This window comes from Lytechinus pictus, chromosome 14, assembly GCF_037042905.1.
Source record: "Lytechinus pictus isolate F3 Inbred chromosome 14, Lp3.0, whole genome shotgun sequence".
NCBI classification, from domain to species: Eukaryota; Metazoa; Echinodermata; class Echinoidea; order Temnopleuroida; family Toxopneustidae; genus Lytechinus; species Lytechinus pictus.
The window spans coordinates 1,983,169-2,120,460 of NC_087258.1; the positions used below are offsets into that span (position 1 = coordinate 1,983,169).

At 36.2% G+C, this 137,292-nt stretch overlaps 2 protein-coding genes across 2 annotated transcripts; one reads left to right on the plus strand and one right to left on the minus strand.

Moving 5' to 3' along the window:
• Positions 1 to 3,187: 3,187 nt before the first annotated feature.
• On the plus strand, positions 3,188 to 22,238 carry LOC129276063 (draxin-like). The gene is made up of 6 exons (XM_054912505.2): positions 3,188 to 3,314; positions 15,169 to 15,837; positions 16,698 to 16,810; positions 17,552 to 17,732; positions 18,143 to 18,238; positions 18,570 to 22,238. The coding sequence occupies exons 1-6, from the start codon at positions 3,188 to 3,190 to the stop codon at positions 18,722 to 18,724; spliced, it is 1,341 nt and encodes a 446-aa protein (XP_054768480.2). The 3' UTR covers positions 18,725 to 22,238.
• Positions 22,239 to 33,216: 10,978 nt separating this feature from the next.
• Positions 33,217 to 69,287, minus strand: LOC129276062 (calmodulin-binding transcription activator 1-like). Its single transcript, XM_064109127.1, has 19 exons — positions 69,156 to 69,287; positions 68,383 to 68,454; positions 58,599 to 58,758; positions 57,746 to 57,789; positions 55,926 to 56,064; positions 53,446 to 55,691; positions 53,068 to 53,194; positions 52,299 to 52,430; positions 51,576 to 51,661; positions 50,016 to 50,212; positions 48,897 to 48,972; positions 47,584 to 48,498; positions 46,827 to 47,032; positions 45,639 to 45,817; positions 45,357 to 45,421; positions 44,467 to 44,541; positions 43,528 to 43,721; positions 43,036 to 43,116; positions 33,217 to 36,297 (listed from the first exon to the last, which is right to left on the minus strand). The coding sequence occupies exons 1-19, from the start codon at positions 69,180 to 69,182 to the stop codon at positions 36,243 to 36,245; spliced, it is 5,076 nt and encodes a 1,691-aa protein (XP_063965197.1). The 5' UTR covers positions 69,183 to 69,287; the 3' UTR covers positions 33,217 to 36,242.
• Positions 69,288 to 137,292: the final 68,005 nt, after the last annotated feature.

The following is a 137,292-nucleotide window of genomic DNA, read 5'->3' on the forward strand; positions in this document are numbered from 1 at the left end:
ACACTTGTAGACTAAGCACTAATTGTAGTTATTGTAATCATGACTATTAACATACCCATCTCACTAATCAAATATTGCAAGCGCGAAGCGCGAGCTGAAAATTTAGGAAATTCAGACCTGAAGAGGAGCATTTTAAAGCTTGTTTGTAGGAATTCACGAATATCATACGTATTTTACTGATCAAATGATGCGAGCGCTAAGCGTGAGCTGAAATTTTTGTTTATATTGACTCCAAACAAGGGATATTTTAAGGACTATTTTATAAGGAATCCAGTAAGCGTATACATATCTCACCATAGTCATCTAATGCGAGTGCCAAGCGCTTGCTGATTTTGTTAGAATTGCATCTATTAACACAAGTCATGAAGCACTTATTTTAGTCATTGAAATCATGATTATCATACGCATCTCACTAATCAAATATTGCGAGCGCGAAGCGCGAGCTGAATTTTTTTTAAATTTAGGTCAGAAAAGGGGTCATTCATAAGGACTAATTTTAGTTAGGAATTCATGAAGAGCGGACATATCTCACCAATCCACTAATGCGAACGTAAGCACGGACAGGTAATGTTTTATGTTAAGACCTTAAAATCGGGTAGTCATGAAAAAGAAGCATATGTCACTACGTAAAACAATAATAACTCGAAAGTGGGAGGAAATATATTTGGTGTATATTGATTTGATTTGACGTCAGGTCTCTCAAATATTTGATCTATTATACCTAGTTAAAAAGACAATGCGAGCACCAGGAACAATGAAGACATAGGCCCTGAGCAAATTATGTTTCATAATGTTATGAAAAAAAAATGTTTCTTATGTAATATACAGTAACATAATTATAATATAACATTACAATAGACAATAATTTATTCTTTCCCGTTACGTTTCTTTTCCTTTCTCCCTCTTTTTCACCTTTTCCCCGGTTTTTTTTTTTGGCCAGCCGATTAGGGGGGGGGGGCACGTGCCCCCCATGCCCCCCCCCGTAGTTACGCCACTGATCATGTTTATACATGATATTAATTGGGATAATGCTGGTTGCCTAGCTTATTAGCTAAAAAAATCTTTTATTCACGTGCACAATATTATAAAAATATTTGATTTAAATGTTTTTTTTTTTTTTTTTTTTTTTTATGGGGGGATTGAGTGAATACGTTGTTCTCAAAATTGGTGTGCATGTCCTTGTTTGTAATATTGTATAGAAGATTTTGCTTCGCTTCATCTGTCATAATTATGTTTATGTACAAACAACTATACAACGTCATTGTTGTAACCCGACCTACCCTGATATACCTTACCGAATTTTCGACCACTGAAAATAGAGCAAGAATAAACAAGTGGAGAAGAGGGATTTGATGTTGGGTATAAAGGTGATTTTAATGTATAATGCACGGACTTAATTCTCCTTTACGACATTGTTGTGTAGGATGGTTGCATTCCATTTTTAACAAATTGACGTCTTTTTCCTCGTTTAGGTGCATAAATTATGCCACTCTCTATCTTGATATACAAACAATCAATCTTCTTGGCATTTCTTCCTACCTCACAGCCGTTGTTTGATTTATTGCAGGATACAGCCAGGTTAATACTATACAGGGAAACTTGCAGGGAGGACAAGATAGGGGGAATGAGGGAAGGGGAGTGAGGGGGGGGGGTGAGGGGGGGATATGGGAGTCAGTGGCACTTATCAATAATAATAAAAGTAAGTAAAATAAAATAAAAAATTAGGGAACGTGAGATGGGGTGGGTGGTAGAGACAGAGAGACAGAGGGGGAGAGAGAAATGGACAGAAAAAGGAAGAAAAAGACAGAGAAAGAGAAAGGAGAAGAGAAAGATAGAAAGGGAGAGGAAGAGGAAGAGGAGGCATGGAGGGGGAGGGGTATCTTTTGACGGGGTTGATATTGTTGATATCTATAGTAGATGTGAAACTCGTCTTCAGTAGTATATGTATAGCTTACGCCATTGTTAAAACGGTAGAGACGTATTGAGGAATTTCCATATAAATTGGATAAAATTTGACATGTCTCTCTCCGGATTCATAGGCGGATCGTAAAAACACTCATTAAAATGGAAATACTCATTGTTCTGTCCATGTTGAAATCATCTGACCTGCAGAATCCCGCAATTTAATATCCATATAACTTACAGATGATATTTTTTTTCAAATTCGCTTTTTGTTGAAAGCATTTTAACATCCAAAATTGACTGTTTAACATGACAATACTAAGCAAAATTGACGAATACAATGCAGTCAATTCATAGTTATTTCCTTTCAATAAAAATATCAACTTCATTTTCTCGACGCTATAAAATAACTGAATTTTCCTGCCAACGTCTCTTCTCAACGTACATTGTCCAGAGGAGTCCATCATGAAACTATTCGGATGTTAAGATCAACGAGGGTATAAGCGAGAATGAGAGTAACTGGTGGTAGTAAGGAGGGGGGGGGGGGGGGTATCGAAATTTATGAAAGTTATGAGAATTCGTACTAAGTGGTTCCTGTCCATTAAAAACTACTTTACTTTTCTTGTACTCGATCCTTTTTCTAAAAGATCTTGACCATTTCACCATACGTAAAAATGTTTAACCCCTGTTGGGAATGGGCAAGTCGCAGTATTGAGTTTATATCATGCTCATTCATATGAAATGCTTCCATCCATCTACCGGGTGCATTAATGGACTGTTGTTTTAAGAAATTGCTCTGGCCGCCAGGCGCACGGGGAGTAATTTTAAGCATTACGATGAAGCGATCGCCATATTATAAGGATCACCATCCGCAGCTTGGTAGTATTATCTCAGATCAGAGTGAGAGAGAGAGAGAGAGATGGAGAGAAGGGGAGGCGAAGATGGAGGGGGAGAGGTGTAGAACGGTGGCGACACAAGGGTTTAAAGAAGATGGGAGGGGGTGGGAGGGTGGCAAAGTTTTGAACGCCTCCATCTCAATCTTTGCAGCGATTTATTTGTTTAGTCGTGTCTATAGTTATGACTTGTTTTTGTTCTATTAAAAGGGAAAGGTTGGGGCTTTAACCCAAAAGCTGCTTCTGGCGTCAATGTCATTCTATTATATTTCAACCATGTTTACATTAATGTTTTAAACCTTCAACATCATATAAATAATAATTTGATTGCATGATCATTTATGTGTTTATTCTACTATCATCTCTATTTACAGGACCACTACTAAATAAAGATGAAGATAGGGAGTGCTCTCCAGACGTCTTTCGTCGTTGCCATGGTGATACTAGTGGTCATTGCCGGGGCGGACGCGAAAAAGAGAAACAGGAAACGCCCTCCTGATACGCCAGGGAAACTAAAAGGTAGGACGTCATTTCGATGATGATGTTGCTGCTGCTGTTGGTGATGATGATAGTGGTGGTGATGATTATGATGGTGGTGGTTGTGATGATGATGATGATGTTAATGACCACGGCGATGATAATAATGATGACGATGATGACGATGATGACGATGATAATGACGACGACGAAGATGATGCTGATGATGACGATGATATTGCACACACATTTCACCCATTTATGCATTCAGAGCAGCACGTTATTAAGATCATCTCAAACGATTTTATAAGGTCATATCGGAGGTGTAAGAGTATATATGATTCCAAATTTACTGACCGCACAAGTTGAATAACTATAGAATGTCAATAAAGTTCAAGATAAGCCGCCAAATGACAAGCAGAAGACAAAGGATTGAATGACCAATAAATGTAAAATATACAACGTGAAAGCGAAGAGTATGCCTTGGTGAGATGTAACGTTTCTTTTTCCTCAATTACGAAATGGCATCAGATTGTTACTATGGCAACCCCAGACCCATCTGTGTTTATCAGTATTGTACATCAGTCATAAAAATACTTTGAAAAATATTTGCTTGACATTTCCCTCCATGACTTTCTCTTTCCTACCCTTTGCTTTTCATTCGTCTTTTCCTAGACGACTCACAGTCGTGTTGTTTGTGAATTCGTCTTTCTTTCCTAGCATTATTATTAGATTTTAATTGTCGATTGTTGACTGCATTGATTTTCTTTCACTGTCAATACTCATTAAGAGTATTTCTGTCAGTTTTGCGTGACTGTGATAATTGAATTTCAACTGCACTCTTCTCTGCTTCATGCGTCTTACTGTGTTAACGAAACAGCCTCGGTGCTAATGATTTATATCATTTATATGTTAATGATTTAAAGGAGGGGGGTGTCTTCAGTCACCTGTTCCTGGTTCCGCGGCGGCCCCTGTGTTTTCAGCAAGAGTATACTACATTGTTCTTAAAGAAATACTCAAGGGAACTCAGCAGTGACAAGTATGATCAACCATATCAACTTGATATTCGAAGAGGCTCTCGTCAAGAATTTTGATCTCCCCTTGCCACTTCTCCCGTGTATTTTTTCTTAATCCCCAAACCACTCCTGCTCACCATGCCATCCAAGTCTGTTGCCATGGAAACGAGTAGAACAAGAAGATAGATAGTTTACCATTATTTCTCTGGAGATATACATGCTCCGAACATTATGGCTTGGGCTCGATATCTACAAAGGTTGTTTCTTGTTGTTGTTGAATAATTACGTTGGAATGAAAGCGAACAGTTTGTTTTAAAGCTTTTCGTAAGTTACGTATAAAGGCGACCGCACACCTTACGATTGGTCTGCGACCCAATTTCAGAATAAAATGTAACAGAATTTGATGCTAATATTGAGACTCAGAATATCTTACTGTGTAATGTTCTAAATTATCGTACGAATACCTATGTTCAAATCTGTGACTATGCTTTCATCCTTCCTAGAATAAAAGCAAATTTAATATCTAGTCGTAATGACGTCATAGCAGTGGTACGATTTGCTACGATTTGAAACTAATTTGGCCTTTACTCCAAAATAAAAGCTTGCAATCTTTCAAAATGGTTATATTAGTAGTCTTTCAATTGATTTTAACCTCAAATAAAATGATATGTTCCATTCACATTATCAGAAAACGAGCAAAATGCAATTTGTTCCAAAATCGGATCGCGAACAGTCGTAAGATGTGCGGTGGCCTTAAGACCTTTCAAATGACTAGAATATGAAAGGCCTCCATTCTAAAAATGTGTTATTAATGTATACCTAATACCTATTACCCCTTAAGCGTGTTCATTTATATTCAAAAAACAGATTAAGACAAATACTATATAGTGCGTTTTAAAGTAAATCAAAATTTCAACCCTAGCGAGTGTAATCAATTATCATGCCTACAACATTCATTTGATTTTTCAAGCATCGCAGGGAAAAGGGAGAAAAGCGAGGAAGAAAACGAAAGACAGAAAGCGGAATATAATAAAGTGAGGTCTCTGTCGTATAGGGCTCTATTAATACCTATATAATAAACTCGTTTAATGTAGGTTTTTTTCCTCGTTAATATATTTCACGTACGTTTGCCCGCTTATAACTGTTATAACTGTCTTGATCTACATCTTTGATAATTACGATAACAATTCGGCTGGATTTTACAGACTTCACCTTGAAATAATTGCTCTCAACTCTAAGGTTTGGCTTCAAACCACAATTGCGTTGAATATCTTTTGATTGACGCATGCTTCGTTAAGCATGTTAATAATTTTAATGCTCTATAAGCCCGCGTGATCTAAGCTAAATTCATTTTAGAAGACGTCAACATTGTTTAACAGTTACACGTGATTTCTACTTGTTTTTTTTTTCTTCTTCTTCCTCTTCTTCTTCTTCCTTTTCTTCTTCTTCTTCTTCTCCTTTTTCTTCTTCTTCTTCTTTTTCTTTTTCTTCTTCTTCTTCTTCTTCTTTTTCTATATACTTCGTGCGGTTCCGAAAAAGGGACACAGGAAAGGGGGAAGGTTTACCCTCCAGAACTTCAAACAAAAAGGTTGAATGAAAACACCAAATGCAAAAGGCATTTTGCCTTTCCCAACCTCTATAAAATGGAAGCAGAAAAACGAGAGTTCTTACTTCACCAGGAAAGCAATTTTTACAAAAACAGGAGGCGAAATTACAATTCTGGTGGGAAAGGAAGAATTAACGTTTGTCACTAGTGCCCCCCCCCCAAAAAAAAAAATAATAATCCACCTCGTATTGTACATCCTAAATACTTTCTTGTCATTTCCTCGCATATCCCGCAGGGTATACTGGGATGATTTTACCCGAGATCATCATGCAGATGCCTTATATAAGAATCGTTTTCAGAAGCCATATTGCCGGAAAGCTATCCAAGTGATTGCATAAATAAATATAAATAAAATCCACAAGGAAATCTAACATGAGTGAATGAATAATTACTCTGGATATTCACGCAGTCTGACAGGCACAATGTTCGGGATATTTCAAGGGGACCGTACAAGAAACATATCAAATTAGGCTTTTTTTTTTTTTTTTTTTTTTCATGGTTTGCGAAATGAAATATATTGACATTTTTTCTCTTTTACTTCGGTAACTCATGCCCGCCTTCCTGCTCACTTCTCCCTCTCTCGTTTTCTTCCCTTCTTCTCTTCTCTTTTTCTAGCCCTTCTTATTTTTGTATTGTATTTTGTGTATTGTATATATTTTTATGTCCACACTCCACAGGCGTATCCCGCCACAAGCATATGCTTCTAGTGACCTACGCCTTCCTCTGTACACATAAGATGTATATATTTATATTCTTTATAGTAATTGATTTCATATGAATTCGTGTTAACAAAAATGAAGAAATTTTGTAAAATGGAGGAAAATAAATGTTTATTTGAAATGAAATGAAATGAAACTCATTAACCATGTTAACCAAACAATATTAACTATTAATACATATTAAACTACATTCTATTTTAAATTTAAGTTTAGATCCAGTGTTCGGCATGTCACTGGATTTCAAACTAGATATTTGAGCTGAAAGTCTTTTTTTTCTGATAAGAAAATTGTTCGGCCACTGTTTGAATTAATTTTTATGTTTATTTCGCCTTTTTTTGTTGGCTTCCAAATTAAACTATAAAGACGACGTATTTTCTTTCCGCGTATTTATATTTTTACAAGCATGGAATGGAGTGTAAAAGTTTGTATCTTCTTAAAATTCTTCCATTAATTTCATGATATTTGTGATGTTTGTGTTCAAATCATCCAAATTGATTTAACAGAGGTGAAAATGAATTTTCTGGCTCACTGAAGTTCTTAAAAGTCTTAATATTAAAAGATTTGAGTATCAGAATTTGGAACAGATCATCATTGCCTATAGCCAAATACAATTTAATTCATATCCCTTTAATTCAAAGCTATAATTTCAATTTTCAATTTATAATCTACATTATACCGATGTGGTGAATTTTTTCATGAAGTGCCCTGATATTATTCTGACATGGGGGCGATCACCTCTCTTCCCAGGTCTACATACTCTCCAGGTACGGTTGAATAAGTCTCATTCCAATTAAGTCTCTTCCTGAAGTCCCCAGAGAATTATTCATAATTTCTTTTTCTCGAATCCTCTTATTTCTTACTAGGCATACCGGTGCAGTCACTTTTCATTTTGTAATGCATCTTTTTCGAATCTAACTAAAAAAAAAGGTCTGCCAAGAGTGTAGTGAGAAAATAACTCCAATAATATATGAACATTAAACTAAATCATATTCACACCATACCATGTACCACGCTGACAATTAATTTTCTATATTGGGCGATTAGATAGCTATGGTTTGGAGACCAAATACACGAGTCTAATACAAAATTTAATAATAAAAAAAAATCGAATTCTATTTGAAATACCGTAATGGCCTCCTTTTTCTCCTCCTCGTCTTCCTCCTCTTTTTTATAATCATCTTTTTTTTTTCTTTCGTTTCTCTACCTTTTCAGTCTATTGGCCTAATATAAGTTTCTTACCTATTCATTTTATTCGGGATGGGGGTTTAAGCTTGATTCACCAATTTATATGCATTTTTTTTTCGTGATATCGATAAAATTAAACAAAACGACAACACGTTTTGGTTGGTATTGGTGCACTGAATAAGATGTCCCTCATAACCATCTCGATCAGGGACGCTGCATGTAGTCACCTCGTCAACAAATACACCATGGGTTATACCTCAGACATTTTCATTACCAAATAATGTTTTATTCATACAGTAACTCTATATATGAGGTATGATAATATTTGGTGAGAATGTATTATGACAACCGCCAACATAAACGAGAGTGGAATGACAATATTGTGGGCTCCACGAAGAACCGAGAGATACTTGAATCTATCGCAGCTCTTTGTAAGTAAGATGGTGTCCAGAGGCTGGATTGATGTGATGCGTGAATTGACGGATTGAAATGATGTCAGATATAAATAAAACTGATAGATATTTCAGATATAGAATATGAATCGCTTTAAGCTGGACCAAGTTTTTAAAGGTCCTGTTATACGCAACGGGGGAAGGGAGGGGGTTGATAACGGAACATGTCTAATGGAAAATCTGTGAAACTAGTCTATTACTAATCATTTTCACGAAAAACTTCCCAAAGTGCGTCCTAGATCGAAGTAAACCAAACCAATTACGATTAGTCAAGATTACTCCTTTAAATTCCTATACAAAGCATATGACTTCTTCGTTCAAAGTGAGGATTAACACACGTCATGACTGTATAAGCTTTTTAGTATGAATATTCATGTATAGACCAATGATAAATCGGCTTGCAACCTTCATTCTAACCGGTGGTGAAAACCCCGACATTTGGATTAATGAATGGTTAACGGGGTTCACACTTCTCATAAATCACTTGTCGCTCAATCCTCTTATATAATTACCCAATCAATCACTGGATAATGTTTGAGTTGAAAGAGCTCGCTTTATCATTGAATTTTCATTTTGAAAGGGGGAAAAAACGAAAATCATGCAAGGGGATTTTTTTTTAATTTCTTTTTGCCATTGTTAAACGCCCTCCTTATACACTTTGATTACAACGGTTGTAATCAAAACGTTGATATTTTTGATGATTCTTATAATGAAATGTTTTATTTTTTAATGTTATGAATTATGTGTTTTATTTATGTAGATAATAATGCAGATCCCTGAGGAAGACCAGTGATTTTTAATGAACCTTTTAATTGTATATATTGTGTAATTTGACATATTTTTGTATAAAGCTGAACAGGCTAATCTGAATAAAGATTTGCAAAAAATAAACAAATAAATAAAATGATTTTTTTATACTTATCCCATTGAATTAGACTCTCCCAATAAAAATTTCCCTTTCTTGAATCCAGCGATGTTGAAAGTTTTAATAATTAAATTTAAAGTTGTTTTTTTAACTCAAAATTAATAATCATCTGCTGAAACTACATTTTGTTATGTCGAACAATTATGATTGAACCCTATGGATGGGAAAATCATTAAAAAAGCTTCTGAACCCTTTACCTCTTTCACAAAAAAATATAAACATTTTTAAACAGGCTTAAAGGCTCACATATCAAAAGGTCACACTACTGTCCGAATTTCAATAAGCCTGCCTTCTTAACAGACAACTTTTATGATAGATCGGTAATATCTTGGGTAAATTTGACCTTAATACCGTCGAAGTAATCACCTGATAAAAGAACGTCCTCATTGTGCAATAGAAGAGAAGCACGATGCAGTTTCCTGGAAAGGTCTCTTAAATTTCCTTACAGTCAACAATTTGACTGAATAGTGACGTTATCTACACATGACCGAGTAATGGGATGATATTAAATCAGGAATACAGATAGTTGTGATAATTGTAAGGAAGAGAAAGCTACAAAACGAATAAGAAGTATATTTTATTATAATCTATTTATTGGTATATAACTATTGACAAACAGGAGGTTTCAGTTTATCATGATAAAAACAGGTATATAAATCACCAAAAATAATTATAATCATTTAAAGGTAGGATATATATATATATATATATATATATATATATATAAATATATAAAAAAATGATACTAGATGAATCAGAAATACAGAATGAGTGAATTTTCTTGAAATGGTATATTATAAAGCCACGTGGAAATTAAGGGTCTGCCATAAAAGATGTCACAAAAATTGGAATATGCCCCCCCCCTTTAATGAGGAACTCTCATAAATTTTATTCGATGCAAGTAATAGGGCCCATGGTATGTTATCATTATAAATGTTATGAGGTTAAGGTGCCCATCTTCTTTCGTCTCGCTGTTTTTTTTTAAATCTTATTAGTTGAATGAGCCTATATACACTTCAATTTGGTTTCTATAGCGCTTTTCATGAGAGATTTGTCACTGACAATAATAATTTCTCTATTAAAAAGAAATGCGAGTTATAGTAGCTTTCAACGTTGAACGAAAAAAGGCTCGTCTGTATGGAATTCAGCTTGTGACGATGATCTAAGGTAGATGTCGAACAAGTCTGATCGAACAACGAAGTTTGCATCTTAAAACAGTTCTGAGAATTCCTCCATGATGATACTTTAAATACCTTTTATCAATATCGTTAATATTTTTTTGACCATGAAAATGTTTCATTCTTAGGATAGTAGTGGTAAGGGGGGGGGGGGCAATGAAAATCATAGGCCCGTATTCTGAAGTCAGGTTTAACTTAGACCATGGTCTAACTCTGTGCTAAAATTATTAAGTTATATGTTTCTTATATTTACTGTGCTCTTTCCTGATTCATCGATGGTGAAGACAATCATCTATACTTCCTAAACAATTATGAATGATTTGAGAGCCAAATGAGTTGAAATAGGATATCTCTACCATTAGTGATTTATGTAACAATTGGCTATCCATACTTGAACCACAACTTTAAACCTGAGTATAAGTTAAACCCGACTTCAGAATACGGGCCATAGGGTTAATTCAAATTGCATATAATTTTTTTAGTAGAGGTGCAGAATTTACTATCACTAGGAACATAAAGTTTCATCGTTTTTATTCAAAGACGAATAAGAAGATTTTATTCCGTAGAGATAGACATCTTTCATACTTATTCAGTCATTATCTTTGGTGAAAGAGTCCCATCTGTTCAGCGTTACGGTGCAGTTACACCCGTGAAACCGACTCCAGACCGATCAAAGATGGTGTGACTAGCAAAATAGTTTGTAATGATGGTAACACTCCTTTCAATATCTTAACGAGCCTTTTCTTAATTGAAAATTCATCTACACCTGCGACTCATGCGTTGCAGTATTTTGACCCTAGTGGCGGGAAAGCTTCTTACGGTCTATTAAGCATTTCACGACACTTTAATTATGCCCGTGCTGCAACGCGATGATTTATGACGAATCTCACACTTCATTTATAAACAACAACCTAAACATGCTGGACTTATGTGACTTAAAGGGAAATATTCATTACTACACTCTATAAATATTGGGTAGAAATGTTCCATGGAGGCAATTATGTGTCCAATTATGTGTCCAACCAACACTGGGCATTTCTTTTGGGCATTTTTATTTATCCAGTGTGATGAAAATTTTGCCATTCTACACTTTGCCAATTCTAAAGTAATTGCTGCTTATTTTTTTAAGTTTACTGAACAATATGCTTCCCGAATTGGGTAAAATACTGCCCCAAGTTGGTTGGACACATAATTACCCTCATGCTGGCAAAAAAATTACCCAAATACAGTGTATGCATACAGCTTAGTCAGGTTGCATAGATGATATTGTATAGATAGTATCAATACATGCATTATGAAATAATCTACGATTTTCCCACAATTAAAAAAAAAATTATCGAGCCCCAAAGAATTATTTAAAATTGTATTTTATTCATAAATTCAATAGTATTCTATTTCCAGCATTATGATTTTCTTCGATTATACTTCTGTTTCTGGTTGCCATGCATATTTCACTTTTTCACATGATTAATCTCTATGACAGAACGTTTAAAATGCTGATTTTTTTCTCACTTGCTCCGTTACCTCGCAAAGTTTCATTTTAGATATACTGAACATGTCTGAAAGAAGACATTTCCTTCAGACCCACGAGTTTAGTAAGTGGGTCTCGCACGACCTGTCTAAAATGCTATGTTATTTTAGCGACACCGCCGAAGCTCGAGGCACTGGTCACGTCGATTAGACACTTTTAATTTACACCTCTCATGCCTGCGGCGGCGCTATTAGGATATTTTGAAATGGGGGGGGGGGGGGGGGGGGGGGTGTGGGAGGGGTGGGGCGACACAATGTAGGTTTGATGTAACAATAACAACAACAAGTTACACTGGTTGTTGTTGTTTTTATGTTTTATGGCGCTGATCTATCGATTTCCGGTAATATACAGGGGCCAGACTTCTATAACTGTTACACTATACACAGTAAAAACACTGTTTAAAAATTCATTATACAACGTTGTTTACTGTATCATAAACCTTACAGTAGTTGTTTAAACGGTTTAAACAAGTGTTTGACATCGTAAGCAGCAAAATTTAATTTTCAATATTAAATTCTCAAAAAAAAATAAGCATGGCTGTTTAAACTATCAAACTACTGTAAGGTTCATAATTATAGTAAACATCGTTGTAAAAAATAAACAGCATTTTTGCTGTGTATTTTTCCTTTTTCGTCCCCTTTCTCCATCTCATTTCCTTTGCATTTCTTTCTTTTACTACATGATAATCATAAGGGAGGGCACCCCCACTGTTCCCCGTGGCGTCGCCGTTGACGCCACATGTCTATGTACCATCCAATCACTATGGGGGTAGTTAATTTACACATCATGCTAAAAGCAGTCCTATTCACCTGTCTGCTATCTACCCTCATTCATTTACCCTTTCTGGGGTCCGTTGCATAAAGAGTTGCGTTTAAACGCAAGTCCCAAATGCGCGCTGTTGATTGGTTGAAAATCAAGTTGCGCATGATTTTTAGAGTTGCGATTGATTGCAACTCTTTCTGCAACGGACCCCAGTACAGACTCACCTGTGTGGACGCAATTACCCATTTCCTCCCCGGCAACAAAAGTAATTTGATGGAAAATTTCATTTCACTTTGGATTCTTCTCGGCCACCGTACGCTGGTGATTGATCGCAAATTGAGTTATCATGCAAATTATGACGTCCCTATAATCATATTAGATGGCCACTATTGTAATATTTCAACTGGAGAAGGGGGAAGTAATGTATCATTGTTATGTTTATATCGAAGCGATCTCCTCTGTTATAGGTTGTAATAACTACATTTGTATTCCATCGACCTATGCATAATACTGGACAATTTGAGGCCCAAACTATCTTAATGTAATCCGATAGGGTGGTATTTTGTGGGAGGTGGAGGGGGTGAGGGGGGTGAGGCGGAGACAGAGTATGACACACATATATTTGTCTTAAATGTTTAACATTTTTTTGTTTTTCTAAATCTTTTTATCTCTTTTACCGCTTACAGTTATTCCTTGTAAATGTATAGGAGGGGAGAGGGGGGGCGGGGCTATCACCCTTCTCTATTATGACACCCCCGATGATGTTCCATTAGCGTATATGGCATTCTACTCAAATATTGGAAATGAATACTATAGTATTGATAAACTAAAGTATATTAAGTGGGGCTTATCCTTACAAAAATGATATTTTACCTTTTCTATTCGCTAAGGTTATAGAAGGTTTAATTATCAGGAAAAATGGCTTTGCTAATTATAATGATAGCTATTTCGTTACTTCAGTTTATATTGATTTCAATAACATAGATAGATTTTCCCCAATAATGTAATCCATTTTAATAAACATGAATGAATAGCCGCGGTTAGATCGCCTCTTTCATTTAGTTTTATGGATGGGGAGAGGAAGTTATTGATTTTACTGACATGACTGGGGGTAATTTGTTGGTGTTGTATTTTTTCTTATTCTTCTCCTCCGTCTTCTTCCCATTTTGCATCGATTACTTCTTTGTTTCTCCTTTTCTCTTCTTTCTTCGCCCTTGTTTTCTTCTCTCTTCTACTCCTCGTCCTTGTTATTCTTCTTGATTAGGTTTTTATCCACTCACGACATGCGTGTCCATTTCATTCTTAATATAAGAATAACAGGACAAATTTGAAATAATACAGGTTCGGTATTGGTCAAAGAACCGCACCATTAACCATCCATAAACAAAGTCTCGTTGAAGACTAGATCAATTCCACTTGTCAGCCCATATTATTTGCAATGTCATAAACACTGATAGAAACGTGATTAGTTGATTCTTTTCCCTTGGTTTTTTTTTCAAGAATACCTTATTACTCTGCTCATCTTCTTTTTGATGGTAAATATGGATTTATTTGAGGAAAAAGACAAGTGAAAATCTTAATAATGTATTTTGTGAGTGATGTAAGGTATTACGAGAGGAAGGTTGTTAAACAGACTAGTTCAAGTCCAAGTTTTATTTCCATTATTAACATTATAAAAAAAATACAAATCAAACATACATCATAAATATAAACGAATGCAAATGAAATATGATAACAATGATTACAAATCAACTACGAATTCCATTACGTTTGTAAAATACTTATATGGAAATGACTACGTACATGTGCGAGTATTTGCCATACTTAAATGGAAATGACTACGTACATGTGCGAGTATTTGGGTGTGGGTGTAGGTTTGCCATGTTGTCAGGCCGGGTGTCTTGAAAAAAATGCATCTGGGATTTTACAGTTTTATCTTTATTTGAGTTCTGACGTCACCATTCGAAAAAGGAGCCAAAGGGCTTAAACTATGCACATTAGGTCGTGACTTCCACAATTTTGATATGTCATGCGAACACCATACCCCAGTCAGATTTTCCTAAGTTAATTATGTTTTCTTTTTACCTGTTGTCTCGCCTGCAGGAGCAGAGCGAGACTATATAATAGGCGTGGCGTCGCTTTTCCGACGGCGACGGCGTTGTCAACATTGAAATATTAACCAAGATTATTGTTCTTGGAATGTCATCATGACTTCAAAAGTAAATAGACTTAGTGCATGAAACTTGGACATGAGGGCAATCAAGCATTACTTAACATCCTGCCTGAGTTTCAGGTCACATGATCAACGTCAAAGGTCATTTGGGTCAATGAACTTTTGTTATGCTGGGGGTATGTGTTGAATTGGCATCATATAACTTATAAAGTTTTAAGATCTAGTTCATGAAACATAGAACTGGCACATATTACAAACATATAATGATGAAATGCTGAAACACGATTACAAAACAGTTAAACATTGATCGATAGAAATTTGACTCGAAGGTTATATTTTTTCTTTATAGATACACCAAGAAAGGGATCAAACAGTCCACCTGGAGCAGGCAACACTCAGCCAGGACAGGACTCCGCCTTAACCACAGCAGTCCCCGCTGAAAATGTCCCCCAGGCCGACCCGGCAGTCGCCCCGGAGGTCGAAAATCCGTCATCGAAATCAAAACAAAGAGATAAACACCGAAATCGAGGCGGAAAACGACATCGGGATCACGAAGACACGGTGGAATCGAGCGACGTTGCCGTGAAGGAGAAAGGTAATCGAAAGAAAGATAGGAGCGAGAAGAAGAAGCACCACAAGAAACACAATCAGGAGGCTGCGATCACGACGACCAGGACGACGACGACGGCGCTCTCGATGAATGAGAACTCGAATGAGCTACCTGAGGATCCATTGGTAGAAAACGAGCCAACGATTGTGGAGGAAACCCCGGAACCCGTTGCGGAAGGTGACCCCTTGGTTGAACCGGAGGTCGAGTTAGATGACGACGTCGATGCGACGATGATCACGACCTCAACGACGACGGTATCTTCAAAGAAGCATCACCGTGATCGCGAGGCTAAGAAACTCATGAGAGATCAAGCTCAGACTGAACGCGAAGCCAGGAAATTTCGCAAGGAGGAGAAGAAAAGAGAAAAGAAGGAGAAACGGAAACTCGCAAAAAACAACCCTGATTCAGGTAACGATTATAATGATCTATGGTTACCTTGGTAACGCGATGCGTCTTTAATCAATGATATGATTACGCAGTCTGCAGTTACCTTTTCCCAGGTGGTTCATATCCCCGTGATACTGGGAATACTGAAGAGGAGAATGGAAGAAGTGCTGAGAGTGACAGATCGTATCTAAGTTTACCACCATAATTTGTTACATTATTTTATTTCATTCTCTTTTTCTTCTTCCTCTCTTATTTTTCTTCCTTCTTCCTTTTTTCCTTCCTTCCATCCCTCCTTCCTTTCTTTCTTTCTTCCTTCCTTCCTTCATCCATTCCTTCCTAACTTTCTTTTCTTCCTTCCTTTCTTTCTTTCTTTCTTTTTTTTTCTTTCTTTCTTTTTTCCTTTTTTCCTTCCTTTCTTTTTCTTTCTTTTCTTCTTTTCTATTTTTTTTCGTCATTAATCCTAATAATAATGATAAGAATAAATATTAATAACAATAATAATAATAATAATAATAATATAACAATAGCAATAATAATAATAAAAACGGTATATATTTACCCAGGGAAGCCACTTCAGTTCTGAAAACTGTTCTCCCAGCGGGCCCTGTTATCATTTCTGTCTTTGTCTTTTTTCTTTTTTTTTCTTTCTTCCTTTCTCTCCCTTCCTCTTTGTTTATACTTTTCTTTTCGGATTTTCTTCGTTTTTAAAGTCTAAAATTATGTCTTTTATAAGCGATTACGACTAGTATGCTAGATTTAACAAATTTTTCTGGATATCAAATTCTAATAATAAGTATATTTTATTTTGAAGTAGGGCCTGAAATTTTAATGCTGGTAATGAAAATGTATTGATATATATTTTTTTCTTCTTCATCGTTTAGCTGATGAATTGGAGCTTACGGTGAACCCCACCCCCTCCCCCGTAGCCGATGGGATCAACCTCACTCCATCAGGGCCATCGCCGGTACAGACAACACAACAACAACCAACACAGGTATATATACAATAGAAAATCACTTACGTTACTGTGGTATGGCCTCTGGCACAGCACCTTTTACAGGGGCGGATCCAACATTGTCTAATTGGGGAAGGGGGGGGGGGTACAAAACAAAAACCCATCCACACTTTTCTTCGACCGAATGCTAGAAGATATTGAAGCTCTAGACTTTTTATTGGGGGTTTGGTTTATAGTCGTAAAGACAGAAGTCTTATTGCTTTCTAGTTTTATTTTGTAAGAAAGGCATCTTATTAAGCAAGAAGAAGTAATGATTTTTATTTTTCTTTTTTTTTTACATTCAGAACTGAAAACGCGACATTCTAACCACATTTTGCTGCCTTGAACGAGATGCTTATTTAACTTATCTAATGCGAGTACGAAATTCGACCTTAAATTTCTAATACACCGACATGAGAAAAAAATAGGACTGATTGTAGGAATTCGTGATAAGGATAAAAACATATTACAATAAAAATAAGATAAATGCCTTTTCACATGTTTAATACAAGTCATGAAGTTATTCAGGTTGGATATAATGTAGGCCTACTTATGTCACTTATCAAATTATAATGCGAGCGCGAAGCGCTTGTGGTTTCTTTTCTATTCAGACCTGGAACCTGAGTATTTTAAGCTCTTCTTGTTGCCTGTAAAAAATGTCTACAGTAGTGATATTTTTGTATGGGAAAGGATAGATATATTGTCACCGATTGAGTTTTACCTTTATCTCAATCTACCCAGACTGAACCAGATACAAACAAAAAGGATAAGAAGAACAAGAAGCAGAGATTGGCTGACAACACCGAGTTATCAAGGACAGAGAAGAGGATACAGAGACTTGAACGTAAGATGCGAAAACTGGGGCACAACCGGAAAAACGCAACGAGAATCCCGTGTGAAGATCACGAGAATTGTCAAGAAGGTTTGTCAGAACTTTAAGGTTATGGAGAAATAAATATAAAACATATTAACATATGGAATGAAATTTGAATAGTGTTTCCAGTCACTAAGGCACGATAATTTCTTTTATGATTATAAAAAAAATCAGGGCTTATTTGTACAACACACCACATACTCTGGTGATAAGCGGGACCTTGCAGATCAGACTTTATAAGTTAAATCATCGTTAGCAATGCCTTTCATTTAACTAGTCCTATCAATCTGTCATTATCTGACAGCAACAGTCAGACTACGTATTTCTAAACCAAGAAAAAAAAGATAAAAAAGAGTTGATGTAAAGTCTTCTACACTTTGTACATGCATGTGTTATGTATCCATTGATGTGACTGTAAACAACCGTTAAATAATAATCACCCTTGTTACCATTTTCAGGTCAATGCTGTCTCTTAAGACGAGGGAATAAAGTATGTCATATTGTCAACAAACCTGAGGGACACCATTGCGTACATCCTTGTATGTGCAGTCAAGGTGAGATTGTGTCGCCATTCTTATTCTTGTCTAATATTGTTAGAAAGCATGCTACATGATTCAAAGGAGAAAATTAGATTTTTTTTAAAGAAAAGGGTAATTTAATATTAAGAAAAGAAGAACAAGATGAGAATTTAGGTTTCTATAGCATGTGTACCAATCCTTCATGGTTACTGAAAAGAAGGTACAGAAGATAGTAATTCATTTTTATTCACAATATTTTCATTTATCGAGTCTAATATACAAAAGAGCAGAAATGAAAAGGATACAAAATAATAAAAATTATACGATAATGATATATTTGACCTGCATTTAAATTCATTTTCCCCAGGTCTAACTTGCCTTGGAAAGAATCAGAAGCAGAAGTCTTTAAGCAAAGGTCATTGTCGCCGGGTTGATATAGCTGAAACAGTCGTAGAGGGCGGTGTTACCGACAATCGCGCCCCTGCTATAGTAAATGAAGGACGGCCACCCAATGTTGGTTAAAAATGTAATGTGTACACTGGTTGAAAAGAATATTTCCAACCAGAGGCGGATCCAGGATTTTCCAAGGGGGGGGGGCACATTTTCCTGAGGAAAATTTGACAAACAAACAAACAATAAAAAAGGTTCTCACCTACAAATTAAGGTCATTTCGTCCACGTAGAACTGGCCAAATGTGCACCCCGGATCCACATCTGTTTCCAACCACGGATTTACATTTCGTAAATATTGCGTTTAGCCCCCCCCCCCGCGATATTGGATCTAATAAAAAATTTCATTACTTGATATGGTTTTCATTTATCCCATCACCGGCATACAAGGAGAACCTCTTGAGGAAGGTCGTCGGGAGGGTTACTACTTTTCCTCCAGCACCCCTCCCTTTCCTCCTCCTCTTATCCCCTCCCGCCCGCCCCCTCTCTTGTCCCCCACATCCTAGTTACATGTACCATACACTCGCAGACATCTTTTTTTGTATCCAGAGGCATAACTTTGTGACTTGAATAACTTATTTAAACAATAATTTAACAAACATATCAGGGTAAAATGCCAGAATGGTGACAAAATAAGATTTGGGCAGGAAATGCCTTCAATAAAAAGACAGAATAATTATGATGCTAATGGTCCATTTTTCAAATAAATTTAAAAGGAGAAAAAGGTTTGAAATTATATGAAATAAACTATTATGAAAACGCTTTTCATTCTAAATAGTTAAACTTTGGTGACAGTGTGATGCCAAATTGATATTATGTATATAGGAATATGAACCACCCAAACGGCAAGGTTGCATCACTTGGCTAATTTACCTCACTTTATCTAGGTTACAGTACGAATAAGAAAACGGGGGAAAATATAATAATCAGTGTAAAAACTCTCAAGGGAACATGACATTTGCATTAAGTTACACTTTGAATGTTAATTATTTCAATCACCATGACTAAATTCAATTATGCAAAACAAACAAAAGCTTTGTACATTTGTAAAAAGAAAATATATATATCGCTTATGACAATCGGGCTTCTTTTCAAATACTATCTCAATCTGCGCAAAACTGTGATTGTTTAGGGCTGTCATTTTTTGTAATATTTATATGCACTTTGGTTTGTTGTATTGCAAAAATATTACATGATTAGTAAACGCACAGTGAAGTGTAACAAGAATTGACGTCGCTAGCCTTTCTGGTAGACAGAATTATATTTCTTTAAAATTTTTCATGTTGATAGTTAAAAAGTATAAATTGTTTGGCATGATTTGGGCAGGGTACAGGTTTTAATATTAGGACAATTGCCCTGCTAATAAACAATCAGTAAATATTTTGTACGATGTTATTATGTTGCAGTGCAATATGAAAAAAAAATGTTTAATCATTCCATATCTACATTTTATTACTGAATTCTATTATCATTATTCTGTTGTGAAATGTTTTAAAACAAAGCAATTCAAAAGTGTAAAAAAGCAATATTCTAGATAAATTACGGAATTAAACAATATAGACGAAGATTAACAAAAACGACAAAAAAATGAAAAATTGATAAGTATATTACAAATGTTAGGTTTAGAAAACAGTAAACATGGTAAATCAATATTACTTTTGTTTTGTTCTTGATAAGATAAATTACTTTTTTTTCAGAGAAAATAGATGTAGAATTAGCAAATATTTAAAGATAGGCCTAATTTCGTATTAAAACACATTGATATTCTGAAGGCTTTAGACCTTAATATGTTGAAAATTAATGTAAATATATTGTTAAAGGCTAAAAAAATTGCAAAAAGTGTTTTGTATTGGTAGCAAAGTGATTTTTCATGGTAGATCGAAAATGATTCTAGCACAGTTTTGTTCTGATCAAAATCGAAAAAAAAATACTATTTGTGTGTGTGCGTGTGTGTTTATATTCGTTTAGTGAATGAATTGTATTGCTAATATTCTGTCTGAAAACCTTCAAAAGAATTGAGTCATGATCGCCATTGATAGTAGGTTGGTAGAGTATTGTGAATGGGAATAGATTGCAATTTGTTTAAAGTACAGCCCTATCTTATTGTGTTCTTATTTGATAATGAGAATAATTCACGCAAGGTCTGTATTGTCTGACTTCAAACAAAGGTACACTTTAAAAAAAGGTTTACCCATTATTGGGTAAAATGGGAACATGTATGTTGGTTTGGTAAAAAGATACCCAATATTTTGTAAATTTTACGCAATGTTGCGTTGAAATAGCCCAATATGGGGTAAAAATACCTAGCAAACATGCATGTTCCCTTTTTACCCAATATTGGGTAAAATTTTACTCAGTGTTTTTAAAGTGTAACAAGCTATTCTAGGGTGTTGCTTGGGAGTCAACTCTGTTCCTAGTCAAATTGACTTTTTGTCCAAGTTAATTTGACTCAGAATTAAGTAACTTTCAGCTGATACCACACTTTAATCACTTAATCTCATAATAGAAGAATAGAGACCCAAGCTGGCATTGTTCTGAGTCGGATTTGACACCGCAGAAATAAGAGTTTGTTTTATTACAAAAATATACAAGTTTTCTGATGGAAAGTATCGAAAAGCGTAGTCACTGGCGGTGGACAGGGAATTAAATTTGACCTATTTCAAATTTAATTTTGCAGTTGTTATTGACGTATTTTGGGCATGAAATTAAACAGGTTGCTTTTCACATCGTAAGAATTGTGCTCTTTGCATTTAATATTGCGACTTTCCATCTCCGCTTCTATAATGAAACTATTGCTAATGACATGAATGAAAAGCGACCAAAATCATACTAAGCATGCACAGCTTAGATGTAAAAAGATGTTGTAAGTCATCTCAGTTATTGTACTATTGATTTCTCATTAATGGTAGGTAATTGCAAGTAGCCAATAGATAGTTTAAAGTTATCATCGAAATTAATCTTTTTTATTTTGATTTCTGAATTTCTGAGTTGCTTGTTTCGTTTTAGTATATTAAACGTATCTATATTATTATTTAATGTTACCAAGAACGAATTACTCAAACATGCTTTATCGTAGCCCACAACCCGGTAACGAAAATATATTTTGGGCCAACAAACAAATAACAATTGTATGCTGAGAATGCAAAAAAAAAGAAATAGTTAAAAAAAAATCATTTTCTGTAGAACTTTCGTCGTTCATATATGTGTAAAATGAGTTAGAATACATAGATGCATAATTATTTTGGGAAAAAGAAACATGTTTGATAGCATATCGTATCGTGATTTTGGGCGCGATTCAATTCAAGTCGTTTCACATGCTTATTTATGGCTAGATGTCATTCAACTGTTGAACATCGCGTTAAGTCTGTTTTCATCATCAAAGTTACTGTATGAATTAAAGTGGGTTTGTAAATACAACCGTTCAGTATATCTGTATGTTTTCTCAAATATTTTAGTGGGCCTTGTCAATTTATTCCATTGATTAGGATTGAGCTATTTTTGTTTTGTTTGTCCGTATCAAATAAAGTTTGTTGTTTTGTATGGTTGTGTTTGAATTTGTATTCAACAAGACACATTGTACACACATATTTCTGGTTTATCTTTTGACATTTCTTTTGGTTTGTTTTGTTTCCATTTAATTGCGATGACTTGTTACAATTTGTACGCAAAATATGAATTTTGTATTGTAACGAGTAATGAGATGTTGTTCTAAACCTCACATCCCTTTTTGGATGGTGTGTGTGTGTGTGGAGGGGGGGGGGGGATTTCAGAGTTTTTTTGGATACCATCTCTCGATGGAACTGACGTACAGATAGAGGCTTGGGGCCATAGACCCCCCCCAAAAAAAAAAATCATAACCAAGAAAAAAAAGGAAATGAAGCAAAGGAAAAATAAGAAAGGGATGAAATATGATATTATTTGATTATTTTTAAAACATCATATCAAAATCAATTATATTTTTTAAATTAAAACGGTAATTTTTTTTGCTCTCTCACTTGCAGCTTTTTATAAATCTTGCCCTTTACGCCATGTCCGGCCCCTATTTTTTTTTAGACTCCCCAAACCACTGACCCTCCCACCCCCCTCAAAGTAAAAAAAAAGACCCATCACGGAAATTGTTGCGTCAGTATTTCCATAAACACAGATTGACACCCATGATGGAGATGTGGTGATGATAGTGGTAATGGTGGTGGTAATGATGATGATCATGATTATGATGACGCGATAAAGACACAGTGATGGTGGTGGTAGCTCGAGTTGGTCGAGGTGTAGGCTTGGATGATGACAAAAGATGGCGACGATAATGATGAGGAAAATGATGATAATGGAGATCATGATGATGATGACGGTGATCATAGTGACAATAAGAAACCTGGTGATATTAGTGGGAGAGGTGTAAATTATGTCAGACATGATAATAATAGTTTCTATCTCCTCCATTACAACCCCCTCCTCCTCAACCATGTCTAATATCACCACCACCACCACCACCCCCTTCTCCATCGCCACTACCTCTATCTCCTCTTCCAGCGCAACCATCTCCAACATCACCACTATCTCCTCCCCTTCTCCACCACCATCACCTCTTTCTCCTCCAGCTCAACCCCTCCTCCTCAACCATCTCCATCACCACCACTTCCTCTCCTCCCCACCTACAGCTCCCCCCACACCAACATCTCCCCTCCTCTACCACATCCACTGTCTCCCCTTCACCTCCTCCTCAACCATCTCCATCACCACCACTTCCTCTCCTCCCCACCTACAGCTCCCCCCACACCAACATCTCCCCTCCTCTACCACATCCACTGTCTCCCCTTCACCTCCTCCTCCACCATCTTCACCCCACCTCCTGCTCCTTCCCCCTCCAACAACAACATCTCCCTTCTCTACCACATCCACCATCTCCACCACCACCTAACTGATCCTTAACCTCCAACACCACCACATCCTCCTCCTCTATCTTTACCACCATCTCCTGCTCCTTCCCTTCTCCTTCTCCTTCTCCACCTTCATTTCATGTACTTCTTCCATCAGATGGCTAAGCATCACCCTCCTCTATGATTCACAATGTGGAGCCAAACCTTCCCACATGGAAACCTAGGGGGCCATCCAACGAATTATATACTTTACATCTTGATGAAAAGCAATTATTCATGCATTATCTATTCGTGATTGAAATGCTGTCAAAATATTAGAAATACTGTGACAAGTTCTTCAAGAAAACTGTCAATGCAATGAAGTGTGGTATACTAACCTATAAACCGATTACAATTTATGCAATTGCTTATGATAATATATGAACAATCAATAAAATAGATTTCAAGCAAATGGGAAAAAAAAAACACTCATTAGGCCCATATTCTTAAGTCAGGTTTAACTTTGACCATGGTCTAACTGTGCTAAAATTATGGGGAGCCAAAAACTCAAAAATTCTGCTTATGTTGTATATTTCTCATATTTATTATTTCATTTAATTTTGGTTTCATAATGAAGAAAATGTTTAAGTTATCATTCTGAGACAGTTATAAATTATTTGATTGTCATGAGAGTTAATAAAATGAACATCTACTAATAGAGATTTGTGCCCCAATTGGCTCTCCATAGTTAATCTACAACTTTAAACCAGGGTTTAATTTAAACCCGAGTTCAGAATACCGGCCAAAGTCTCACTTGACTTTCTTATACAAATTTGTTTCAATTATCATCCTATTGGTCAGATCAAATTCCTTGTGAAACTCCCCCTGGTTGCAATTCACAATTCCATGCTCCTTTAGACCATGGACATATATAGGTCCATGTTTAGACACAAAAATAAGCAATCAAATCACCACATTATCAGTAATTTCAATCCTACAAAGAGGAATTATCTGAATTTATTGTCAAAACCAAAATGACTCATTGCAAATAAATAGAACATTCCTTCTATAATATATATATCAAAATTGTGGCATATCCACAGTGGCAGTTTGTATCAAATAAATAATTCAGAGAAAAACAAAAAAAGAATCATTGATAATGATTTAACAAAATGACTTAAAATGACTCATTTGGTAAGAATTAGACGATTGATAATGTTGGATTAAAATCCCTCCACACAACAGGTTGATTTTCTATATTCCATTAATATTGAGCGTAAAGCCTTGATTGCCTAATTGGTTTCAGATTTGTTTGGGTGTTACTTTCTATGCAAAGAGCTATGTCAGCCATAATTGAGGCAACGTGTAAAGTGATGTATGTGGCAGAGAGGGAAGGGGGCTTCAAGTTCATTTATAAAAGTGCTTCAAGTACATTTATAAAAGTGCTTCAAGTTCATTTATAAAAGTTGTTATCATGCCCATAGATGGGGGCATACACAACTTTATTCAATATTTTTTGCACAAGCTGTAATTGTTAACAAAGGCCAAAAAACTCTCACATTTCATCCCATTATTCTTGATTCTCCTTAATTTCAGTAACAATTCTCCCCCCCCCCTTCTAATTTTGGAATCCCTCCCCTCAAACACACATAAAAGGGTACATATCCACCCTTTTTCCCATTAGAGGTTGACATAACATAAAGTGTCCCAAACTTCTATTAGTTGTTATACTCAAAAAGTCTACTCAGATGCATAAGGACTTTACTTCCAAATAGAACAATGATTAAAGATCCGTCTTGTTCCAATGAGTCATTTTCCCTGACTTCTTGAAATCTTACCCATGACAGCAAGCGAACAACAGCTATCCAATAATTTCTACTGCCACTCATTTTTTTCTCTTTGTACAATCTTAAAGAGATGGTCTAACTTAGTGTGTGCAACTATGTATATGTGAGAAAAATGCAAATATTCACATTGAATACCACCATAATATATGAACATGTAGACTTTGTAAACATTACATAACAGTATATCGACAGTGACACTTCTATTCAGCTTCAATGTAACCCAACATGAATCTAAGAACAAACTGATTTTGCAACGTATGATCATACAACATATTTATCATTATATGAGTTACTGATTTAAGATGTACATGTAAATCTTAAAGGTCAGCACTCAACCAGTGGTTTCTAAGCCAACTATTGGGTTTCAAACCTTTCTGTGGTGGACTGTTGGTTCAGTATTGAAAAATATCTTTAGAATTAAAGATTCTCAAACTGACACATATAGTTTATAATCGAATAATTCATAATATACTCTTACATCCTTTAGCAGTGACCATTTACATTAAATGTTAACGGGACATCCATAAGCCTGTAAAAAGTCCACTTTCAATGTTCGTATTTCTCTCTTCATGTTTGGGTATGAATACATCTTTTTAATGTTTGAGTCATCAGTTTCAAATATTTATGGGTATGGATTTCGTAAACATTGTATTCAAGCAATACAATATGTCAGCTACAATGAAAAAATAATAACAATAATAATAATAATAAAGTGTTTTGAATATGGCAAGGCAAAGAAGATGGAAAAAATACCATCAACTTGAATCAAATTGTCATAGCTTGACAGATTACTGAATATTTATTCAAAGAATATTACTGTTGATTAAACGTCTTATCTATATTATAAAAATACTAGTTTATAAAAGAAATACTAGTTTATAAAAGCACTTGTAAGAAAAAACATCTGTCATTTCAGTATAATTCTACCTGTATCTACATGTATTAATTGACTACACCTGGTAGGTACTTTCAGTAAGTATATAAACTATAAAATTATGATAAAGAACAATTCAATGGAAACATGGAAAAGAAGAAAAAGGGGTCGATGAATACAAGATAGATTTCTTTTCTTGTCTGTTTATTTTAAGCCACCTTTCGGACATGAAAAAAAAATTACATTGTCGCAATTTCTAGGAAGAAGAGCTATTTTTCACAGAAATTTAGATCAGACTTGAAAGGATTATCTTTTGATACTGATGATATCGTTATCATACATCATTAATTAACTATTCATATATATTTTTATTTTTTCTTCTATATTGAAAAGCACTTTCCTTTCCACGTATTATACTATTATCAAAATCATTAATTCTCAAAAACATTATCTTTATCATAATATCATTACATTTGTCATTATTATTATCAATACCATGTAATATCATTACTATTGCAACTTTTATCTACATTAACACTGTAAATCAAGTATCTGTGAACCCATTTCTGATGCTACTGCTATCATTGCTTACAAAATAAATTTTAACATAACATACATCATTTCAAACTTAATACAAAAGTAAGGTCCTACTAATTCAACATGGCAGAAATAGGGGTTCTGAGCAAAACAGAACTAGAACGAGCTATCTCTACGAGCCAGTAGTGCATCGCTGATGCAGGCACGATCAATAAATGGGTTCACTTTATTTTCAACCAAGAAATATCGTCAGTGAGAATGGAGCCTACAATCCAGTGTGCATGGGCATAAATGTAGCACATTCAGATGTCATTGTTTGTATGACTATAGACAAGAATAAGGACTTTATATTTGGTATTAAATTGCAACATCATATTCTTGCCAATAAAAAAGAGAGAAAGAAAAAGTAAAAAATAAAAATAAAAAGAGAATAACAAAAATAATCTTTAGTGCAATTAAACAAACTAACAAAGAACTTCATATCTCAAAAAAAAAAACGAGGCCAGCTTGGAAAAAGCTCTATTTTAGAATTATGACATGAATAGAAACATTATTCCGCCTGAGTTCTCCTCATGAATAAGATGATTATTTTCAGACAATTATGAAGTTGCCACTATTGCCATATTTCTTTAAAAAAACTTTTTCTAAGCTGCTCTCAAAAATTTTAAATTTTGAAATACAAGGTTGTAGCGCCCCAGCGGCAAAATTTCAAAATTCAGAAAGAACTAGCTGCCTATCGAGTGGCTAAAAACATTAGCCCATATATTTTTTTTATAGAAAACTTTAAAACTATTTGGTACGAGCCTATTTCTATAACAAATATAATACTGATGAGAGTATGTATCTAAATAGTGTATAATCTCCAGGGGCAATATACAACACATCATGTACAGTAGCACAATCTTAACATATATACATTCAGCTGAACAATTAAATTATGTTTTACATGAATTATCAAAATTATGACCTTTATAAGGCTAGCAAAGACTAAGTATAATATAAACCTTACATCATATATAATAACAATTAATTTGATTCTTCAATTTTTGTTGAATTTCCTTATCAAGAATTCATATAAATACTCTTACTGAAAAATTCCTTCTAACAAGAATTCTGCTTGTTTTCATTGAAATTACCTCTTTCTATTCTGAGCTAAAGTTGTATCTAAGAACAAAAAATTGAAATACAGCAACATTACATAATCGAAATAGAACTTTTTACAGGTGGTTTGTAATGAATGTGTTCCTTCGAAGTGAGAGCATCATCATTGTTTAAAATTCAGAAATTCATACCCATTTATCAGACCTGGATGTATTGTACAATTAATCAACACAAACTCTACAATTTAATTTTCTTTGCATATTAAGATGTTTGTTATATGTCCTATATGAGGTCATGATTCTAACAAGAGTACATGAAGACAGCCCCCCTCGTAAAAAAAGAAAGAAAAAAAGAAGAAATGATACGCAATGGTGCAACAGCAGGAAAAAGGTCAAAAGCGAGTTGCAGATCAGCTACATGGACAAATATTTAAAAAAATTCATTGTACGCCAATAACATTGCAGGATTCAGAAGCTTTTAACAGTAGCATGTACATGTAATCATGCATTAATAACAATAGCCTTTAGACAAGGCTCGTATATGATACGTATTTACGTGATACATGATGTTTTTAATAAAATCCATTTATCTATCTATCTATCTGTATTTCAGGAACTGAGCGACTAGTAAGAAAAGACTAATCGCTCAAACCTGGGTGAACGAGACATCAATTAACCCCGATGATCAGGACCATAGAAGCGAGCATACAGGTCCCATGTCCTCATCACCCATCAGGCATTGACATGCTTACAAAATTGCAAGCAGTGTAAGTCTGGTTCCAAAACAATCTCGCATTCACCCGGGTTTCGCCAGCTCTCTTCTTTGACCGCTGGTCTCGTTTCAGCCACTACTTGATGAAGAATACAGTCAACTCACAAGGCCTTGTCAAAAGACTATGATTACAAGCAGCTAACAAAGTGAAGCTATTGGCTCTAGAACCCATTTCAATAGCATTTAACACAATGTACAATCAGAAGATTAGTGGAACTGGCTTTGTGCTACTTGACCCTGATCCTCAACAATGAATACAAACAAGTCATCCTAAAATATTGTATTCCAATGCTCGACCACTTAAAACAAAACCTTTATAAATCATGTACAAGATAAAACAAAACAAAGCGCAACAAAAATGAGACAAGATGCATTACTGTCAAATGTGACGGTCTTTGGATGAGAAATTGGACGTATACATGAATCTGATAAAACATATCTCTAGTACATTACGTATTGGATATATCACATGGAAATTACAAAAAACAATTGATCACCCTTCTCAACACTCGATCAACGAGATTAATTGTGGTATAATCAAATAGAAACAAATATATATTCAATTCATAACACACAACAGAAGTAATTAATTAGATGAGATCTATTGTGCTAATATAGTAAATTGTAAATCATATAGTAAAATGGCTTGCAGTGCAAGTGTGGTTCTCATTTCTACCATTTTTTATGAATACAACTCCTCCCCAGACCTTTAAAACCATCTGGAGTATACATTCATATTCAGAAGCCTTCCAAAAAAAAAAATATTTTGTATATTCAGTAAACCATCACAGTAATAATAAATCAAAATAAATATTTTTTATGCAAGCATTGATTTACAACTGCACAGCATAGTACTCATTCATTATTAAACAAATCAGATACAAAAAGAAGTAGCAAAACTGTAGTCAAAGCGCTTAAAAAAAGAAAGTCTACTTAAAAAAAAAAAAAAAATTGCACACATATTATAGGCAATATAGAGAAAAAAAACACTTATAAATAGTATTCCAAAAGCTTTTTACACTGATTATACACAAATGCATGTACAGTGCAGATATATATAACTGCAGATATCTTACATGAATACCTTTGGTAAAATCAAATCCACTCAAAACTTGAATATATTTTTAGCATAAGCTTGGCACTTTGAAGTATTCTGCAGGGATATGTATATATATATATATATATATATATTGTGTGAAAGAAATGGATGAAGAGAACAATGGTAGGCGTAGCTTAAATCAAGGTTCCCCAGAGCTATCTACCCTTTTGGAAAAATTGGTGATGCCGAAAAAATGTCTCTGCCGGGAATCGAACCCGGGCCCCCAGCTTTGAACGCCGGTGCCTTAACCACTAGACCACAGAGACGGGTTAGTGGCTAGGGCGACCCCGATCCGATTGACCGTCAGATAGACAGATTTTCGACACCATACCAATTATAATTTCTTCTATAATTCTATAATTCTATAATTAATCTCTTCATCCATTTCTTTCACACAATATTTAAATAAAAGAGTTGCCAAAGCTGTAGTACATGTATAACTTCACACATATATATATATATATATATATATATTGAGTATCACCTTGGGGAAAAAACACAAAAGAGAACACATTTGCATAGGCATAGCAAGGAAAAAAGAGAACATAATGAAAGAGCTTGTGCGGAAAAGAGTAGCAGAAGTAGATGTACTTTTCTAGCCATATTGATCATTGAAGCTTTATTATAATATATGATTGAATGCAGTAATCGTATAGGCTGTTCTCCCTTCGTAAACTAACAGACATTGCTTTATAGATGATGCCCACAATCAACCAAGATGACAGTTAATCTTGATATGATTCTGACACACTTCTACTGAGGTGGGTGTTTCATAAACTTGTTTGTAAGTTACGAGTGACTTTAATAACGACTGGTGAACCTCTCTTACACGTAAATAATCACCAATGAACATTTAATGGTCTATATTATTTACCACAAGAAAGGATCACCAGTCGTTCTTAAAAGTCACTCTTAACTTTATTATACAAACAGCTTTATGAAACGGCCCCCTGGTGAATGCGAGTCTTACTCATATGATGATGGCTTGCATTTTCTACTGCAGGGGAAAAAAGTGATTATTTTTTGACTCGTGAGAATCTGCCCATTGCGGATTATTATTCTGAGAAATCATTCCCTATATATCCCACAAATAGGAGCTTGATTTTTCTGGTATAATGGTGATTATTAAATTTAAACAATTTAGATTTTCTTGATTATCATAGAAATTTGAATCAGGAGCGTTTCATCAACATTTTTCGGACAAGTGGTCAGATCTGACAACTTTTCTGGATCATGGTAACTGTCGAAAAATGGGACTTGTCAGATAAAATGTCCGACAGGTTCTTTAATTGAATGCTCCCCTAATGACCTAAACATAGGATCTCAACTTCAAAACCTCTTTGGTATATAATGACCAGGCAGATACCTCTTATTGACGGTTATACTCTATTCCTCTTCTGCAATCACTGTATGATTCAAACGAATGTCAAGAGCTAAAAGACTTAAAAGTTAGTTCTGGGTATAAAGTATAGTCATTGTGGCCAAATCAACTGCAAAAAAAACCTTATATATCTATTTCATCGAAATAAAATTGCTTGCCACTGTGGCATTCTATGAAAATTCCATTTCGGGGCTCTTGAACATACCTTTATTTTTTGTAAAAATATTGTCAAAAATATAAATACAAATTGCTATTGATGTATAAAGTAAATATAGTCAGAACAATTGTGTTTCAGAAATTCCTAACACAATCTTGTCAAATGCTTCAAAGCTATTTCAGGGCTACTTCTATTTGTACATACCGATATTTATAAACTTTCAACAACTGTTTTTGCATTGCTTATATAGAAAACGACTCAATACATTAAACTGCGTAAATATGTAGATTCTAGGAGTATAATGCTAGCAAATACTTGATTATATGATTGTCCAAATGCATAAAGCAACAAGCACGCTTAAATATATATAAACAGTTATATATCCAGATACAACATTGAAAACCATGTTAAATTGTGCTATCGCAGGTAAATAATTTCATATATAACATAGTTTACACCATGTACTATTCACTTCATAACTTTGGCACTTCATACACTGCCAACTGTCTATATTTCTATACATAATACTCTCCATTCTTCCATTATCCTATATCAGTAGAAACAAGTTGTGCAGCGGTTCAAACCATTTTACTTTCACAGGTCAAGAGCAAATGTGCGCATTATCTTTTGGAAACTTAGGGGGTGTTACTCGAAATTAACGTGGAATTGAATTCGATGCCCGTTACAAACAAGGGCCTTGTCTCACCCAAATTGCAACAGATCTACATAATTGTGGTGGTAAGAGATAGCAATTTCAGATCAATCGCAGAAGATTCAAATCTATCGCAACTCTTTGCAAGACGAGACCCAGGACCCTGCGTTACAAGAGTTGCAATTGTTCTGATCAATCTTAGCCAAGGAAAGTAAAGCAGCACCATAATTCTTTGATTACAATCAAATGCACTTATACCATTCTGAACATGAAAGTCGTACTGATATATCAAATAATGTTATATAATATAGGATTTGTATAACGCACAAATCCACCTTGTTAGGTGCTCTAGGCGCTCTTATATTACCCCGGTTAAGCTGGTCTACCAATTCTGGTGCGCACAGCTTTTTGAGGAATTACCTCCTGCCGGTACCCATTTACCTCACCTGGGTTGAGTGCAGGACAATGTGGGTAAATTTCTTGCTGAAGGAAAACACGCCATGGCTTGGAATCAACCCATGTTCTTCAGATTGAAAGACCCGAGTCTTAACCACTAGACCATGACGCCCCTACACAATGCACTGTTGATATAGTGGTTGCTCGAGCTAAAGCCAATGTACAGTAACATTAATTACGTTGTATCCTCAGGCACAAAGCTCCTTATAAATTCAGCTCTTACTTTTATATTAAAGGACATGATTGTACGGGGATACGCATTCAAGTCGTAGTCTGTGGGCGCGTCATGGTCCAGTGGTTCTAACTCTCGCCCTTCAAACTGAGGGTCTTAGGTTCGAATCCATCATGGTGTGTTTTCCTTCCGCAAGATATTTATCAACACTGTGTTGCACCCAACCCGGGGAGGTGAATGGGTACCCAGCATGATTATTTCCTTGAATGTACCATTGCACTGAGCGCCATTGAAAAACTTGTAGCTAGAGCTCAAGCAAGGGTAATAATAGCAGTGCTTTGTGTCCTCAGGCAAACAGCGCTTTATTAATCAAGCTAGTATTATTATTATTATTATTATTATTAGAAAATAATGTTATTGGCTTTCCATAGTTGTGATCAATCTAGGCAATCACAATCATTTGTAACACAGGTCCCGGTTACATGGAAAGAGGACATACTCCATGAAGTTGAATAGCATGAATAATCAAGGGGCACAGACATTTGGAGAGCAGTCGCAGCAATTTTTTAAAAACAAATCTTTATCACACGTCACATGCTACCTGAGAATATGTGATTATTGTGCATCACTTGATATAAAATATATCAGCATTATTTAATTTTGGCATTAATTCTTCAAAAATATCTCATGAGTTTTCTTTCCAAACTGTCCTGATCAATTCATTCATATTTGAATACTTTTTTTAAAGAAAATATATGTGAAGTTGTTCATACATGTATATGACTGCAGCATATTCTACAATTCTCAATTCCTTCCAGATTAATCAATGATATTTCAAGGAGAAAGGGGCCTGCCCTAATAGGTGGTTTATAAAAGTGAAAAGTGTAGAATGAATACATTTCGGGAGTGATATTTGATAGTTTTTTCATACAATTTCTGAGAGGAAGCAAAAAAAAAAAATCATATCACAAATGGGAGATATAAAAGGACATATAAAATCCCTGTACATCATCAGCTTTTACTTGGCAACAGAATAGTTCATATACCAAATAGTTAACACTTAATTTCACCCAGAGTATGCTTTGCAATTACCAGTTCTTCACATTTTAAGCCATCTCTTGCACACTGATAAAAATACATGTACATGTATGCGTATGCATTTTCATTTGAAAACATGAAGACCTGAGATGTCTGCATCTACCCAAGGTCATCTAGTGATATCTAAGTAAGTAGTGAATATTTGGTGAATATACTCTATATTCATAGATATATTTATACAAAATACTTTAGACCATACTGCACCAATGCTAAAATGCATTATTTGGTTTTCCTACTAAAATCTTCACATAGATGAACATACAGTATATAGAAGATAATCAAACTACAAGGCATAACTGTATCTGTCTATGTACATTGTATAAACTGTATATCGTTAATATGTGATATACTGTATCACTGATAATAATTTGCAAAATGTACATCACTATAAAGCCTACGTATGTTCTTCCAAAGTGTTGTTACATTCACATTGGGGAAACCGATTCCAGACCGACCAAAGCTATAGTTTAAAAGGACTATCATCAATCGGTTTGGAGTCACCTTGTGGGTATAGCTTTAGTAATCTGGTCCCGTCTTACGAATAGTTGCGATTGATCCAATCAATCTCAACTGTATGGAAATCTAACAATGTCATGAATTTTTGTATAGGAAATTTACACATTGTCCCTTGTAAACAAAGAGAAACACAATGCAATTTTTAGAAAATGATGAATGTATGAACATACATCATATCTAGAAAACATTTTGAACAAACATGTACACTGTAGTGCAGATGTTGACTTTGCTGGCTTTCCATATTTGTTGTTGATCGGATCAATCTTCAGTCTTTGTAAGACGGGATCTGGTGTGTCCTCTGCCTGAAAGCAGCAAAGTTTGATCTGATCACAGTATCTCAGAGAAAGGAGCAAAAGAGAGGGCTTTCGGTGCTGGAGTTTGATTATTTCCACAATCAATCCCACACCCACTTCTCCACAATCAGCATTGCCCTTAATGGCATATTTATGACATACCACCCCAAAACCACCAATAAGTCACCAGGTAAGGTTCTCTGTCAATAGCCAAAATAGTCATTTAGTCTCTAAAAAAAAAAAATTAAAAAAATAGCTTATCTGAAAAAGCCATTCTTCTTCTTCATACTGTGAAAACTTGAAGTTGTGAAGTTGAATAAAAGAAAAGATACAAGAGTTTCTTGGACACTATTTTTCAGACTGCTTGGGAGTTTCAGTGAGATTACACAGTATAAACATCTCATGCTTGAGTGAACCCCAAACTTCAAACCTTGCTTTTTCCTGATTTTTTAAGCTCTTGCTGAATTTCCTCTGCATTCAATCAAGTACTTGTAATGGTTATTGTTGGTCAATTCTAACATGTTACATATCATTTTAAAGCTTAGGAAATTAATTTTCAAGCTCAATAAAAATCTCAGTATTCATTTTGGTCGACTTATTGTTGGTTTTGGGGTGACAGGTCACATTTAGTGTTCAGTTAGGGTTAGCTGAATCAATGTAAGAATACTACCAACCATAGGAAATCAATAATACTCCATCTCTGGCTATGTTCAGCTGTAATAGTCCAGAATTAGCTCAAGAAATAAACAGATCTTAATAGTGGTTACTTTATAATAGCAACTTCAGAAATGGAGCGGAGTCAACCTCTAATCTTGCCTTAAATAGTAAAGGATCATTTCGACAACTCCTGACACAGTATGAATATAAAGCTGTAAGTACGCCTTTGGTGCCCTTCACCTAATGTCATCCTCCAGCTTGAAACAACGACCAGAACCAGTACCTTCTGAGACTACATAATAAAGCTATAACCACAGTCTCTGTATTCACCATGCAGAGTTCTTAGTCACGGGAGGCTATGTCATTGGTACAAACACACAAGCATCCTTGTTGTCAAAACCAGACCTACTGAATCTGACAGAATCCCAACAAACTTTGTGATCATGAGCTGATATTCCCTTTCATACAAAACTATTCTTTCATGGTAGGTACCAGCAGCTTGTATGTACAAAGCTTTTTTTTACAAATATATCAAAACCAAACCTACTGAAACTGTAAGAATATCATTAGCCACCATGGTCACTAGTTAATATACTCCTTCTCAGGAAATTATTCTGTGATCAATCAGTTTGATAAAGTGATAAAAAGCCACATTCCTTCTGAACCCATTGCTTACTGGAACCTAGAGATCCCTGTACGCAGGCTATGTATATAACAGAATGAATTCAGTAGTCAACAGCTTAACAAGTTCAATCTTCAATAAACCTCAGCTGCTACCCTAATTCTCAGAGAATCACCTCCTTGATATACATTCATCTTGTAAGAGACGTCAATACCAACATTATATTTTGAAATCTGCAGCATACGTTCTTGTACTTTAACGCAGTTGGACCTCTTCTGGCCATTAATCTCCCTCCAAGCCAATAAACACACACCACATCACGAAGGGTATGGTAAATTCAGAGAGAGAACCGATCTGCATTCCAGACCATTTCTCAGAGGGAGAGAGATCGAATGCTGCGCTTCATCTATCATCCACTCATTGATGTGTCGTAGCGTAAGGGCGTGGTTTATGATGTATACTAATCAAGAAGAGATTTGAACCTCCGTCTGCCTCGCCTCAGTCAAGTGGTCACTTGCTTCATCCGATTACCTTGTCTCTTCTTTTGATTCATCACCCTGATGATGAAAGTAAATAATAATAACAATTATCAATTATGACATCTATACCGTGCTTAAAGCCTTCTAAAGCCTTGCTTAAGGGGCAGTAAAGTAAAAGTATAATCTCACATTCAAGTAATGCATGAGTGTAGCAAACATTGAATATCTCTCTGCCATTTTTTACATGTTTACTATAGATCGCCCATCCAGCACTTACATGTACTTTACAGATTTAGCAATTTGATATTAGAAAGCAACTGACAAAGATAATCATCCTAAAAAATTCAGTTCATCCATGCTTGAAAGGTGTTTGTGTATTAAACAAGACATAAATACACAAATACATGTACTTTAATATGGTCGGGCACCCAATTAAATTAAATTTTAATGCAAAATAAATTTATCAATTTATTTGGTTTTTGGGGGGTTGCATGTTACCAGGGTATCCTCTTATTTATTTCTTAGTTAACATGCAAAACTTCAATCAAGAAAAATATCAACTAATTAAGAGCTAAGCCAAATTCACTATCGATCAAGCACACAAAATTAACAGTAAAGATAAAGTCTATTAAGTGTGCATCATATTAATACAGATGTATATGTACAGGTGTATATAAATATGCACAGAAATATATCTTAAAGATACAGGCCGGTATTATGAAGTCAGGTTTGACTTAGACCATGGTCTAACTCTGTGCTAAAATTATGGAAAGCCAAACATGTCAAAAATGTTCCTTACATTGCATGTTTCTTATGCTTACTGTGCTCTTCCCAACTCGTGAATGGTGAAGAAAGTTATCTTTCCGAAACAGTTAAGAATGATTTCAGCGAAAAGTTAGCTGATACATTTATATTATATTGTTGAAATTAATGCAACTATTGGCTGTCCATAGTTAAACCACAACTTTAAACCAGAGTTTGAATTAAACCAGACTTCAGAATACGGGCCACAGAGGCAGCTTAGAACGTAAGAAAGGGACACATTTTTTTTATTTAGATGGGAGGGGGAAAAGCTAGTACATCAGAGAAGAACATGGGGAGGAGATATAGAGGGGCATGAAGAGTGAAAATATTGTTTTTATTGGTCAGTAATCATTCTTCATTCATAAAAAAGAAGTTTTCCCTTTAAGGATATGAATATTGCTGAGACTATTCGGAGACAATAGAGAGTAAAAAACACAAAACACTTCATTGCACACAAGTACATAGTGGGACTATGACTATATAAGTTTTAATATACAACTATAATATTTACAACAAAAAAACTAAAATGAAAAAAAAAAAACATTTAATTCAGAGTGTGCAACAACATGACATACATGTAAAACCATTCAATGATCAATCATTGATTGACATGTACTTTATCATTGCATGGGGAAACATGCAAATTAAAACTGTTCATGTACACATGATACAAATGATATTGAATTATTTCTAGATATTCTTTCTATATTCTGTAAATGAAATGCATCTGCTTTGGGGGAAAAATTCTCCTAACTTTATGACACAATACCAAACAAAATGACTTTAATAAGAATAATACACATTACATATGAATACAAGCAGATATTATATTCTAAATCAAACAATTTTAATCAATATCAATACATGTAAATGTAAACATTGATTACAAGTTTACATGCAAATACATGTAAGTACACAGGATTGACAAAGGACAAATAAAGGCTAAAGAGAAAGTGGAGTTATGTATAAATGAAGTACAATCGTAGTATTTTAAGTATTTTTGCAGTTGAGAAGGGGCTAAGCTATTATCAGAGGAGCATTTTTAGAAACAAAACTTGGGTGAATTACATATGAATGTAGATCATCTACGCCAAGTCTTATCCTGAAGCACCTACATGTACATCTTAGGTCATATGTAATACAGACAAATGAGTCATAGATTTGAATTTTTATACTAACAAAAATATCTTAAATTAGGTTATAAACATTATTTTCTCCTGATTTAAAAAATCAGACTGGTCACTTGAATAAAGAATTCAGTGAATTGCAGAATTTGTAAACTCATAAAGGAAGGACACTTTTTATATCACAACTCCATTTTTTCTTTAGCTAAAAAAAATACACTTAAATGTAAATGTACGGCATTGAAACACACAACTCACCATGGATGTGGGTTAAATTCAAACATCCCAGAAAACTCTTTTAGGATCGGAATGTGATGAATGGTAAGGATGGTTAGGAAGATGAGTTAAGGTAATATTAGGCATATTCACAACTATGGCCCGAATTCACAAAAGGTGTTTTATAAAAAACCATCGGTTTAACTCATGGTTTATGCAGATTTCCTGTATAAATTATGCTTATTTAATGCGTATATTAAAAAAATGTCCAATGCTGATGCGCGCTTTTGTCACAGTGGGCCACATTGACACCTGTTGCCATGGTTTATTCATGAGTCCACTGTTTGAAGAGTGGACTCATTTATTCAAAACAGCGGACTCATGAATAAGATAGCGTGGATAACCACGGCAACAGGCGTCAATTTGGTGCACTGTGACAAAAGCAGCATCAGCATTGGACATTTTTTAATATACGCGGTAAATAAGCTTATTTCATAAAAGAAATCTGCATAAACCATGGGCTCAACTGAGGGTTTTAAAAATCACCTTTGTGATTTCGGGCCTATGTGATTAGGAGGAAAATACCCATATACTACATGAACAAAAACTTGTTTTAGTCACTTTTGAATGGTTAGTATTTAACAGGGTTTATCTCTTCAACATCAGCAAAGTGGCAGGGCCCGGTGTCATAAACTTGAATACAATAGCAAGACACAATATTTTGTTATAAGCTTCTGAAATGGCTGGAAATGGATATAGATGTTAAGGAAGATTTTAAGGATTTATTATTTGGGGATTAGTGATGAAAAGACACTTGGAGGATTGTGCATGAGATGAAAGACATGGATCCATCCTTCAGTACAGGTGCAACAAATTCCATTTTTTTTTGCATCGTTTTCACAAGTATTTACCATGATTTCCTACCATCCCCCCCCCCCGATAAAAAATAAGCAGAAGAGTTATATATGATCCCAGGGAGGGGGGAGGGGGCTACGAAAACCAAATGAGAAGGCAGCAAAATGATGTACCCTTTTCAGGTCACAAGATCAATTGAGAATGGAGGTTAATTACATTATGAAACATCACAGTCCTGAACAAAATATGAATCAGGTATCAAATGGTAAACCAGAGTGTGTGAAATAAGGGCATGGTGAACTGTTTTTTATTTTGTTGGTTGTTATTAGATGTATAAGCAGAGCTGCCAACCACACTTGACAAAAAATCCTATTATTTCACCCAAAAAATCCTATTTTTAGACAAAAAATCCTATTCGTACCCGTTATGTACTTTCCTACTATACATCTCATTATTTTGTTGTGCTCACTGTAATTTTTACATCCGACAAGCAAGGTTCTACATTAACTTTTTTTAGTGCTGGCCCGTTCGGGCCACCAAAACCTTCAAATTATTTGTTTTGATGGCCCGATATTAAAGTTTGGTGGCCCCAAAAATATAAAGAAAAACATTAAAAATGAATACAACAAACTTCTGAAATATCAATTCTGCAGCCACTACCACTAAGTCACTTTCATTTTGTACATCTTGTATGTAAATCTTGTTTGCTGTTATTTTACTTTGCTAATTGATTTGTGGTAAAATATAAATTGTTCTATCATTGTAAATATGAAATGATTGAAAGAGAGTAAAATGTATTGTTCCCAGGATGTGTGGACTTTAAAAAAAATCTCTGTATAGACACACACTCATAATAGTAAAAATAGTGCAAAGCTAACTCATATAAATGTACAAAACAATGATTTTTCCTTTCTTCCTCTTTGAATCCTAAAACCTAGATTATACAGGCTCCAAATCCCATTTATTTTTGTTTTCTCTTTTGCAGCATATTATAGCGGAGAAAATCACAGAAAAATATGCTGCAAAATTAGAACAATGCATAAAAGTGGGAAACGAGCAAAAAAAAATTAAAAGAATATTACAAAAAGAAAACAAAAATAATAAAAAAATAAGTGAAATAAAACAAAAGAAAGAAAATGAAGAAAAACAGAACACGAAAAAGAAGTAAAAAAGAAAAAAAAATAAAGAAAAAAAGAAACAAAAGAAAATGAAAAAAAAACTTAATGAAACAAAATTAATAAAAAATGGGGAAGGGGTAAAAATGAGAAGCCATTACAAATATTTTTAACAGCTGTACGTAGCAACAGTTTAAGCCAATTGAGCAAATAATTTTCACTCACCTTTTGGGGATGGCGCATTTCAATTTTTATAACCTTAATTTCGCTTGTATTATTTTTTCAGTAGAAACATATTCTTTAATCAGGCATATTCAATGGGAAGGGTTATATGGTTTAACCACTGTCAAAAAAAAAAATAATAATAAGAAAACGGCAAAAGTTATATCTGGAAAAAAAGTGTGAGAAGTCCTTTACTTTGTTTGCCAAAATATTTGAAAAATTCACATTTCATATCAATGAAATGCCTTCCCAAAGTATTTTCTTTCTGAAGAGTGGTTTAAGAAGTCATTTATAAACAAAAAAGAAAAAAACGGCCTGCTTATTTTTTGCTAGAAAAGACACAGCTTCGAAAGAAACCAAGTATCAACATACATACAAATGCACATATGGGACTGTGATGTACTCACCTATGTGTTTTTATGTGTATCAATACATTTGGAAATCGGTCTTTTTGAGTCAAAAGAGAGGTCATAATTCCTGTTTTTGATGCTTGCAAATAGTCAGTTTACACCAGATTTGAGTAATATGGACTGTAGAAGGGCAATTCATTGTTGTAAAATGTGACTTTGACATAGATTTTCAAAGTTCTGTGGAAGATTTCTTAGCAGCAACATTTCGTATCATAGCTCCCCGAGTCTGAATAGGCTGATAGCGCACAGATAGCTACATGTAGCTGCAGTGGTTTCATGCAAAGCTCACGCACGCCAGCCGGCCGCCCGGCTGGATAATAGCTACTGTATGCTATAGCGGTAAGCCTATGTACTGTCATGTGTGTGTGTATTTGTGTGTAGATCAACAAAAAGGGCGCATGACAAATTGGTTGCAATTTGAACTGTAAAAAGTTGATAAATGCGTGCAAAATCGGGAGAAAAATTGCGCTACTGTGAAAATTATTGGTTGCCCGATTCGGGCCACCAAAACTTAACATTTTTCAATAATGATTGCCCGAGGTGGATTTCTGTAATGTCGATCTTGCCATAGCTATATTTTCAAAAAATCGTATTTTATTTGTAAAAATCCTAGTGTCGTATTTTAAGTGAAAAATCGTACGGAATACGACAAAATCGTACTATTTGGCAGCTCTGTATAAGGCTAATCATTAGAACATATTAACACTGGTGTACTGGCGTGGCACTGTCACGTGTGAGGGGGGGGGGGACTGACTCAGAAACATTTTGATGAAAAGGGTATTTCATTTAAATATCATTTTGCATATATATAAAATCTGCATTAGATCTAATCAGTTAGACCTCAGATTATGCAGTTATCTTAAATGCATCCTTTTTTCTGAAAGAAACGTAAACTAAAATTGTCAAAATCTAAAAGAGAGTCAATCACTTAAAAATGACAAATGTTACCTGGTTCACTTTAATACTTCAATTATGTTCAGAATTAGTGCTTTGAATTGAAACATCAAACACTTCAAATAATTTGGGTGATTAAGATAGTGAAATTAGTAGATTAAAACCAAGTAGTAAGATCTCTGAAAAAACATGAATTATACATTTATGTACTAGTCTGTTAGTACGTGTGACCATTAATGCACGCTTAATACAAGAACTCAATAAAAACAATGGGCTGAAGTTTTTCTAATTTTGTGAATTTTAAACTCTGGTAAAAATGTGCTTAATCCTCCCTCCACCATCCATGCCCCTTATCCACTATTATTTATATTCAGGGGAGCCTTTCATGAAAGGACTTGTCGGACGTTTTATCCGACAAGTCCCATTTTATCCGACAGTTACCATAGTAACAGCACCTCTCAGCCAATCAACATCAGAGAAAGATGTCAGATCTGACAACTTGTCGGATGAAAATGTTGATGAAACACTCCCCGGATGTTGGGTTTTAGAGGCGCAGATATTTTTTGACCTCTTGCGAGGTTGTTTCAAAGAGGCAAAATGTTAAAACTAAACTGATTTTCAACGTGCATGCCTATGAAAACCATCCAATATTGATAATATTGGACGAAATGAATATTTTGCCCCGCCCACAAGATAATCATTGGTTAATAAATGATTGTGCTCATGAAGCTATTGTTAGGTCACAATGAAATTGATTTGCGTATTAGTGCCAGCAGGTGTGGCAAAGGAGAGAAACTGCATCAATTTATTGAATTCAAATGCGCTTGCACTATAGCTAATGCAACTTTGCAGAGATTTCTTTAAAAGAAAAATGACAATACTCAGTCGCCATGCTCATGATTTACAGGATTGACATACATGTAAAATGCTGAGTAAAAACATTTTTTGGGGGCTTTATATATTCATGTTTAGCTTTGTGGGGTATCTAAATAATAATAATAATATTAGATGACCAATTTTCGTGGGATGCGTAGAAATAATGTTACTCGCTGAAGAACAATATTTATATGCATCCCACTCTAGGCCATCCAATATTCCCTAAATATTTCCCCCTGCCACCCTCTTCATCCTGATATCATCCCTACCTACATGTACCACTCCCTTTTATCAACTCACCTATTGTGGTACCTCCTTAGAAATCTTTGTATCTTCCGGGCAGCCTCCTGCTCTCGCTTCATCCGAGCCTTCCGCTTATCCCTAAAGAAACCATATTTAAAAATTTGGTAATTTAGAAAACAAATTGAGCTTCGATACTTTGACATAGAGGGAATTGGAGGAGATTTGCTGTTAAATTTGAAGTTTTCACATGCCTTGCAATCAAATCATAAATTTTTCAAAATCAATTACATGGTTTGAAATCAATTTTAGGTCCAAAACTCTTCCACATAAGATACTGTGTTAACGTAGACCCACAACTCTGGACTCTTTCAAGCTTACCGATATCCACAATTTATCAAGGATGCCAGGCACTATTCCCGTACTCCAGATTACGTCTGACAAGTGCTTTGCAAAAGAAAGGAAACGTCTTCATTCAAATATGAGATGATCATTTGAAAATGCCAAGCTTCAGATTAGCTTTACATGTAATAACACAAGTCATAACCTTACCTAAACCTTTGTTGTATGAGAATGGCTGCATCCCTGCTCTTCCTGAACTGCTCTTGAGCACGGTATGTCCGGTAGCTATTCTGGATGATGATGGCCGCCCTGCGACTCCGTTGGAACTGTCGGTAGCTCTGGAACGAACGGAACTTGTTCTGAATCACCCTGGCAGCCTCAGACATGGACTTGTAGTGGAAATACTGAGTAAGATATAAAAGCAATGTGATAAGCAAGTGGGTGTTTTATAAAGCTGTTTGTGAGTTACGAATGACCTTACAAACCACTGGTTACCATTTCTTATGCTTACTGACGGGTTCCACAACATTTGCTCTGCTCTAAATTCCCCACTGATTGAATGACCAACTTCAACACTGGGCTTAACACTATACCCTACCCTAAACCTAACATAAAACCCTATTGCAACCCTAACCCTACATCTTAGACGAAATTAAGCGCAGAGCAATTGTCGCAGGAGCAAATGTTGTGTCACCAATGACAAACCCCTAGGTAACTGACGTAGCACCTAAGAATAAGTACCAGTCATACGTTAAGTCTGGAGTAATTTTACGAACAGCTCTAAGAAACACCCACCTGGTCAAATAATAATAATGAATGGGTTCTATTTGTAAGGGGTAGCCATTCCAGTATCAATGGTTATTTCTTTGCTATCCCTGTATGCATTGTATGTAAGTGAATTTGACAAGATGGGTATTATATAAGTGACAAATGCATTTATGTCTTGATGCTGAACTATCAACCCTGATGATTTTTACTCAACTAAGATATAAGTATGTTTTCATGACTATCTTTTTCTACATGTACTTTCAATAGTCTTATTTGTGGTCTGTTGTGCATAACTGAATTCAAACTTATCTACAGACCTTTCATATGCAGAAAAAATGTAAGAATTACTGAGTGGAGATATAAAAAAAAAAGTTGACCAACCTCTTTATATCTCCTGTAATAGCTCTGGATAATGACCGCTGCTTCCAATTCTTGTTGTTTCTGCTGTTGCCTTCCCTGTAAAAAACAATCAAAATTGCAAGAACAAACTTACAAATGATGCAAAGGTAGGAGCGGTTAAGGGCAACGTACTTGTACAAAGACAGAGGTATGTACAATGGTGCGACATGCAAGAGGCATTCTTAGCATGTGCTTTTGCACAACAATGTGAATACCAGTGATACCTACATCACAACAAGCCCAACAACTCTCCAGACTGACCGCCAAGCCAAACCTTAAGCTTATTCCTAAATACCCTCTGCAAACTCCCTTTTGCAGGGGTAAAAAAAGGGGGGCATGTTTGACAAAGTCTGCGGTGTATTCTTACCCAAAATTATGCCCTAATATTAACCACAAGAAAGCTGCTATACCAACTACTCAAAGGATTGGATTAACATTGAGAAAGGGAACCAAAATCTGCACATTTCAACTTACATGTAGCTTATGCAATTGAAAAATATCGAGCCAAACTGTTTGGTATGCCATATTCAAGCCATTTGTAAGTTTGTGGGTAAAGGATTAATGATACAGCACCCAGGGCTCAGTAACATGAAGCTTAGCAATTGATCGTGAGGCCGATTTTACGATTGATCATACACAATAATCAATGCAATCGTAGAAATCGGCCCACGGTCAATCGCTACGCTTTATGTCACAAGGTCTAGGAGATATTTCTAAGTTTACTGGTTACAAAATGACAATCAAATCTCCCAAATTTTAGTAAAAAGTTTAAAATGTCATATATTTTTCTATGCGACTTAAGAATATCTTCCATACACAGTATAACGTGTCAAGCCAGGTCTGAACAAGCACTGACCAATCGGCAACCATACCTTGTACTGTCTGAATGCATTCTGGATCACAATAGCAGCTTTGTACAACTGTCTCTGCTCTTCATCTAAAGAAAATAAGAAAAAAAAATGCCAACAAAAAGTTAGGGACAATAAAAGAAGTTATCAGCATTATAATTCAAACTGTCTTGAGACTTCAAAGAGTAGATGAGAATATTCAGAAAACAGACTCTTTGAAAAGGAATGGAAATCCATGTAAGATTTCTTTATCTTTTAGTCATCAGATTTGCACTACAGTTAGATAGACTGGTAATCAATGCTTACCAGAGAGCGTGAGTATAGAGAAAGCCCATTGCAACGCATGGCCAGATCCCTGTAAGAAGTCGCTCCAGTCTGCCGGTGGGAAGTCCTCATCAAAGCTGATATTACTGGGACTATTAGAGGTACGGCAGGACGACTCTGCACCGCTGTAGGAACTAGCGGGTGAACTGTCAATGCCCGTTCTGGATAAATAGGAGTTGAAAATAAATCAGGTGAACGTACAACTTTTACAAAACTCTACCATAGGTAACCATGGAACTGGAAAACATAACCATGTTCCCATGATAAATTGGCCCACTTTTCTGATAAATTTTTACATGAAACAAATCCCTAGAGTTTCAGATCAGAAGGAAAATAGTAATATTTATACTACAAGAGAAACTTGTTGACCGCAAGCTTTTAAGTCCTTTTCATGTTATGGGAATGAATATCATTGTAAACTGGTCCACTGCAAGAGTGTACTTTTCAGATGCAAGCAATGACACGGCTGGAATGTTTGGGCTGAATATTTGTGTGTAGTCCCATTCATGAATTTCTGTGTGAAGTGCTTTTGGCTCTCAGCAGACCTCTTATTTTTGTGATTTCCAATCCTACAGCAAGCAATAAATTTTAATTTATTATATTCAATTTTTTTTCCAACCACATTGAGTGAGTTCTTCTTTTCCTCATTCTTATGCAGGGATGCGACTTAGAATTGATGATGATGATAATGATGCACAGCATTTGTATAGCGCCATATAGCTGTCAAAGACATTCAAAGGCGCATTGGAGGAGCCAGCCAATCTGGGTCGCCAAGAAGGGAGCGCACACAGAACTGTGACCTGCAGGTCTCTCCTCCCGATAACTGGTTGGGGAATGCAGGTGGACCACTACACCGAGGTTTCCCCCTACTCTTATTCAAATAGTGCAGTGGGTTCTTGAATTGATGAAAAAAAAGTCTGAAAATCATCAAGAATGTCCCATTTTGAACACAAAAACATGTTTTCTATGGGTAAAAACAGATTTAAAAAGTCTGAATTCAGACTAAGGCCTACAAATTGGTACCTGCCCATGACCAGCTTGCAATTTCCCCTAAAAATGACAGTTTCAATTTCACCGAACAAGAGTTTGAAATCACCAACCTTAAAGTGAGTGTTACTGGGTTTTACAGACACATATCAATCAAATATTTCCAAAATACATGTATCTCACCTATAAAGTGTGTCCTCCACACCTCCTGGGCTTGAGAAGGGACTAGCGATGGAGCTGATGGAGTCATGGAGGGACTCCTGGTCCACCTGGACATGGGGCCCTTCTGTCTCTACCTGGGATCCTGCTACACTACCCCTGGAGCCCTCCAGCTTGATGCGCTCCGGTAGAGCATCCAGGATGTGCTCCGCCAGAGAGAGGTACTGCTCCTGAATGAGGAAACAGGAAGTGGTTGGTACATGTATTTAGGGCTGTTTCATCAATCTGTATGAAAGTATGACTTCACACAAGACCAGCCCCTGTAGTAAGCCTTGCATCACCTTTTTTTGTTAACAAGGGGTCTTACAATAAACTGAAAAGGATTTATACAATTTTCTCACCCCATCTTCTAATTGTTGAGCTGGAAACAAAGCCTCAATATTACTTTGAAGCTCATTCCTTTCAATTCCTCCTCCGTGAAATAAATAATGAATGAAGTGTTTGGTACTGCAAAATAAGAAAATAACTATTACTTTTCGACAAGTACAGATCAGAGCAAAATCACATGAATGAATTTATCAAAGAAACAAACCAATATCTAACAGAACAGAGGGGAACAGTGGATTCTTAATGACAAGCTGTGATCGGCCTTCAAGCTAAACAAAATTAGGCTTAGTATCCAGCCATTAGGAAAGAAACAGCTTAAATAATGCTTGCCCCTCCATTAATAACAATAATCTTGAGAAGGAAATAACTCTGGTTTTAGTGAATCATAACATACCTTGTTTCCAGCAGCAGCCCTTGGTAGGAGGAGAGGCATGTAGTCATCTGTCTGCATGGGAGAATCACAGCGTTGTTCATCCTCCACATCGTCTAGCTCTCCATGATCGTCCTCTTGTTGCTGAGCTGCAACCTGGAGCTCTTTGACGAAGCTCTCCCACATTTCCTTCTGGTCAGCGTGCTCCTTGTCTCCCAATGGAGGGAGCCCCATCATCTCCGCAGGATCCAGGTTACCCAGGATTTGGCTCCCGCTCAGGAATGCCTTGAGGGTCGCTTGGGATATTGGAGGTGGGATAGGCATGGGGCTTGCTCCTGCAGGAGGCTGGGGACTGGATGACAGATGGTGGGCGTGGTTTTGTGTGTGGTGGTGATGAGGACTGGTGGACTTCAAGCTCACCCCGCTGTCCCTTCGAAGAAAGCCTGGTTGGACGTTGAGCATGTTGCCAAGCAATCCTGATGACGTCCCGGGCAGATCTTGCAGCCTGGGTGATATCTGCGGAGAGACTCCTGTGTTAGGTGTCACCAGCCCCTGTGAGACAGGACTCACCGAGAGATTCGACAGGCAGCCTGAAGATGGTGACTGTGCTTCAAAGATAGGTGCAGAGTCATCGGAAAGGGATGAATTGGGTGTGTTGGTGGCTGGTGATGACACCATGAATGCTGGAAGGGTGTTGCGTCCGCTTCGTGGTATCTGTATGGGATCGCTCTTGGGGGATGGGGATGCACCAAGAGGTGACCAAAGATGAGGTTCTTCTTGACCAAGTTGCATCAAGGACTCTGCAAGGGAGGTGTGCCCTCGAGACTTGGCGACATCCAGGGGAAGGCGTCCGAGGGAGTCACTCATCTTTAAGCAGTGGGGTCGCCAGCGATACAGGAGAAGGGCAGACTCCATGTGACCTAGAGCACATGCCCACATCTGTAGGAAACAGAGCAATATAAAGAAATGAATGACATCCTTGAAGTATTATTGAACTTCATGATACTTAAAACTTAATGTAATCCTTGGTTCCTATATTTTAGTTTAGAGAGTTTGAACCATCCAAAGCACAAATAAAATTGATAATTTCTAAAGGGTTCATGCAGAATTGAAGCATGTATAAGCTTTTATGAATGTGGTAATAAGAGCAAAGCGCCGGTAGTTATTTGTACAAACAGCCCTGTTACTATGGCAATTACCAATACAGCAAAGTTATCATACTTGTAAGTCGGTTGTGAAATGGGGTAAAATTTCAATGATAAACCAATGGCAATCAAATCAAGAAGAATTGACATCCCCAATTAGTGAAAAAACCCTAACTTTGGAGATATACTTACCAATGGAGTGCAGGATGCATTGTCCATGTTCATTGGGTCTAGTTCCAGCTCTGCGACTATACTGTTATGATCTCTCCTATAACACATGGTGGAAAAGAAGTATGACTGGGTCACTGCCAGCAACACATTTGAATTTCAGGATAATTGTAATCCTAACATCAATGGAGTTTTGGAGGCATATTTGTGTTCACAATGAAATTCAAGTTGCTGAGTGAACACGAATCTACATTTACAATCTCAGCAAAGGCGATAAAAGCCAAATGATCAGCTGGCCATTATGATCAGAAAGATAGAAAATAAAAGTTAAGGGCTGAATATGCATAGAATAATTTTCATTAAAAAATAATGTTCTAGCTGCTTTCTACCATTTTTTATTATCTCCCTATTGAAAAAATGTACCAAGTTCAAATCCCCACAGCAGAACTAATGTACTATGGCAATGTATTAATTCACATTTGCAACACTTGACCCAGGTGAAGTAAAACCTTGGAAATGCTTGTAAGCTGTAGAAGGCTGCCCAAGGTATTAATATCTAATTTCCTTTGGAATTTCTTAGAGAAACTTTAGGGGATACCGGTGTGTTGGCTCAGTTGGTAGAGCGTCCGTTTTACAACCAGGAGGTCGGGAGTTCAAACCCTGGCCGCGTCAGACCAAAAGATGGGAGTTGCTGCTACCCTATTTGGCAGTCAACAATAAGGGATAGAGCCTTGTCGATCTGGCGCTGCACAGCAGCTGCCGGGCCCATGATCAATTGGGCAAAACATATTTTTGGAGTACTTCATTTCTGATGTCTATTTCGAACAATAAAATATGGATTTTTATTTCATTTTATAAGAATGGAAAATACCTTGCCATAATACGGACTGTAATGGTTGTGAACTTCACCTTGGAGACAAGACAATATTGTCATTACCAAATGTACCCCCACCCTCTTCCTACCAGAGGAAAAAAACATTTCATTTCCTTTATAACGATTCGTGCTGTAAAAGGCTACAAGACTAAAGCCAGGGTAACCATATTTAAGTCTTTTGGAACTGCATAGACTCATAGAGACATTATATCATAATGTGATGTGTGCTACACAAGAACTGCGTAATCATTATAAATATTTGAACAAACCTCCATAAGAACAAGGTAGATATGAGCCGACTGAATCCGAGTGCTGCCGCTAGGTGCAGTAGTGTCATACCGTGGTCTGGTCTACTAACGGTCTGGATCTGAGGAATGCTGGTGGGTGGTCTTTGGCTCATCAGGTCCTGACAGATACTGACCACCCTGTCTTCAAAGGAACTGGATTGAGACGTACCTCCCGGAGGCTGCAAGGTAGAGTAACAATTTGTAAACTTTATAATGCATGCACCATTTACATTTATCATCATGGAAGATTGTATGTTGACCATGTTTTCTGAACACATACAGTATGGCAATGGGCTGTGAGTGAGGATTAACCCTGTGTCAACTAGGCTATTTCGGACCAGAATATACGGGGGGTCGGGGGGTCAATTTGACACCCCCCCCCCCGCAGATCTCGGCTGCTGATTGCGCGATCGCCGCGAAAATTTGCACGCGCATAGAGCCGGATGTAAACTACAAGACTGTATGGTAAAATTTTCAAAAAATTGATTGTTTATATTCTTTATTAATTAATTATGCAAATAAGCGTATGAAATTTGCCCTAAATTTTTTTTTGTGTGTATGTTTTTGCCTTTAAATCAAGTTATATAGCTAGTAGAATGCAAATTTTTGGTGGGAGTATCAGTTATTTTGTATCTAACAAATATCTACAAAAAAATGCAAAAATATAATTTATTTCTTATGTATTTTATTGTTTTTAAAATTCTTATGTATTTCTATGTTTTTTCAAACCTTTGTTTTCTATTGTTTTTTCCGATGAACTTTTGTCGGGGACTTGAGATCCCAGGAATACTTCAGAATTCTAATACGATTTTCAGTTTTTCATCACTTTGATAGAAGAACACTGTGACTAACAGATGGTGTTGAGTACACAGGTTGACCAATTTTTCAGGATAAGATGCAAATGAGTGATGTCAAAAATAAAGGCGCAATATGCGCACATATTACAAAACACAAAAATGTATTAGAGGATGGTTTAAACAGTTCTCCTGAGGTACCTGAAACATCATTTTCTTCAGCTTCAAAGATTGTGGAAAAGCACATTTGGTTTTCCAATTTTTATTGTTTTGCCTAGAAAGAATTAAGAGAATGATAACAGAAAAGACACAGAGCTGTGTCTGCTATAACCTGCTGCTAAAAGTAGCTATGAACTTGATTTAAACAGCACTGCTTAGGTACTTTAATAAAAGTTACATCTTTCACCTTTAACACGTGAAAGAAACATGCAGTGGCTCTTCTGATCCCTAGTGTTTCATCTCTGCAGAAATGGGAGAAAAGGCATTGAGCTGCATCTGCTATAATCCGCAGCTAATAGTGGCTCAGAAATTTGTTCAGAATTACCTGAAACCTAACATAGAAGAGCAGTGAAATCACAAGGGATAAATCCCTTTCTGAATTAATGTCGTGTCCGTCGAGTTTGCATGCACACAAGGGATTTAAAATGTAGTACAGCTTCCAAACTTTTTATTCTCATGGGGTTTTTCCCCCACAAGGGTAAGAGGTAATAAAAGAACAAGGACCCTACTGACATAAGTTTTTCTTTACCTGGCTTCTTCCTTGGTTGCCTGTGTTACTAAGCCTCTGTTCCATCTGCTCTAGGCGCTCCAGAATAGCCATCTTGAATCGATTCTCTGTGAGACAGATGAAGTGAACAATACTCATGACAATAACAGTATACATAGGGTTGTCTATCTGGTAATTATCCACAACACAATGCACAAACATCAATATCATTATTCTGGCTTAGCTACATGTACGTCCTCTATGCAAAATTGATAATTTCAACTTCCTTGAAAACTCTGGCAAAATAGTCATTGCTCTCTTCATGCCATTCCTCATCAGGGATACCAACCTCAAGAAAAGAATTGTAGTAATTTGAAGGATGAAGAAACAATAGTTTGGGTAGAAAAGCAAAATATGCAACAGACATGTGGATAATAACATATTAGGGGAACAAATTACCTATTTATGTAGATTGCAGTATTTTCATTTACTAATAAGCAGTTCAAAGTACTGCAAATAAAGAACAGTTAGTATCTCTGTCTCACTAACAAGAATTACACAAAATTGAAACAATTACACTTTATTGCCCAGCAACCAACACCAAGATGTCATTTATCAGACATGTCTAAGTGCTGTAAAATAATGCAGCATGACTGCCTTAGTTACAGAAATATGTGCAAAATTTCATGAAAATTTGGAAATCAATATTTGTTTCCATTTCATTACACTACAATCATCTGGAAATATTAATGGTAGGAGACTTACCATCTAGAGAGAGCCAGTCATGTGACGATGCAACCGACTGGTTGCTACGTGCTCTGTATTCAAACGTGAGAGGCTTGGAGATGAGCAGTCCGTTACAGGTTACATGAAGTGCACATTTCCCTGCTTGATGGGCTGAAAGAAAGGAAGGGATGGAAAGAAACAATGTTAGTCTCTTCACACAGACTCTGAAATAATGTTCTTTTAGTCAAATATGAGGTATTCAGTCTCAAGTGGCTAGGCGATCAGCAGTGAATTAATAATAATAATCATACCATACTCTCCGTCTTAATTAGATGCTGAAGGTGCTTCAGAGCAAATACATTATGAAAAAAAAAAATATATACATTACAGGCTCAAACTTTCTAACACATAAATATATGTCCATCAAAATGCACCGTTACGCAATGATGTCTTCAGCTTACACGTTACACATTTCTGCCTCAAGGGAGAAAGAAAAGAAGGGTACTTCTTTCATGCATATCAGTACACCACCTTGGTAGGACAACTACTCCTACAGGAGGACAAGACTGAAGGACTATTCTGAAATTTAGAGCACTACTGAATGAAGAGAACTCTTTTTGAAACACTATAAAACGAATAAGACTTCACACTATTGAGGATCAATTATGATTTAATAGACTCTTGGAAGTTGGAACTCATTACATTTAAAACTAGGGTTTCATGAAATTCCGGGACAGAATGAACAGCACATTTTGGGTAATAATTTCCACCACCATCCTCAGAATCATTTAATATTCTTTACTATTACCTGGACTATAGCAGCGTAGGACACCAGTCTGTACAAGTGCAGCTGCTACACTGGTCTGGTCAAAGATACAGCTATAAACATCCTGAGTGGACTGCCAGGGCCCTGTCACTAAGACCTTCACTCCACCCTAAGGAATGGAAAAAGCAAATGGGTTACTCATTTACATAAAACATTTATAGACAACTTTGTGACAATTAGATGAGACAATTAGACAAATTTGTAACAGTTAGATGCTGGCAACTGCCCCCTCCCTCAAGCCTTTAGATACTGACAGCTCTTGTTCGCAAATTATAAGAACATCAGGCACAAATTAAGCTGATAATCAGAAGAAAAACAAAATCGACCCATCTTACTTTGAAGAAATGTATCGTTATTTACCTCAGTGTAGGACCAATCTGGTGAGAAGTCGGTGATCTCACAGAGGTGTTCTCCAGAATGGTCTTCATCAGCTAAATCATGTTGCCTTCCATCATGATTGTTCTGCAGGGGTGCCGGCTGTTCTTGGTTGGTGCCATGGTTGAAGTCATCAAGACTAGCATTGGGACTGGATGAAGTCAGAAGAGCACCTCCGAGTTCTGGAAGTGGGCTCTCCATGAGCTCAAAGGTATCAAGGTCCAGCTCGATGTTGGAAGGACTGGGGAGGGAACTGAGATCTGATGTTGCACTACCAGACTTTATGAAGTCGTGCCCAGGATCAGTTGCCCCTAAGGAGTTATGGAAAGAGCCACTAGCAGACAGAAGATCAGAAAGGACAGAGTTCTGGTCATTGTGGCTAAAGTTCCCATCCTGATCCATGGCATTGAACTCAGAAAGGGTGGGAAATTCAGAGTTTTCATTCTGGCAGTATAGATTGCTGCTGTTTACGGAGTGTTGGTAAGTGATGTCTATCCGACTAGGACTTGTATCCTGAGGAAGAGTGCCTTTTTGGGGCATGTGCGCGGGATCTGCAGTGTCCTTTTCACTTCTTTGAATTTTCTGATGATGGGCTTTTGAAACCGATCTTTGTTGGGATATAAATAGCCTATTATCTTGAGGATTCCTTTGTTCTTTAGTTGCTCTTGCATCTGTCTGTGTTTGAAGATAGTGTTCCTGCACTCTCTCTGGGAGCATGACAAGGTCACTACGGTGGTCTCTGAATCGATTCTCCAGAGTCTTAAGCTTAGGGTCTCCATTCACCAATTCCCGCAACTCCTGTGATTCCTGCCCAGTAATCTTAAGCTGTCCACTATGACAGTTTTGCATTGTATGGTTATCTCTATCCTGCCCTACCCAAATGGAATTTGACTTTTCTGAATTTGATGAAAAGTCAGATCTTCCTTCAAAAAGAGAAGTTCTTGTCTCTGCAGCTACAATGTTTGCATCAGCTACCATCTGAAGCAATGATGGGTTTGATTCAGACTGTTGCAGTAGATTGTTTGGAGAGCCACTACTTGCAAGGATTGTTGAAGTGTTGGATGTCTGTGGTGAGGCTCGGCCAATCTGGGGATTGCCAGCATCACCAGAATTCACAGCCTTTAGGATGAACTGAGGGGAAGCTAAGCCTTGTGCTGTCATTGAGGCTGTGCCTTCAGCAGGTTTGAGGATGAACTTTGGCGTTTCACCTGCTTTCGGCTCAGAGGCCTTGAGAATAAAATTAGGGGGTTTTCGTGAGGAATTTGAGGGCACTTGCTGGAGAATCAACTGTGGGGTACCTACTGAACCAACATGTCTATTTTCTGCTGGCAACCTAACTCCTGGCACTTTGAATGTACCTGATTCCTGCACTGAGTTTACAGAATGAACAGCAGTGGCTGGAGGTGTACAAGTTGTAATACCTTGGTTCCCCAATCTTATTGACTCCATTGTATCTCTGGATAAATTGAAAGGATTGCACTGTTGACTTCCAGTTGACAAGAGCTGTGGCACCTGATGCGCTTGCTGACTCGGGAACAATTGTGGCGATGACACTATCAACTGAGGAGACCTAAGGATGCTTCGACCTTGGTGCGAGGGTCCTGGCAGAGAAGCCTGTGTCCCAGCTTGTTCTGAGGACTGTTGTCTGATAGGTTGTCCTGTGGAATGTCTCTGCTGCTCTTGGAGCTTTTGTTGATGGCATATATGTGGTCCATTACCTTGGTGAATAAATGAAGGCATCTGGTTCAGGACATTGGGGTTCTCTTGAAAAGCCGAGCAATGGGGATCACAGGACTGTAATTGGTGGGCTGTAAAAGGAACTCTTCCTTGCGAGCCACTAGGGGTCATCAGTGAAGATATAAACGATTGATTGTGAAGATGTCCATTTATTTCATTTCTGCTTGCTTCGGCATTGACCTCAGATGAAGCCCTACTGTCCGCTGTGACATCAGTCACACATTGCACATTGCCAAGTCCTTTGAGGACCTCAGATATATTCTGCGAAGAGTCCACGGGAGCAATACTCTTCACCTGGAGTTTGTTGCCAGCATTGTTTTGGTTCGCTACCACAATCAACAAGTTGATGTTTCCACTGTCATCCATCTTCACCTTGTTTGATACAGCGTTAGACAACGTATTGTGGTTGCTGCATGGCTTGGTGGTGTTGTCCACAAAATGGATAGACCCTTGGCTGGTGGATGCGATGGATGAAGACTGACTGCTACAAGAACCTATAAGGTAAGAAAGGAGAAACAATGATAATAACATTAACAATAATAATAGGCATTCATATAGCACACTTGATCTAGAAATGATCTATTCAGAGGTAAATTTTTGAAGGAAAATATGTCCCATGATCTAAAAAAAATAGTGAGGAATCATTCCATGGTCATTGGTAGAATCTTAGAACAACCACTAATCAATAAGGCATCTCATTGTGTCAAATTGGTTGACTGTTGACTCACCTGCAGGACTGGGTGGAACTTGGGCCATGATCCTGAGCGTTGTACAGTCTAAACAGCTACAGTTCCTAGAATCACTGTTGTTATCCTGACGGTGACCATGTAAGAGATACTTGGCTATCACTTCAGCAGAGTCAGAGGGCTGGCAAATAAGAGAATAGACAAAGGAGAATGAATCTCTGTACTTAGATTTAAGACAAATGTGACTTGCCACCCCCTAAAGAAGTCGCTAGTCGCTGTAAATGTTGGCAAGTTACATATCATTTTAAAGCTTAGAATGTGCCTTTTCAAGAGAAATAAAAATCTCAAAATTTATTTTTGGTGAATTAATGTTATTTTTTATTTTTTATTTATTGTTTTTTTTTTTTTTTTTTTTTTTTTTTGGGGGGGGCTGTTTACTTATCATGACGAGATCTACTTGTACATGTGTAGATACATGTAACACCCCAACTTGAACCTTGAACCTTGAACCTTGAAGAATAATCCCTTTCAGCAGCTTCAAAGCTATCCCGGGATGAAAACATTCTGTGTATCAGTGCGAGGTGCCATGGTGAAGTAATTTGAAATTTCCCTTATATACATTAAAAGTGAATGTGCACCGTGCAAGTAAAAACTGCCTCTTGGTTTACAGCATAAGAGACCCAACAGGAGGCTGCATCACGCGAATGAATGGCAGCGCAGCCTCTCTGAATACAGCTGGGTTTGTTCCCATTACAACAGGTCCTGGTAGGTGATTCCAAATTTTGATAGTACGTGGGAAGAAAGAGAACTTGTATGCATCTGTGGTTGCTTTTGGTATAGCATATTTAAGGCTGTGATCATAACCCTACGTTTTCATTGATATCATGGGAAATTCAGTCAGGCCCTCTGGCAATATTAGAAGAAAAAAAAGCAAAACAGTGGACTCCTCTCCCACATAACACAAAACTCCTACAAAGTGAGTAGACATAGGAGTTATTTTATGCGATTATAAGCAATTGATCACAATTATGACTGATTTTTACAAAAGATTGTATTCATCATTATCAATCCTACAAATCAATTCATGATCAATTTGCTAAAATTTGTAGCATCTGATCTAGGCTGGCCCTTTGTTATTGATAGGAATTTTAGCAGTGGCAATTTTAAACTTCTAGTGACTATATTATCATTCACTGAGGTTAATTTGTTCACATGCAGTTAAGCAAATGATGACAAAGTTAGTTTTACCAGCATTCAATGCTTACCATGACTTCATTAACATATACAATTATAAAAGAAACATTAAATTGCATATTTAATCAAAATAATTCACAAGTATACATTCCAAAACCAATCTAGAACAAAGTGACCACATTTTGTCATATGGTTCAATAACTTTTGATGTATAGCCATACAATATTATACAAATTCATGAGAAGAAAGAGAATGTGCTTATTTCTATTTTATCAGTATCTCATATTTGAATTGAAAAAAGGTTTTTTAGGAAAATAATAACAGCTTTCTTTAAAATGGCAATGCGATTAGGATGGAAAAATAATTGTTCAAAACATAAAGTGGAAAATGTCAAATTTCTACAAATTAAAAGGTATTTTTCCTCAATCTCTTTTATTTCTTGCAGATCTTAGAAAGAAGATTCAGCAATGACAGAAAAATATTGATGTTGCCAATTTGAGGAACACACACACACACAAATTCCTGAATACCCCCATTGTAATAAAGTTGCTGTTCTTCATCAGCTAAACTGTACATTTTTCACTGCCCAGAGGGAATCTACAGTTTAAACGAAAGTGAAACTAATTTCTAGTAAATGCAAAGAGTCAATATTTTCTCAACAAACTTACTGTTAGCTCTTGGGATCCATTGAGCTGTATCTGGTATCCATGTACTGTAGGCAAAAAGAAACAACAGTTCTTAGATTATTTGTCTTCATTTCCTCATCGAATTACAGATTAAAAAAAATAGTTCCATTTTCTAGTTTTGATTTGACATTAATTCTATTTCTAACGACAGTTCTTTGGATTAATTGTCTTCATTTCCTCATTGAATTGACAATTTTTCAATTCTATTTCAAAGTCTATTTTGTAGTTTTCAGTTGACAAAGAACTAGAAATCTTAATTAAAGAAATGTCTGAGCTTGGATTGACATATTTTTTACTACAAGCAAATTTATTAAAATGGTCTGAGTCACTGATTAGTCTTCTCTACACTATCAACACCAATGAAATCTCCACAATTTACATAATTGAACACAAGATGGGATCACCAGTCATTTGTAAAGTAGCTCATAACTTACAAATTATAAAACACCCACCTGGTAGGTGATTCATAAAGCTGTTCGTATATTAAGAGTGACTTTAAGAACAACTGGTGAACCTTAATATGGTATTAAAATGGTATACCCCAAAATGTTCATTGGTGATTATTTAGTGCATAAGAAAGTTTTACCAGTTATTCTTTAAAAAGTCGCTCTTAACTCACAAACAGCTTTATGAAACACCCACCAGGCTATAGATTTTAAACTTTTGAGGTCAAAGCCACTTTTCTACAGGGCAGCTCTTTATTACAGTTTAAATGGGGAAAAATAAGAAAAGGCACAAAGAATTATTAGAATGAAATGGGCAGTGAGGCAAAAAAACAATAGGGTGCCCTCTTCATGGCTTTGATGGCAAAGTCCTTTAAAAAACATGTACTTACGCATTGGAGTGATCTGCTTGATAAGGTCTTCTGTTGACCAGTTAGAACCATCATGCTGAGGCAAGTCAATCAAAGAGCCATTGGTCAAGGATTCCAAGGTCAGCTTACGATCCTCAGTGACCGGGACGTTCAGGTAATGAACAAGGATGATGTCAGGGTTCTGCAGGAGACAACAAGAAGTAAAAGAAGGTGCGAGGAACTTATAAACAACATACTTTACACGCATCATTAGAATTTAGGTACCAGTACTATAAAGTCCACCAAATTGCAACAAAATACCTGTAAATTGCTATCGGCTTAACTTTTTAAAGTCTAAAAACATCCACTTTTTTTTTTCTTTCTTCACAAGAGCCTAAAACCATAGAAAATTCCTGTAAAAATGAGCCTATAGGTGAATGTTCAACAAAACTTGCATCCTGCATAAAATCATCTATTTACTTAAAGGTCAAGTCCACCCCAGAAAAATGTTGATTTGAATAAATAGAGAGAAATCCAACTAGAATAACGCTGAAAATTTCATCAAAATCGGATGTAAAATAAGAAAGTTATGACATCTTAAAGTTTCGCTTATTTTTCACAAAACAGTGATATGTACAATTCAGTGACATCCAAATGAGACAGTCGATGATGTCCTTCACTCACTATTTCTTTTGTTTTTTATTGTTTGAATTATACAATATTTCATTTTTTACATATTTGACAATAAAGACCAACTTGACTCAACCACATAGTATTAAACAATGCTAATTCCACAGGTTAAGGGAGGAATTAATTGTTTTATCACTTGACAATGAGGGGAAAATTAGAATATTCCATATTTCATATGATAAAATACAAAAGAAATAGTGAGTGGATGATCGACGTCATCAGTCTCCTCATTTGCATACCGACCAGGGTGTGCATATAACTGTTTTGTGAAATTAAGCAAAACTTTAGAATGTCATAACTTTCTTATTTTACAATCGATTTTGATGAAATTTTCATCAAATTTTTCAGTGTTATGCTTGTTGGATTTTTCTCTTTCAGTTCGAATCATCTTTTTGTTGGGGGGACTTGTCCTTTAAACACTGCAAATTTACCTGCAACCTTTATAGAAAACACATACATGCAATGTTTTCATAATTTTGAAAAGCACAAGTACATGTATCTTCAGAATTTCTTTTGGAGAAATTACAATAATAATATTACTTTCACAGTCGAAATACCTGGTATTTTTGTGATTAGGTGGGTTCAAAGGCACCATTAAAGTTGCAAATTAGCAAATATATCCTGCATGCTGAACTTTAAGAGGGAAAAGGTACATGGTATTAAAATCGGCTGTGCAGTATCGCCTTCAATACCAGTATTTCATATTGACAGCCATCATGGATCTATTATCATGAGGTCAAATTGTTAAGATGATTTCTAGCTGAGGTTGATTTGCAGCAAATGCAGAACAGATATATTACAAAGTGCATTGGTGATGTTTTTGAGTAACGGAAAAATTCCTTTCCCATACAAAGGTATGGCTGGGTAAAATATTTTATAAGCAATGAACATCCAAACTTTTACCAGCCAAAATATTGCTTTGGTTTGCCAAAATGGGAAAGGGGTATAGGAGAGAGGGGGTGTATGTTGTAGTTGTATGGATGGAAATTATTATCCTACTGAAAAAAAATATACTGGAGATGAGAAGCAAACAGATCATTTACATGTATCCTACATTTTAATACACTGTAGAATATACAATGCCACTCAATTTCAAGTGATCAAAACATTAACAAATATTACACAGCAACCAATATCTTCTTTTTCTTAAAAAAAAATCTTAATCTAGAGATTAAAGCTGAAATATGTTTTACTTCAACACGACTTTACAAGGAAGCTTCATAAGGTACCTGTATAACAGTGACAAATAGCAAATACCCAGTAGGTCTCTAAACTTAATATGTATTGGGGTGGGGAAGGGGGGGGGGGGCGGAGTTGTGATCGCACTTTGCCCCAAGCGATTTTGTGCATTTATGGGTAGCACTCAACTTGTACTCAACACTCCATACAATAACTGTGATAATTGGACAATATGGAAATGACAAATATACTCTGTAGGCCCTCAACAGATAATGCCAGCAGTCATAAAATCCATTAGTCACTAGCCAAGCGATGACATCCATTTTGACCGAACCCATAATGAACAAACAATCTAGGACCATTAACCCATATTACATATTTCGTTTCTTTTTACAGCCAACAGCAGTCTTGATGGGACATGCTCATGTACATGTAGGGTCGCTATTTGAAAAGATATTGGTCAATTGAATAAATGATCTCAAATCCATGTACATGTATACTGTAGCCTACGTATGAACAGTGGTACTCAAAGGTGAGGGAACCCAACCAGAAAATGAACATATTTAAAATGTTCAAGATCTGTCGTCAGGTGATAAAGTATCACATTCAATAATGTTTGTTTCTCTGGGCTCGCCGAACACTGTAGTGTTGTTTAATATCTATATTCAACACTCAGCATGAAGGAGTTTATTTTGTGTTGGGATTCACAATACTTTTTAGCACAATTGTACATGTACACACTGTACATTTAAACACAAATATTTGTTTAAAAATATAAAATGACCTCAGCTCCAAATGTCAATTCCTTCATTTCACTAAATCAACTCAAAGTTAAGATTACAATTATAATGCAGGTAATGTATTGTGTCAGTTATTAATAATGTAGCTACAAACATGTAATTGTAGTTGGACAACTTAATCATTTGTATTGTGCAACAAGGAACAATGAAATACCAGAAGAATTTTCAATGTGAAAACATGATTTTCTCAATGGGCAACTTCCCGTTCACCTTCTCATCTACATGTAAATATGGTTTCAAAAAATATATTGGAGTCTGTTAAAACAATTATGTGACTAATATGACTACATGTACATGGAGATGACTACAACTTGTTTCCTTTTTATTGCTAAATTTTGAAGTTTATTTCCTGTATTTATAGTGACATAACAGCCATCATTCATACACAGAAATATTTTGATCTGATTTGTTTGTTCAATATTTTCCTCCCTATTTCCAAAAGAGAAAAACAAGCACTAGTAAACCTTTCAGCGTATCAACCAATCTACAATATTCAAGTTTGGTTTTATAGATTAAAAAATCATGGTATGGTGAAAAGTGGTAAGACTACAAATAGTTGAAGATACATGTAATTTGAATACATGATAAGAAGATCAATGAGATGGATTGATTTCATCAAGGGAAAGGATCTCGGGAGAAGACTTTAATAGAATTGTTATAATTGCTCGATTGTAAGTGGAAGCACAAAGAGCATACCTCATCTCATTCCAACCCAACTTTTAAAGGGGGAGTGAACTGTGTGTGGTCTCTCATTGACTGTGTGTTATAAATACATAGTTTTAAAATATACGTTTTCAGATATCTACTAATACTATACAGAGAATAAATTGACCTATAGTATAATTGCGTTTGTATCTTTATAGAGAAACTAAAATGTTTTGAGAGGAAAAGTAATTGTATTACTACTTGGTAACATAATCATTGCGGTTTAAATGTATTGAGTAGTTAATTAGCACGTTATCATTCAAGTGGGTCTATATTGCTAGACTACACTAGCATTATGGGTCAGGAAATGTGCCCAGGATGAGTAGTTGAGGACTCGAGATGGCGCTATAAGTTCATTTCTGCTTTAAGTGAAGGTTTATTGCTATTCAGTTCAAAGTCATCCAGTCCAATGCCAACATCGTTCAACATCATTTCGTCTATCATCAGTTTGTACAATACTATGTATTGACCGTATCTTCCAGTTATCATTTCATTCAATAACCAAAATAAATGTACAGTACATCTAATAAAAGTCCACAAGGTCTACATGCATATTGCCAGCTGTATGGTCTATTACCATTTCGTCTAATAGCCATTTAGTCCAATGATGAATGTACTAATTGCCACTTGGTCGACTTTTTATTTTGTCTAATATTTTTTATAAACCTATCATTTTATCCAATAACCAATAAGTTGAACTGCAATCATGGGCGGAAATCCCAGGGGGGACGTGTACCCCCTACCAAAAATATTTGGGGGGACACAATATAAAATGTCCCCCATACTATTTTTCGTCTTTTATGATGGAGAAAAAAATACATCATTCACAATCGAAATAATACATGCATTTAGGACTAAATGACCTTACATTTGGGTGAAAACCCCTTTTTTTTCTTTCTTCTTTTTTTTGCTTGTCAATTATTTTTGGGTTAAAATGACCTTACATTTGGCTGCTGACCTTTTTTTTTTGCTTGTCAAATTTTCTAGCCCCTGGCCAGGTCCCCCTACCTTTGGGGACAGATTTCTGCCCATGGCTGCGATTTGTCTAATGATCATTTGGTCTAGTGTGCAATTCGGTGCACAGTGAGAGTGGAACATGATGGGACAAACTTAATTTTCATTTTAAAAAAGACAACAAAATTAGAACTTATCCAATTCATGCTTCGTCCCTGTCTGTGTGTGGATCCTACATACATGAGCATATTGCTAATGATGGTCGGAGAATTAGAGTACTGTATGTAGAACGATGTGTATGGTGCACATCATGCAGCAAAGTAGTAATGGATTCTTTCCATTAAAACCATATCAGCACTTTGGAATAAAATATCAATTTCAGCTCGGAGAGAAATGTCAAATGGGGCAGCATGAATATTTGAGCAGCTGCTCATTGCAAAGTATCAAAGTTTTTGAGGCGAGGGCTCTACAATAAGTAATGAAGTAAAAAAAAATTGTTTGAGAGTATTCATGTATTTCATTTGAGAATTACCCCCCAAAAGTCATAGCTTTTGTATGATTTGTTAACCCTTTGTCCTCGGTTACATGAGTACAAGTATATCCCCCCCCCCCTTACTACAACTTTTCTTAATGTGGAAAGAAATCCTATACATATATGGCAAGAAATCTATCCAGATTGGCTGCCCCCAACCCAGGTGAGGTGTAAGGATACCCTAGAGAATCCATTCCTTGAATGTTAACATCTACAAGTATGTATACAGTGGTACCAACCAGAAAATGAACTTCAAGTGTTCAAGTTCTGCCATGTTTTAGATATTTAATTGTGAAGTCAGGTGATAAAATTTTACATTCAATGAAGTTTGTTCTCTGGGCCCATTCAACAATTGGCATGAAGGAGTGCATTTTCTGGTGGGGTTCACTAACTTTTGAGCACCACTGTATAGCTGATCAGCTACATCCAGGGTATAATACAAGCATTGCAGAAGACTACATGGTAACTGCCATAGTGTGAGTCAGAAAAAAAAAACTTAACACTTTTATTTGTTACCCTTTACTTTTAAGAGATGGATTTTGAAATTACTTTTGCTTGTTTGAATAGCATATTTCTTCCTCTTTTTTTTAATACCAAATTTGTTGAGATCCTATTCACGTGGATCTGACAAAACAGGAGTGAATTTGTTTGAATGGTTGAAAACCCATTTGCGCTAACATCCAAATATGAGATACCTTGCCTGATTTGGAACAGTTTAACAATGACCACAGATATTTTACTACATGAATCATTATTCCAAATCAGGCAAGGCATTATTGAAGCAGATGTAACAGAAACAAGTGGAATGCCTCTGGCCGTCTCACCTGCATCACGCGATTCAATATAGCAGCAGTGCTGATTTTGAAAACTACTATAACTCGCACAAGATGTTCAGTGATACTTGGTTACTCTTATTTCCACGTTTTATGAACTAGACCAATACACAATATAGAGATATGATGGCAATTCAACAAATACCCCCAACGTGGCCAAAGTTCTTTGACCTTACATGACCTTTGACCTTGATCATGTGACCTGAAACTCGCACAGGATGTTCAGTGATACTTGATTACTATTATGTCCAAGTTTTATGAACTAGACCAACACACTTTCAAATTTATGGCTGTAATTCAACAAATACCCCAATTTGGCCAAAGTTCATTGACCCTAAATGACCTTTGACCTTGATCATGTGACCTGAAACTTGCACAGGATGTTCAGTAATACTTGATTACTATTATGTCCAAGTTTCATGAATCAGATCCATAAACTTTCAAAGTTATGATGGTAATTCAACAGATACCCCCAATTCGGCCAAAGTTCATTGACCCTAAATTACCTTTGACCTTGGTCATGTGACGTGAAACTCATGCAGGATGTTCAGTGATACTTGATTAACCTTATGTATAAGTTTCATGAACTAGGTCCATATATTTTCTAAGTTATGATGACATTTCAAAAACTTAACCTTAGGTTAAGATTTTGATGTTGATTCCCCCAACATGGTCTAAGTTCATTGACCCTAAATGACCTTTGACCTTGGTCATGTGACATGAAACTCAGGCAGGATGTTCAGTAATACTTGATTAACCTTATGGCCAAGTTTCATGAACTAGGTCCATATACTTTCTAAGTTATGCTGTCATTTCAAAAACTTAACCTCAGGTTAAGATTTGGTGTTGACGCCGCCGCCGCCGTCGCCGCCGCCGTCGGAAAAGCGGCGCCTATAGTCTCACTCTGCTATGCAGGTGAGACAAAAATCTTCTTGATTTGCTTGCATGCTGTCAGCATGGTATGTTTACACCAAGTTTACACCAAGACAGGTAGCTAGCCCCCCCCCCCATATCATCGTAAACCAAAACTGCATGGACTCACAGAGTCATTTAAGTTTTACAAAACTTTCATCATTGATTCCCCAAACACACTTCAAGCTGTCTGCCTAAACAAGAGGAGTAGCATGACAAAAGGGAGTCACAACCTATTAAAACAAGTGATGATCTGTTCGTGGGAGAAGAAGACGAGACATCGGATAACACCCAACAAAATAATTTACTATACAACAAGGGAAGCGATGTACTCTATCCATTCATACAAGTGCATCACAAAACTAAAAATCCACTCCACAGTTGTGAAAACATACAGATTTATAAAAGAGTGCAGTTTTTTTCTTTATTACCCACACTGTATAATTGGACCTACATGTACATGTAGTTTAAATTATTTTATGTTTTACATCATTATATGAAAATCTAGAAACAGAAGAAAACTGATAGCCCCCCTAGGCAGATGAAAGGCATCTTACACTCACTGTCATTTTCATACAGGTTGAAATTCCATACAGAATTTCAAAATGGTGATTTCATTCTACCTTGAAATATCAAAGTTGAGATCCAAACAGCTCATGCACGCAATACAGTTTTTTTTTTTGGCTAGCAAAGTTGCTACATTTATAAGCATAGTGCTTAATATCCCTGGCATATGGAATTCAACAAAATCCTCTCCAATACCATCGATTTGTAATCATCATAATCATCAGCCAAGTGCAGATAAGGACATTAGCTTCAAACATTGGACATAATCAATGCCCTTTTACATCTCCCGACTAGGAAGAAAAAGTAATAACGGGTTATTTTCTTAAAAGCATAAATGTATGCGCAGAACTCAAGGTAACTCTCCCGTCATTAGGCAAATATGCTTTAAGTGGTTAATACACCGACTGCTCTTATGAATGCCATTCAGCTAATGCACTTAACGCGACTAATCAAGACAAAACGCCTTTTCATACATCTTTCATCCTTACTCAAACATGCAGGAATGAAAGATTTTTGAGACCCTGAATAATTACTTCGAAGAATATCATTATGCATTTACATATCTGTTGATGTAAGACTGAAAATTCAGCGCTGAAACAGTTAATCCCCGGTGCTAAGGGGTAGAATATTGCTCTTAAAACATTAACCCTGGGAGGGCTAGCTACAGAGCTTAAATGCAATGCTGAACTGTTGAGGTACATGTATATTATTTCCTTAAACAGTATCATCATGCTTTGAGCAGATTCTATTGGTGAAAAACTGTTAATCCTCGGTGCTTAGAGGTTTACTATTGCCCAAGCATTAAACCCTGGAGAGTAGGCTAAAGAATTGAAATGGCCATGCTGAACTGGGTTTTAATATTACTTTTAAAAATATCAAAAAGCTTTTACATGAACACACACTTTCGATCTAAACTTCAGCACTAAACCTGTTAATCCTTGGTGCTAAGAGGTATCACCAGGCATTAACACCTGGAGAGGTAGCTATTAGAATGGAAGTGACACTGAACTATTGGGGTTTTATTATTGCTTGAGTATCACAATGCTTTTACATCTACAACAGACTCATTCTGTGTATAATTCAGCACTTAAACTATTAATCCCCAGTGCTAAGAGGTTTACTATCGCCCAAGCATTAACCCCAAGGCGAGCAACAGAGCTGAAATGCCTGGATGCTCAACTGTTGGGGTTTTGTGCAAAGGTCATGTTTAATGGGCTCGACTTGACAGCGATGATTTATTAGTCTGAGCGGCTAGCCTTTGTTTTCTTCTGAGCAACAGTGTGGTACCCTGTCTGAGTAGAAGCGTCTGATTGGCTATTAATGCCTTTCTTATAAGATTCTTCACATCTGCTTTACAAATTTGATTAGCATTTTGAGGAATTTGAGAAAAGATTTCACCTACATGTATTAGTTCTGCACAGTTATGTGTAAAAAATAGCAGCTTTACAAAATGTGGAGCAAGTCACGATGCGATATCAGGAAAATTATTCTGTTTTCTGATCGGGAATGTAACGGAAATCATAAAATGACAGATATTTTGCAGGTGTAAAAGCAAAACACAGTATCTTTGAGAAACATAACCCACAGGTTTGATAGTACACTGTAGATGATTTTCAACTTTTGCAGGGCCATTGCAGGTTCTCAAATGGTCAGAGGGATTTTCAGGGTGCAAAGCAGATTACTAGAACTCTTATGTATAAAGGCAAAAAGACAGCATGTCTTCTACAAAGATAGAAATTTATAGGAGTATTGTTGCAGGCTTGTAACTATAAAGTCCTTTCTGGTTCAGAGAGATGTGAATGTACAAACCATTGAAAATAAACCATTTGGAATATTAAGAGGAATGGACAAGTTCTTGGAGGCTTTTTGGGGTGTCAAAGTTCTGATCATGTGATTATATAATGGAAGGAGCTGAGGCTGCAGTCACATTTTTTTTTTTTAACACCCATTTTATTCATGTTCATTCAAACCACCCATATATGTAGCTGGTACAAAAAATGTTAAACAGCTGTTCTTAACTAGCCTTACGTCTCAAAGTGTTTGCGAAATGATGAATTTCTTTAATGCACCTGCATGTACATGTATGTGTCAGAACGGGTATAGACTTTAAAAACATTGGATTCAACAAAATAAAAACTGTAATATATGGGCCCTGTAACACAAAGGTTAGCAACTGATCTTATGCTTGATTTTCACGATTGATTGTACATTGTAGTCAATGCAATCAATCATAATGATATACTTCTATGATGATTGCTAAGCTTTGTGTTACTCGTCCCTCGATCTTCATAAGATATGAAGTCATCCATTCAAACAAAATGGTGACCTGTACTGATCAGGGTCCTGTTTCACAAAGACTTGTTATAGAAAGTCAAAAGGGGTCTAAGCTTTCGATCCTAGCAGAATCTTCGTCGGAGGCAAAATGACAATCATATAAAGTGGAACAACCATAATATAGACCAGACAAACTACAGCAACACTAGAAACAAGGAGACAAAAGGGGCATTAGTGAGTAGAGAAGACCAATCAGGTTTAGTGAAGGGGATGAAAGAAAAGGAGTAGGCAGACACAAAGGGAAGTTAGTGTAAGTAAGGCCAGTGAAAGACCTCAAGCCAAGAGAGCAAATGATATGACTGTGTATACATCAGCCTTACCTGTAGAAGCCAATAGCATCTCCTGTGGAATGTAGGGATGATTGCAGAGTGAACGTAGTTTCCATAGAGACACTGCAAGGAGGATTTGGAACATCGAAAGAAGAGACAAGAAGCGAGAAAAAAATCAATAACAAAAAAGTAAGTGAACGGGGGGGGGGGGGGGGGGGGAGACTGCCGCAGATCTTCGTTCTAATATTGAGGAGTAGTAGGTGATGATTTGTGCGCAGAGGTTGGACGTGGAGTTATTTGGAATGCACAATTTCTGCTCTACACTTCGTGTACAACACATACATGTATCAAACAGATGATTAAACAAAAGAGGGCTGTCATTAATTTTTTTTTTATTCTCTTGGAAACGCACACTAAATCTTTACCTGTTTCAAGAGCAGGGATGGTATTCGGTGAAGTGGTATTTTTCATCAACAAAATTTATAGAATATAGTTCATATACATGTACAGTAGATTGTATTCTATTCAAAACTGTATTTATAATTTCAGTTCAAAAGTAGAGATTCATGAAAAATATTTGTACATGTAATTGCCTTGTGTACTTCTTCTATAAATATGACTTCTTTGATATGCTTGATATTTACACATAAATTCCTTCTGTCCTTTCATAATGACAACTGGTTTTTATCACTGTATTTAAGTTTGTGAAAAAAAATCTGATTCCAATCTTGAAAATCTTGAAAAAGGTACTTGAAAATCTTGAAAAAGGTACTTGAAAATCTTGAAAAAGGTACATGAAATGGTTGAGATACGAAAGGACTTACATCCACTCCTTTGATTTTGAGTTTCATGTGATCTTCCCTTGTTGTCTTGCAATCTCTTCTTTTCTTCCATAGGTAACCATCGTTCCTGTATTTGACCTTCTTTCGATTGTACAGGAATATACTCCCACTCTCCGCCCTGTAAGAATAATAAAAAAAAAGTCTCTATGATCAACTCTTTTTAATAGTTGGCCGGAGCAGGAAATACTGATGTACAGTTTAAATACTAGTAAATACTGGAAAATCCTGCCTCAAAAAATTTTGAGGAAAATGGGAAATAGTTGGAAATGCAGGGAGATACTGCACTTCTTTAAAAAAATTCTGGAAGTGCCAGGTGTTTCTCACGCATAATCTAGCATATCCCGGCAGTACAACTCTACTTCACAGCATAGCATTTACAAGTTTTTTTCCCCCATGAAAATAGCCAATTTTTTTGAGTGATACATGAACATCAAAAGTGATGTTCCTGTTGACCAATACTTTGAAGTATATTCAAAACCACAAACTCAATGTCAGGTATCCCCCTTCTATACATTTGTATAAAATTTAAATTCATATAACACAGGTGTGCTTTTTCCTTTTCATAATTCAGATTACATAATAATGAGTGTGTAAAAACCCTTGAAGGGCAGAGCAAAGACTCCAAACCCATGTAAAAAAAAATGCATGTTTTTATTTAAAAAAGGATCAAATTACATGTACATCCTCCAGTGATCAAGTGTGAACCTCATCTATGATCTCTGAAACCACACAAAAATTTAAAAAAAAACTTCTGAAAAAGAAAATACCCTGAAGTGGCTTAATCTGATTGGTTACATTACGATATCACACTAACAGGGCTAATTGGTTCATTTAAGTTACATGGAAAACATTTTACATTACATGTATAAGTTCAGGGCTCGACACTAGCGGCGGTCCGACGGTCCCAGACCGGTAAAAATCGCTGTCGGGCCAGTAGATTTTCAGAAATAGGAAGATTTACTGGTCCGACATGACCAGTAAAAAATATCATTTTCGGGCCAGTAATTTTTCCAAAAATAGCAAGATTTAAGGATCCGACATGACCACTACTAAAATCCACTGTTGGGCCAATAACCTTTTCCAGAAATTGTCAAATTCACTGCAAACTATTTCCCCCCCGTTAAATTCTGTCATTCACACACAAAATACACACACTAGAGTAGCATACAGTGTACATGTAGCCAGCCACACAACCCACGTGGTAAATTCTCTACTGGCTGCGCGAACGAAGCTTGGCTAAACTCTGGCAGAAATCTCTCACAGAACTGTAAAAATTCACGGTTCATACTCATGAAAGGCTCTTATAATGTCCATATTTCCTAAAAATTTGAGTAACTCTGTCATTTGTAAGCAGTAAAAGGAGAAATTTTCACTTCTGTTTTGGTTCAAACAGATCGGGTTTCGGGTGATATCTTCTGAATACATAATAGCCCCACATATGCATTTATGTGTGTGTTGATACACTTGGTTTCTGACTTTCTTTCGTAGTTATTTTAATTGAGCCAAAAAGAAACTGATAAATTATTTGATGATAGTTTTAGCTTTCTTCCTATCTTTCTTTCCTTCTTTCTTTTCAATCTTTCTTTGTTTCTTCCCTCTTTTCTTTAATTTTTTTTGTTACTGTCTTTCTTTTTTAATTTCCCTTTTTTCTTTAATTTGTTCTTTCTTTCCTTTTAAAAATATTTTTCTCTATTTCTTTTTTCTCTCTCTTCCTTCCTTCCTTCCTTCCTTCCTTCCTTCCTTCCTTCCTTCCTTTCTTTCTTTTTGATATTTTTCTTTCTTTAATTCTTGAGTCCATCCATCCTATATTCATCTCTTCTCTCATTCCTTTCTTTCCTCCTTTTTACCCTTTTCTTTCCTTCATTCTTTGTTACTTTCTTTGTTTCTTTCTTCCTTCCATCCATCATTTATTTACCCTTTCTTGTTTTTTTTTATTTCTTCCTTCTTCCAACCCTTTCTCTCTTTCTTACATTCATTCCTTCCTTTCTTATTTATGTCTTGTTCTTTCCTTTTTCCCTTTGTTAAACCTATCCTTTTACATGTACCTTTCCTTTCTTTTTTTGACTGCTTGCTTCCTTTCTCTCCTTTATTCTTTCATTCCTTCCTTTCTTTGTCTCTCAGTCTTTCTTTTTTTCTTCCTTTCATCTATTCTTTTCTCTTTTTTTTTTAAATATTGCTTGCTTCTTTCCTTCCCTTCCTTTATTTCTTTCCTTCTATCTATCATTTTACCTTTCCTTTATTTCTTCCTTAATTCCTTTCTTCCTTCTTTCAATCCTTCCTTCCTCTCTTTCTTTATTTTGACCTTCTTTCCATCTCTCCTTTTACCCTTTCTTTTTTATTGCTTCTTCTTTCTTTCCTTTACTACTTACTGGATTTGTTCTTTCTTTCTGTATTGCTTGCTTCATTTCTTTCCTTCATTTCTTTTTTTATTTTCTTTCTTTCTTTATTTATTTTTGTTCCTTCTTTATTCCTTCCTTCCTTTCCTTCTTTAGTTCTTTCTTTTTTTCCTTCCTTCACATCTATCCTTTCTTTACCTTTTCTTTTTTTCTTCCTTCCTTCCTTTCTTTCATTCTTTTCTTTCTTTCTTTCTTTCTTCGTTTCTGTCTTGCTTTCTTTTTGTCCTTCATTCCTTCATTTTATTTTTTTTTGGGGGGGGGAACGAAAGGCTAGAAAAATAAACTTGCGCCTTTTTTTAATGTGTTCTTTATTTTTTGGGACCAGTAGATTTTAGGTTCGGACCAGTAAAAATGTGAAAAACTGGTTATCTACTGGTCCGACATGAATAGGCTGGACCAGTAGAAAAAATGGGTTAGTGTGGAGCCCTGTATAATATAAGAGAATTAAATGCCTGAGTGCACATCTCAAATCTGCAACAATTGGACCTACATGTACATGTATAAAGAGATGGACATTCATCGCTTAGATAATGAATTCACTTTAGGTGACTGTTATTGTCATCTGAATATTGTCTTGGTACCTGTCTACTTTTGATCATTACCATGAGAAGGGCCTGAAGCAGTTCGTGATTGGAACTTTATATTTCACAGATTGTATGCGCAGCTGGTTGGTTACATTGCAATATCACACTAAACTGGACTAATTGTTTCATTTATGTTACAAGGAAAACATTGTACATATTAGGGATTTATTAATTGCCTTAGTGCACATCTCAAATTTATGCAACATTCATTACTACAGTTTTTCAAATAGCATTGAAAACTCTCTTAAGAATTGTACCTATTATATATTCCTTTTTGTAAAAAGCAGAGTGTGGACGTTCCTAATGCTGCTACTACACTTGCACAATTTTTGGTTCCCGCATTGTCACAGTTTTATTGTACCAGTTCGTCGTTGGTTCCTGCCATAGTCCCGACTAGATCAAGACATGTTCACGACAAGTTTACGCATTGACACAACATGTTCACGCAGTCTTTACAGGTAGTTTGTGTATGTTACCAGGGGCTAATCCAGTATCAGATCCTACATGTATATAGGAACAATAGTGACTATCATGCTTGTGCATGGCCAATACATTTCTTTGTCAAAGTTGACGCTGGATACGCTATTGGTCACGTCATTCAATTCATTATCATTCATTGCAGCATAAAATCAAACTTCATGAATTGCCATTCGATATAGCCAAACTGCGCATGCGTATGCCTTTGAGGCGAGCAATTCTTATGCGAGTGTAAACTATGCGCAAACTTTTGCTTAGTCTGTTGCAAACGACTCGTAATATCGTCGTGAACTAGGCGTGAACTAGTCGTGAAATGCGTGCCATGGCACGACTTGGCCTGACAAGATTGCGCACAGTTTACAAATAGTTCACGCCAATAATTCCCAAAATTTGTCGTGCCAATATTTCAGAAATTTCAAAATTTTGGCACGACACTTCAAGCATTGTTCCGCACTGGCCCGCACACTTCATGACATGGAACGAAATGGCATGACTTGATGCATGAACTATTCAGGCCCCAAAATTGTGCCAGTGTAATAGTAGCATTATTGTCCAATCGCAGTTGTAAAACAATGTTCACACTGCCTCAAACAGCATTAAAGATGTGTTCATACAAAACACTAAAATCAATTAAGTTTTTTTACACACTTCACCCTCATATTTCCTTTTTTAGCAAAATCAAATCCACACTTGAGTATATATGTATCCAGATGTAACACCCCCCCTTGATCCATTTCCATTTAACTATTTGACAGTCTACACCGACTTTTGTTGTTCTTGCCCACATGTCTTCCATGTAATAAAGGGAATAAATTCAGTTTTCAAATTTGATTAGCCTCTCTGGTTGTCAGAGAAAAGCCTTCAAGTATGTTCTCTACTGTCCAACGTAAAAAAAAAGTGACAAAAACAAAATTTTGTATAGCAGTCATTAAAAAATGAGGGGCAAATTGCAATACCAGGAAATCCATTCCCTGTAATCATATTTTTATGACAAGATATTAAAGATAATGCACTTTGACTCTTCACAAATCTGAGATAAATCTGTTTGACCTTTTTATGGGGAAATTGTTTGACCAAGACTGCTGGAAAAGAAAGAAAAGATCAGCAACTGAACATAAAATATTCAGAATTGATTCAAAAGAAAAAAAAGTTACTAAAACCTGGAAAGGATAATGCATAACGTAAGATTTACAGTGCACACATTGAAACATACATATGTACAGTCACAGTGTAATGAAGTCATCCCTTTCTCAATTTTCCATTGCATCTCTTTCCAGAGATATAAAATGCAGATCTAATACCAACCAACAAAACTCCCTTAAAAAAAACACACCTATAGATACAGTTTTATGTCTCAAATTGTCCATGAAATTTCTGATTTAAATTCATGGCTTCCAGTCCTCCCATTGAACAAAATGATCAAACATTTGCAGTTAAAGAGCAATTGAATTTCAAATGCCATTCTTCAAACTCGATAATAAAATACCATGAATAATTCAAAATGAAACAAAAAAAGTCTGCCCGGCCTGTTCCCTTTGTCACCATTCTCCGGCATTTATATTCAGTGTTGATGAGACTGTTTATTTGGAAAGAGCCCTCGTATCTCTTTCGAATTTGACGAGTGTTTTAAGGCGATGCTGCGACCAAGCAAAATTGATCCTTAATTGAAATGCTTATTTGATAAATGGTTGGCGGGGATTGAAATTAAATCTGAATGGCCTTCCAAAAGGAAAATGTCCCAAGCTATTTGGCTGGAAGCGATTGAGTAGGTGGCTTGACGATGAACATCAGAGGGATATTTCTGGGTGGTTCTCCTTGGGAAGTCACAGACAGGGTCATCCTGTCTTCAATTCTTGCATGGCTTTGATAACTTCAATAATTCTATTCAATAAATATTTATTTCCAAAGGGAAGCATTATTCAAAATAAGTTTCTCCATATTGAGGTGACAAATCTGAAAGCACAAGCTTGTTACAAGTGCATGACTAAAAAGGACTGCAAATCTCAAATAAAACATTTAAATGAGAGGAATTCACCCTGACAAAAAGTTTATTTTGAAATGGCAGAATAATAATTTTAAAATATTGGTGAAAGGTTTGAGGAAAATTCATCAAAGATTATTAAAGTAATTAGGAATGTAATTCTTGTGATTTGTGATGTCATATGCAAGCAGCTTCTCATGTATCATGAATTTGAAATACCAAGGAAATGTCATTTTCTCACAAAATTGGAAATGGGTTTCACTGAACCTTTTATATTGACAAATTATTTCATTAAGATTTTAGTCAACACGAACCATTAAAAACTTCGAATATTTCATAACTGGGGCAGCTGCTGGTATATGAAATCACAATTAAAATCTTGAAGTTAAAAATACTTTCTTAATCTTGAATTAATGTTCCTCAAACCTTCACCAATGTTTTTTTTCTCATTTTTTCTGGTATTTTTAGAATAAACAGGGTGAACTTCCCCTTTAATTAATCATCAACCAATCATCCAAATCTGATACGAGACAAATCAGTCAATCTACATAAATGTACATCTAGGGACTGGAAGTATGAAGTGTTTCTTTAATAATGTGAATTTGTGATATGGGTGACAACAGAGTAGATTGATACATAAAGCCGGCAAAAGGCAGATCAAAAAAAGTTGAGCAAATATTTACATTTGTACTCAATTTTTTTTACAGTCGAGGCAGATGAATGGTCGTGTATATAGTAAAATGGAATGTCTGTCATTTGAGTATACATGCAATTGACTTTAATGGATAGAAAATTATGTACTTTAAAAATTATGCCCTAAATGTCTTTCACTATTTTACTAGTGAATACTCATTTTTTTTCTCAAAAGTATGAATGTCTCTACACTGGTGCATAATTCAAGTCAGTTTTGAAATTACCATACAAATTTGGTTTGGCTGTTACTGTACATCTAAAATTGTTGTGTGCTGGATTATACAGGATTGTAGTTTGACATATAAACATTTAATAACATTGTGTGCAAAAAAGTTACTTACAACTTCAAAAATAATCATTAAAACACTAAATCCTTAACCATTGTGTTCATATGCACTCATAATTCAACCACTCAGTAAACTAGAACATTAATAATAATTCAAGATAGGGCCCCATCTGTGTGTTCACTGGTGCAACTATCCGTACAAAAACCTGTCTCCACTGTTCAATATCTAGCCTAGTCCCTTTTCAGAGAAAGTTGAAAAATGAATTTCAAGAAATAAAAACTTCATTTTAGATTTCAACGCAATGATGATCATGTCGCTACAAATAATGTAAAAACCTGTATACTAATAATTCATAATCAATAAAAGTTTAAAAGAAAGAAAAAAAATTAACAACTAATAATTTATACTCGTTGCTTGAGACAACGCTAGCAAGAGAATGATTGCAGAGAAACAAAGGCAACTTTTCCAAAGTTCAGGGAGAAAAGGCTTTTAGAAAGAATTGTTCAGCCTTTAGAAATCGCTGTCATATGGGATAATCTGGCTGCATTCAAAGCATGACGTTCAAGGTTCCATGCACAGGATCGATGAAGGATGAATACATTGCGTTAAATGCAGAATGAAAAATGGATGAGAAAAACTGCGCGGTCCAATGAATATCACCAAAGCACATGGGTATTACGCCTCAGTCTCTAACCAACGAAAGAAATAACAAACCACCTGCTGTTTAAAGGTAAATGACAATTGCAGCAAACAATTATTTCATGACAAATTATTTTATTAAAACAAGGTTAATTGTCAAAATATTATCATGAATCTAGATCTGGTACATGAAATGTAAACTTATCTTTGTAAAGTCATGAAATCTTACATGTAGCTGAACATCGATGATTCTGATGATCACTTACACAGAAAAGCATATGTGGGACAGTGTATTAATACTGTTTTGAAAAATACTTGACATTTGAAGGAATTCCATGCTTATTTTGCTCATTGCTCAGCACATTTTCTTCTGGACAGAGCTATTTGGCACATATTTTCTAGTATACAAACGCTTTGGTGGTAATTTCATTGGATTATGTTCGAACTCATTTTGAGATCGTTACCAAAACTGGTATTTATCTTTAATGTATCATTGAAAAAAATGTAATGTTTTTGATCGGTAATATGTCAGTGTGGCTTCAATATACACCGTACTGTACATGTACAAAGGGCGTCGTGGTCTAGTGGTTAAGACTCTTGTCTTTCAATCTGAGGAACGTGGGTTTGATTCCCAGCCATGGCGTTTTTTCCTTCAGCAAAAAATTTACCCACATTGTGATGCAATCAACCCAGGTGTGATGAGGTAAAAGGGTACCAACAGGAAGTACGTGTAATTCTTCAAGAAGCTGTGAGCACCGGAATCGGTTGACTAGCTTTATAGCCGGGGTAATACATGTATAGGAGCGCCTTGAGCACCTCACAAGGTGGATACATGTCCCAGGCTGTGGAAGGATGGTAGATTGTAGGTCAATGTTAGCCTACTCTTGATCCAAGTATGGTCATTATATTCTGATTATGATGATTACGCCCAGCTTTATGAGAACATGTACAGTGTACAGGTGTTTGGACAATTCACAGTGACTGCTATTAAGGCATGTCTGATCAATGAAGTATACAAAGGATGGTTTCCAGAATTCCAGTACACTCATATACATGTAGGTCCATATACTTTTAGATTTCAATGTTGATACCCCAATATGGTCCAAGTCTATCGACCCTATGTGACTTTTGACCTTAATCATGCCAGCTGGAACTTGTGCAGGACGATCAGTGATACATGTTCTTGGTTACCTGTATATCCTAGTTTCATCAACTAAATCTCTAAACTAAAGTTATGATGACGTTTATACCCCTAACAATAACATAGTCAAAGTTCATTCACCCCAAGTGACCTTTTATCTTAGTAATTTGACCTGAAATTTATGTAAGATGATCAGTGATACATGTACCTGATTGCATTAAAGCCCAACTTAAAAAAAAATATGTCTTTACACTTTTTATAAGTTATGACATTTCAATCACTGAACCTAGATTACAAAATTGATGACACCGCCATTGCCGTCGCTGCATCAGACAATTTGCGCCTATAGACTCACTTTGCCATGGTGACAGGCCAAAAATGAACCGAACCAAGAAGCTGATTTGTACAGTACTGTTATGTGTACACCTGAATATCATTAGACAAGTCAATTCATCTTATTTTACCTGATATTACATGTACATGTAGTACTTTATCTGGCCATGCATCTTGAACTGGCCCCATTTTGTAATACATTCACCCAAATCTAATAATACCGCACCTACATGTACAAGTATCGGTATCAAAATGAATTCACAACTATGTACTATATAGTTAATTATTACTTACATGTAATATATGATGATAGTACATGGTGGAATAGTGTGAATTCATTCATCAGAGAATAACACACATAACATACACAGAGTACGCAGTCAAAGAATAGCCATTATATTGATATCTTACGTGGAGATATACATATATGGCAATCAAATGGGGAAATCTCCAGTGATGATGACAATAATACATGTAATTTGATGAGAAACAATATTTACTTTTTACATAAACAATAATATTTCCAGTTGTCATCTTCAGAACTTGGCCCTGGAATTAATACTCTCATAGTGTATGTACATGGACATAAATTCCAAATCCATATTGATTCATTCCATCAACTTGCTACGCTCTTGGATATTGGATGTTGCCATGGAAACCTGCAAACCTAATGACATCCTGCCTCGCTATTCTAGCCTAATTTTGAATTGGTATATTACAGATCTGTCAAATATAAAGTCTACTATTAATTACAGTCTACTGTAAGAAAAAAAAACTGTTTAAAATTCTTCTTTACATCACAAACATATAATCTTCCTTTGAGATTAATATAGGCCAGTTCTCTGCAATGTATTCATATCTATTTGGTTGTTCCTCATTATGAAACCTTATCAGGAATAACTTTTTACAGCATTTTTACACCCCCCCCCCAAAAGAAAAGAACCCATGTTTACAAGAATTAAAATTATTAATATCATTACTTCCTACATGTACATTCATGAATAAAAATGAGAGATGTCAGGGATACTTTCCCTATAAAATGTATGTACATTATAACTATGAAAAAAAAAAAATAGGTTATACGTTGTGTCTCCTCTTTCATCTTCCTGTTCTCCCTCCTCCTTTTTACCTTCTCCTCCATCTCCTGCTCCTCATCATCCTTCTCCTTCAACTCTTCTTTCTGTCCTTCTCTACTTTCTCTTCCCTCTTCTCCCTCCTCCTACTTCCCCTCATATATGTATGAGCCCCCCTCTTCCCATCCTCCACCACTCCTTCAGCGGTTTATTTCCAATTCCTCCAATTGCCAACTCATCTACTATCATTTGGTCTACCATCAGTTTGTCCCCTGTCAACATGGTCTAATTGCAAATTCGTTCACTAACCATTACTTCTAATAACCAGTTGGTCCAATATCCATTTAGTCCATATACCATTTGGTCTATTATAGGACTTTAAAGTGTTAATTGTGCAAAATGAATGAAAATGAAATGGATATAGACCAACTGGTTACATGTGTATGAGACGAAATGGTCATAGATGAAATGGTGATTTAGACGAAGTTAATTGGACAAATGGTTGTTAGACAAAATGTTGATGGACAGAATGGCATTAGACTAAAAGTAGACCATGTGGGGAGTGGACGAGTTGGCAGTAGACGAATTGGCAATTTACCAGCCCTTATATCTTTTTCAAAGAAACTGAATTTTCCCCCACTATCACGTCAAGTCATACAGCTCCATCCCTCTATCATCATGCATCCACAATTACATTTCATTATTAATCAACTCTCCAATAGCAAAAATATGAAATAATCATATTGATAACTCATTTCCTGAACAATATCTCAAATTATTTCACCTTTGCGAAGGGCAGAAGCAGATGACATAACCTTGTTCGTTTATTACTTGTCGAAGGCTGGCGGGCATGGCCAATGTTGCACATCTATTGAATAATCTTGCACACGTTCCGGCATGAACAAGTGCATTATTGATTGCATTGTTTAATGGGGCATGCTGTCTGCCATCCAGATTGAATTCAAATACATGGGCCTTTGCATTGTGTACATCACATTTAATAGGCTGTTTCACATTCAAATAACACAAAGGCCTTTTATTTAGAGTAAGATGGATTTGGAAACCACTACATCAATGTACATACAACACTATCCAAGTTCACTGTAATATCCTGCTGCAGTTATGCAATTTCTCATATTGAGCACTGCAATTTTCTATGGAATTGAACTGCTTTATTGATTATATTTTCAAAGAGAAACCTAACCTTGGTATCTCAATCAAATATGTGTGAATTCACAATATTAAAGAAAACCAGAATGTGGCAAGTTTGAAAGATATTGGAAAAGGAATTGATAGATGAGGTACATGCACAAGTATGATTGCCAGGGCAATATAAGCAAATATTGCATGGCAAATACACCATGGAACAGTACATGTAGTTCATCGTCCAGAATATAATGATGACCCAATTCTCCAGGAGATGCGGCACGCTGCATACATTAAAATTCAAGAACCAAATTGAATGGTACTTGCAGCCATAAACACGTTGGAGATGATTTGGGGCAGATATCCAGTACAGTTGAATCATAAACGTGATGGACTCCTTTAGCATGCAGAGCTGGCAGACTGATCTACAAATAGGTTATACATGTAATTGACCCTGAGCCTGCGTTAATGTTTTGAAATTTTAATACCAGTTGGATTGAGTGATTGCTCTTATAATGGGCAACAGATTAGAAAAAAAAACTTTATATGCATCTTATTTAATAATTTGAATGCATTAGCAACCTACAAGAAAGGTGTCAACTTCTATTCCGTTTGTTCCCAGTCGGATGACATTGGGGTATAAAAAGAAATTTATGTATTTTCCAGATATAAACACATCATCCAATTTACCCAATATCGGGCAACAGATTAAACAGAAAACAAATTCAATGCTCGATAATTTGAATACAGTAACAGGACCACACCAGAGGCGTCGATCCTGGGGGGGGGGCAGGGGGGGCGATCGCCCCACCAATGAAAATATTGGGGGGCAAACATATCGTTTTGCCCCCAATAATTCCACATGTGCAAAAAAAAAAAAAAGATTGTAATGTTACACAGAAATCAGTAAGCGAGATTGAGATACACAACTCGTTCTTTAATTAAAATCGTGCTCAAAATGTCCGCTTTTCAGATTGGAATATAAAAAGAATTCAGCTCGTGCTTCAACGCTCGCATCGTTTCTGTAGCAAAAACCCGTACTTTTCATGATTACATAGGTGAATAGAATGTCCCGTTTTCAGTTCTAAACCTCAAAAGAACTCCCGCTTTGATTTGCAATAATCTTTTGTTGGATATTTATATCTTTTTCTTTATTAAAAACGTCCAATGAAACTCAATTTTTTTCAGATCGAAATATCAAAATTTTCAGCTCGCGCTTCGCGCACGCATCTAGTGTTTTTTTTTAGATAACCATCTTAGCTATTGGTACCAAAAATGCTTAGAATATCAAGCTTTCAGGTCAGAATATAAAGAAATTTCAGCTCACGCTTCGCGCTTGCATTTATTTGTTGGTGGGATATGTGCTTGTCTCCACCTTGTGAGTCATATATATATATATATATATGCATATGTGTGTGTGTGAGTTTGTTTGTTTGTGTGATCGAGCGCCTTATTGATCCATAGGTCTACAACTGTTATAATTCCAAAATTCTGATAAAAACCACTATTAAAAAAAAATCAATTTCCACAAGAATCAATCAATGAAAAGTTATATTTGTCAATATACACACTTGCACACTTGTAAGATTGAACTATTCTAAAAATGATTCTCATTACTCAGTATTAAACCTTTACCAAAGCTGAACATTTTTAAAATAAACTCAAACTTTAACTGATTATTCACCCCCCCCCCTGTAAATCAAACCCACTACAAAATACACTAACTGTTCTCCAAAATTAGTACCTACATGTAAAACAGACAGGTGCAAATTACTGCCTGGTCTTTTGGAAAAGAAAAAAAAATACAGTGTAGATATGGAAAAAAAATTCAATACCATAATAATTTCCCTAAAAGTGGTTTCATATCTCCTGAAGATAAGGTGTCTAATGCAAAAAGGGTTTTGTTCAAAGGCTACTCTAAAAATCAAGCGCAAACCCAATTGAGAGTTTCTGATTGGTTGAATAAGTTTAGATTGACTTTCGGTGTTGCATTTGACTGCAACTCTTTCAAACTTGTTATTGGGTTTGCAGGGTACATGTACTGTAATACTGAAGTAATTCCTAGCAGTGACACATTTATTGTTAGCACACTAAGCATTTTCATATTATTACCACTAGTCTAGTTATGTAAGCGATGTGGTACATCTGGGAAAGGCTAGATACAGCTATGGTTGTGTCTGAAGAGTTCTTCTAGATTAAAGTTGGTTGGTGTTGGAGTTAAGTTGGCGCTCTTCAATCTGGTAGATTATCTGCGCCATTAAAGTGTTATTTGTTGTTAATAATAAAAATAATATTATTACCCCGGTCATCGGATTCAATCAGTCATTCCTGCACACAATGTGTGCACATCCTCCACTCCCTGGGAAGTATTCCAGTCAGTCGCCTGTGAGGCGCACACAGTACTGGACAAGCTACAATGACTTTCACATCCTACCGGGTACCTATTTAGCACCTGGGTTGAGAGTGGCGAAGTGTAGATTCACGCCTTGCCAAAGGACGCCAGACTGCGGTGGGATTCGAACACACGACCTTCTGTTTACAAGGCGTGAGTCAGAACCACTACACCACGGCTCCTCCTTGTTGATCTAAAACTATCCTGTTTGAAGTCTTGTTCTCTTGGTCAGGTGTATTCTAACCTTTTCAAACTTGTATCACCTGCAATGACCTTCTCTTTCTGTGTCTGAATTTTTTTTCTGAATTACATTTAAATAATAATGAAACAGTTCTTGAATAACACATATCACCTTTAAATTATAATATAACTTCTCTATGCACTTCCAAAGGACTAGAATACGATTCCCCAGGCTTTGGCTTGGTGGCCGTGATTACTTGCAGTGCACGCGCATATAAAGGAACAAAGTCCTGCCAGGTACATGTACCCATTTACCTCACCTGGGTTGAGTGCAGCACTACATGAACAAAATTCTTGCTGAAGGAAACTACGCCATGTCTTGGATTTGAACCGACATTCCCCTGTTTTAGAGTCTGGAGACTAATCCACTGGGCCACTGCTCCACTTTTCTCGCATTCTAACCCGTTGGACATCAAATCAAGTTAGCCCAAGTAATCATTCCCAAGGAGAAATTCTGAAAACCTGTAATCATTAAGAGAGCACTTTAATAATTTTGCTCAGAATGAAACAAATCCCTCCTTTCCTGTTTGCCCGTTTCCCCTACAATGAGCGCAGGGATCATATTTCATTTCCATCAATTCACTGATTACATGTATTCCTCACTCCATAACAAATTGGATTTAATCTCATTAAAGGTGTGAATAATTTGACTGATAAGCTGGCAGAGTGGAACCATAACAGATTTTGAAAAGCACCTGAGCATTATTAACTTCAATGCGTCCAATATTAGGCATACATGTAGAAAGGTGTAAACAGAAAAGGGAAGACATGGCTCACTTGAAAATTTCATTTTTTAAAGAAATAATTGGAAAAAATATCAACCTATATTTTTAATAGGGACTGGAGTATACATAAAGTTGGTCTAAGAATGGGGTGATAGTTTTATTTCTTTTTAGATCAATTTTGAAGACGACAAATTTAAATGCCACAACATTTATGCAAAGAGAGTGACAACTAGTTCAGCACTCGGCACATATTTTAGATTCATCTGGACAGGTATTAATCCATATTGGTACAACTTGTATTCATAGAGGAAATTGAATTAGAATGAGTAAATTATAAAAAAAAAATCTTAAAAATAAGAAACCAAAGACAAAACAAGAAGGGGTGGCATTCAGACAAAGGTCACAATACCAATTAATCTTGAAAACAAAATTTATTTCTGTTTTGCTCTGTTTCATTGAAGAAAGAAGAGAATCAATTTTAAGCAGGCTTTCTTATTGATTTTTTAATACACAACATGTTCTCACCGGGTGCCTTGCTCTTGAGGAGCTACATTACAGGTACATTGTATTGCCACCCAATAAAAGCCAGCATCTTTCTGGCTATTTGCAAAAAGAAAAAGGCAAAAAATCACAAGATTTCTAGGCTGTGGATTGAACTATAAAATCTTCCCTCATTAAGAATTTCATATCTACCATTGATAACTATCGCTTTGATAATTTGGGGCTTGTTCATATAACAAAACTTCGCAAAAACACTTTATAGTAAAATAATAACTATCAAAAGAAATATCACCACATTCATAATAATGAAAAAAAAACTCAAAAATACATCCCCCCCCCCTTTAAAAGAAGAAATTACACAAATACATTTCATGACACATTTTAAGCAGCAAAATTAAGGAGCATATAACATGCATGTATACACGTACATGCCAAGTCTGAACAGGCCCAGTTTGAGTTTCATCAGGGGCATCATTAGATGCGAGGCAGTCTTAAGAGATTAAACTCTAATGTATTTGCCTACCGTATGTGGGTAGACATGTCATGCGAACATGGGCGGAAATCCCAGGGGGGACAGGGAGGACGCGTCCCCCTACCCAAAATAGTAGGATGGATACCATATCAAATGTACCCCCTTCTATTTGTGGTCTTTTATAATGGAAAGAAATACATCATTCAAATTCGAAATAAAACATGTATTTTGGACGAGTTGACCTTACTTTTTGGGTGATAACCTTTTTCTTTTTTTTTGGCTTGTCAAATTCATTTTTGTCGAAATGACCTTACAATTGGGGTGATAACTTTTTTTTTTTTGGGGGGGGGTCAAATTTTCCAGCCCCTGGTCCCCCTACCTTTGGGGAGAGATTTCCGCCCTTGCATGCGAGCTGAGAATGTCCTTGCCAGAAGGTCATGTTTTGGGTTGTTGTTTTTTTATTTCACAAGTTGTGAAAAGAATATAAGAAAGTATGCAAAAAAAATTGTTCATGGGAGTATATTTTTATCCTTAATGGATAGAAAATAATGATTAATAGTCCTCTACATTAATTCATAGACTGATTTTTTTTTCAATAATAGTTACAGCAGCGCGTGACACTGGTCCGACGGTCCCACACCGGTAAAAATTGCTGTCTGGCCAGTAACTTTTCAGAAATAGCCAGATTTACTGGTCCGACATGACCAGTAAGATTATATCTAAACTGAAATATATTTTTTTCTCTTTTGTAAATTATAAGAATAGGCATCTCAAATATTGGCTATCATGAATTATGTTGTGTGTGTATACTATTTGTTGTTTGTTTGGGGGAGGGGGGGGTAACAATAAGCATTAAAAGACAGCAAAATAAACTTCAGTCTTTTTTTATATTTTTCTTTATCATTTGGGACCAGTAAATTTTAGGTTCGGTCCAGTAAAAAATGGAAAAACTAGGTATGTACTGGTCCTACATGATCAGGTCGGACCAGTAGAAAAAAAGGGTTAGTGTGGAGCCCTGGTAACTTCAGATACAAACAATAAAACACACCATTCACTGCAATGCTTACTATCTCAAATCTGATAAAAAGAGGAAGAGTACTGAGAGATCATGGAGGGGGGGGGGGGTTGAGGGAAGAGGAAGAGGAGAGTTATGGGAGAGACAGATCAATCTCTCAAACGAAAAAGAAGAGACCGATCAGGGATCGTACCATGTGACCGTGTTGCAATTTTTACATAAGATTACTGAACATTATCCTAAATATGAATTATATTCCATTGCTTGCACAACTGATATCAATTTAACTGTGCATGAGGATTAATCAGTCATTTTCCTCAAGGTACTTAGTCAAGGAGGAGATATGGTGCATGAACGAGACAGGCTTCCTTTTACTTCCAGACCACACTCCAGAATCACATATGATCTGCATGTATGTCAGCACATGAGATTGTAATCACAGGATGTTCTAATGTTGCACCTTCTCATCAAAAGTGCGTGTCACATCCATGGGGATAGACAGGACTGGCTTGAACAATTTATATATAAAATGGTGAGTGTTTCACATCTTGTTCAGTGCTTTTACCCAGAAGTAATTCTGAGCCAATCAAATGCAAGGATGTTCAGTAGCTTGTAACATCTGTCCGTGAAAATAAGTGACAGATCTCTTCTTGAAAAGGTTCTCAGGAGAGTGTTTCATAAGGCATCTTGTCTGTAATTTTTACTGAAAAATTATACTCTAAACCAATCAGACGCAAGGCTTTCTGTAGCTTATTTAGTTATACCAAAGTCAAAATCAATGTGTTTTGTAAAATGTTCCCCACTATTAAAGTCTATGAACTCATGAGGATCTAGAAAGAATCCAATCGCCAATTGCTTGTTCTTTTTTTTTTTTACAAATCACGAAAGTTATATTTGTACTAATACATGTACTATTAAATGAATTATAAAGTTATAGAAAAAGAATTAAAAAAAAACATAACTACAGGTGTATGAACTACATGTAGGACAGTTTTGATCATAAGTAATAGTGAACCGCAACAGACAATGCACTTCCTCATGCTGAGTGTTGAATGTAAAGAACAACGCAATAATATTGAGCGAACCTAGAGAAACAAACTTGAATATTTTACCATTTGACTTCACAATTAAATATCTATTAAAGGCACGGCAGAACTTGAACACTTTAAATATCAGGGTTCCCAGCTTTTCAAGAAAACAAAATTCCCTGGTTTTTCCCCGACTGGAAAAAAAGTAAAATAATTTTCCCTGATTCCCCTGATGGGCTGGGAACCCTGGATATGTTCATTTTCTGATGGGGCTCACTGACTTTGAGTACCACTGTATGCAGTACATGTGCATTGTACAGTACAGCATATCAAATGTGGAGAGATATCCGTTGGTAATTAGCTTTTGAACTGATTTTCCCTAGATGCTCCTACATGTACATGATTTTACTGTAGGGCTAGTATGCTTATCTTTTTTCTTCTTCTATATAAAATCATTACATGGTTTAAAAGCTGTCATTTACATGTACGAGGAGTCATAAAAATCAAATTGCTGTCTGTACTGTGCATCCAAAAATCAAATGTCATCTGTGTGCATGTTGGAAGGACAGATTATGCCCTTGATAGAATTTATGTGATCTCTCATGCACCTGAAGTCTTTCATGAGATTCAAGCTAAATTAAATCTTTCATGACACTTGACTGAAAATCAAATCATCCATGAGATTACAAAGTGCGTACATGTCGCAATGATATTTGCACTCTCAGAACATAGTGAGAAAGAGAGAGAGAGAGAGAGAGAATACTCGAGTATTCCAATCAGTGGCCATCAATTTTTTTTCAACTCTTTAAATTCATATTCAGCACTGCTCTGCAGCTAGCGCCATTTCTTGACATCTTTATTTTCCTTTTAAAAAGGGTCTTTCATCACAAAATTTTGGCTAAAGACTGGGCTTAAGGTTTATAGAATCTTATAATGAGAAGAAGTTGGTGAAATTTTCAATTTGAAAAGTGTATTTAAATAAAATTCAGTCATTTTCTCATTTGCAATATGAGCAACAGATGTGCTATACTGTACATGTACATGTAGTACACTATATTGGTCAATAGCTGGTCACAGGATATTCACTACAGGCATGTACAGTATTACACATTTTCATGCCCGGCAGTTGTTCAATGGATATATATTGACCAGCCAGTCAAATAAGTATATTTCTAGCATTGAATATCAATGAGCCTAAAATTCAATTTTCCTAGTTTTTTTTCACACAGCTGGCCAAACATGAAGATGAACCCTAAAAATTGATTTGAAGAACATCATAAAGGCAATTGAGGCTACAGTACATGTACATACATGTATACATGCTGTTTCAAATTGATAAAATTAATTTTATCATCAATTCAAAATTAAAATCAATCACGCCTCAGGGAAAAATTTTCCTGGTATTGCATCGCAATATGCTCAAACTTTTTTAAAGACTGCTATGCATAAAGTCTTTTGTATAGCATATTTTTACATACGACTGTACATTACTTTATAGTTGAGAGCTTTTCAAATTTGAACATTTTCAAATTTGTAGAGCACAATTATTCTCTGAAACCCTATTTCTTGGTAAGAATATAATGATTTGAAGACATTCGAGGTAAAAATAACTCACACAGTCCAAAGAATGTTCTTCACACTATCGGTCAATATCTGAATAGTAATGACATTCTGCCGAGTACTGTATTACGTTATGAACTTGTTGTTGATGAAAGTTTAAGAGGTGACTACATCCCAAGGGGAATAAAAGTGGGGAAACGAGGTTCTTCACTGTCCGGATACTCCACATACTACGCTGTAGATCTCAAGTGCGCGCACGTGTGCAGCGCTGCTTCCTTTAACGTGAGCAGGGTTTTTTTAAAGAGGATTCTCATAATACTCTTTGGATGATCTGTAGCCTAGCAACATGCGCTGAATGCTTCAGCCTAAAAACCATCTTGGAGTGGATGGTAAAAGAATGTGCTCCACTTAATATTCGAAGGGTGGTAAACAAGTTGTCGGTTTAAAAATTAATTGTGTGATCGGTAGACGTAGTTGGATCTTGATGGAGATTAATCGTTGAATCCTAAGAACATTCTGCAAGAAAAAAGGCAGGAATGAAAATACATTGGAATGGGGGATAGCTGAGCAATCAGATCATACAGTATCCGACCACTGTCCAGTTCAAGGAAAATGCATAGTTTCAAAAATCGATATGAAAAACGTTTGGATTAATACAAAAAAAGCTGTATCCTGATCGACTGACTAGAGTGAAACTTCTTGACTTTAATAATGACTTTTTAAAAACTAAATTTGTCCCCCACCCCCTTAAAAAATAATGATATTACAAAATAAAATATTTGCAGATAGACCACAATTTTCACTATTGTTTCATCTACACTGTACATGTATTTTCACAAAACAAATAAATACAAACTGAGGAATAATGCATTAGGATTTTTTTTCAAAATTGCAAGGAAAGGACTCTTGAGTCTTGGGCATGCAACTCATGCGAGGAGTCCTCAAAAATTAGATTAAATATTTCATGTAAAACTGTGTTTTATGATGCAGCGGTTGTGGAACCAGGGGGACTGGGGTGGCTTGAGCCCCCCCCCCACCCCACCTTCAAATTTGTTCCATGGTCAATGTACTCTTTCAGTTTCTAATGTTCAGTGAAAAAAAAAACTAGAAAAATTATAATTTTTCCCCCCAAGTCTTTTATTCTTAAAAAAGATGAAGCCAAGCCCTTTGTATGTAAATATTCAAATTGGAAACCACAGAAAAAAACTTCCCTTTTTATATGTACGGTACCCTGGAAGGCTACTGAAGCACTTTCAATTTGAATAAAAACCTGATGTACATAGCATAGTATGTACACCATCACAGTAAATCAGACAAAATATGATTCAAAATCAGACCAATATTACATGTACCTACATGTCATGTCCCTTGAACGTGTATGTGTGCATTGCCATAAATTCAGCACCCATTTTGGATGTTGAGGAAATGGATCAAGATAGAATATTCAGAAAGCTGGTCTCGCAAATTGTATAACGATTTTAGAATGCATGTACACGTTTACTGGATGAAATGTCAAATCATACTGATTGGAGCCTCGGGAGGTTGACATGAACGAATATGAACTCACAAATATCTGTCTTCCTCAGTCCTCTTTTGCCTCTTCTTCCTCTCACCCTTTATCTTTTGCTCTGATTTGTTTCTCGGGGATATAGTGCCAGGGTACATGAATTTGATAGGGGTAATAAAGATGACATTGAGGTGAATCTTCTGTTCCCTACTTTTCTCTTTTTCTTTCACTATACTTGAAGAAAATCAATAGGGGGACGATCAACCCCCGTCACAACCTGATCCAGCACCACCCATTCTGTATCTCTATCTACATGCACATTTACTGTATCTTCATGTACATAGTGCTCTTTTGATGTTCATATATTTTTAAAAACTTTCTCCCTTACTATGAACTACATATACATGTATTCTTTGCTTTTACAAAAATAAAATAGTTTAAGTTTTACTGGAGAACACACACCACATGCACAATTATAGGCTACAACCAAAAAATACTTTTTATCTTTAAGAGCATTACATGTATTTTCAGATTTCCCCACCCCAAAATACATCCTCTCCCCCACCACTTATCATTTTGTGGTGACGATTTTGGAAATCGGGAGGGGGTGGGTCTTTAATACTATGCTACATGTTTACAACTACTGTATACACCTAACCAGACAGAAGTGGATGGGGGGGGGGGGGGGGGGGGTCACTGGGCTGTCAACCAAATTTGACTTAAGATGGAAGAAAATATGAACTAGCACCTGTTCATGATTCTAAATATGTCCTGATTGATGTATATAGCTGACACGTAAAATGTCAATGTCTCCCTTGAGGGTTCTACTACACAAGTAGCCAGGTCTTGCAGAGAATGTTTTCAGAAGAGTAGATTGGTGGTGTATTCCCTTTTTAAAAAGTATGATACATGTACATGTATAGTGAGTGATTGTATTATCGACCGGCCTTGTATTACCAAACGTGTGTGCATCGTACGCGTCAGAAAATAATTTCATATGCTTAAAACTTTGCACCATATCCTTCCAAAGGGAACTTTAATAGAAAGATGATAAAAAATGGTCAAACACATTTTCAAAGTCTTAATATTCTAAAAATAAAATATGGTCAAAATAGCTCATCAGTGAGTTTGTTGTTTTCTCAACTTGTCCCATAGAAAACAAACGTTCGGTCAGGCCTGCCTTCGGTAATACGATACCTTTTTCAAGTGACCAAAATATTTCACATGCGAAGAGGGGTCCAATTGGAAGCTAATATCGTAAAACATAACAAGGCAAACGCCAAGCGTTGTCTCGCCTGAATAGTGCAGTCATGAAGAGACTGCATGTCAAATCTGAAGGGTAACATTTAAGAAACTTTGACAGCTTTTCTATTGTACCATTGGCAAATGTGTGTGAATATTATAAATGGTGCCAAGAACTATAGCTCATTAAATAAATAACAACAGTTTTTAAAGAATAAACAAGTGAAATACAAAATCTGGTTCAGGTATAGAGAGTACTGAGTTCTGAAGTAAAATGTTAGTGTTAAAAAGTATAAAGTTATAAAGTTCATGTCACTAGAGGAACAAAGTAGTGTGAAAGTTCATTGACCTTTGACCTTAATCAAATAGAACTCACATTCGAACCTGACCTGCACCTTCAAGAGATGGACCTCTGTTACGAGTTTGGAGATCCCACCTCGAAGCTACAGTATAGAAATGTATTGTGTGTACAAAATAGCACAGTGCCAGTCATGGAAAGTTCATTGACCTTTGACCTTAATCAAATTCAACTCACATTTGAACTTGACCTGCACCTTCAAGAGATGGACCTCTTGTATGAATTTGGCAATCCTACCTCGAAGATATAAAAAGTTATTATGTGTACAACACAGCACAGTGCCAGTCATGGAAAGTTCATTGACCTTTGACCTTAATCAAATTCAACTCACATTCGAACTTGACCTGCACTTTCAAAAGATGGACCTCTTGTATGAATTTGGCAATCCTACCTCGAAGATATAGAAAGTTATTGTGTGCACAGCACAGCACAGAGCCAGTCATGGAAAGTTCATTGACCTTTGACCTTATTCAAATTCGGCTCACATTTGAACTTGACCTGCACCTTCAAGAGATGGACCTCTGTTATGAATTTGGCGATCTCACCTCGAAGCTATACATTGTAGAAAGTTATTGTGTGTACAACACAGCACAGTGCCAGTCATGGAAAGTTCATTGACCTTTGACCTTATTCACATTCGACTAATATTCGAACTTGACCTGTGCCTTCAGGAGATGGACCTCTGGTATGAATTTGGCGATCCCAACTCGAAGCTATAGAAAGTTATTGTGTGTACAACACAGCACAGTGCCAGTCATGGAAAGTTCATTGACCTTTGACCTTATTCACATTCGACTAATATTCGAACTTGACCTGTGCCTTCAGGAGATGGACCTCTGGTATGAATTTGGCGATCCCAACTCGAAGCTATAGAAAGTTATTGTGTGTACAACACAGCACAGTGCCAGTCATGGAAAGTTCATTGACCTTTGACCTTATTCACATTTCGACTCATATTTGAACTTGATCTGTGCCTTCAGGAGATGGACCTCTGGTATGAATTTGGTGATCCCACCTCGAAGATATAGAAAGTTATTATGTGTACAACATAGCACAGTGCCAGTCATGGAAAGTTCATTGACCTTTGACCTTATTCAAATCCGACTCATATTCGAACTTGACCTGTGCCTTCAGGAGATGGACCTCTGGTATGAATTTGGTGATCTCACCTCGAAGCTATAGAAAGTTATTGGGTGTACAACACAGCACAGTGCCAGTCATGGAAAGTTCATTGACCTTTGACCTTATTCACATTTCGACTCATATTCGAACTTGACCTGTGCCTTCAGGAGATGGACCTCTGGTATGAATTTGGTGATCCCACCTCAAAGCTATATAAAGTTATTGGGTGTACAACACAATTGTTGACGACGACGACGACGCCGGAAATAGTGATACCTATGTCTCGCTCCGCTACGCAGGCGAGACAAAAACGATTTCGGCAAAATTTGTACAGTATACAGGTATTTATATTTTGTAGGTAATTGTGTACTTATGGTGAAAGTTTGGTGAATTTTATGAGAATGATGAGTTTGATATGATTGAATTCATGAAAAGTGTTTGGTAATACGATTCACTACCATATAAAGGTTTTTTTTTTAATGCATGACACTGCACAACAGGAGATGGTCAATAAACATCAGAATACAGTACACGGAGTGCTTATAAAATAAAAATGGTGGTAAAGATAAAGTAACGATGTCAATATTGTATTGAGTATAACAAATATATGTAAATGTAAATGATGACCAACAATTCAACATTATCATCATCATAAAAATACATACACTTGCACGGCATGGATAAATATACTGAGACATTTTGCGGCTCTTGTTCTTAAGTTTGTAAATACCCCTCTACCCTTCCTCCTAATATCAAAAAAAGATAAATGAATGACTATTAAAATCAATGAAAAAAAAACAAATTAACAAACAGACAAAACAAATAAATAATCAAATAAATAAATAAAATTAGTAAAAGGCATGCCTTACCTGCACGTAAACATTTACAGCAATAAAATTGTGTTTTAAAGATCAATGTAAATGTTAAGTTCTTCATGCTGTACTCCAATCCTTGGAGACTGGCAATGAACATCACATTTTAGTGATATGTGGATTCCTGGACATACTCGTATAGCACTGGCTCTCAAAAAGATTTATTTAAAGAAATTTCAGGTAACAAATATACATGTACTGTAGTACATGTAGATCTATTACAGTATGAGAAATATATTGGTTTCAAGAGTGTACTGAAACATAAATATCTCTCCAATAAAGTATTTTTCAAAATGCCATACAATATTGGAGAATGATCTGTAGGAGAGGAAGATTTATTCCCCTTTAAAAAAAAAATGTACAGAAGGATTCATTGTTTCAACACCATGCTTTAAAAGGATGGTCCGGGCTGAAAATATTTATATCTTAATACATGTACATGAGTAGAATTCACTGAGCAAAATGCCGAAAATTTCATCAAAATCGGATAACAAATTATAAAGTTATTGAAGTTCAAAGTTTAGCAATATTTTGTGAAAACAGTAATCATGAATATTCATTAGGTGGGCTGATGATATCAAATCCCCACTTTCCATTTTCTTATGTTATTTACATAAAATCATAATTTTTTCATTATTTCATCTTATGTGAATAATATGTTTCCCTTATAATGAAATAAGTTGCAGCAATAAATATCTAATGCACTAAATCAGTTGTCAATCCAATTTTTATAGTTCTTGGAGGAAAAAATTTGAATAAACTTAATTTCATATAATAAAACACAAAAGAACAAGTGGGGATGTGACATCATCAGCCCACCTAATGAATATTCATGACGACTGTTTCCACAAAATATTGCTAAACTTTAAAATTCAATAACTTTGTTATTTGTTATCCGATTTTGATGAAATTTTCGGCATTTTGCTCAGTGAATTCTACTCTCTTTATTTAGTTATAAATAATTCAGCCCAGACCATCCCTTTTAATAATATAGGATATTACTTTGTGAAAAGAAATGGGCACTTCAGGGAAAAAGTTGAAATGAAAGAGCATGAGAGAGACAGGGCCAGATCAAGACTTTTAAAAAGGGGAGGCATATTTTACCAAGGAAAAATTTGACAAGCAAAAAGAAGGAAAAAACATTCCACAAAAATTCAAGAGTAATTTCAATCTCAAAAGGGGGGAGGTACAGGCCCCCCCCCCCCCATTGATCCGCCAGTGTAGAGAGGTATTCAATCCAAAAGCACATCATGAACATGTGCATTGAGGAGTGGGGTGGGGGGGGGGCAAGGGAGGGGGAATCCTAATTTCCATATTAAGAAAAACTGTTACAAAACTACAATGTTTTCACATACTACATACTGTACATAGCATTCCAGGGCTAAGTTTTCAGCTCACCAGCCAAAATAAGTTACATTGTATGGCAATTTTCAGGGTTGGTTTTTTGGGGTCATTATTTTCAGGTAAAATTGAAAAAAATTGTGTACAAACAAATGGAAGTTGTCCACAAAATCAGCCATTTTGAAGTAAGTTTGTCAATTTGAGGATCCTATGGAAAGTATTGCAAGACTTTTCAAACTTCAATAACTCTCTTAAAAAAACAAATTTTTTGATGAAATTTGCTTCAAATTTTTCCTCTCATTAATACTCTTTCTAATCGACACTGGCCTTTGGTTTCCTTTAACGATTGTTGCCAAATCGAGGAGCTAATCCAGATTAATATTGAAATAGCAAAGGAAGTGTATCTCAAGATGAAAAAAGAGATTAACTCCCAAATGAGGAGGAGATGAAGACTATAATGCACAAAGACAATGTAACAAATAGAAATGGGAGTGGTGGAAAAATGATATCTAGATCTAGATAAGATATTGGTTTCAGATTGGAATAGAGTAGGATTTGGGCGGAATCGAGAGAGACATGAATAATATGCTTACCTTATCTTCACGGTAGATGCTAGCCATTGATTATGCTTGTCAAACTGGGTCAACCAGAAGGCAATCTCCTACGCACAAACAAGTGAAATTGAAACAAAAAAGATCATGTTTAGGGTTTATTAACTCATTTATGACTGAATTATTACCAGAGAGTTATTCAAACTGGGCTGCTTATTAAACATCAAGGCTAGCAAATATAAAAGAACAACACTGAATGGTTCCTGACCAGTGTTTTTAACAAAATGTGCCTGCATCAGTAATTTTGATTGGCTGTCACTAAACCTGAATGTAACAATTCATTAGTACACTGTAAAATACTTTGGGTTACAGATCTCAGGTCCATTATACATAACATGTAATGTATTTTTTTCTTCAAATCCCATATACACTGTACATGTACTGTACATACAAATTTAAAAGCAATATTTCAGAAAAGAATGTTGTGAATTCATTAAGCTGAAACTTGGTGATTTTATTCTATGAACATCCGTGGATGATTTAGGATATAAATCATAAACTTTCATTATCCAGTGCACATCATCACCACTTTATACACAAGTACATGAACATGTACATGTAGTGGACACATACAAATTTGTCCATTGCTACTAACAGTACATTACATACATGTACATCATGTAAAATGAAGATTAAAATTGTGTTTTGGCTATAAAAAAGGATGAATTGAATATGATAGCACAATCTAAGGAATGAAATGAGATGGTTATTTCCCTCATAAAATTAAAGCTTAAAAGTTCAAACATGGTGAAAATAACTTTCTTCATTGTGTACTTTCCAAGTTGATACACGTATACCTCATCAGTCAAACTCACTGATATGTGATGCGCAATGTTGGTTGGGGGGGGGGGCATGCAAATTGAACACTCTCTCCAAAGTGTATTTCCTTCCCGTTTGGGTTTTGATTGGCTATCCCTGTTGCAGATTCTAGCCAATAATATCAATTGGGCTTATCCTAATGCAACAGCCGTACCAATGAATCCGACTCCAAACCGATCGGCCATTGGAAACAAAGTAACATCGTTGATCGGTCTGGAGTCGGTTTCGTGAGTGTGACTGTAGTCTGGAGGTGTAAACATGCTCTGTGAGGACAAGTCTCTCATGGAGTAATGCATGGTATGGCAAGCATGTATATCACATTCCTCAGCCATGAAATGAACTGGGACGCTAGCCAGGTCTTCAGAGAAATATCCAACTCGGCAAGGATCAACAAGACATGATGATCACAAGAAGACGACAAGACAAAACAAAACATACATTCAATATGATAAACCAAGAAGGAATGATTAGATGGCTAATTAATCCCGGCTGGCATAGAAGAGAACGCGGTAGTATGGTCCAACCAAAAAGGAACGATCTCTCCAGTACATGTTGCCTGGTAACATGATACAAAAAGTGCATGAAGCGACAAAACTTCAATCAAGAGTTAAACCCACGAGAACCAATGCATCTCCATGTACACATTACAACATTTAATACCACATGGTAATTATATAATCTAATGGCAACTTCAATGAAATTCACACCTGAGTTTTATTTCTATCGAATAATGTTCTCCTTGGATGGAAAAAAAGTCGGCTATCACATTCTTTTCATATCTTCCACAATATTGCAGCAAATAGTTCTATCAGTAAAAAAGGATTCTCCCAGTACAAAGGATTCTCCCATGCCCCTCGATTGAAGCTAAACAGTAAGACCCCCCCCCCCCAAAAAAAAAGGAGCAACTGATTAAGTTGGGCTAACATTTGTGTTGTACAATAGTCCTTCTCATGTATTTTTGTGTGGCATGCATATGACTCTCAGCAGCGTATTTGGCACATTCCAATCACTTTCGGCCAGTTTCTTCAATATTTCCAATTATAAATAAACAGGGCCCCATCTCATAGAGTCACGATTGATTCAATCAACCTCAATCATATGGAAACCCATAAATGTCATAATTTTTCCAAAGGAAATTTGCACATCCTCCTCCTCCTTTCTTCTTCTTCTTCTCCTCCTGCTCCTCCTTCTTCTTCTTCTCCTTCTCCTCCTGCTCCTCCTCTTCCTCCTCCTTCTTCTTCTTATTCTCCTTTCCTTCTCCTTCTTCTTTTTATTTCCTTCTCCTTCTCTTCATCCTCCTCCTCTTCCTCCTCCTCTCCTTTCCTTCTCCTTCTTTTTATTTCCTTCTTCTTCTACTCCTCATCCTCCTTCTTCTTCTTCTCATTTCCTTTTCCTTCTTCTTTTTATTTCCTTCTCTTTCTCCTCCTTCTCCTCCTTCTGACATTTTCATTCTCCTTCCTCATCCTCTTCCCGTGGAATATATACAATTTGTGTAAAAAATGTGATCAATCACCATGCGCATCACGACCGTTCTTCATGCAGCAGTTTCCACTGCACTGAGGCATGATACCTTATAAGATTAAGAAAGGGTTTTCCCCTCCAAAGCGATGACATTTAGAAGATGCTTTACCTACTTTCAAGAGATTTGCATTGGGATCAACAATTTCCACGAACACAAGAAAACAAATGGAAATGCAGAAACGTTCAAAAGAAATAGACAAATTTTGAGTTCACATTTACATTTATGAGCTTACAGTACAACAGACGACTGTACATTGCTACATGTATCTTATATAGATGTTAAACAACCCCATATCCAATCTACAAACAAGTGACGGACATGGACGACTATAGTTTTGAAGAAATATAAGCTTAATAAAAAAGAGCTAGATGGAATGATCTTATCTGAAAAAAGAGATACATGTAGATTTCAAAAGTATACCAGGTTGAGTCCAAGTTTTGGAAATACTTGTGAAAAAATAAATGAAAAAAAATGTGTATTTTTGTATTTCTTCTGGACATATTATACCAGGTACAAACAGTGTACATACTTTTGTACACTTTATTTTCATTTTTATTTTATGAATTAATTTAAATTGTGCTCTCTGGACATCAAACTTTAAATCACAAAGGGTTGTTGTTGGCTTTTTACTTGTCTAGTCTGGCCCCTTGTGGGAACTTCATGTACTCAAAGTCCAACAGAGAGACTCAAAAATTACATTATCCCCCCTACCCACTTCAGTGGCTGCTATCGAGGTTGACAGAAGGGAGGAAAGAGGGGGGGGGGGCAAGGGCAAATCCAGGATTTTCCAAAATGGGGGCACATTTTTCAGATGAAAATTTGACAGGCAAAAAAAAAGTTCCTCACTTTCAAGGGGGGAGGGGGCACACTTGGGTAAAATCGGCATATTTACATTAAATGTATGATTTTTTATTATGCCTCTCAAAAGGGGAGGGGCACAGGCCGGATGTGTCGGACAGGCCGGACAAGTGAATCTCCCTCGATCTACATTTATGTATGTTGGGCTCTGAAAAAGGAGTTTCAAGAAAAGTGGTGCCATGGGAATGCATTTCTTTTACAGATGTACAGTGGACATGCACAGACACTTTGAAGTTAATGGCCCAAATTCACAAAGGTGGTTTAAAACCATCGGTTGAACCCATGGTTTATGCAGATTTCCTGTATTAATTGCGCTTTACCGCGCATATTAAATAAATGTCCAATGCTGATGCGCGCTTTTGCCACAGCGCACCAAATTGATGCCTGTTGGCATGGTTAAGTACCGCTATTTTATTCATGGGTCCACTGTTCTCAATTAATGAGTCCACTCTACAAACAGTGGACTCATGAATAAAACAGCGTACTTAACCATGGCAACAGGCGTCAATTTGGCACATTGAGGCACAGGGGCGGCAGAGCGTATTTTTGTTTGGGGGGAGCAAAGAAAAAAAAGGGAATTTTGGAGCAAATGGTTATTTTCGCCATGAGATCATCATCTGTGTGAAGTTGCGTGTTGAGTAGTACATGTAATTAAGCTGAGCAAAAAAAAAATTTTGAAGTGATTTCTGGTTGATAAGATATACAGTATATAAATACGCTTTATTTTTTTGCGAGCGAGCGAGCAAAAGGTTTGGAAAAATTTTCAAATCTGGAGTTGTAAAACTTGCTTTTGGGTCAATTATGGACCTAATTACTATTTAAAGGGCATCCTTGCAAGATGTTGCGAGCGAGAATCACAAGCTCAAACTTTTGGAAATTTCATGTAATAAGACATGAAAAGTAAACATTACGAGCAGTTTTTGTAATCATAAAAAAAAGGATGTAAATCTGACTAAAGAATTAATGCAAGCGCGAGCTGAAATTTTTAATATACTGATTACTGACCAGAAAAGGAACCTTTTGAAGACTGCATTTAGGGACTCATGAATAGGATACAGGGCAGGCTACATATCTCAACAATCGAATAATGCGAGCGAGAAGCGCAAGCTGCAAATTTGTGATAGTCTAACCAGAAAACTGGACATTCTAAGCATTTTACTTCACCAGGAACAGAATGACTACCTTCATAAACAATAATTGGTGTGAGCGCAAAACACCAACATGAAACTGGACATTCTAAGCATTTTTGTAACCATGAACAGGACGAATACTTTACACTAAACAATGATTTATGCGAGCGCGAAGCACGAGCCAAAATTTTTGAGATTTTCTATTAAACCTAAAACGTATTATGTTTTACTTCAAAAAGGGCATGTTTCATTTTGAAAAAAGGGCATTTTTCATTTTGAAAGAGGGGCATTTTTTTCCTCCGAGGAATTATTATTATTTTTTTTTTTTGGGGGGGGCACTTGCCCCCCCCCCCCCCCCGAAACTGCTACCCCTGCTGTGGCAAAAGTGCGCATCAGGATTGGACATTTATTTCATCTGCATACATGTAAACCACGAGTTCAACTGATGGGTTTTAAAACCACCTTTGTGAATTCGGGCCTACATGTAGGTGTTCAGAGTCATGCTGAAACCATTCCGATTGTAGTTTGATGGAAAGTAGGAACTGGTTTAGAAAAGTAATCAAGATTGGGGCGATGGAACACCCCCCCCCCCCCCCCACTGAAGACCTCAGCAAGACTCCAACAAGAGAGGAATTTCCTCAGCTGTGCTACCACGCTGATCATTTTCAATACTTTTTATACCAACCTAAGTCAGGAAATCAGCAGGTCCCTCATTAGATGGTGTCAACTGGTGTTGATATCTAAAACACTTTTGCTTCCCCAAATCAAAAGAACATTCAATTACATTCTTCCTAGCAGGTACTGTGCAATTTATTCATGTAGGTTTATGTGACATAAAAATAAATGAAATCAATAAATAATAATTACTATAATAATAAACAAATACCTAATTAATAATTAATTAATAGATATACATGTATAACTATTAAAAGATATTAGAATAAATGAGGGCAAGTCCAAGAATTCGCACGTGTAACATATGGGACATTTCAGAGGCTGAAATGACCTGAAAAATAGTGTTAGGGACTTTGATTAGATTAAATACCATCATGATGGCTGATATCTAGGAGAAGAATAATCATGTAAAAAATAGTGACACATACTGTATGATCTTGACCTTTTAGAGAGAAAACATGTGCTGTTACGTATGGGATGCAGAAAAAAAAATCAATTTTTAAACATTTTTTCAAGTGGAGAATTCTCTGTGAGTAATTAATTTGAAAACTTGTAAACTCAATGTGATTAGACATAGCACTCTAGTACAAGTATTTTGAAGGCAAGTTTCATGTAAAGGCTAAACCTTCTAATTACAGACTCTAATTGAACAAATTAATGACATGTTACAGATGGGATAGTTACGTACATGTATGGAACATTTTGTTCCTATAGATTACAGCATGTACACAATAATAACTTTGGAAATAACAAAAGAGTTTTTTTTCTCTTAAATATTCTATTGAGACACGTTTGATATGACTTTAAACAATATTAGTCATTTAATTTTTTCCCCTTTTTTCATGGTTTCAAGAATTTATTATGTATTTCTATTGTTTTTTCATTTTTCATATTTTTCCATTTTCACTATATTTTCTGCTTCTATTATTATTTTCATTAATCAATATTTGCAACAAAACAGTCTTTAGAAACTTAAGAAAAGGTGAATAAATCACTTTTTGGAGCACTCCTGTAATTTGTTTTTCTCCATTGACATTGTATACAAATTTGATATTTATTTCCTGATTGACATTGTGTACAAATGACCCATACATGTACGTAACATTGTCCAATACCGGGTACATAAATTTTTTTTAAATTAATAAACTTTTTTATTAAAAATTAAATAGTTGTTTGCAACTTTTTGGGGGTACATATCACTTTCATACTCAATAGATTAGAACTTCCTAGATATAATAACTATACAAGTATCGTATTCTGGGAAATAACTTACAAAACATCCTCAAAATGTCTCATACATGTACATGTACATGTATGAGACATTTCATCTTTGCACAAGACCTACAATGTAATTTGCATGAAATTAGATGACACAATTTTTTCTCAAAAATTAAGATGTGGGGGGGGGGGGTCCATGTCCCACCTACTGTATAATCAAATCTCAGTTTTGTTTTGATTTTCTATGAATTTTTATGATTGTCCCATGATATGTAACGCCCCTCTTGCAAATTATGCAAATTAGGTGCCCCAAATTTGTATGAATTTGCATATTATCAAACTGTACCTAATGAAATTGTAAAATTCAACATTTAGGCTTTCTTTCCAAACAAAGATAACTTTTTAAAATAGAGATGAAATTTTGACTTCTACATGTAGGGTGACCTTTTCTTGGACTTGCCCATGAATGAAATATCGATTGTATTTTAACACATATTTTGAAAATGATAAAAATATACAACAAGTGGAATGCCTCTGGCCGTCTCACCTGCATCACGCGATTCAATATAGCAGCAGTGCTGATTTTGAAAACTACTATCACTCGCACAAGATGTTCAGTGATACTTGGTTACTCTTATTTCCACGTTTTATGAACTAGACCAATACACTTATAGAGATATGATGGCAATTCAACAAATACCCCCAACGTGGCCAAAGTTCTTTGACCTTACATGACCTTTGACCTTGATCATGTGACCTGAAACTCGCACAGGATGTTCAGTGATACTTGATTACTATTATGTCCAAGTTTTATGAACTAGACCAACACACTTTCAAATTTATGGCTGTAATTCAACAAATACCCCAATTTGGCCAAAGTTCATTGACCCTAAATGACCTTTGACCTTGATCATGTGACCTGAAACTTACACAGGATGTTCAGTAATACTTGATTACTATTATGTCCAAGTTTCATGAATCAGATCCATAAACTTTCAAAGTTATGATGGTAATTCAACAGATACCCCCAATTCGGCCAAAGTTCATTGACCCTAAATGACCTTTGACCTTGGTCATGTGATGTGAAACTCATGCAGGATGTTCAGTGATACTTGATTAACCTTATGTATAAGTTTCATGAACTAGGTCCATATATTTTCTAAGTTATGATGACATTTCAAAAACTTAACCTTAGGTTAAGATTTTGATGTTGATTCCCCCAACATGGTCTAAGTTCATTGACCCTAAATGACCTTTGACCTTGGTCATGTGACATGAAACTCAGGCAGGATGTTCAGTAATACTTGATTAACCTTATGGCCAAGTTTCATGAACTAGGTCCATATACTTTCTAAGTTATGCTGTCATTTCAAAAACTTAACCTCAGGTTAAGATTTGGTGTTGACGCCGCTGTCGCCGTCGCCGCCGCCGTCGCCGTCGGAAAAGCGGCGCCTATAGTCTCGCTCTGCTATGCAGGTGAGACAAAAACAAGACAATATAGATAAAATGCATTCAACCAAATATTAATGAATTTATAAATAATCAAGCAAAATAATTAAACTGACAAAAAAAAGAAGGAAATTTTGCTTTTTTACCATTGCTCTCTTCAAAACTTCCATCCAAACAAACATGTACAATGTAGATTGGAAAATTAGCATAGTGTAATCACTGAAAATTTGATTATGGCCATGCATCTTGAACTCGTCTAACAAAAAGGTGGGTTTGTTTAATACGCTTTTTCAATTCTCATAAAACATACATGTATGATGTCTCATCAGTTGAATGGAGAGATATTGTCATGAAATTGGCATCATTTTAAAGCTACATGTATATACTCTATCATGTCTGAAAAAATGAGCGCAATAGCATATAAATTTGTGTCATCGCGATTGATACATGTAGAACAAAAAGTGGCGAGGGTGATTGAGTGGGGGGGGGGAGTGGTACACACAAAGTCAATGGGAAAGTCTAGTTTCATATTTAAACATGAATAACTTTGGTACATGTATACAGGGGGCTAGAGAATAATTTTGGTTTCATTTTAAAGCTTGAAGTGAGTAGTATAATATTAATCCAACACTCTTTTACATTTTATTTCAATTAATTAATTACCCCAATAAGCAATAATTGATATAAAAGAAAAAACTAAAATCAACATTTAAACATCAAAAGTTCTCACATACATGTACATGTAGGAACATTTTATGATGTGATTTTTTGGCTGAATGGAGATGTATTATTATAAAATTGGTGTCATCTGAAAGCTGAGTATACATGTAAGCTGTTTTAGGGATGTTATCAATTTGAATTATTTTGCTTGATGAAATGAATAAAACAAGTGCTGTTGAGGAGTGGTGGAAGCAGTTCACATTACATGCAACTCTATACGATTGTTGTATCGCTAGTATTAAACACGTGTAACGTTGGTTTTAAAGGGGCTAGACTTTTATCTTGGTCTCATTTTACAGCTAAATATAACATAACAGGTATAATACACCTCTGGTCATTTTCAAATGTGAGTGACACGACAATCGGAGAGGGTTAAGGGCTCATATCTTTAAACTTAAAGGTTATGAATCAATCATGACTACTACATGTATATTATATACAATGTACATGTAGGACTAGCATGGGCCACTACCAGTTTGATTTGAATTTTACAATTTGTTAGTAAAACATGTAGATATGATTGAAAAATGATGCGTGAGTGACACGACATATTTTGGACATGGGTTTCTGACCATTATCACTTATGATTGGATTCGTGCCCAAGTAGCTGTCCAGGAATGCTGTGAGTACCCATACATGTACGTAAATAGTGTACACTGTATAGTGGTTTTTCTCTTGATATATTCATAATTTTGTGTTGATTATGTTAGTATATTCTTTTTATCTCAGTACATCATTAAGATATGAATTAGAATCTGAGTCTTCACACGAATGGAAAGTTGTCAGGATTTTTGAAACTGAGGAAACCATGGAGAGGAAAGAAAATAGATGAACTAAACGTCAAATTCAATATTTCCATTGATAGGGGTGAAGTTGGGAAAATGGAAAAAAATATTAGCCTTACATGTACATAGGCCTAAATGATGTCAGGAACAACATTTTGACTCCATCCCTGAATTTATCTCATTAAATTCTTTAAAAATCATTTGATGTCCTTTCTCATACACAATATGAGACCGTGAGTGACAACAATTCGTGAGTGACCTTAATAACACATTGGACCAAGTTACTTTATATACAATAAGGTATGGGAAAACTTGATTTGCTCTTGTACTGGGATAAATTTATTTTCAGAATACACAGCTCTAGAAAACTTTTTGTCTTTAAAACATGAGTGACACGACAACCAGTTTTGAAAACTTTAAAGATCTACTTTTTTCAGACAAAACCCCTCAGATAATTTGTTTGTGTTATTTAGGAGTTAATACAGAGCTTGTATCTTGCCAATAAATATGCTTCTAATACAAATTTTATATTGTGATAGGCAATATGTTAATTTTAATGCAAAAATCAGCATTTTGTAACATTAAATTTCCCTTGCACTAAATTCACTGTATTTCAAGACACAATGATTTTATGTAACTGAAATGGAAAAACATACTTTGAGATGTCTAGTTTAAAAAACCATTGAAGCCTACTGATTTCTAGCAAGTTGTAATTTTCACCCTCATGTCCACTTACATGTATGTTTGAAAATGACCCTCTACATGTATGTCCTCTACACACATCTTACAATTATTAATTAGTTACATACATGTATTAATTAGAAATTTAAGGTAAAACTATTTTGATAATGATATGTTGGTTAATTCAATATTTGAAATTAACATTAATCTGCATAAATTGAAATTACATATGTACCTTGATGAAATTATTGATCCCCTAAAGTTAAATACAGTATATTATTTAAAAGGGAATTTCTTGAGTGCTACAAATTAATTAATGGTATGGGCAAAGAGAAAACAAATATGGATATCTACAATAAATTATATTGGGGGTCCTAAAAATTTGAACATTTTCATTCAAAACATGTGAGCAGTTCACCCTACATGTACCTCATTTTTATGCCATTTTGTAATCCCCATGAAATTTCCTTTCAGAAAAAGTATACTTTTCATTTTTGAATAGATATGGTGGATATATTAAAAGCTGCAGTGTATGAGTATTTTTATTCAGATTTGGGCAACAGAACACAAATGGGGCGAGTTCAAGATGCATGGCCTTAATTAGAAATTAAAACTGTTTTGTGAAAATACATGTAAACAAAATATTGTTTCCTTATAAAATGAAATTAAATTTCATTTATGTAAAGAACTCTTGTACAATGTACTATACTTGCACAATATAGAACTTCTTAATTCAAATCTAACCTGAAATACTATGCAAATTACTTCAGTTAAAACACACTGAATTTATTCTTTTGATTGTGGATGTGTGTACACAAATGCAAAAAAAAAGAAAACAAAAAGTTACCAAATAATACAAACTAAAATAAAGAGTATATGCAAATGTATGTATTAAACATGTACTGTACATGTAGTTATAAATCCAATACAATATCAAAGAGGATAAAAAAGCGTGTTCATTAAAGGACAAGTCCACCCCAACAAAAAGTTGATTTGAATAAAAAGAGAAAAATCCAACAAGCATAACACTGAAAATTTCATCAAAATCGGATGTAAAATAAGAAAGTTATGACATTTTAAAGTTTCGCTTAATTTCACAAAACAGCTACATGTATATGCACATCCTGGCTGGTATACAAATGAGGAGACTGATGACGTCATCCACTCTTTTGTATTTTATTATATGAAACATGAAATATTCAAATTTTCTCCTCATTGTCAAGTGATACAACGATTATTTCCTCCCTGAACATGTGGAGTTAGCAAAACTATATGGTTCAGTCAAGTTGGTCCTTATTGTCAAATCTATAATAAATGAAATATTGTATAATTTAAACAATAAAAAACAAAAGAAATAGTGAGTGATGGACATCATCGACTATAAAGTCACCTACATGTACATGTAGTTGTGCATATCACTGTTTTGTGCAAAATAACCGAAACTTTAAAATGTCATAACTTTCTTATTTTACATCCGATTTTGATGAGATTTTCAGCACTATGCTAGTTTGATTTTTCTCTATTTATTCAAGTCAGTATTTTCCTGGGGTGGACTTGACCTTTATTAATACTATCAATTAATAATGGATGTCACCATTGACATCTCACTTTCTACAGACACTGTTCAAAGAAGGGGGGGGGCGCAGGGGACCCTTTCTTTTTGGAATAATTAATGAGCCTTGCTGAATTCCAGAGCAGGCAACGTGTGTGCAATCATGTTGGTTTACCATAATCATATTGTCCAAGCAGAGGGCATGTGTTGGGAAGAAATTCACCCCTGGAAGGGACCAGTGTTCCATACGCTGTGCAGCAAATAAACCTAATAAACCACACTCGGTGTATTTGTCCTTTCGACCTACAAATTAAGGATTCTTGATATCTTGGTCTCCAGAACTTGAAATGAAAACAAGGAGATCTGTAGCTCTATATATATGTACAGTAGATGTACATGTATGTAAGTATATATATGTAGTGCAGTGCAGTGGAAATAAATAATAAATGCTCTTATTCTGACAATTCCCACCCTGGCTCATACTGTACATTTATGTCAACTGTACAATGCAAGTAAAATTCGATGTACATGTAACGTACCCAGTATGAACCAGATGCCCCCACAACTTATTACATGTGTGGGCATAAATAAAAATAAAAATGATTTAATAGATTTCATAAATTATGAAAGAGTAAATTCAGCAATAGATGTCATCAGCTCACATAATTTTCATCCAGTTACAGGAAATTTTTACTGTAGGCTCTTCCTCGATTCTTTTTTTATTTCAAAATTGACTTTAATTTGAAATAAAATTGAAAAGAAAAAATCAATCAAAATATTATTTTAGCTCTAAAACCAAGCCATTAATGGGCATCCCCTTCACCAGGTCTTCATAATACTATGAGTATGATCATCAATGATGCTTAAAATATTGAGGAGTTTATTAATGACCTTTGACCCTTGTTGAATCAGAAGCTCACTCCGTCTCTGGAATTCTAACTAATCAATTTTCCCAAACGGAATGTCAAGATCACATACATGTATATTTAAACAAGCAAACATTCATGACAGATGGTTACATCATTATAGTACATGGCGTATGTCACAAAGATATAAACATTGTATTCTAGCAGCATGGAGTTTCGCAAGTTGCGTATAATTATGAAGTATGTTGCGTGCCACTGCGCAGACGAAGCAAGCATTGATGTGAGCTGGATGCCAGCCATCCATGAGAGAGGGACATGATGTATTCGACATATGACATACCAGAGGGCTAACGAAGGTGATTTCCTCTAGAGTATTAGCCTACAGACTGCTTCTGTGTAATGATTGCAGTCCCACACATAGACTGTCGTGTTTGTATGTCTTCCTTACTTGTCTCTATGTATGTGATGCATATAATTAAATCATGAAGAAAAGAGCACGACCCATGAGATGCCATGCGATTATTGAAGCCAGCGTACGAAGACAACATTAATGTCCATAAATTGTATAGTGCATGTGTACATCTTGGGGCCTTGGGGTCCACTACAGTGTACATGGTAGTATGCTGATTTGTAAAATCAAATCTGATCAGTTTCTTCCATTTTTTTTTTCTTCATTTTAATTATTTGTACAGCTTTTGGAGAAATTATCTCCCCTTTTCACCCTTGCTTGCTGTAATTTTGACACCAGGCATATTTTACATGTGCATGTACATGTACACCTGTATGTTCAACAGGAAAGTGTAATTAATTTACCAACATACATGTAATATTAAAGTGCCCCCGCCCCCTCAAGGATTTTTTTTTCAAAAATAGGCCATTGTTGGTCTACATACAAATACAAGAATGAAGTACATTGTAAATGTACAGTATCAATGTTCCAACCTTGTAGGCCAAATGTGTATGTACATGTACATCTTTGTCTTTAAAGGGAAATTACCATATGTGTTTTATAGGCATCAGGGGCCTGGACTCAGCAATATGTCTTGAACCATATTACTGGTACGCTTGAATTTCAATCATATAATTATTAAATATTAAACTACTGTACATGTACCATCAGTCAACCATTGTACAATATATAGTAATAGGCAGGTTATTACTTTCATGAAACATGCCAATAACCAGCATGAAGTGTCTGTATAGGTTATGTCTAGGGTCTTGAGAGATTGAATCTGTCGTCTCAATTCCAGACACTAATCTCTTGGTCTCTGTCTGTCTCCAAGGGTGTCTGTCTTGTGTATTGAACACTGATGAGACAATGAAAAAGTGCTCAATTTGGAATCTTACTGCTCCACTTCAAGCAATACCGAATGTACAAATACCACAATGATAATATTTGAAATGATCATGATATGATGATGACTCATTTGCATGAAATTCGGAATGAACTTTGGAAATGATTCATTAGTCAAAGATTGCTAAGAAATGGTTGGGACATGGAAGAAAATGTGTGCATTACATGCACGTGTACATACATGTAAATGGTGTGTCATAGGCCTGTAATCTATAAGTGGTTCCAATTGTTCCAGGGTACAAAACTAAGGATTGTGCAGATTCCTAATCACCATTCTTCCATTTCAACGGCCTTTGGCAAAAATTATGCATTTTATTTTTTCTCAGTGTACGTGATGATATATCAAAGTATGTAATTATACGTACAAAAATATATGCGTAGACAATGGTTTTGTACAATGGTACAACTGAAACCTCTTTCAAGAATAAGGGCCATTGAGTGTCTATCAAAGCTGTGGTCTTGATAAGGTTGATGTGTATCAGTCTTAGCTTTATTCTAGACACAAGTGTCTCTACCATGGTCTCTGCCTCAGGGTTCATTGTCTTTGACCCCAAACTGCCTGTTACAAAAAGCTTAGTGACAGATCTCAGGACTTGTTTTCACTAAAGATTACATGTACACAGCCATCCTCAAACAATTGATGCACTCGATCAGTTTTCCAACAATCAGCAACCGAATACTGCATTTTACACTAATTGAATGTTTGCCCGATGTTGATTTCTAATTTGAGACAAAAGTACATGGCTATAATTTTTATTATTTTATAACAAAGAGCAGATAAAGATGAAATTTATGCTAAAATGTAATCAATTCCAAACATTGTAACTCATTCAAGACACGGCAATGATGGTCTGTGTTGATATGCATGTCATAGACATTCGCTCAAAAGATGCTCATATACATGAATGTGTGACCTCTGGTGCTACAGATCATAAAATAGATGAACTTGTTTTTGATTTTTGATAATCCAAGAATCTTGATCTATCCGATTGTTTACCCTAGCCAACAATCAAATGGCAAAACAGTTTTTTGTCCCAGGCCTAGATTTTGTACACAACAATTTGGTGATGATGTACCTACCTCATTCGTATTCCATCTCTCCTGTTTCTTGGGAAGGTCACCAACTTTCTCCAGATCATGAAGAGCCTTTGGCAAGACAACCTTCTTCTGAGGTATGTCTGCAGAGGGAAAATAAAAGATGTGGGAAATATCTGTCTTTAATTAATTCAGTGGTGCAGATGCACAAGTCTCTTTTGTGTTTTATGCACTCATCTGTTCTTACATGTACATGTAACATTTTAGGAGTGCTTTCCTGGTTATGAAAGGGTATACATTAGGAGATTGATTTTAAGCAGGGAGAGCCACCTTTAGCTAAGATCTCCACAGTAAACGTTAATCTGAGGAAATCCACATTGGTGACAAGACTACATATGTACAAGCTCAGCTGCCACCTGGTTCTCCTGATATGTCACGCTATACATATGTAATTCATGTCAATATTCGGAGCTTGATCTTGTCCGTAATCGTCGAAGTCAGATCTGAGGGGCATCGCCATCTGCGAAGGCCATGGGACTGGCTGCCAAGGGCCAAGTGGAGGAAGCAACGCTACATGTATCTACAGAGGCAAAGGGACCGACTACCAAGGGCCAAGTGGAGCAACGCCATCTGCTGACGCCAGGGACTGACTGCCAGAGGGCCGAGTGGGGCGTGTCACATCCAGACGGACGATAATTCTACTTTATTTTACCAATTAAAGTCAAGTTCTATTTAGTTGCACTCATTTCATTATCAATATAGACAACCTTTGTGAAACAAACCAGAATCAAAGAAAAGAATGAAGATTTGAACATTAAACTTGAATATATTCTATACAACTTGTTTTATCCCAATATTGGGTGTCTCAAGCAGTAAAAAAATAATAACAATAATAAAAGTCACTTCACGTGACAGACCGGTAACGTTATAAATTCAGGGTGAAATGCTTTGAAAATTAGAAGTACATAGGGTCTAAATATCAAAATATTTATAAACTAAAAATCTTAGTCTTAATTCAACCACTTTTTAAAATACCTAATTATTACACTGCCATATTTGTTTATACATGTAACTTTGTAGTTATACCACTGGAGCAAGTGCCATAACTTTTTAAACAAATATGATAGAGGCCTACGTGTACCGTAATACAAATACAAGCCAATGAAGCCAACAACTTAAAGGATGAAGCAATGTAATGGGTGGATGTGCAGGCATGGAACATATTTGTTCCTTTCATCTAATTTAGATTGAAATTTGTCATTTGATTTTGAATGTCAAAAAATTATTTTTCTTATTTCAAGAAAATATCACATTTTCTTTGTGAATTTGAAGAGAAATGACCTTCAGACTGACAGAAATGTAACATTTTTGAAAAAAATCCAATTATTGGCTAAAAAGAAGAATGAAATTAGGTAAATTTTCAGCATTTCTCTGCCATAGACTGTGTACATGTAGTTAAGAAATGGACACACACAAATCCAAATTTTTAGCTTCCGAGAGCTGTTATAAATTTATTATTAATGCCAAAAACTTGTCCATAAAGAGTCCAATAGGATTTTTTAGGCTCTATCTGATGGTATGATTTTAGATTTGGAAACCAGATCACAATGAAAAATTGCGACAAAGTGAAAAAAATTGTGCAAAACAAACATTTCATTTTCCCATAGAAAACGCATGGAGAAATGGCAATCTTAACACACACAAAAATAAGGGTTTGCAATTTATCTCTAGATCCTTATTTAAAATGATCATATAAACTTGTCCTTACTGTCAAAAGAAGCCCCTGAATTTTCTCTTTCCATACATGCCAAACACAAGTTAATAATCAATTCAGATCACATTTTTCTAGTAGCCTGAACTTCCCTAAAAAAATGTGCCATATTTCCCCCTAAATCAGCCTGTTTTATGCTGACACTTTTCAGTGTGGCTTCAGACACCCTAATCTAAATAAATAATTGAATTCTGAAATCTGGCCATGCCCATCATGGCATGCATTAGACAGCTGGCAGCCGTCTGTTTCGAGGAGTTTTTAAACATTTTTTTATTTTTTTAATTTCTCTGTAGGCCTAGGCCCTATTTGGATTTTGGTGAGTGAAGCCAACGGAGTTCAGCTGAACAACCAACATAACACTTAACAGTTAACACTGACCGAAGCTTTTGGTCTAGGCATGCATATGCCTGGCCTGGCGTACATTCACACACATAGACTTATCGTTGTTGAAATTTCTGTGACACTCATACATTCTCATCTCAGAATCAAAGACATGTACACTATTAAAACATTTACAGGAACACTGACGTCTTTGTCGCTGCCACTAGACAGGGTCCTGCAGACAGACATGGCAGCCGCAGCTCCGGCAGCAAGAAAGCCGGTATACCGCACTTAAATGAAAGGCGACCGGGTGAAAAATACCCAGACGGCACACCAAAATAGTCAACAGTCTGTTGGGATAAATTGCAACTTATCGTTATTTAACAACATACCTTCGTCTCCCGTAAGAGCCATCATATTACACAACACCAATATCCATCTCCTGTTTAATGTAAAAGATGGGGTTAAAGATAAAAAATTCCCGCTTTCGAACGTTGTTATTTTCTGCAGTTGATGGGGAAAACACCTAAAAAACAACAGAAGAGCGCGCGCTTGGCATGCAAAGATCAAAGCGCGCGCGCGACCGTGCCGCTTCCGCATTCCCCGACGACGAATTTCATGCACCAGGCATAGGTGCCCCCTTTTCTTTAATTTGAATGATAGATAGCTGCACTCGCTTCATCTTCTGATAACTTTTTTTTTTCTTGCACAATTGGTCTGCGTTTATGTTGACAATCTAGTGAACATAACGGGGGTATATGCGTGTTAATTAAACTACTATCTTTCAGTTTAAAGCCTATAACGATTTTATTATCGCGATGGCTATATTGGAATGGATTTGTTGTGATATAAAAGTAATGAATTACAGTTAATAAAAATATAATTTCTGCATGTCCAAAAACCTCTTTCAACTGGTGTGTAATTATCACTTCATGGGCAACGAATACCAGGGGCGGATTCTGGATTTTCCAAAGGGGGGGGGGCACAATTTCCCGAGGAAAAATTTGACAAGCAAAAAAAAAATTAGAAAGAAGGTTTTCAACCCCAAAATAACGTAATTTCGTCCACCAAAAATTGACAACACTCTGAAGGAGGGGGGGGGGGGATACTTCTGTTTTTACGGCATTTTTTAATTACAAATTTTAATTGTGCCTCTCAAAATATCTTAAGTGGTGTGTAATTATCACATCAGGCAAGGAATACGTATGTATATGTTGTAAATGTGTACAATTATACTACCATCTTTTAGTTCAAGGTTTATCACGGTTTTGTCTAAGGCTATATAAGTTATTGTCATGGATATGTTGGGATATAAATGAATTACATTTGATATCAATATGCGAGCGAGCAAAGCGAGCTAGCAAATTTTCGATAGTTAGAAGACAGAATGATGACCAAATTTCAAGGGGTGTGTAATTATTTCAGAATTGCAGCGAGTTGGCGCAGTGAGCGAGCCTTGAAAAGTTGATGATGTGCATAATGAGGATAACGGTAAAATTATCTATAAATTAAACTTGAGAAGAAATAGAATAAAAGAATATAAAGAGCAAGTACGTATTAGACAGTCTATGTTTTGTTCAATAAAAACGCATTTGCTCACAGGTCATAGGTGAGAAAAGAATGAAAAAAAGGGATCGTGATTATCGGGATTAAGGGTGCTTTATAATTATGATGACAGGCCGCGCAATATGAAACCCCGTATTAAACTTCCAAATACTTGTACAAGGCCATCAGGATGCAAAATAAAAGGAACATTCAGAAAGGAAAGATTTTGATTATATTTGGATATTATGCAACATTTATTACATTGTTATGGTATTGAATTAATGTTATTTTAAGTCTCCTATAAATGAATTAAAAGGATTAAATCTTAAAGTGTGTGCGAAATATTGCCGTCCTAACTTGCTTCTGTGTTTCGTTAATGGCATGCATTCATTCGGTCAATGTCATCATCAGCAACTCATCGTACACCTAACTTGAAGTATAATAATACAGGGTATGTCTATATATGTCCCGCCTCTACAAAGATGCTAGGATAATTATGACCCCCCCCCCCCCCCATGCATACACGCCAGTGTATTCAAAGGATGTTTTGATTGGATTATGATCAAACTTATAACCATATTTAAAAGTCTTACACTCTCATGATGCATGGGAAATGTATTTGAAATAATCTAAACGTTGGACTTTGCCATTACCAAAATCTTGTAAGATTAGATGGAGCGCGGGAGCGGAGCGACCGCGCGAAATTTTTTGCATTTTTAGAATGCACAATTTTGCATTAGAATGCAAAATTTGGGCAAATTTAAGTACTTTGACCCCACATTCCTATCCCCGGATTTACGCCCGTGCACATGGCATTCCTTTCCTTAGAAAATCCTAATTTTGCTTAGGCCTTACTTTAGGGATAGCACGTTTAGTCTTATTTTAAGTTTGACTATATATAGATATCCAAATATTACTTTGTTACATCTATTTCCCTTTTAACTGAACGCTTAATAATTTTATAATTTTAATTGAATTTAATTGAATTGATTTGTTCCATCCATCAAACAACATGTATGCATACACAATAAATGTATTGTGAAGCAAAATGTTAAATGTAAAAACTTAACAGTATGGTTTTTCTATCCTTTAAAAATATCAAAGTTTAACGTTGCTTCCAAATTTTTCGTAGCAGAATGAATAGCCAATAAGAAGAAATAAATTATGATATCGGATTAACGATTCCTGTTAAATGACCTTTTCATGATAGACAGGTCATCCCTTTCGTATCTAACAATGCTATTTTCCTCTTTTTGAGAAACGCCTTTCTTTGGAACTTGGACTGAATTTTAATTGTGAACCAAACTGAAATTAGTTGTTCCATTTTAAAATCTAACAACATTATAAATTAGGTAGAAATAAGAAGTACAGGGTAAAACAGGACACTTCAAGATTGATTAAGATTCGGCATGAGATACGGAATTTAAAAAAAATGAAAAGAAGTCAAAGCCTCACTTAATTTACAATGTTGCTTACTGATTAACGTCTGACATAAAATAATGTCTAGAATAAATAAAAGAGAAATTTACCTAATGCATTGTATACATGAATTATTAGTTTGCAATTTCCTTTTCTATAAAATTATGGTTGACCAATAATTAATTCCGTTATGATATTATCTTCACAGAGAGTCCAAGGAGGACAATTTAAGAGAAGGGGTGGGGGAGTCACCCCACCCAAATAATAATAATAATGATAATGATAATAATAATAACAATAGATAATAATAATAATAGTAATAATAATAATAATACTCGCCAGACGATGACAGAGGGCGCAATTTCAATCACTGAATTAGTGTTCCTGTATTAATTATACAGGAACACTACACTGAATCGTTGTTGACCGCCATCTACGAAAGAGATAATCACACCTGTGCCACTACTCCTCACTTCCCCATCACACCCGTCATGAAAAAAAAGAGTGACGGGGGACTACTGAACAGTTATTTATTATTTCCCTTTATGCCAGAGCCCCGACCCCCCCCCCCCCACTCAGTGTTATTTAGGGTACGCCTATGCTCGTTCCCTCCCTTTGAAAGCACCCCCTATCTCATGTCTGCTAAACTTTCAGAACCCCCCTTTCGCGGGCTTTTCCTGCCTTGGAGACCCCCTAAATCCGGAACACTGCTCAATGTACCCCTTATCTCAGGTGAGCTCTCATTCCAACCCCCTATCTCAGGACAGACACCCCCCCCCCCTTCATCTCAGGTAAGCTGTCATTACAATACAGGTTCCCTGATGTCATGATGGAGGACAAAACAATAGCAAAACCATGAAAACATTGACTTTTCATAGTCTGATGCACAGGTTTTTATTGTTTGTACTCCAATACGGCTGCTTGTGAGAACCCTCGATACCTTAGGAAAGATTTTTTTAAGTTCAAAGTTAAATCTCAGAACTCAAATAATGCAGTCTCCAAAAGGATTAAAAACAAAGAGGCCTTAATTGTTGGATAACAAATCTTGGTAATGATATCGTTCATAATTATAGTTCTTTCATAAATTTGAAAGAAACTTGAAACAACAAAATGTAACTAAATCATTTCATCGAGTATTAATAAGTGATAACTTTTCGAGCGAAAATGTGCGGCGTTTTTATGACTCACTGCCTCTAACAAAATATTATTTATTAGAAAGAAAAGACAAAATATGAACAATTTTATGAAGTATTTTGTGTGCTTGCGCTATATAACAGTGTAAAAGTTGAAATGATGTCACATTCAGTCAGAAAAACACCAAACGATATTTAAGATTGTTAATTGTTTTTGTATCTAAATTTACAGAATATTAATATTTTGTGTGTGGCTACGTGAAAGTGTTAAGGGGGGGGGGGGGGCTGCTGACCATGCAAAAAACTCAATAAGATGACGATTTCATATTTTTATACATATTTCTTGGGGGAAAAGTAAAGAAAGCTCAGTCCCTGCCGTCCCGCGGTTCATATTATAGGGATAAACTTCGAGCAATATTTAGTCGTTGAATCAAAGCTGCTCAAATTAAAAAAACAGAGCCATTAATGTCTCTGGGTTAAAAAATTGAATACTGCCCTCTAGGGTTTGGAGAGAGATTATTATTATTTAGCAGACCAAGATGAAAAATATGAATTAAAGGGTTTTTCCCGATTCTAACAACACGTCCATCAAATATTATATACCAATTTATTTGTGACGAACCAATACACATTGCACTTAGTTAAAGAGAATCCCTATTTGCTATAATGCTGATTTAAAAAAATCAGGAAATATATCTCTGAAGAAAAAAAACACGGCAGACATATATTAGGCAACAAACTGATATGTAAGGAGTGTAAATATTACGCCTTGTGTTTTCATTAAACGAATGAAATCCCCAATTTTAGAAAATCACCATCTTTATAATGATTTCATTTGTATAGATGCTGAGAACACATTTTATTATCCTCTATTTTAACATAATAAGCATTCAGAGAAGAAAAATATTGATGAGGATGACAGTAAAGTTTAAAGAGCGTCCTCATCCGATGATAAGGTTTCATGATATTACGCAATTATATTCTTTTAAAAACGAAAATATGATTTTAAATTTATTAATTTCATCTTTGTGTTCCTCATCTCCTACTTCTTATTTTTCTTCTTCCTTTTTCATTAAAAAAAAGGCATTAAAGAGAAAGAAAGAAGATATAATGACTGTAGAAAGAGATGTCCTGTTTATTATCGTGCCTATTTTTGTTTATTTAAAAAGAAAAATGAAATTCCCTTTAAGTTATCTTGAGCCCCAACCAAAATACCCGAGCGCTGCCCTTAAACACAATCATATCGACATGATCGCTCTATAAAAAGCTCTCTCAAAATATCCCTTGAAGTCTGTTTGTCTTCTTCTGTTCATGTACCGTTACATATTCTAGCTTTTGTATCTCAAAATCACTGTTTCCTCAAGTAATATTGCGACCTATATTCACTCGAGGAAATCGAACGAAAGAAAAAGCGCACCTGCAATTTTAGTAGAACGAAAGAAAATACGTCATTGTATTCTTTTTTCAATATGCTCTATAATAGAAAAGCAAAGCTAGAGGCTTGATTTTCTTCAATTTAAGCCGGATAAAATTTGACGTCATTGTGTCATGTTCATGATCAACATGACTGAAGGAAAGCAAGTATGCAGTTTATCACAACTTGAATCATGAATCGATTTAGAAATGAATGACAATCTTATTCAATTTGTACGTTATCGCTCTTTTACTATTTTTTTCTTGAGAAAAAAAAATGCAGTTGAAAGCCATTAAAACAAATTAGCATAATCTTAATATCGCCTAACAGATGAACTGCAAATAAAGAAATAATAAGAGCGGTTAAACATTTGGATTGAAAAAAATCAACCAAAAGCAAATGATATTTTTGCTCGGTAAGTAATCTTGTCACAAATCCGAAAGGCCTATTTGCCATTATATCACTAAAAACGACAGTATAACTGTGTAAGAAAATGCCTGATGAATGTCATCAAAGCTTTCCCTTTTGAGCATTGAAAATTTTTAATGTTCATTCAGATTTCTTCACCTTGTTTTGACATTGGCGTAAAGATGGGGCGAAAATTGCCCCGCCCCCCCAAAAAATACGCCCCCCCCCAAAAAAAGGGAAAGAAAACGGGGAAAATTGTAAAATAATTATCATACCATTTTCTGAATAATACGTCAACATCTGTCACAAAATTCGATCTTTGTGAACAAAATGTCGTAATTTTGCCCGATCCGCCATATCTGGTCCTCCTCAAAATTGTTGGCTCATTATGCCACTGGTCATTAACTTTGGTATGAAAACCAATACCGTGAAGGTGGCCAACGTAAAAAAAATATACAAAAACATGGGGGATTCTAAAGAGTGGCGAGAGAACAAAAAAGCATGAAATTTAAAAAGAAATAATAATTTCATGGATTTTCACCCTTCAGTTCCCCTTTTTCTCGGTCGCTGAACTATTTGGGTAAAGAACCCCAAGCCCCCTCCCCTTCTATACGACAGTAAATGAAGACATTTCCTTTTTTGAAAAATAATAATTTGATTTTGCAGAAACAGACAAAGATGAATTTTATTTATTTTACTATGGTCAGTCGTACTCTCCCTCGTGTCAGTATCTTTCCATGAGAAAGCAGCGCCATTAGGGGCCTAAATCAATTTCTCTGAAATTGAAATTCCCCTGGCATCATTCCTTTTGTTGTTGAGAAATCATATTCAAATCTGATATCTTACGAAGGAACGTTGATTCTCAAGACACACAATGTATCCGCAGGTGTACACGGTTGTCTCGGCAAATGATATTTTCATTGCCGCAGAGGTTCACACAGAAGAAGGAGAGAAAAAGAAATGGGGGAAATCCGTTAAATTGTTTGTTGCCATGGTGACCAAATAAAATAGAGTGTTTTCTTTCAATCGCTCCGATTGTTTGTTTAATCCCACGGCATGATGCTCTCCTCTTTACTTGGTTTAGTTGGGAAATTACGAGGCACGGCGAAGAAGGTGGAAATCTGAGCGCAGCAAGCTGTCAAACTCATTGAACCCGCGTTCCCCAGAATTTTTTTTCCAGCAATATCATAACGAGGCATGAAATGTTTCTCATGAAACCATTGAGCCTCGCTGCTCAAATACTTGTAACGTTCTTTTCTTTTTTTTAAATTGATTTTTATAAAACATCAATTCAACAAATATCACTCGCTTTATGTAGCTATGTAGCTGCGAATTCAGGCGTCTCATTTTCCTTGGTGCCTCAGTACGCCATCACATTTATGAAACTACACGATATTTACTATCATTTCATCTTTTCTCCTTTGAATCAATACGTCTAGATGACGTCGTTTCTGGCTCTTTAGATCTGAAATTTATTCGTTAACATAATGCATTACGTAAAACTTTATTGATAATTAAAGTAACAGGGCTTTCAACCGACTTCGATTCAACCGGTCCAAGAAATACGTTTGTGTATGTGTGTATCTGCGTAAGTTTTGTTAGCTTTGAGGTTAAATGCAATAAAAGCTCTCTAGTGGTGAAAAAAGAAATGGCCCTTTCAAAACAACTAGGTCAAAGAATCACTGCGATAAAAAAATCGACTTAAGGTCCCTTTTTTTGTTAAAATGATTGACTTTATCTCTAGAGATGATTAAAATGCATTTACGTTTCTGAAAAACGACTTGGAGACACAACTATGCATTTGGAACTATATTGTCCAAACGCCATTTTTTTTACTTTATGTTCCAACCTAATATTTTGATCTTCTTATCGAACATCGTCGTAAGAATTTTGCTGAATTCATCTCTGCCATTATGAGATTAAATCATAATCTCTCAGCCACTTTAGATCTTTGTCCAACTCGCCAAACACTATTCAGATATAGGCGATATAACCATTTAAAGAAAAAGCTAATTGAATTTTTATGTTGCATTAGTTCTAGACATGATTTACGTACATACATGTAACAATAACAGTACATATTGTATAAGGATGAGGAAGATGAAGAGGAGGAGGAGAAGGAGAAGGAGGAGAAGGAGGAGAAGAAGGTGGTGGTGGAGGAGGAGGAGGAAAAGGAGAATGAAAAGACGGTGGTGGTGGTGGAGGGGAAGGAGGAGAAGAAAGGGGAGGAGGAGAAAGGGGAAGGTGGTGGTGGAGGAGGAGGAGGAGAAGGTGGTGGTGGAGGAGGAGGTGGTGGTGGAGGTGGTGGAGGAGGAGAAAGAGGAAGAGGAGGAGAAGGAGGAGGAGGAGGAGGTGGTGGAGGAGGAGGAGGAGGAAGAGAAGCAGGAGGAGACAGAAAGAGAAAAGTGTATCAACATACATCATGGGAGCCCCGTATCTTTTGCATTTCTTTAATCTTTTAATCAATCATTTTAAGAAACAAGAAATTTGGTTTATCAATCATAAAATACGTTTCATTCCTACTCGCAAAAGGGACATGTAATTATGGGACTGCAGCTCTTCTCCTTCAATCAATCTCAGGGACGATAAGAGACCCGTCCCACCCCTAACAGAAAACCAATCTCTTGAAACATCCTTGGAGAGCGTTTCATGAAGCATCTTGGCAATGATATTCCATGACGATTGTCCCATGAGCCAATCAAATGCAAGGATTTCAGTAGCTTATAACAAATAATCATTTAAAGGAAATGCTCCTTTGATTTTGGCCTCATTTTAGACGAGCTATTTCGGTAGCACTTTAAGTCTTTTATTGCATGTAAAGGTAATCCGGAAATGATTTGAAAGGGAAAGGGCAGCAGATTGTTCCAATTCATTATCAATTACCAGTTTAAAAGGAACTACTGGTTCATTGAATTCCCGGATTGAATCTGAAAAAAAAGAGAGGGAGAGAGGGCGACGGGGGAAAGTCTGGCAGGGAGAGAGAGAAGAGAGAAAGAAGCGAGATAAAAAAAAGACAAGTAAAATAGATGAATGGATTCGTATTTTTCAACTCGATCTTTCCTATGTGTTGACCTCTCTTAGCAGCTTACATCACCGCTAACAATGTTAAAAGGTTCATGCAAACGTGCAAAATGACAAGGTCTTTATTACAACAGGGAACATAAAGGACTCACAATATTTTGAAAAGAGGCGGTCAAAAAATTGTATTATGTTGGAACAGTGGAGAATTCTAATGATAGTAATAGTAATTGCGTTATATATCTTGCAGCTTTGGATTATGACGATAATGATATCTGATTGTGTACATTATTTTGTATTGAGGGCTTTCTACTTTGAACGACGCATCTAAATGACTAACTTATTTTAGAGGTATTCGTTCTGCGGTCACGGAATAATATCGCTGATGTGTTTAAATTTAGACATTTTTCAAATTTCGAGTCATTTTTGCGACGTATTCCTTTTCAGATTTGCATTTTTATGACCTATAAATATTGTATAGGGGAGGTTGTCCTATACCCACTCATGTTGACACGCATCGATAGGCTTCTCCAAGGTCAAGTTCGGCAATAGCATCATTTTAGTCAACAGATGGAGAGGTAATTAAAGAACAAGCAGACCGCGACCATGCCTGTCGTATCACTGTTAGGGTTTTATGCACCAAAAACAGAATATCAAAACAGACAGAAATTGGGAATGAACGTTTAACAAAAGAGAAACATTTAATGTGATTTATTTTAGCAGAACTGAAAAGATCTTAACATGATTTTGCTGTAATTAATTAAAAAAAGTACCCGCAATTAACTTATCAACTTATCTTTGACTGCAGCTAAACCTATCTGATTATAATACAGCAATAAAGGAGTTGTCAGGTTTTGTTCATTTTGATATTTTTTATTCATTTATTTGTTTTATCGCTGCATATAAAGGTTCACTACGTGACGATTATAAAAAGCTGGCTGTAGCAGAATACAGCAGTTTTACTGATCTTTTAGCTGATGTAAAATGACGTATTTTTGCAATATTTTCTATCATTTCCTAGGCATCGTTTCTATCTCAATACTCTTATAACGACACATCGCAGAAGGACATCGCAATTAACCATAACATTACGCTCTTCCATATTATCTGGTATTATAATATACATAATCTCCTAATGGTTATATCAGATTCTTCGCTTGTCTAGTCATTTGTGCGATGTGAAATTATCCGTCAAAATAAAAGATGTCAGGCGAAAAATTATCGGCGGAAATTAAAAGCTCTTCTGTAATCGCTTTTGCAGCCGGTTCCGCAGAAGGTGACAATTGCCGAAGATCTAAAGTAGATGTCGAAGGACTTTTAACCTTTATAGATCCTTGGCTGAAAGGCTAAACGTCTTGTAGAATTGGGGACCATACGACTTCACACATCCAGTTTTCACGGTCTGATTCAGGCTTCTAAATCCCCAAAGTGTGATTCTTGAAAGGGAACACATTCATCAAAATTAAAGTCTTTCATCTTTAAATCTTCTCTCTTCTTGCTCAATCGACTGTGAAGAAAGCGTTGTCCTTTCGAGTCATCCTCATTTGATAAAGTTTCCTATAAACCTTAAACACTCACCGACCACCGTGCTACCAACACACACAAAAACAGGGGATCCCAATTTCAGCTCAAACGGAGTCGCGCGCGCTCCTCATCGCATGGGCCATAATTTGTACATCTTCATTTCTCTCACCGTTTTCAGAGCTCAGTTGTCCACCAGCTTCCGGTGCGGTGTGGTCGCGGAGCTTATAAGCCTCTCCCACTCGACAATACGCATGCAACAACCTGTGACTAGGATCGTATATGTGACGCAACTTATCTCTGCTTCTGAATCGCGTTTCCTTACGTCCTTCCGCTTTTCCTGTGCATTGGCAATTGCAACCTAATATCCCTGACACCACTGACATAAATAAGTGATAAACTGGCCTAGGCCTACTTTTTATTCGATTTCCCTTTCTCGCCATTCATCAAGGATTTCGAGTGCTGTAAAGTTGAGCTTTTGACAGATGTTTGGGTACTGATGTGAGAGCAGATGTGTTAATAGAATAATATAATGGCTCGAGTACAGAACAAAGAGCGTCTACCAAGCGATGAGTAAGTTTGTTTAAGTTTCATTTTTATCTGAAATTTTCATTACAATATTGGTATTACAGTTATTTACGCGTCAGACGAGACTTATACAGAAGCCGTTCGAATGGTTTTCTTGGTCATTATTTTAGAGAGAATTGGAGCGTAACAGGCGGAAATGATTGAACGCGTGAGTTGTGCGTGTGTGTTTCCCATGCAGTTTACAGATAAAAGGGATTAGGAAATATAAACGTCAGAGATCTGCGGGTAATTGATAAAATAAAGTAGGCATATATGATTTTGATTTGAGAGAAAAAAGAGAAAATATTTCAAAAAAGTGAATACTCATGTCGCACCATTATCATTATCATGATTTGACTTCAATCTGTTCATCTTTTATTTTCCACCTCCAACATTTCCATCTGCCGTTTCTTTTTCTTCTTCTTCTTTTCCTTCTTTTTCTTAGTTTTCTTTTTTCTTCTTCTTTCTCTTCTTCTTATTTTTCTTCTCCTTCTTCGCCACCTTTTTGTTCTTTTTCGTCCCCTCCCTTTTCTTGCTCTCTTTTGTCTCTTCTGCTTCTACTTTTCATCCTTTTTTATTCTCCCTCTCTCTTCTTGTTCTCGTTAATTATTTGTTTTTATTACTTTATCTCCCTCTTGCCTCCATTACTCTCGTGTATGGCACATTGTCAGAGTCGAGTGAGAAGAATTGTTTACTTCAGCGATTCCAAATGTCTTTATGGAAAATCAAATTTAGTTCTTGTCTTTGTTTACAATTTAAGCTGTTCTTCACAACCCATTTGCTGTGCAGTAAACAAGCAATTTCTGAACCGCAAGCGCTGAAAATAGAATTCCAAATGCAGAAGCAGAAGTCATCCGCCCCCACCAATACCACAGTACTACAGCAGTTCTATACAATGTAATACAATTCATTTTCGATTTGGTATTGTTTTTCTAAGAGAGGAGAGTGAAATGGAATGGCATAAACATGATTAAATCAATGAGTACTCTCCTTGATTATAATTAATGGCATAACATGAAGAATAAGTGGTCAGAATAAAAAAAAAGGGCTTCGAACTCAATCATAATAAAGGGGCAAATCAACAATTTATATTTCTAACGCAATGGTCAATGTAACTCTACGATATCCTAAGTCTACTGCGGATACAACAACTGATATTGCTGCTGCTTCTACTTGACTTCTACGCTATCAACAACAACTACTACTACTATTACTACTACTAATATTACTACTAATACTACTACTACTATACTACTACTACTACTATAGTAATAATATGCTATTTATATTGCGCAGCTATACTATAATTGCATATACTACTTTGCATTCACTTCACCTTGGTCGAATGCAGCAAAATGTGGGTGAATTTCTTGCTGAAGGAAAACACGCCATGGTTGGGATTCGAACCCACGTCCCTCTGATTGAAAGATGAGAGTCGTAACCACTAGACCACGACGCCCACTACTACTTCTACTACTCCTAGAAAAGGTTGCTGATTAAAGCAATTCTTCGTCCTGTATTTGGGACCTTTCAAGGAACACTTTAACACTCTACAAGGAACACTTTTTGTTCTATTCTTGATGGTGTGAGGAACCCTTCCAATACTGAATAGAGTTCTACACCATCAAATACTCCCTAGGCTGTAAGAACCAATTAACTGTTCTAAAGAACTGTTTAGAACCTCAAGGGCTTAGGCTGGGGGAGGGGGGTACACTGGTGCACGTGCACCCTCCCGCTGAGGCAGAGGAGTTCCGACATTGGCAAGCAAAACGAAATTTGTACCCCTTCTTCTGCTTTCAACAGCTGATTTACTAAACTTTATTTCCACCTCCCCAAGATGTGCACCCCCATACTACTTTAGTTCCACCTTCCATGGATGCACCCAATACAAATTTAGTTCCACCTCCCCAAGATGTGTACCCCCATACCACTTTAGTTCCACCTCCCCAAGATGTGCACCCCATACCACTTTAGTTCCACCTCCCCAATATGTGCACCCCATACCACTTTAGTTCCACCTCCCCAGGACATGCAGGATGTGCACCCCCATACCACTTTAGGTACACCTCCCCAAGATGTGCACCCCATACCACTTTAGTTCCACCTCCCCAAGATGTGCACCCCATTCCACTTTAGTTCCACCTCCCCAAGATGTTCACCCCATACCACTTTATTACCACCTCCCCAAGATGTGCACCCCATACCACTTTAGTTCCACCTCCCCAAGATGTGCACCCCATACCACTTTAGGTACACCTCTCCAAGATGTGCAACCCATACCACTTTAGTTCCACCTCCCCAAAATGTGCAACCCATACCACTTTAGTTCCATCTCTCCAAGATGTGCACCGCATACCACTTCAGTTCCACTTCCCCAAGATGTGCACCCCATACCACTTTAGTTCCACCTCCCCAGGATAATAATAATAATAATATTTGAAATTAATGTATGCCCCTCACCATGCTCAAACCAGCCTACGCCATTTGGTATGGTGAGTATTTCGTTGGTATGACTTTATCTTTAGATTGCATGATGAATCTAGACTGTCTCTTGTTATGTTAGAAGATGGGGTAAGACGGGCGTCTCATTACTCCATATTAATAACAGTATTGACCTTGTGTGCAGTCAGTGAGTTAAGTACGAGATTCGGGAGTACCCTTTTCGAGATTTTTTCCCTACCTGTTTTTTTTTCTTCTTCGACTTCGTTATATACCGTTGAACAATCCTTTTTATTCTAAGTTTAATAGAGTCGTGACATGAATGCGAAGGCGTATAGGTAGGGGCGACACCATTTTCTACCTACCCCCCCCCCCGCCCGCCATTACTTGAAAAATACGACATACATGTGACATTATACCTTTTCTCTATTGAATTATAGGGGTATCACAGATTTCTTATTTTTATACTCCTTTTCCTTCTTTATTCAATTTTTTCCCTTTACCATTTTCCCTTCCCCCAACTTCTTGACAAATCATGGGGGGGGGGGGGGTGCCCATTGTTCTAACGCCCCTGTGTATGTGACTGCATGTGTGTGCTTTACTTTAAACATTAGGTCATTGAAGTTGATTATTTTAAAAATAATGTCATCATTTTTCTGTTTAACTTTCCATGAAATACATTTCGTATAAAGTTCTGTGTCATTTCTAAGTTTTGACAATAATTAAATCGGTATCTAAGATCTTGCTGCACTGTAAATTTCAAAGATCATTCAAAACTATTCCCAAAGCAAAGAATTTTCAGATTAAATCTACATGTATTTGTATCTTACTTAACCGTATGGGATTACATTTTAAGAATTTCGAAAAAAAATTAATTACTTTTCGATTAAACTAGTTGGTCTATCGTTATGAAATGTTTAATTTCTTATATTCATTACTTATAATTGAGTATTTTTAAAGAAAAAACTGTTTAAACCATGCGAAAAAAATCAGAATCTCTCTTTAAGAGCAAAGTATTTGTTAAAGCTTTTTTTCGAACTATAATAGAACATTATTTATTTGTACGTATCAATCAAATTTGTATAGTCTTTACTACAGGTTTTTAATTGTTTTTTTTACTCTGTATATTTCTCTTCATCGCTGGACGGCCTATTTTGCCTCCCGCTCCAATGAATAGAAAGCATGTTACATTGTAAAAGCAAAAGCATCATTGAGGACCTTAATTAACACATTGGTCCTTGACAGGTGTGACGACTTCTCTCTTTCAATAAAAACACAATTTTCTGTCCCAGAGATTTTGTTTAGTCGAGTTGTGAAAGATAGAAATGAGAGGGAGATGTGAAAGCCCGAGGGACGGAGGAGGGGGGGGGGCATAAATGAAGGGATGGAGGTATTACTCTATAAGACAGAGAGGCAGATAATGTCATGTATGTGTACGAGGGTGTGGGTGTGTGTGTGTGAGAGAGAGAGAGAGAGAAATGGAAGGAGAGACAGGCATGAGGAGTCGGGACGAGAAAGGCGGGGATGGGGGGGGGGGGGGAGTAGGGGCGAAGCCGGGATAAGGAAATGGGGTGCCGGAATGTTTACAACAGTAATTATAATGACATAATGCAGTTTTATTCTAGTCAATTGTTATCATGGTTATAGGGCACAAAATATCTGGTAGTATACCAATACAATCAATAAAGAAGAAAAGAGGAAAAATGAAAGAAATTGGGAAGAAAATGACAGAGAAGGAAACATTATGGATGGGAAAGAGATGACATTGTCGTAACCCAATTATATACCCTATTAAACATTGAACAAACATTCGCGATAAGAAAACATTTGGTACCCCTATCAAAATAACACTATCAAATTACACTGGCGCCGCCTTAAAGAGAACTTGCATAGAAATTATAGACATATACGTTGAAATATGTGGGATTGAAATGTTTGGAAGTCGATGCAAACCACAGTCACGTACCCTTCATAAAATTAAATGCAAGTTTGAATATACAGGATTTGGGGGAAATTTCTACGAATCAATGTCATTGTTATTTTTTTTGTATAAGGAAAGGAGACATGAAACAAAATAATGCCAATGCTGCTAAAAATCGTCAGCCTGGCAAATAAACTTCATCAGGTGACAGTTCCCGAGAAATTCGAGCAATTAATTAGGAAACGTTCTTACCACCTGCAGACATCATTTGCGAGAATTAAGGAGTTCAGCCGTGTGCCAGTCGATAATACATGCTAGTATATCTCTCCTAAGCAAGGGTAGCAAAAACTATCACCTGCAGCCATTACAATATCATTTCATTTTATGAAGAACTATGGGTCAATTTCTGATATTTTGACATTGTTCTTGGCTTTTATAGTCTTAGCCAAGTGATTCTTTCTTCCGCAGCATGCCTACTACAGACATATGCTTTAAAAGGAATAACTACATTTTTTAGAGAGAAAATTGAGAATGGGAGAAAGCGGTAAAAAGCTTTGGCGCACGGGCGTACAGATGGGGGCCAAAAGAAAAAGAGAAAAGGAAAGAAAGAAGGGTGGAAAATAATATTATTTTCTAACATATGTAATGTCAAAATTTATCACAGAATTTGAATTTTGTAATAAAAATGTCAAAATTTTTGCTCGCTAGCAACTTTTCAAAAATAATTTTTGTGCTATAAGCCATATCGGCCCCCTCAGAATATGTCTCTGATAAGAAGAGTGATAATTCATATTTTGCATGATAATGATTCAATGCAAAATATAAATTATCACTCTCCTTACCGGTTTATCATGACTAAAATGATGAACACAACAGGAATAAATGGATAAGAAAATGAAAAAATATACATAAAATGTTCAATATTTGTTTTGTTTGGTAACGGCTTTAGTGTGTTCTATCTAACTAGCAGAACTTAACAAAAAAAACCCTGTCCAAACATCGTCCAAACCCATTTTGTGATCATAGAACACTTTAATGGCAAATGTCGGCATGCCGTAACAAGGAACAGTACAATTGGAAGTTGACGAATTATTTATCAATTTTCCCCCAAAAAATATTCATCGCTTAAAAATGCCACTTTAACATGTTCAGACACCATCATTAAATGTCAAAGCTTGGTGCTCCTCTCCTGTAGCGATGCCTTAATCTTCGGCCAGACGGTGAGAAAAAAATATGCAGAAATGAATAAGTTCTCCAGCATTCCTGGAAGTATTACACTACAGACTTACAATGACTGCCTGTGGGCGTCAGATGACTAATAATGAACAAATAATAATAATAATAATAAAAAATCCCTTCGCCTCTGGATATTAAAAATATTAAAATAGTTTTCAGCTGCTAGCTACAGCCCCTGATGTTGTTTTCTTTTCTTTTCAAATGTCTCAAGCATGGGACTCTTAAATGCTGAAACTTTTGCCCGAAATAAACATATCACTTTAGCCAGGTACGTGGTATATAGTCATGCCAGTAAATCACTTTTTTTCAGACGCCCTGAGGCTCATTTACTTTGTCTTCGATGTTAGAAATCTATATCAAAGTAATTATGTTGTTTTTACACGGGAGGATAAAAGGGAGAAATCATAAAACATGGAGAAAAGCAGACCTCGTTTTACCAAGAAACATATTCTAATTTCTCCTCCATGGTCTTGGAAGCTTATTGAAAGAGATGCAATAATGATAGTGAAAAACAAACCAGCTTAAGTTGAAACAGAAGAATACTTTCTTTGATTGTAAGTAGAGTTAAGAGCAATTGTACTTTTTCATATACATCTTCAATAATCCTGCCGTTAATAATTATTATTATTATAATTTCACAAAATTTATTTAATTTTTAAAAACTGTTTTACCCAGGATGAAAATTATTATTTTTCTTTCTTTTCTTTTTATTCCAGAGAATAAAAAAGAACTTTCGTTTCATAGGATGAACAAAACAAAAGAATCAAATAATTTTGCTTAATCTTGTGTACATACATACTTTTAACTAATTTGTGGTAGTATCATAAAGATTTGTAGTGCTTAGAAACTTTTTATTAAGCTGCTACGAGGCTTTATCCAAAGTAAGTATATGGTTTGAAAATGAATGTCTGAATTAAACCCCTCCTCTTATTTAGCGAGCTATTTTTCTCTTTGTTCCCAATGTGCCAAGGATTTCTTTGGTAGAACTCACGTTTTCAGAAAGTTGGGGTGCCCTTTGCCCTTTCCTCGGTGTAGGAGTTGGATGATGTTTCTGAGTGACATTCGAGCTCAATCTAGTATTTGACCTATACAAATTTTAACTATCAGGTAACAATTTCGAGACACGGAAAGCGTGTCTTAAAGTTGCCTTCTTTTCAGGCGTCATTCTTGATACTACCTCTATCATTGTAAAATCGAATTTGATATTAGAATTTGATCAGCCCATATTCGATTCCAAAGGATAATGATATCCGGGTTTCATATTCCTTTATTCCTCTGGTAACGTCGTACTAGCAGGGGCGTATAAAAGATTACACGTTAGACAGTTTTAATGAGACCAATAAATTTCAAGAAAAGGAATAAACATGTGTTTTTCCAAAGGTCCTTAGGTGGCACTACTAATTATTTACCTTGTCATCTCATTTATGTCTTTCTTTCTCCTGACCAGTTCTTCCATTTGTTAAATAACAAGCGGATTAAATCATTATTTAGTTAATTCTGTAAAATGTTTTATAGAACAAGCAAAGGACTAATGACTATGACGGCAATATTAGGTAGATCATACAGTTGAAAAAGAATGTGGAGTAGAAAATATCAGAATTAACCAAAATTATTAAATGATAAATCCATACGAAGTGTCTGGTTGGATATTTCCCAGCACATTATTTACTTTTCGGAACCCAGCGAAACCGATAGCAGACTGACAAAATATTATTCGTTATCCACAATGGCATATTATCGGTCGGTTGTGAGTCAATTCCGTTGACATGACTTTTGCATAAGGATAGATCCGAAAATTCATTTTTAAGAATTTATTACCGATGCAGTCTTAAACGTAGGCCACCCCTCAACCTTTCTTGGAAAGGGACATGAAAGATGAGACACATGTAATGGTCTCTCTGAAACTACAGGTGGTATCATGATACGAATCTAAAGGGTAAGTGAGTAGGGGTAAGTGATATACCCCCATTGATCGGAAGGTAGATGAAGTTAACCTACACTGCGGAGATGGCGCCTCAAACGCGGCGCCATTTTCACACGTGTGTTTCCAGGGTAGTTTCTACATGAGTCGGGATATATTTTCATTAAAGGTCATCTTTCGTTATCGCATGTATGTTTTGGAGAGTTAATCAGATTTAACTTGATATAAATCATATATCTGGAGAGTTCATTCATTTATCAATGCTAAATTGATAACTACTACGATAATTATTTTAACTCTGTAATCCCTACGCTCTTCAAAATTATTAGTAAAAATATGTAGTGTGTCGGAGAAAACGTGTCGAATCGAATACGTCATTATTACCATATTAATTAGACAAACCTTCCAGAATTCTCATTGATTTTGATAGATTTTTTTTTGTATATTCACCGAGACATTGGCAATGTCGAACACTTAATTTTAGAAGTGAATTATCTCAGTGTTAAGTTCAGGTGTACGAGAAATGGTTGGGATCGGTTGTTAGACATCCATAATTCCAGATGCATTTCTATTAATGTTGCATTATTGTGTATTATTCTACACAGGCGAAACCAAATCCAAACTGACTGTATTTCCATAGTCCAATGACATTTCATTGATTGGTTGAAGTCTGTATCAATGGTTCGAATGCCGTATCACTTGTAAGATATCATGTGACTTAAGTTTAATTTAAATTACTGATTAATGAGATTATGACTCTTGAGTAAGAAATGTATCCGATTGTGATTATTTATTTTTCCACGTTTAACGTGTTAATCTCTTAATGATCATTGATCATTTACACTAGTCGAATTGAGTATATCGGGTAAAGCTATATAGGATAACGAATCAGCTGCGAATTCATCCGAATACTCGTATTCGGGTGGTTTTGGGAGTAGGCTATTCTGTTCTCCCTCTGCGAATGAGAGAAAATTCGGGAGGGATTCGGGAACAATCGCGGAGAAATTCGGCTTGTTTTGAAATGTTCAAAACCAGTCCCAAATGTGACCACCACAAATTTTATTCGGGCCACATTTGGGATGTACTCGGATGACATTTGGTTGGATTAGGGGAGGCATTCGGAGTATTCTGGGCAGATTCAGACCTATTCGTATCACTCGGGGCGCATTGGGAAATATTCGTTCCGATTCGGGTTAGTATTCGGGTCATTATTTGGCTGTAATCGGAGCAATCGGGTCACATTCGGCTCGATTATGGACATCTTTGGCTCGATTCTTGCCAGTATTCGGGTGGCATTCGGCTTTATTCGGGATGGCCAAAATTGATTAGGGTCTATTCTTGGTGATTCTGCGCTAAATCGGGACTTACTCCAGACCCATTCGTCTCTATTCGGGGAGCTCCCCGAATCAGACGAATAGGTTCTGAAACCACCAGAATACTCCCGAATGTGGCCACAACTAATATGATTCGGGCCACATTCGGGATGTATTCGGATGACATTCGGTTGGATTAGGGGAGGCATTCGGAATATTCTGATAAGATTCGGACCTTTTCCTATCATTCGGGGAGTAACGGTCCGAGCTCGGCGCATTCGGCCATATTTGTTCCGATTCGGGCCAACATGCGGGTTGTCATTCGGCTTTAATCGGAGCAATCGGGCCACATTCGTCTCGATTCTGGCTCTATTCTTGCCATTATTTGGGAGGCATTCGGCTTTATTCAGGATGGCCAAAATGATTTCAGGCTTATTCTTGGCTGCGCTGAATCATCAGAACCTATCAGGGACCCATTTGTCTCTATTCGTGGTACAACCCTAGCCTCTTGTCGAGGCCCTGGCGGGTGCTTCCCTTGCTTCGCTCGGAAGCGAATTAGGCCTGGCGCGAGCCAGGGCCTCTTGACATCTGAGCTGAATTATATATTCGTGAGGAACGTCTTCCTAATGAATATACATGAGTCATGATATTACCGGTCACCTATAGTAAACCAATGAAATGTCAAAGCTGTTTCGTCCGGGGTTCGGAATACTATAGTAGTCCACTATTCTGCAGGGGATTCATTTAATTGCGGGGCACTAAAGGGGATATAACCAGCAAAATGCTACAAGTAGTGGTACTACTACAAGTACTGGCCGTAACACACCCATCACCGCCCCGAAACTTCCCGGGAGATACTGGTCAGCCGCTGGTCAGACTCGTGTCAAGGGGAAGCAACTCTACTCCAGCATTCCCTCACTGCACAGCGGAGATCGACGCCCCGATCGACGCATAGTGGAATCGCATGAAATATTACATTTTTCCATATCCTGTGGGTAGATTTACAAAAACATCTCTTCCTTTCAGTGCAGATTTAATTTCATCGACTTAAATCGGTCAATAATCAGCATTTTAGAGGCATATTCAATGCTCTTTGATATTTCGTCGTCACTCTTCGCCAAGAATCCACGGGTCGCCATTCAAGATGAGCTCATGAATATTCAATATGACGTCACAGCGGCCCGCGCTCTCATTGGATGATTTTCACCGACCAGTTCTTGGTCGGAATATTGGTAAAAACAATAAAAAACAAAATAAAGTCGGTGAAATTCGGGTCAGATGTCAAGAGGCCCTGTCTCGCGCCGCTCTGCTTCGCTCTCTCCCTCGCTTAGCCATGTTCGCTCGGAAGCAGCCGACAGGGCCTCGACAAAAGGCTAGTACAACCACAACCCTGGCTTTACGCGTCAATCTCTTTATAATCATCGATCATTGACAAGTAGTCGAATTGAGTATATCGGATTTTATACAAAAAATAAATAAATAAGAACCTCTTGTAGCCATATTTAGATTCATTGATATTCAACGATCTAGATCTTTATTTCTGGAATATTCGATAATCTTTTTATTGAATGACATTAAGAAATATTTTGTTATTCGCACCTCACGGGAAATTTTTCATTTTTATTTTCTCTCGAAGTCACTCTTCTATGTCAATCCGATAGTTTTGGTGAATAAAAATAGTGGAAATTGAATTCGACGCCTCAATAATATATTTTCTTTAAAACTTATGCTATAGAAAAAACAACCCGGAAGACATTCCTCATTGTAGAATATCAAAATATTATTGAATCCACCAATATTACGACCATTTCTGCTGAATATCAAAGATTTGATTTTCCGTGTACTTCTTGTTTATCATTCTAATTTGATGAACATTTTTGACTTTGATGGACGATCACTAACGCCCATGTAAATCCTCTGATCTAATGATTGTCAAATAAATCTGAGAACATAAATCAATGAGGGCTTATCGAGGCATGTTGCTTTTATTTACAGAGATCTGTCATTCGTAGTCCGGAATGACGAGCTAACATCACAATACAGGGGTACAGCCGTGGTGGATTCAGGTTCATAATTGTTTGGGCAAAGACATCTTCTGCTGGAACATAATTCATCCATTTTTCATAGTTTATTGAACGTTAAATGATGCGAAACCTTTGGATAACTAATATTGAAACAAACTAAGAATGAGATGCAACTTATTAAGTGGCACACTGAAAGTACACGTTGAAATAAAAAAATTACACGAATGTGTGTTTGTGTAATTTATTGTGTTGGTTTTATGGCTGAACTTGCATTTTTACAACATTGATTCGAGCATGTCAGAACAAGGGTGTTCTACGATGTATGTAATTTGGCCAAAATTTGTCCAAATCTTATGTGACATTCGCAAAGTTCGATTTGCAATCACTTGATATCTAGACATCAGTCATGTCAGTAGTTATATACATTTCGTTATTACCCCCCCCCCAAAAAAAAAGTATGGACTTTATAAATATGAGGACCTTAAGGGCATTGACTTGGGCTATAGCAAAACGTAAAATGTCTCACATTAAAAATTACATGGACTCACAGTTAAATCGTGTTCTGTTTTTTTTCATCCATAACAATGTCATAGAAATTACCTAGGCAGGGTGTGGCAGCATGTAGAAATTGAGATGCAATTGATTTTGCTATTACAGTTCTGTTTTCATTGTTCTCCGTACTGCAGTTTAATAGTTCTTGTCCGGTTTCATAAGATTCCCACAATTGAGCGAAAGTGGCCATCATAGGGTTATGTTTGTGACTGATTTGATTTTGATTAAATGTTGACACTATTCACATGATAACCACACCCATACGGATTTAAATTGATACATTCTGTGTTTGGTGGCATGCGCGGCATTAGGTTGTAATCTGGGCGTTCTCCGATTGGACATGGGATGTGGACTATCCAATGATTCGAATGCATTGAGAAGGAATTTCACTTGTGAAACAACTTGGATTGTAAAGCCATTATCTATATATTATTATTATTATTATTTTTTGGTGGTGCTGCACAGCGGCGACCCGTTCGCACTTTAGGCTCCTATAATTTGTCTTATTTTCCTGTTTTGGGGGCATTCGTACATTCGTACCTTCAATTTACGTTAAATTATTTCGTTACAGTTTCAATCCGTACATTGATAGCCATACTTGAAATTATGTTACCCCCCTTCCTGCCTTTATCTTAATTTCTCTTATCTTTGTTTGTTGATTTGTATAATGTTTACTATAATGTATCGTGTGATCTTTTGTGTGTATCATGTAATATTCTAAATTATTTTGTGCGAACAAATTGAATTTCCATTTGTACTCGATTGCAATTGGACAAAAAAATATCTGAATCTGAATATGTTGTTGTAGCAGTCAAGCAGTGGTAGTGTGAAAAAGGGCTGGACTGAGAAGCCCCTCTGAATACACACACACACCTCGACACCCTCACAAAGCTTATTTTATTGTGTATAATTCAAATACAATCGTAATTCAAATATGCCTGCACATCGCCACTATCAATCCAACATTTTTGCTTTTAGCGTATTTACATTTACTACTTTCATTCAGTTCACCAGCCTATTTGGTATGTTTTCTATTTAGCTCCCCATCAACTCTCTTCTCTCTATCTCTCTCTATGTATGTGTGTGCGTGCGTGGGGGGGGGGGGGGGGTGATCCAGAAAGTTCAAACTACAGACGGCATGGATGCAATCTGTACTCATTTCCTATCCCATCCTTCACACTCACAATCACGCCGACTGACATAGAAGGGTCAAGATCAAACTATTCACAAAACAGATTGATGTATCAATCTCAGTTTCATGTTCTATTATGCCCTAGTCACATCAACGAAACCGACTCCAAACCGACCTATGATATGCCATTGCAAATAATGTAATAACTTTGATCTGTCTGGAGTCGGTTTCGCCGCAGTGTGACTGTCGCTTCATGCCGGCATACTGCCGTATCGTGATATACCTCATAATAATCATCGACGCTTTTCTTATTTCATAGAAAAAGAAAGATAGAAATATATGAAGAATGAGAAAGAGAGTAAAAAAAAGAACAAAAAGAAAGATTGCAATCATGAGGACAAGACGGGGTTATGGGGACTACAGTGCAAAAACTCCGGTGTTGATTTAACACCAGCCCGAAATCTATATATGTCCACATCAGAGAAGTGTTAAACAACACCAGTTTCCTTTTGGTCTAACACTAGATATGTGTTTATACAACACCAATTAGTTTTAAACAGCATTGGTTTGATTCCAAACTGGTGTTGTTCCAATACTTCTATGGTGTGGACATAATAGATTCTGGGCTGGAGTCAAATCAACACCGGAGTTTTTGCAGTGTAGTAGGTGAAGTAGGTGGGAGAAGAAAAAACAAAAACGGAATACTACTACTACTAATAATAGTAATAATAAGAATAAGAAGGAGAAGAAGAAGAAGAAGAAGTAGAAAAGGAGGCGCGATAGCTCAGTCGGTAGAGCGGGGGTTTCGGATTCCGGTGACCCGGGTTCAATTCCCAAGTGGTGCGCTAGTGCCCTTTGGTAAGGCATTTATCCTCATTACCAGGTCCCTCGGAGAGGACCTTAAGCCGTTGGTCCCCTGGTCGCTTGCTCACAGGCATTCGTGCTTTCTTAGCAGTCAGGTAAAACAACCTCGGTATAACATTGCCCAGAAAAAGAAGAAGAAGAAGAAGAAAATAACAAAGAATGAAAAAGAACAACGAAGAACGTGTTGATGATTTTGAAACATACATCGAAAGGCAAAACGTAACGAATGTGTTTTGGGGATAGACAAACATTTCAAAATAAGGCAATATAAGAACCCCCTTGCAAAAAAGTAGTTTTATTATAGCGTGCTAGAAGCCTAATCTGTCTGTCTACATTCATACATGGACATCATTTGATTTTTCAATTGCCCTTTTCGCCCGTACAGAATTTATTGCACTTCGGGATCCTCCAAGAATTTCATTTATCGTTCTACCACGACAAGCCCAGCGTTTCTTCTTCATTTCTTTTATTTTACTTTCACCATTTTAGTCAGGACGTGTTTTTCATTTTACTATATTTCAGTGTCTTGCATATCTTTGTAATATGTAGGGTATGCATTTCAGAGTATCCCGTACTTTTTCAAAATTCAAACTGCCCAAAATGTATACCCATACGTGCTGAATCATTTGACTTTATATTTACCACTGTTTCCATAGTTACCATCTTATTTCAAAATCTTATGCATGATCACGATTCTGAGATGAAACGTTTAAACTCCCCTGCTTTCTTAATCCCTTGCAAGGAAAATACATATACATAACTCGACAGATTATAATCTAATCGGATTATACAATTATTAGTGGAACAAGGCTACGTTTAGTTTTGTGGAAAAAAAAGTTAATATTTTTTATATTTTCATTAAAATCACCAACGTGGAATTTTCATGTGGCTATTTTATTTGACTTCATGGATTTCATTCCTTTAATTACTTTCAAAGGTCACTGAAATACAATTTACCCGACAAAGATTGAAATTATATCCACATTTGTCTTAAACATGGCCATGATTGCAGGGAACATCTTTATTACAAATAAATTCCATTATTACTCATAGTCATTAGCCTATAATCTAGGCAGAGGCTGCAGTTATTGTCTTTGCTGTTATGCTGAACGCAAGCGATACGTCTGATCTGGTAAAGACTACGCATTGGGGCTGGCTGGTAACGCAGCCACAATGCGTAGTCTTCGCCAGATCAGACGT

Bases quoted from the DNA above. Each gene is read 5' to 3' on its own strand.
- LOC129276062 (XM_064109127.1), bottom strand. From the start codon at position 69,182: ATGAAACTCAAAATCAAAGGAGTGGAT. The intron at 55,692-55,925 runs GTGAGTCAACAG...CTTACCTTATAG, and splicing joins AGTTCCACCCAGTCCTGCAG to GTTCTTGTAGCAGTCAGTCT. The intron at 48,499-48,896 runs GTAAGTATATCT...TGTTTCCTACAG, and splicing joins ATGCATCCTGCACTCCATTG to ATGTGGGCATGTGCTCTAGG.
- LOC129276063 (XM_054912505.2), top strand. From the start codon at position 3,188: ATGAAGATAGGGAGTGCTCTCCAGACGTCTTTCGTCGTTGCCATGGTG. The intron at 3,315-15,168 runs GTAGGACGTCAT...TTTTCTTTATAG, and splicing joins TACGCCAGGGAAACTAAAAG to ATACACCAAGAAAGGGATCA. The intron at 16,811-17,551 runs GTATATATACAA...CAATCTACCCAG, and splicing joins CACAACAACAACCAACACAG to ACTGAACCAGATACAAACAA.